This window comes from Zonotrichia leucophrys, chromosome 23, assembly GCF_028769735.1.
Source record: "Zonotrichia leucophrys gambelii isolate GWCS_2022_RI chromosome 23, RI_Zleu_2.0, whole genome shotgun sequence".
Taxonomy (NCBI): Eukaryota; Metazoa; Chordata; class Aves; order Passeriformes; family Passerellidae; genus Zonotrichia; species Zonotrichia leucophrys.
In genome coordinates this window covers 4,625,298-4,744,809 of record NC_088192.1, presented here as the reverse complement: position 1 = coordinate 4,744,809, position 119,512 = coordinate 4,625,298, and the positions used below count along the sequence as shown (strand labels likewise).

The following is a 119,512-nucleotide window of genomic DNA, read 5'->3' as shown; positions in this document are numbered from 1 at the left end:
GACCCCAAATACAACACAAATACATCCCAGCCTTAGTCCAAGGGATCTCAAAGAGTGCTCCAAGAACAGTCCTAAGAGCTCCAGGAAAGCTGACTTAGTGCCAATAGCTCAGTTTGGGTGGAAAATGCTCAGTGAGGCTGGTTCTGAGTGCTGCTTTAGCTGAAAAGAGCACTTGTGTTTTGTATTCTGTGTCATTTCCCATTTTCTCCTTGCAAGGTTTCAGTGTTCCTGTTTCACTGATGCAAATACCCACTCAAAGCACTCATTGAGCTGGCTTTAATGAGCACTTTAATGAGCTGCTGGAAATTCAGGATTGCATTTGAAATGCTAACAAAAATGTGTGGCACTTTATTCTACAAACCCTAAAGGACTGTTTAATAGATAACAGAATGAAAGGACCTGGAAGGAACCAGTTGTAACAACTTGCTTGGGACTTTTTCCAGTTGGGACCTCTTGACAGGCTAATTCATCCATGTGGCCTCTCACTCAAATGACAATTTAAGTCTTTTACATATCCAAGCCAAAATCAGTGAGTTTTGACTTTACAGTCTTCAGACTAAATTTAAAATATATACTTAACTGCAAGTGCTATTATCAAAATGCTCTGGATGATAAATCTTTCCCTAGGAAATTCATGATCCCACCTCTGTAGCCCGTTTGAGAATTTCTTTGAGCATGGTTGTTGAAAGAAAATAACAGAACCACCAAGGGCACCATTAGTACTCCAACCATCCTATTTTCTGAGCATCAAGTGCAGAAAATTGACTGAGTATGTGAATAGGAAGGTTTGTGTGCAGAGAGGAGTAGGAGGTGTCTGTACCAGGAAGGAATGTGGCTGTGGAGGTGGTGAGTGCTCAAACAGAGCAGCAGTTAAACAGTGCTTTGCAGGGAAAGGGAGCAGCAATCCCCACCTCTGTGACAGCTTGGATGTCAATCTGAGTAACCACCAAAAAGTTTCACCCAGGTTCAGGTTGTCGCTGAAATTGTAAGAAAAACAAAAGCTCTCCCAACAAAATTCTCAGTGTTAGAGAATGGAGGCATTACTTTATTCTGGCCAGGATGTTGTTCTGGCCAGGATGTGCAACAGAAATAATTTCATTCACACACAGCCCAGGCTGTGCAGAGAAAATCATTCCATGACTTTGACTGGATTTTTCACATGTCTTGTGTGTGGAAGCATCAGGAGAAAACCAGGGCAAGGACCATGCCATAAAATTGGTTAACACTGGGGAAAATGTCATTTACATCAAGACAGGATGCAGGTGAGTTCAGCAGTGCACCCCTACAGCAGCCTGACAACAAGGGACCACACATCAAACACACATTTTATCCTCCTGTTGTGCTGACTGGGAGACAGATTGCTGCTCAGAAGATCCTGTTAGGAGAATTAATCCACAAAAGGAGACAGAGGGGTCCTGGAACTTTATTTGAATAAGGGGAGAGGCCATGGGGCATTTCCAATATGGGGTCTCAGGTTGTTAGAGGATGCAGCCTCATTTTTTTCCCAATTTCCTGGCCACATTTCCCTGTCTCTTTGCCACTGTCTGAGGTACTTGAGAGGTACAAACTTCCCAAATGCCTAATACAGATCCCCTTCTAATGTATACCCCCCTTTTTCTTTTCCTTGTGTCTCCTTTTTCTCTAAGTCCAGGGATTTACCACAGTCTTGAGTAACGGTCTGTGCCAATTTATGGAATTCCTGTGGCATTTCTGGTTCCTCCCCATTGCTTCTTTCACCTATCAGCATTTGACTTTATCTACCAGCAGCCCCACAGTTTGTTTGTAAAAACACCTCCTTCTCATTCCTTTCCATCTAAAATGAAGAAGCACAGAGAAAAGAGATTGTGTGAATGGCTGAAAGGGAAAAGCTACTTAAACAGTTGTTTCTACACTGGAGTGCTTGTGAAATTAGGCTTCAAGAAATATTGTTTATTAAATATGCTTCTTGTTTAAATTATCATTAGGGTGATTAAATTTGATACTTTACACAATACCTCATTAATTGCATTTAATATGAAGGGTAAATCCTAAGACCAGAAGAAGTAAAACTGGTAAGGTTTTTGGTGCAAAAATTTTCTAAGGGAAACAATAAGTAATACTAAGAAGTACTCAATATTTGCTTAGAAAAATGAGCTTCATGTAAGTGAAAGAGCTAAATAACTCCAGAATATAAAGCTGAACTTTTATTAAGGCTTGAAAAAAATACTCCAGGTTTACTCAAAAGTTTAAAATCTCCTTTAAAGTTCTGCTGCGCTTTCATTGCAGTGAATTTCCAGTCTGATGCTTGGATTGACCCCACAGTCAAAAATGTTGTTTTGTGTGACGAGATCTGGGTGATGGTGACTCACAGAGGGTGATGTGGGGTTAGTTGTAGACACAGTCTGGGGAATGGCTCTGTTGGTTCTCCTCTCTTGTGTAATCCTCTGTGGGATCCAGACATCAGCAGGAGCAGGGATGGCTCTGTGGAGCAGCCTAAATTAGTGCCAGAGGGGTGTGAGCACACACAGAAAAAGCACACACGACACATTGAGGTTTCCTTGCAGGGAGTGGGTGAACTTTCCTGTCTCTGCACAAATATAGACTCGATTCTGCATCACAGGACTCGCCTCTGCTAGGAGCCTTCTCTGCAAGGCTCAGCTGACACTGACTTCAGCAGTGCAAGATTTTCACTGGCTAAAGTCTTGCTTGGAGAATTTTGGATATTTTGGGACTTATCCTGGCAGAGTGAACGGGGCTGTGGGGATTCAGCTTCCCCCACCCAGCCCAGCTCTTCTCTTGGGGGGCAATGGGGGCACTGGGGTGTCACAGACACATTCTATGGAAAATCCTTCCCTTAGGATTTTTCCTCCTGAGAAGCTGAGAGGGGTCAGGAACAAAATGTAAACATTGATTATCTGCTGCTGTGGAATGCAACAGGTGGATCTGTGATTGGTCTCATGTGATTGTTTCTAATTAATGGCCAATCACCATCAGCTGGTTTGGACTCTCTGTCCCAGCCACAAACCTTTGTTATTCCTTCCTTCCTATTCTATTCTTAGCCAGCCTTCTGATGAAATCCTTTCTTCTATTCTTTTAGTACAGTTTTAATGTAATATATATCATAAAATAATAAATCAAGCCTTCTGAAACGTGGAGTCAACATTCTCATCTCTTCCCTCATCCTCAGACCCCTGAGAACACGGTCACACAGGAGGGCAGGGCCAGGTGGAATCGAGACATACAAATACAACCAGTTGTATGTCGTGCCCTCTTTAATCTGTGGATAAAGAATAATTCACCTCAGAGCTGTAGGAAGAGGACCAGTCTGGAGAAACAGAAGTTCTGGGGCAGCAAAACGCTGCTGGGAATTCTAAATGCAGCTGTGTGGATCTCATGGGGAGAAGCTGCAAATTGCTCTTTAGAGAGTCTCTCCCTTTTAAAATCCAGCCCAGAAGCAGAAGGTTTGGTCTGGTAGGGCTGGGACAGCCCTGCTATAAAGAGATTCCTGCACTTTTCTCTGGAACATCTGCTTGTGCACAGGAGGGAATGCAGACATTGTGGTTTCAGCATTCGTTGCATTTAATACTGGATTTAATTTAATTTGGAAAACATAAATGTTTTCTTTTGGGACTGACAGAAAATACTCTGATTTGTTTGAAATAGAGTGTTTGTCTCTTGTAGGAGTGGTGGGGTGGGAGGGATCTACAAGGAAGCATATTTGTTTTTGTTGACTCAGTTTGCCTTCACCTCACACTGCTTTTTAATTTAAATTTTATTTTAAAATTAATTTTTATTTTTTTCATTTTAACTTTTAATTTTTTTAATTTTAATTTTTAAAATTTTAATTCATTGTTAAATTTAATTGTATTGTATTTAAAATTTATTTATTTTTATTTAATTTTATTTTTTATTTCTATTTTAAATTTATTTATTTTATTTAATTTTAAATTTAATTTAAATTTGAAATTTAAATGCAGCTGGAACAACATGGATGGACATGGCTCTCTCAAATAAGGAAATATTATCCCAGGAGCTGAACTGGCAGCCCCAGCTCCAGGAAAAGCTGGTGCAGAGCCTGATTCCACTGCTAGCTCACTGTTTTGCTCCCATGAAACCACATCATGTGGGAGCCACAGACTTTCCCTCCTTGCACACGACAGACCTACACATGCCAGAGCCTGCCAACGTTATTGCAGCGTGCCTGAGCTCCTGCACTGCCAGGCAGATGCAAAGCACTGAGCCACTGAGGGGAGCCCAGGAAATCTCGCTCTGTTTGGTCATGGGGTGCTCTCTGCCATGGTGGAGCTGCACCTCATCTCCAAGATGCCTTGAGTACAAACACATCCCAGGCAGAGAGGATCAATGAAAGGAGAGGAGCAGCTTGCAGATCAGCTGGCTCTGAGCTGCCCAGGCTGATCCAGCAGTGAGTCAGAGCTCCTGGGCTCAGACCGATCCCAGGGAACGCAGCGAGCGCAGCCCAGCGCGCTCTGCCCAGGAATCTGCTCGTGGGGATGCTGCCACCTGCTCGGCGCTGAAACCGCTCCAAAACATGAGAAAAACAGCCTGCTCGCTTGGGATTTTCAGGAGCAGGAGGCTTTGATCTCGTTAACTATTTCATGAGCCTTGCTGACTTCCCAGTTCTGTGAAACAGTCCGGAACTTGCCTGTTGGAAGAATGTGAGTTACTGCCTCCAGATTTCTAAATGCCAAATGGTTCCAAATGAAGAGGGGAATGAAACACTGGAAGAGGAAGCCAGTGAGAGCGTGGAGGCTCCATTCTTGAAGATATTAAATATGAAAACCCCTCAACAACCTGAATTAATTTGAAAACTAATTCACCTTTAAAGCTGGCCATGCTTGTTTGGACCAAGTGGTCCCTAGAAGTCTCCATAATTCTGCAATTTTTAAATAAAGAATAACTCTAATGAATTGGTTATTCAGGTTCAAAATGAAGTCTCAAGGGGTTGCATTTGGACAAAGCTGTGGTGGATGTTGCTTTGTAAATTTTGTAACTTTTTTCTCCAGCAGTTCTTGCCCAAAGCCATCACCCACTGCTCTCTGCCAGAGCCTTCTCCACACAGGTCCCTCCTCACACAGCATCCTCACTCAAAGATATATGTGGCCCCACCCTCATGTAATTTAGCATATTTGACAAAATGTTGGCTTGCACCTCTCCCACTGACATGAAAATGCAGCTAGAGCTGCCTTTTAAAAGTGATTTTTTCTGGCATACTGAAGAGTGATTAAAATACGACATTTCTGTAAATTGGTCATTGTATAATTGGAAGTTTAAAGTCAAAGTATTTTTAATGTAACAGATGCTGTTATCTCCACCTTTGTATTTAACAGTAGGAAAAAGGCCACACAACTACAAGAAGCAAATAAATGGGTTTTCAAAAATGGATGTTTCAGAATTCCCCTGCATTACAGCAGCTCAAAGTCCCTGCCAAGTCATGACAACTCTCAGGATAGAGCAAGGACCATTCCACATCCACAAGCTGCACTTTTCTGTGTTTTGTGGTTCACAAAGAGGACAAAATGCACAGGAAATGTTCCCCATTGGCAGCAGAGTGAGTCACAAAGATTTTATTAGTGAGGCTCTGGTGCACCCTAAGTCTTGAGAGTGTGTGCAGGAGATATTTTGAATGCTTCTATCCACAAACAACTGAGATGTAGAGATTGTTTTTCCTACTTTTAATCACCCTAATTATCATTATGGTGATGAAATTTTATGTTTTACACAATATCTCATCAATTACATTTAATATGCGGGCTAACTTCTAAGACCAGAAGAAGACAAACTGGTAGAGGTTTGCTTAGAAAAATGAGCTTCATGTAAGTGAAACAGGTAAAACCCCACTAAATGCTCAATCCTTTGTGGTTTGGTGCTCCAAAGCCAGGCAGAGCAGAGGTCTTGATGTAAGGCATTACTTTGATAGAGGTTTATCACAAACTCTTGATACAAGGCATCACTTTGATAGAAATTTATCACAGTTACATGATTCTTTACTGGATCCATCTCTCACACCTTGTAAAGCAGGTGGGGTTAATCTCATAGTAACCAGGTTACTTTAACCCTGTCCTCCTGAGGGCTGCTCCCCTGATTTCTTTTAATGTCCAGGTGACACCTTCAGATCCATTTTTTCAGGTTAAAAAAAATAAACAATAAACAAGACAATAAGATAAAATAAATAACAAACAAGACCAGATCAATCTCAGACAGAGACAACCATGGACGGTGTGGTCAGACCTTCTCAGGGTCACCAGCAGGAGCAGGGTGAGCACTCTCTGCCCCAAAAGGAAAATGATGTTTACATTCTTGTGGCCTTCTGATGTTTACATTCTTGTGGCAAACTTTCTCACACACTTTCTGTACATAACTTATTGTTTTGCATTCCTTTATAGAAGAAAAGAAACTGTTGGTTTGTCCAGTGTCATTGGAGAGGTGGCACTTTCACCCTCCAATCCACTGTCACTTTTGGAAATCTAAAAATGTTGGAGTCAGAAAATAAATTTCCCTTTTCTTCACCTTGAGAGCAGCAGTGTGAACTTGTATTATTTCATGTCCTGTAGTGACAGGAAGGTGGCTGTTGGTTTTCCTGTCCTGCAGGGGATGTGCTGGGGTCAGGGGCATTTTGGAGGATGCCCCAGTTGCACTGTGGAAGTGGCGGCTGAAACTGGTGAGTTTTGTCCAGCTCAGTGCTCCTTTAGCAGCAAACCCACTGGAGTGCAGTGAGCCAGACCCCAGGTGCAGCCATGATATTTCCTGAAAAATCCTTTCCTTAGGATTTTTCCTCCTGAGAAGCTGGGAGGCCTCAGGAACAAAATGTAAACAATGATTATCTGCTGCTGTGGAATGCAACAGGTGCATCTGTGATTGGTGTCATGTGGTTGTTTCTAATTAATGGCCAATCACCATCAGCTGGTTTGGACTCTCTGTCCCAGCCACAAACCTTTGTTATCATTCTTTCTTTTTCTATTCTTAGCCAGCCTTCTGAGGAAATCCTTTCTTCTATTATTTTAGCATAGTTTTAATATAATATATATCATAAAATAATAAATCAGCCTTCTGAAACATGGAGTCAGATCCTCGTCTCTTCCCTCATTCTCAGACCCCTGTGAACACCGTCACCCCCAGGAGAATCAGATCAGTCCCTTCCTGGGAGACTTTGCTTTTTTCTGGCTTTTTTCTGCCTTTCCAGGGTGACTCATTCAGGCAGCTGCAATGTGGAGGCTTAAAGCAAGTGATGCAAATTCTGCTTCATGAGGAAAGCTAAAAAAAAGTTGAAAAAAAAAAAAGAAAAGATAGCAGAACAAGACAAAAAAAGGAAGCAAGGAGGGTGTGACTTCACCCACAGCATGGACCATGAATTACAATCCCAGCAGGAAAGGTGCTCTGTGCAGAGCAGTAATTCCCAACATGCCAGCGCTCATTTTAAAGGAAAGATTATTGGTAAGCCCTGTTCCTAGCTAGAAGCAGAAACCAAAAGAGAGAAATGAAGCATCACTCCAATTTTCCCCACTTTGTGCAGCTTGTAAGGAAACTTGCTGTGGGAGAAAGAACTTCTTAGAGGATCCTTCCATTGTGAGTGAGAGCAGGAGCTGGGTGTTCCCTGAGGAGATTTCCTGCAGCACAGAAGATCCAAAAAGTTTTCAAAGTGAACATTTTCTAGTAATGTAGCTCCACTGACACTGAATTTCTATGACTGCAGGCCCAGAATTCCCACAGGGAGGGAGGGAAGGCACCCAAACCCCCAGGGAGCTGCAGTGCCATTGCAGAGCACCCATTTCTGCCATTGCAACTCACCCATTTCTGCCATTTCAGATCACCCATTTCTGCCATTTTAACTCGCCCATTTCTGCCATTGCAGAGCACCCATTTCTGCCATTGCAACTCACCCATTTCTGCCATTTCAACTCACCCATTTCTGCCATTTTAACTCACCCATTTCTGCCATTGCAGATCACCCATTTCTGCCATTTTAACTCACCCATTTCTGCCATTTCAGATCACCCATTTCTCAGATTTTGCTGTCAAGGTGACTGCTGTGCATGCAAGGGTTGGGGCAGGCACAGCAGATACAAGAAGGAAGCAAAATAATACGAAAATATCCTTTAGACATTTACCTGGTGATGGGCCACCAGCTCTGCTCTGCTTTGTGCATTTCACCCTTTGTGCAATGTCCAGATGAAATCAGCTCTTCTGTGAGAGATCACAGAACTGCTGGGCCAGGTTCAGCTCAGAAATTGCAATTCTCTGAGAGCTGTGGGCCAAGCTGCTCTATTCCAAAGCCAAACTACACAGTATCTGCTTCTTTATTTGGCATTTAAATGTTATTATAATGCTCAGCTCTTTCTTTTCTGCCAGGCTCAGAGGTTTCTGAGGTATTTTTATCCAGTGCTATGAAAATGAACAATGTCTTTATGTGTTGAGCTGCACAAGCAATGCATTTATCTACTCTAGCTGTCTGCTAAAATTTTAAAAAGTAAATTACCAAATTCCTTAGGCACTAAAGCTCCATTGTGAGCTGCCTCAGTAAGGATGGGGGTGCTTGCTACAATTCTCAGGAAAAAATTGGATCAGACCCAGGGGAAGCATCCAAAATACCTTCCTCTAATGACAATGACAGATACTGAAGCAATTATTTTGAAAGCACGGAATCTAAATATGAGATTAAAGTGAAAGTAGCTCCATTGTTATAAAAAGGGAGATAATAATAGTAAAAGCCTCTCACAAACATGAACAAGCAGCTCAGACTGATGCTGAGATTTGATACAAATATAACACAAAGGTCAATAAGCAGTGTGCTGTCCTTATTTCATCTGATCAGATGGGTTTTATCCTCTCCTTTCTTTCATTTTCTTTTTCCAGTGTGGTTTTGGATGAGCACAAATAGTTTATTTTATTCAATGTTCAGTTTGTTCACAAAAAACCCCCCAGTGAGACAATGTCAAATGCAAGGAAAAGAAGATGGAGCAAAAGTAACAAAAAAATCCATTCAAAAGTTTGGACCAAGACAGAAACCAAAAAATAATAGCCAATAATAAGTTAGGGAACACAAATTTTGAAAAATCAAATGAGATTTTTGACAAAATGTCAAAAATTTATTTTTCCGAAATGTATAAATTGGAAATTATTTTAAGATTTTTTTTCCCTCAGTGTTGTTTTCCCCATATGGCTTCTGATGTGTAATTACCTATAAATTCACAAAATCTCAGGAATTATTTATTATGTCTGTACATTCTGTTTTTCTCCTGGCTAGATACAAGGCTAATTCCTGTAGGTGAATCATGAGCAGATCTTCCATTCCCAGGCTGATCCTTCCCTTTTTCTACTCCAATATTTTTTTTTGCCACTGAGAAAAATCGAATGCATAATTTTGAAATATGCATTAAAGACATGAACATTCCATTTGCTCTGGTTTTGTATGTTTTATCTCCTTCCTCTGCTGTGTGCTATAATCCCATTTTCTATTACACCTTGCTGGCTGCTTTCCAGTTGTGTTTTTTGGGGATGTGTCAATGGGACCACTGGTGGTTTTGCCTTCACAGGAGCTGCTTCCACAGGGAGGTAATTTCATTTTCACCCCTGGTACCCCATGATTTAATTCTTTATGAACCTCCACCCTCATCAATTTTCAGCTCTCAGCTGGTTGGGGCTTTACTGGGCTGTAGCTTCCAGACTTTCCATCTTTCAGCAGGAGATTGGACTGGAGACCTCCAGGGATCCCTTCCAGTTCTCCTGAGATTTTCCTGTGTTTCCATACTGGGAATATTTCAGTTTGATATTTGTGAGAGGACACCTGGCTGCCCATGTGCCTTGTGGCATTGCTGGCACCATCCTGCACAATGCAGCTCCTCACTGCAGAGCACCATGGGCTGCTTCTTCTCACTGCTTTGGGTATTTGAACTCCTCCCAGCAAAATATGTTGTTAGGAAAAGAATGGGAGTTGACAGGGAAAAGTGTTTTTTTTTTTAAATAAAATCAAAGTGTGTTGTGCTTCAGTGCTTTCCCTTATTTTTCTCTTCACATACATTAAATTCATAATAGCCTGTAAGGCAAGGGAAGGATGGCAAAGAACAGGTACAGATCTATGATTTCTAATATAGAAATTATGTATATATATATATATATAAAATACACACAAATTATATATATGAATTATATATAATTATATATAATTATAAATTATATATAAAATTTATTTATATGTTATTATATATGTAATATATTATTTTAATATATTTAGTTTTATATAATTATACATATAATTATATATTCATATATATAAATAAATACTTATATATAAATATATAAAATATATATAATTTCTATATATAAAAATTATTTATATATATAAAATATATATATATATATATATATATATATATATAATATTTATTCAGTAGCCTTCCCATTAATGACCACCTGGAGAATACAGACATTTCCTCCACAGAGGATTTGCCACAGCATCAGAGCTGAATGTCAGCCTAAAATCCAGGGTTCTCAGTGGTTGCATGCAGGGATCACAGTCAAAAGAAATAAATGCTGACTCAGCCTGTTTACAGCCCTTTCCTTACCTCACTGATGATTTCTTTATGAGACCCAGCCAGTGCTGGAGATGACAAAACACCCAGGGTGTGCATGGAGATGTCACACAGGGCCTGGCATCTTCCATAACCCCATCAGTTAACTGAAGATGGCACTTGGATCCCCCTGGACTTTTCCAAAATGAACATGCCAGGTCCTTCAGCCTTCCCTCACACAAAGTCTGGTGGGTTTCTCTGTGGGAACCCAGGAAATTCCTCTGAATGCCCTGGAGGGTTGGAAACCCAGCCCAGGGGGCTCAGAGACCCTGGCACAGAGCCCCAGACCCCTGTGCCTTTCCTTTAGCCCTTGGAAAAAACAATTACCAACTTTATATGAAGGATTACAAACCACAAAAGTTTAAGTAGAATGATAGTGAATTTATCGCAGGGTGAAAAATAGATTTTTTGGGGTTTTAGAATGGGGGTTCACGAGACAAGGTGGAGGGAACTGGACCTGTCCAGCCTTTCTCCTTCTTCTTCTTGGCCTCCATCTTCTGCTGTGATGGTGGCACTTTGGGATTGGTTTAGAGTAGAAGCTCACTGTCTAACATAGGTGATAGGTATTGGGAAGTAATTGTAAATATTGTACAGGTAGTTTTTAGTATAAAAAGATAACACTGCCCCAGGGGCAGGCAGAGTGCATCTGTCTGTCCTGCTGAACAGACCTCGGCTGGACAGGAGAAATAATTTTATAAATAAGGAGCAATGAACAGCCTTGAGAATGAGAAATTAAGAGCTCTGACTCCTTCTTCAAGCACCAGGCTGGGAAAAGAGAGTTTCTAACACATCTTGGGGTCACTGTGAGCAGCTGAGACCCTGAGATTTCTCCAGACCTGATGTCACTGTGTGCAGAAAAATGCTTCACTGAGTCACTGGGGGAGCAGTGCTGACAGAGAATTCCTCTCTTCTGGAGAAGAAAATTCATGTTTGTGTATAACAATATTGTTTTGTTTAATGTGTGAATAAGACCTCATGGAGTTCAGTGAGCACACACAACTTCTTGGGGGCTGAGTGCCTTTCTCAGCCTTGTTCTGCATAAATCAGATGGTTAAAACAGGCTTGAGGAACTCTGGGGAAAAAAAATGCCAAGCACTGCTAAAAGTTACCTCAGCAATCATAACAGAGGTTCTGTGTTTTGATTATCTACCAATTTCTGAGCATTTTTCTATTTGATAGAGAGAAAGGAAAGAGAGGAGCCTCAGATTAAGGAAGCATTGGCTGGGCTCTTGGTTCTGCTCCTTTGTAAGACTGAGAATAAAGCTCTAAAGCCAAAATACACCTTCTGCAGAGAAGCAGTGCCTGAAGAATTCTCCATATGTCAGCATCGAAGTGTGAGGTTTGGAATGTGACAAAAACGTGGAATTCAGAGGAAAATGACTCATCTAGGAAAAAAGTACTGTGAGTTTCCTCCTTTTTTTGGAATGTCTGGGTCTTTAATTAAGTTTTCAATGATAAATTAAGGTAACAACAAATATCATAAAGAAAAAAGAATTCCTGAAGCAAAAGGAGGGACCTCACGTGATGCATCTGTCTTCCTCAGCCAAGGTAAATTTCTGTGACAAGGAGCCATTACATTTTGTTGCTTCAAAAAAGAGTTGGTGGGTAAATCATGAGGGCAAACCTCAAGGAAGGTCCTGCTGGATGCAAGAGAAATAGATGTAAATTAGCAACGGGCAAAATTAGACTGAAAACCAGGAGGGTGTTTTGTATTAGTGTTCTCACCACAGTTTAATGGTGAGCAAAAGCAGTTTTGAAGTATTTGCTGTAGTACTCAGGATGATATCAGCCTTCTCCCCTTCTCTAGCCTGGGCTTGGCAAGGCCTACAAAGAGAAAAAGCAAATGTCTGCTCACATGAGCCATGGATCCGGCTGTGCTGCACCCACAGGAGCCAGGCTGGTGAGGAAGGAGGGATTTTTACATGAACACCATCGAGGTGCAGCCATTTTATTGTCATTTTCTGTGTCTCAGGAGGGAGGATGTGTCCAGGTATGGTTTTCATGAGAATTCACTGCCCTCCCTTGTGCTGCACAAGGAGACTGGGATGCTGGCGCAGACATCTTTTTATGAAAATCCTTTCCTTAGGATTTTTCCTCCTGAGAAGCTGAGAGGCCTCAGGAACAAAATGTAAACATTGATTATCTGCTGCTGTGGAATGCAACAGGTGCATCTGTGATTGGTCTCATGTGGTTGTTTCTAATTAATGGCCAATCACAGTCAGCTGGCTCAGACTCTCTGTCCAAGCCACAAACCTTTGTTATCATTCTTTTCTATTCTTAGCTTAGCCAGCCTTCTGAGATGAAACCTTTTCTTCTATTCTTTTAGTATAGTTTTAATGTAATATATATCATAAAATAATAAATCAGCCTTCTGAAACATGGAGTCAGATCCTCATCTCTTCCTTCAACACAAGACCCCTGTGAACACCATCACAGGATGCTTTCCAGCTCTTGAAAAAGCAACAACCAGGGCAGCAAAATAATTCTGATCTCAGAGGTTCTGTCTCTACTTGTGCTGGTCCTCAGTGGAGCACAGCAGTGTTTTACCAGCACCAGATGAATTTGTGCCTGTGCTCAGTCCTGCAGAGGCTTCCACTACTGATTGTCACCCCTCCTGCCAGCTCAAACAAGTGAAAACACTCCTCCAGCATTTCAGGGAGGAGTGAAATAAGTGAAATTATTAAGTGAAATAATTAATCACCATCTTAATTCCCTGGGGAGTCACAGCAACATCACCCCAATGTGTTTGGGGTTTGAATTAGATCAGATCAGATTGTGGGCTCACTCTGGGACAGCCTGGACACCAAAACCCTTGAGAGGAAAAGCATCAGTTCTGCCTTTGGTGGCCTTCCAGCTACACCAGGGAAGGAAACTGTTCCCCAGGTGGTGAAAACAGCAACTTTTCAGCCTTTCTTCTGCAGCAAGGGAATAAAAACCTGAGCCCTGTGAAATCAGACACCCAGGAAATGCTCCTCACCACCTGAGGGCAACCAGGTCTGGTCGATGTGGTGAAGCTTTCACTCAGGATTCTGAGACAGGAGCTTTGGATGAGCTTTAATTCCCCTTGGATGTGCCTGTAACCCTCAGTGCACCACTCCCCAGCCAAGGCTCAGCTGCATCTTAACTTTGGCTCAGGTTGCTGGGGAAATGTTTAAGCTGGGAGCAGCAGCAGTGAGAAATTCTGGGAGTCAGAGATGATAGGGAACAAAATTAGAGGTAGGACTGCTTAGATGGGCTCAGTTTAACCAGGAAAAATGAAATCAGCCTTGTGAAAGTTTAATAAGTGGATTAAAGGAAGAAATTTACTAAAAGCTGTGTGTGAAATGCTGATTTTCACCCAAGGCCCTGCCTCAGGCAGCACCAGGTGGGTGCAGATGTGCCTGAGCTCCAGTGATGGAGAGCACGGACATCTCCAATCCCTCACAGGGATTTACAGACTGAGCAGCACCAACAGATTGCTGTGACTCTGCCAACCTTGCCAGTCCAGCTGTAGGTTTGGTTTTCCCCCCCCTAGTGTTAGTCTTGTTTCAAGGATTCCTTTATCTGTAGATCTGTCTGTCTCACTGGTGCACATTTGTACCAGCTCTGGGCCTGTGCACAAATTCTCCCTGTGCACCTGCTCCATCAAAAGTGAAGATAATATATCTCAAAAAAAGAGTAGTTGCATTATTTTTTTCTAAGCAGGACTTTCAACACAGGATATTAAACACAATACTGATCTTGACCTTGTGAAGCATGAGAGAAAGGTGCTCTAGCTCTTATTAGAGAGTGTCTGGAGGATCAAAGTCAGAGGGAGAAGAATTATTTTTTTAATATCTGAAGACCAGTCTGGACCCTGAAATTTTCTCTGATTTTCCCAGTCAGCCTAAGGAAGGCCACCAGACAGCTCCTTTTTCTGCACGGAATTATTGTTTGTGAAAATAATTGGTATCTGTGAAGTCCTGGCATGGGAGAACAACAACCTTACAGCAACTTTACTCCTTTTTTTCCCATTCTAGGAGGAATCTGTGGCACACCAGCTCTCTTCTCCTGATAAAGCACTGCAGGGGTCTTGGGGTGGGCACAGACCCCAGAGCAGCCTGCGCTCTGCTGCAAAGCTTCCAGGGAGTATCTCTAGCCCAAGGGCAGGATTTATTCCTCAGTTGGAGATATAAAAGAGCCAACCTCTTTCCTTTCACATTGTATCACATCAAACACATTCCCACCCACAGAACAACACCCACATTGTTTGGGAGGAAAATAAATGGAGAGGCATCTTCAGGCTTTCAGAGGAAACCTATTGTAGCTGCTCTCGTCTCAGTGGGAAATTCTGGAGGCTCAAAAGATTCACCATGTGTCCTCTCCCAGCCTGGGAGGGAAGTGATGCTGCAAGGAATTATTATTTTTTGTGTAAGATTCACACCATGTGGCTGCAGTTTAAAAAGCTCATATTTTCCTCTCAGTCCCAAGTGAGGCTTTGTGATTTATGCCATACTCAGCCATTCCAGGTTCAAAACCCTTCTCCATTGCAGTGGAATAGGTAAAATGCTGCTGTTCTGGGAGCAGCCAGCTATTTGGGGTGTTGAAGTTGGGGCAAAACCCTCCAAAATATTTGGAGGGAATGTGAATTTTTTGAGACCAAGTTGAGGGGAGATACAGCAGGCTTGGGTTCAGGATTAAAAATCATTTACTGAGGCACTGTGGTGGAGAGGGCAGAGCCTGGCTATCCACCATATTAAGTGTGCAAAAATCATGAGATTATCTGTATTTTGAAAGTAATCCAATATGTAAATTAGCTGCCAGAGGAAAATGGAGACAGCTGGCAATGGCTAATTTAGAATCTATTTAAGGCCAAATGATGCTGCAAAGGGGCTGTGGCTTAAACATTTCTGTTCCAAGACCTTGGAATCCGAATTACTTTTATGTAAAAGTTTTGTCTAGTGTGAACATAGTTACTGCTTCTTCTGAAAAAAAAGAAAAAAATAACATTAATTTCTAGTTGGCAACTGAAACTGGTAAAATCCACTAAGTGCATAGCTGAAAAATGCTGGAATTAGCGCTGAAAGCAGGAGGGCTGTGCTGAGAGGGAGTGCAAGCCCAGGTGGGAGCCAAGCTGAAGCAGCAGTTGGGTCAAGCCCATCCGGAGGAGCTCGGAGCCGCTCTCTGTCCTCGGCATCCCCGCTGCCCTGAGCGATCGATCCTCGCATCCACCGCAACGGCACCAGGCTGCCCGACCCCGGAACGCGGAACCGGGGCACGGCACAGGGACACGGAACGGGGCAGGGCTCGGGGAAACGGAACCGGGATACGGAACGGGCACGGCACCGGGGCTGGCACAGGGACACGGCACTGGAGCACCGGGGCACGGAACGGGGCAGGGCTCCGGGAAACGGAACTGGGATACGGCACCAGGGCACGGCATAGGGACACGGCCCCGGGGCTGGCACCGGGGCACGGCACTGGAGCACCGGGACACGGAACGGGGCAGGACTCCGGGAAACGGAACAGGGATACGGAACGGGCACTGCACCGGGGCTGGCACAGTGACACGGCACCGGGACACGGAACAGGGCACGGCACCGGGGCACGGCCCGGGCTGACCAGCGGGGTCCGGCGCACGGAACCCCCCGGAAGGAGCCGCAGCCCCGGGCAGTGCTGGCCCCGCTGGGCCGGTGGGATCCTCGGGAACACCGAGCTCTGAGCGAGCCCCCGGTTCCGAGCGAGCCGCAGCCGAGGGGAGGGGAACGGAGCAGCGGAGCGCACCGGGACGCGCAGCGCGGGCGCGACGAGCCCGGCCGGGGCCGCCGGTGTTCCGGGGGAACGCTGCAGGAACCGGGCGAGAACGGGACAGCGGGGACAGCGGTGAGTGCTGGCGGCCGCGGCGATGCCGACGGGGCGATGCCGACGGGGCAGGCGCTCGGCCCCGGCTGAAGTTGGTGGCCGGGGACAGAACACGGGGGCTCCGCCACGGCGGCCCCGGGAAAAGCCCAGGAGGAGGAGGGAGAACGGGAGGAGGGGGTCGGGAGGCCGGGGGCTGCGGCGGCATCGCTCCGGGATCAGCCCCGGGATTAGCCGGCATCATCCCAAGATCAGCCGGTATCGCCCCGGGATCAGTGGCATCGCTCCGGGATCAGCCGGTATCACCCCGGTATCGCCCCGGCTCTGCAGGTGCCGGTGGATGGGGCGGGCAGAGCTCGGTGGCGGCATCGCCCTGCGGAGAGCGGGGACCCCGCGGGCATCGCGGAATTACGGGAGGGTTTGGGCGGACAGGGACCTTTAGAGGTCACCGAGTCCGTCCTCCCAGCCGCCAGATGCATCTTCAATCAAGTCAGGCTGCTCAGAGCCACGTCCAGCCTGACCTTGAATGTTCGGAGGCGCAGCCTGTCTGGGCAGCCTGCACTGACCCTGCGTGCGTGTCTGGGAGGGAGCTCACAGGCGATTTAGAGCTTTAAATGCTTCTTGCAGGGCTCTTCCACCAGGTAGTACTGCATAAATGAAGTGACCACTGCAGAAGTGTAATTTTATGTGGATTGCCCACATAAAATGGGAAAGCTTTGGGTTGCTTTAAGGTTGTTCCATTATTATCCCACACCATCCTGGTTTGTATTCCACGAGTGACAGAGCTGTCTGGTTTCTCCTTCCCTCCTGTTTTGGGTAGGATGGTGGCCAAAGATCACCTCTGATTAGGGGCTAGAGCAAAGCCAGGAGCTGCCAGCGTGACACTGAACCCTTGGAATCCTCACCTATCCGTGCTTGGATGCAAACCAGGCTTTCAGGACAAAATGCTCTGTTTCTCACATGGAGCCAGAGGGACACCTGTCACCTGTTGATTCAGTGATGAACATGAGCCACTTTTGGGGTGGCTCTGGTCCTGCAGCAAAGGGCAGGAGCCAGCCAAGCACAAGGACTGCCAGCGTTGCAGTCTGGAGTTTCCAATGGGTAGCAGTGCATGAAACTGGAACATGGACTGCAAGGAGAATAATTCTTCCCCAGAGAAACAGACCCTTCCCCAGTTGTGAGCCTGATGTAAACCCCAGGAAAAAACAAAACAAAACAAAACAACTTCCTTTGCAAAATTAACAGTACAAAAATAAACTGACTTTAGAGAGGTGGGATTCCTTTGCCAGTAATTGTAACTTCCTCCTTCTAGGAACTGCTGCCAAATAGATTATTCCAGAAAGCAATGGCTGGGATCTGTGAGGTTTCTCAAGGCAAATTTGCTTTTCCTTTTCATATTGTCTTAAAAGTTAAAGCAGCATCATAACAAAGGGTTTATGATCTATATCTTACATGCTTCTCAAATATTAAAATTAGCAAATAGCAAACAAATAGTCAAATTGTTGCTTTCCACGTTGTTGGTAACATTTTCTGGTTTTCACATTTACCCCCAGATCTGGTTGATCTCAGAGAAGCATTCTCACCAGCCATCAGTCACTCATTTTCTTCTGATGTATCACACTTCTGATGGGCTGGGAATCAAGCATGTGCAGAGAATAATGAAATTTTTTTTAAAAATCAAACCCATGGTGTGAACTCTGCTGGTTTTCAGCTTACTTAGAAATCTGGGAAATGTATTTCTTGAGTTGAGAGGTGTCAAAATGCAGGAAAATGTGAGGGACCTGGCTACTTTCAGTGTTTAACACAGAGTAGGAATGATGGCAGTGTACTGTGCTCACCTAAATGCAGAACTGAACTTAGTGACAAGTGTCAGTCACTTCTGGCATGTCCACAGCAGGACAATACTTGTTTGCCTGGATAGAACTGTCCTACACAGAGCTCTGAAGGAAACCATCCAGATATCAAAAGTCAGCATAAAAATTGACTGGATTTTCCTCTGTCTTTTGAGTAAAGATTCCTTTCTGTCCCTTGGTGATGCACACATGTAAAGGAAGGCATCCCTCAGTGTGCACACAAGCCATAATCCACCCTTGTGATCCCCACAGGTGCAGTGCAGAGCTCAGCCAAGCTGTTCCCTCCTGCCTGCTCCCAGCCTGCCCATTCCTGACCCTGGGTGGGCACAGAGAATCGTGCAGAAGGAATTTGGATGTTCTCCCATCTCTGAGCTCTGTGAAATTGGGATGGGTAGAGGAGCTGATTCTAAGCCAGAGGGGGAAAAAAAAACCCAAAAAAACCAAACCAGCATCATGGCCATAAAAACTGGGGTCAGAGCAGCAACTGCTCAGCTTCTTTGCCAGGGCTGCCAGAGCTGAAGGGGAGTGCTGCTCCAAATGCTCAGGGAGCAAAGGAACAAGGATTGTATGTCAGGGAACCCTGTGTGTGCGTGCTAGAAAGTGAAGCTGAAGGAGAAGAGAGCACCAAAGATCAGAGTGGAGCAAGGCAGAGAACTATTGGGGAGCAATGCTTAGAAATCCACAGGCATGTGGGAAATGCTCATGGGCTGATGCCTCAGTCGTGGGGAGTTTGTTCCTTGTGTTCCTGCTCTGAAATGAGTCTGGGGGCTCTGCTGCCCCAAGCACATCCACTGACAGCTGTCACAGGCAGCTGTGCCATTCCTCACCAGTCCCTTCCAAAAAGCAATAAAAACTCTGTGCTCCTCTGCCCATGTGGAAATCCACAGCACCACAATGCTGAGTCTTGAGCTAGTTCCAGACCTGAACTGTGATGTTCTGCAAAAATCTTTCCCTTTCTTGGTTTTTTGTTCATTTTGGAGTTCAAAATTGGAGTTCATTAAGTTTATGCTGTCAAAAAAAATCTGGTTTTCACCATTTTACATGGGGTAAACTAATCCACTTTACTTTCCTGCTGCTTCATTGGTTATAGGAAATCACACTCCAAAAAGGTTATTTGACCTGTCCTTGTGACTCTCTGAGATGGAGATGCCAGTGTCCCTGAGCAATACTTTTGTTTCACTACTCTTACTCTCTCCAAAGATTTCCTGAGGGCTCAGTCTTCCTTGCTGCAGTTAAGTCTCTCTCCTTTCAGTGATATTAGTCACAGCCACAGGGAACAGACTATTCCTTCCTGTTCTGCAGGCTTTCATGCACAGAAAGGCTGTTGAACATCTCTCTCAGCTGTGCTCTTTAAACCCCAGCATTCCTGTTCCCATGCAGTTTATTCCCATTTTCTGTTCTGATGGTTCCTGCTGCTTCCTTCTCATTTCTTGCTGTGTGATCTGCATCTTCTTGGGAGCAGTGCCCAGAGCTGGATGCCAGGCTGTCATTTGGCCTTGTCCAAAGTGAGCAGAACAAGATCTGTTCAAGGCCTCGTTCCCAGGTACACACTTGCCAAGGTGTTGCTGTTTTGCCCTGGTACAATGTCAGAGTTTCTGCTGACAGTGCACATTGATCTCACACTGAGCAGTTTTTGCTGAGCTGGTCACTCTCCATCACACACCAGGGGAACTGCACATTTCTACCTGAAATACCTACCTTGCACTTGTCCTTAAATTCAACTTTATGGTTGAGAACTTCCCAGCCCCTGCTTCCTCCAAAGAACTTTGTAACACATTGTAAAGGCTGGTTTTGCAATGTGGCATTTACCAGAATCACTGCCCACTAAAGCCCAGATTTTCTCTTTGATAAGTAATATTTATTTACAATGTGTGTCAGCAATTGTAACTTGGTAATTATAGTTGGATAGCTAATACATATTGGTGGTGTGTAAATAAAGGCAAGGGAGGGAAAATAACAATAATTTCTTACAAGCTGAGTAAAAATAGAAGGTGGAGAGGAGAGAGTGAAGGTGTTAAACATTGCTAACATTTGCTTGCCAATTACTGTAGTTGCTCATTTAAAATAAGAAATGTTTTGCATATAGTTTCTCATATAGAATGCTGTTTTCTGTATCAAATGAACAAAATAAGGACCTGATTTACTTGGAAACAGTCACAATGATCCTGGCAGATCAGACACCCAGCCATGCTCTGTGAACACTCACAGAGCCAGGCACACTTCTCCAGAAACAGAACTCTTCTCTACCAGCTCCCCTCACTGGCAGTGAGGAGAGATGCTCAGCCCTAAAGAGCTCAGCTGCTGCTGGGCTTGACCAGAAATTCAGATGCAAACAGAATTTACACAGGGTGTACCTTTGATTTTTCAGTCCAAACACTGCAGCATTGCCTGGTTTTCTTCCAGGAGCTGCATCCAGGTTTGTTTGTGATTTCTGGATGGGCACATTCCTAAGCTAATTCTAAATGGATTTCATTTTGTTTGACAGTGCTTTTGTCTTCAGGTTGGGCTCCATACCTACTCTATGGTGCATGCTTGAGGCAATTGTCCCAAATATGCCAAATTTTACTCAAAACTTGCTCCCTCTTTTAAGAAAAGGGCTTTCAGATGGTTCCTCTTGGCCAGGTGCCACCTCCTGTCCTGCCTTGTGCCCACCTGCTGCTGGCTCTCACTGGAAGCAGCTTCACTGCGGATCACACTTTCAGCATGACAGAATAGACCTGCTCTATTTCATGGATTCTACATTTAAATGAACAGCAAAAATAAGCTACAAAATGAACTTTCAGTAGTTTGCTGAACTTTAGTTCTCTTCTCAGCCATCCCTTTGCAATTCTCCAGCTTCAAGAGAAGAAAATTAATTCCCTAATTCCTCTAACTTTAGTGTGAACTTAAAGGAAATGTGCAGCTTACTAAAGGACATTTTATCTCATTTTCCTTTTTTTTTTTTCTGTTCTATTTAGAGGAAGAGTAAATTCTGTATTTTTATTTACACATACCTATTTTGTACACATTGTTTATCCCAGCCCAGTATTGCAGAGGTGCATTGAAACCTTCTCCTTGCAGCCCAGCATCCTCAGAAAGCATTGTCACCTGCACCATGATATCAGTCTGCAGGAATTGCCCCACACTCCAGTAACGGCTGTGCTCCAGAAGGAACAGAAATGTGTTGGGACTTTGTTTATTTGCCCTTGGGACTGAGCACCTCTGGCTATCTGGGCAATCTCTGCAGCTCCATACCCGGAGCCCACATGATGACACTTGGTCCTGAGGAGCTCCTGGTGCCACCCAGCCTTGTACCTGTCCTGGCACACCTGGTGCTCTGTTTTTCCTCAAATAGACCCTTCCCTGCCACCTTGCCCTTGCTCTCTAACTGCAGAGAGTTAAACTGGCTTGCTGCAGCCTGGCACTGTATGTCATCATGCTGTGCTGTGCCAATCTCACTCTGGTGGCTGTGTGTCCTGGTTTGAGAGAAAGTGAGTTTTTTGGGATGCTGTGGTCAGTTTTCTTCCTTTTATTCCTAAATTGGAGCCTGCTTTGCTCTATTCCTGGTCACATCTCACAGTAGACACCAGGGAAAATGTATTTTCATGGAGGCACTGGCATTGTGCCAGCATCAAACCCTGACACTGTGACATCATCTTCAACTTATTTCAGGTGCTTTGAAGTGAAAAAAAACTGCCCACAGTCCATGGCCAAGAGCATGAGGTGAAGCCCAAGGAAAGATGGACCAAGAACAGTGGGGATGCAGCACATGATGACACTTGGTCCTGAGGAGCTCCTGGTGCCACCCAGCCTTGTACCTGTCCTGGCACACCTGGTGCTTGGTTTTTCCTCAAATAGACCCTTCCCTGCCACCTTGCCCTTGCTCTCTAACTGCAGAGAGTTAAACTGGCTTGCTGCAGCCTGGCACTGTATGTCATCATGCTGTGCTGTGCCAATCTCACTCTGGCTGGCTGTGGCATCACCTTCAATTTATTTCAGGTGCTTTGAAGTGAGAAAAATGCCCACAGTCCATGGCCAAGAGCATGAGGTGAAGCCCAAGGAAAGATGGACCAAGCACAGAGGTGATGCAGCACATGATGACACTTGGTCCTGAGGAGCTCCTGGTGCCACCCAGCTTTCTCCTGCCTGTCCCTGTACCTGCCCTGGCACACCTGGTGCTCTGTTTTTCCCCAGAGACCCTTCCTTGCCCTTGCTTTCTTACTGCAGAGAGTTAAACTGGCTTGCTGCAGCCTGGCACTGTATGTCAGCATGCTGTGCTGTGCCAATCTCACTCTGGTGGCTGTGGCATCACTTTAAATTTATTTCAGGTGCTTTGAAGTGAAAACAATACCCAGAGCCCATGGCCAAGAGCAGCAGGGGAAGCCCAAGGAAAGATGACCAAGCACAGGGGTGATGCAGCCAGGGCAGCTGAGAGGATTCCCGTGCTGTGGAGTGTGACAAGGCTGGTGACACGCCAGGGTGACAGCCCTGCCATGCCCCGCGGCTGGGGCTGTCGGGCGGTGCTCTCAGCTGCCTGCAGGCTGCACTGCCACCCCACACACCGAGCCGGCCCAGAGAGGCACACACGGTGCTCTCTTATCTGGAGGTGATGTTATCTCATCTAGAGGTGATAACAGCGCCAGCAGCAGGGAAACGTCCCCGTGTGACCGTCCCGGAGCCACTCTGGCAGCCACACCGGCACCACCGAAGCCCCCTGGCAGCCACTGTCACACTCTCACGGCACCCCTGGGTTCCTCGCCAGGTTTCCAATGGCAGTGCTTGTGTTTCCAACACAAAGTTTCCTGTGGCAGTCTCAGATGTCTTTTAGGAGCTGCCATCTACAGGAGCCCAACCTGCAGCTGGCACTAAATGTGCTCCTCAACATCCACGTTCTGCCCAGTGCTCCTCATGCTCCATCCAGAGGTGTGTGCATCCTGCCCAGGCAGCACATCCCTCTGCTCTCAGAAAACATGCTGGGTGGCCACTTCCCACCCCTGGGCTCTGCTCTTTCAGGATTTGTAATATCTATATATTTGTTTTCTGCTTTGCTTAACAGGCAGTTATGTGTATGACCTTGTACTTGAGATAATTTAATGACTGTTCGCCATTTATTTTCCTTCAGTATCTGTAGTTTACACAAACTTAATTTCTTTTTCTTTCTAACAGGAAAATAATTTACCTGTATTCATCATTCTTTTGTTGAGTAAAAGGTAACATCATTGAAATACTAAATTATTGGGAATATGTTCATTTTGTCTAGATGGTAACTCTTCCTGAGTACATGATAAATCATCATGCACTGGCTTTGCTCAGTATCACAAAATGGTCATGAGGAAGGGATTTTCTCTTCCTTGAGAGAAAAAATAACCAAGAAAGCAATAATCTAGTGTGAAATACAAAACTTTTCTGTCTCTTTATTGGAAAGGTACACCTCAAAAGAAAAAGCAGGTCTGAAAAATGTTTGACACACAGAAGGTGGTTGTATATAAAAAAATCAAATACACCAAACTGAAAAGTTCTGCTTCTTATATTAGGATTTAGGAGCTTAAGAGAAGCTGTTTGAGTTCCAAGTGCTGATGTTTCATGCTCCTCTTTTCCACAGATTCCCAGCTGAGTGCCTGGATGGATGGCATGAGTTGGTACCAGCGATGACTGAGAGAGGCTCCTCTCCTCCAGGGCTGGCAGAAGGCTGGCCTGGGGATTGTCTGCTTGCAGAAGTTGGCTGTTCCTCCTTGTAGCCCTCACAGCACTCTCCAAAGCCATTCCCAACCCACATTCAGGATCTATTTCAAGAAATGTTGGGCTGGCATAATAGAACTTACATTCTGGTACTCATGGAAGTGAGTGAAATCTGTCTCAGGATGTTTCCTTCAGGTTTGTGAAGACTTCAGGAAATCCACTCCTGGTGAATACAAGGAAAAGTATGGAAAGCCTTTAGATTGCATATTGTGCTTATATAATGTGCACCAGTGCATTGGGGTCTGGCACCCAGCACCTGACTTCTGCATTTGAAGACTAATTGTTGAAAGGAAAACCTGAATAGTCTGGAGAAATAAATGAAAATGGAGATCTGTGCTTGAAGAAGTCTTGATTTGCAAATCTGGGAGAAATTATGTTTACAGAAGGAATTCAGAAGTATTGTTTTATATGTTAGGTACTCTACTAACAAAGTGTCCCTTGTAAATACCAAAACCACAAAACTCAGCTATTAGAGAGAAAAGGAAAATAATCTTGAGGGTAGCTTTGTCTCAAACAAAGGGACATCAACTGCATGCCCAGGTGTTTCTTTTCCATCTCTTACCCTTCAGTATTGATTTATGCAACTTTGCAGAAGATTAGATCAGAAAGGAGGTGTGAAAAAAAGATAATAAAGAATTATTTAGCTTTCTTCAAGATGAAAGCCACCTGAATTCCCACCACTTATAGTACTGATTTCATTGTTGTACACCAGACTTGTGTCTGGATGACATTTTGCTTTAGGAATTATGTAGTTGATGTGATGTGATGTGATGTGATGTGATGTGATGTGATGTGATGGAAAATATTCCATAGGAGAGTACCTCATCTACTGCATCAGCTGAAGTTTTCAACAAGTTAATAATTCTTCAGTGTTTGACCAAAGTATGAAAAATTCTATTTTATCAACAGAAGTGAGCATCTTTCTTCATTATCCCAGAAATATTCCGCTGGAAGGTGAAATCAGAGCAGAGGATGACTCAGTACAACCATTCAGCACAGTTCTCTCTCCAGAGCTCAGCTAATAAATCATTAAACGTCACTGAGACACCTCTGCCTTGGGATGAAAGGACACTCTTGGGGCTGAAGATTTCACTGTCAATCCTTCTGGCCGTCATAACTTTGGCAACGATCCTCGCCAATGTTTTTGTTGTTATTACAATTCTCCTGACTAGAAAGCTCCACACACCTGCAAATTACCTCATCGGCTCCCTGGCAGTGACTGATCTCCTGGTGTCAGTGCTGGTGATGCCTGTCAGCATTGCCTACACTGTCACCCACACGTGGGCCTTTGGCCAGCTGCTGTGTGACATCTGGCTGTCCTCGGACATCACGTGCTGCACAGCCTCCATCCTGCACCTGTGTGTCATTGCCCTGGACAGGTACTGGGCTATCACAGACGCTCTGGAATATTCCAAGCGCCGCACTGCTGGCCGAGCAGCCCTCATGATTGCCGTGGTCTGGATGATATCCATCAGCATCTCCGTGCCGCCGTTTTTCTGGAGGCAAGTGCAAGCTCATGAAGAGATTGCAAAGTGCGCTGTCAACACTGAGCAAATTTCCTACACCATTTATTCCACTTGTGGAGCTTTCTACATCCCGACCGTGCTCCTGCTGATATTGTATGGGAGAATTTATGTAGCAGCTCGAGATAGGATTCTGAAGCCACCCTCGTTGTATGGGAAACGTTTTACTACTGCACACCTGATCACTGGCTCTGCAGGCTCCTCCCTCTGCTCCATCAATGCCAGCCTCCATGAAGGGCATTCCCATTCAGGTGCATCCCCAATATTTCTGGGTCCTGTTAAAATAAAACTTGCAGATAGTGTGCTGGAAAGGAAAAGAATTTCTGCTGCGAGAGAAAGGAAAGCTACCAAAACTTTAGGCATTATTCTGGGAGCTTTCATTTTCTGCTGGCTGCCTTTTTTTGTCATATCCCTAGTCCTACCAATCTGCCAAGATGCCTGTTGGTTTCATCCCATCCTCCTGGACTTTTTCACCTGGTTGGGTTACCTAAACTCATTAATCAATCCAGTCATTTATACAGCTTTTAATGAAGAATTTAAACAGGCTTTCCAAAAACTAATACTTTTCAAAAAGTGTTCATCCTGAGACTCTCCTCCTGTGTACCTGACCCTTGTGCAATCTCACAGCCTACCTGAGAATTTCCATGCTTTTATTCCCAAGGAACTGAGTGGTAATTTCCATCTCTGCTACTACCCTGTTCTGTGCATGCCAATTTCTGGGAATTTCTTGCCAATTTGATACTTTCTGTTTGGGATTGTACATGCCATAACAGAATTTGTCCATGGTCTCTGCAGTGATCATGTGTGTATATAAGATCAATGACACATGAAATAAGCTTTGCAATGAGGCAAGGTGTGTGAACCAGGGAGTTTTTGTGGGATGAGGTGACACATTACCCTGACGGGAGGAAATTGTGTGTGTATTTACAAGACCTTATATTTCTGCTGTATATTATTAACCATTTATGTCAGCTGAGAGAGTTTCTGGAGAGCAGGATCTGATATTTATATTTTCTATGGCATGTATCTTACCCATGTGAAGCTGATAAAACCTGTAATTCTTTCAGAAGATGTGTGACACAGCCTGACTGTAATCAGCAGCAGGGCAGAGCAGCATAGCACAGATGTAAGTTATGTGCATATTTCACAAATGTTGCATTTGAAGCTATGCTTTTGGTGAAGTGCAGAAAGGAGACAATTTAGTTGAATTAATTATTACACATTTTATCATGAATAGAATAACCAGTGAAGAAATGCTACAAAATAAATAGCATGAAAATGATTGATCTTATATTTCTGTCATTTAAGTTTTTTGCATGCATAAACTGAAGCAGGAGAATATGGTTAGTGCCAGTGTGGAATAAATAAAATAGGCAGAAGGTTCATTCCTTGGTGACAAGATATGGGAAGTTAGAGAGGGGAGAATGAAGTGACACACCAAGGAAAATTTTTTTAGTAATTAAGGTTGTTGGGGTGGATGTGGCATCCCTGTCTCTGGAATTCTTTAAACACTGGTCAAACAAACTGTGCTCAGGAATCACTGTCAGGATGCTCCAGTGGGGTCTCAGAGCAGGTCCCTTCTAACCTGCCCTTCTCTGCCTCTGGGATGATTCCCTGATTGCCAGGTGGAAGCTGGCACAAGGAGGTCTTGGATGAAGTCAGCACACAGAGTGGTGCAGCCCAAATGTCATGCAGTGTTTTAGTCTCTGGGAATTTACATCAGAAGTGTCATGTCTACACTGAATATGAGAGCCTCACATTTCTTTGAAAATCACCCCATCACCCCTCTGACCACTCTTCCATCCCTCAGCCTGCAATTCATCTCCACCCCCGCTGCTGTGGCCATCCCAACACACCAGCACAGTGCATGTCCACCCAGCTTTCAGCCTCTCCTCTGCATTTGTGGCACAGCTTCTCCCACTCATGGTGCCTGTGCTGAGGATGGACCATGAAGGGATGGCCCAGGACTCAGAGAGAGAGCTGTGTGCCCACAGAAGGGCAGTCCTCTCTCTCACTGGAGCATTTAAAGCTGCTCTGTTTGGGACTTGGCTCCTCCACCCTCCCTAAAGGGCACTCACTGATCTGGCTCTGCCAAGAGATTGGGATGGTGCCACTACATGGCCATGCCCACCCAGTGTGTCCAGAGTGGCACTGCCACATCCTGAGCTGTGCTGCTGCATTGCCTGGGCACATCTGAGCTGGCACAGCCCCCAGGGGAAGGCTGGAACCATAAACCAGGGTGGAAAACTGAACTCTCACACGAGGCAGTCCCTGGTACTGTTCCATGTGCTGTTATAGCAGCAATCAACTTCTCATCTGATGATGACAGTCTGAAATGTTCACCTTTGGGCCAGTTTGTGATGACTTCCAAGATCCCTGGGTGATTCACCTGCTCAGTGTGAAACATAAAATTACAGATCATGGTCCTGGAAGGGCTTTTGAGAGGCTGGCTAGTGAATTCCCTGCCTGTATCAACTGTGCTTTTGTTCTCTTCCTGCATTTCCTACCCTTGAAGATTTCCAATTATGAACAGAATGGCAAGATACAGCAAAGGAACATGATCCACCACTCTTCTTTGACACTTTAATTCAAGAGCAAACAAAGTAGGGCCTTTCTTTGGTTAGATTATAGGTTAATTTTAAAAGGCACATGGTCTAATATTACACCATTCTTATTGTTAGTAAATATTTCATAGCATGCCTCAGTAAATTATATTGGAAAAAACAGTGATATGGAACTGGCAGATGAAAACTCTTGCTGGAGATGATCATAAATTAAATAGCACCCACAGCCTCTGAGTTGAAAGGAGGAGGCTCTTGTGTCACAGAGATCAATGTCCATATTTACCTTGTTTTACAATGCTCTGTGAATTGCAGTCCAGAGCACACAAATTTATTTCACAGGAGGTATATGAGGGCTGAGTGATATCTCAATGCCTCTCCAGTGAAGCTCTTGCAATATTAAGCACAAAGATAAGTTAAAACATGTTATGATTGTATAGAAATACATATTGATATGTCCAAGAAGATAGTTATTTCAATGATATTATAATATCAATATTATCAATTATTCAATAATTTCAATATAGTATTTCAATGATATATATAATTATATCTTTGAAAGAAGAATACTAAATAATGTCAAGCATGTGTGTTCATGCAGATCTGATTAATCAGTGCAGTTGCTCAGCAGAGATATGTCACAAGAGTACATGAAAAATGGAGGACAATGAATGTGGAATATGATCCAGGACAAACCTGAACCTTGCTGTGTGACAGAACTATGGCCATTGAATGGGTTGAAGCAATCCCACCATGCTCACCAATCTAAAAACAGGAGAGTACAAAGGAACAAATGCACAAAGGAACAAAATGCACAAAGGAACAAAATAACAATATGTAAGACTACTTAAGTATATGAAGCCCTATTGAGGAACAGATCACATCTTCACAAACAAACATGCCCAAAAGTCCTCTTCCTGTTTGGTATATGTAATCAGTTTATGAAATGATGGAAATGTTTTTGCAGAACACACTTTATAACATAATATCAGAATTCTTATATTGACAATTATGATTTTTTACCACTCTGATATTCTAATGCAAAAGGTACTTTGGTACTGTGAAGATATGATGCTTTGTATTTTCCTGTTAATTCCATAGCAGTTAATGATGGATAGACAATTTCAAATTTTAAACTACCATGGAAACTACTCTGTACCCTGCTTTTCTTTTTTGAGTTCACAACTCCCTCTGCAGTAAACCTTGCCAGTCCTTGAACAAATGTTAGAAGAGACAGCTGTAGCTATGGTGCCAATCTTGAAATTATATTGGCAAGCACCCTTGGCATCCTTAAATGCACTCCTTCTGGCTCCATGTGTAGACCTAATTTAGCTGACATTTTTAAGATGTCTGCTCCAGGAAGAGGTGAAACATCCTCTCAAACCAACTGACTTTAATGACACTATTTAATTACCTAGGTTGCAAGAATCAGTAGTGGAGATGTCTGATGTATTCAGACCAACCCTACTCACAGTGTGTGTAAATCCTGTTTATTATTTCCAGCAATTGCCACTCCCCATCCTGGTGTTCTGCAGGTGTCTCAGGTTCTGGCTTCTTTTGCAGCTGGTGAAGGTTGATATGAAAACTCTTGGTTTGAGGAGATGGTGTTCTCACTGGACTGAATATTTTAGCTTTCTGACTGGGAGGAAGATGGCAGCAGTACAAAATAACAAGACACCAACCCGTTTCTTATGTGCTGCAGGCTTCTCAGTGCCTTTGTTACCACGCCTTGACACGGCTGCAGGCTTCTGTGGGGGCTCATGGTGGCACCCAGCTGATTCTGGGAACAAGAAACAGCCTGACACACAAAACCCCAAACCCAACAAAACTTACATTGTCATATAGACTGCTGATAATAATATGAGACTAGCAAGCCATGCAGCCCTTCTGTCCACACAAGCATGATTCTGTTTCTTTTTCCCTGCTTGCTGTGAATTTAATACTGTTCCTAAACTCTGTGTGGCTTCTAGCACAACCAAGGCTCCAGCTCTGTCAGGAGCTGTTAGAAATTAATTAAACAAATATTAGGATCTTATAATGACCCTGATCTTCTAAATGCTTAAAATCTGAACACCTGGAATCAGGTAGTAACAGGAGAATCTTCATTTCTAGTTTGCAGAGAGAAGCAAGAACCACTGGCTTAGAAAACAGTGGGCTAATTCAACTCACTAGAGGCAGAGAAGTATTGACTCTGAGTTAGTTGTCAGCCAGTTTGATAAACTGAACAAATGCCAGAACTGGTGCAGAAGAAGCAGCATACCCAGAAATGATTTTAGTAGGGACATGCATGTATCAGCAGCAGCAAGATCAACTCAGACACCTCACTTAAATTCACCATACAAGCAGAGGGAGTACAGAATAGCAGGAATACCTGAAGAGTCAGTTCAGGGACCATGAACTGGAAGATGGCTCAGATAGGCATTTTTAATAACCACTGAGAAATCTGCTCTCTGTAAGTTTGGCTAATCCTTTTTGAATCTCATGCCTCTGGTGTTCATGGCATCCTAGAGCCATCCACTTCTCACGTTATCAAGCTGTGCATAAGATGCACGAGATACTTTTATTTGTTTAAAGCTACTACACCCATATGGATCCTCTGTTGTCAGACACACTGAGAGCTTCTGCTGCTTCCCCATATCATTTGTGATTTTATTGTGTTTGTCATCTCTCCTTGCTCATCATCTCTGGTCACACCTGCCCACATTACTTACACCACACTCCCCTGGAACTATGCAGCCTTTCTATCAGTCATTGTGGGGACATCTGGGGGAAAAGCTTTCTACCAGTGGTGCTGGCATCCTGTTTTGGGTTTTGGAAAGCCAGCACCCACGCTTCCAATCCAAGAGATAAGCATTGCAACCATGCCTCAGGCTTTGGTGAGTCCTCATTGTGCAGAAGTGTAAACAAGAGGAAATGCTCACTAAGGAGTGGGAGACACTCCTCAGCCTCCTGTGCCACCAGCTGCCAGCAGCACTGGCACAGTGAGCTGAACTGCTGCTGGAGGGAAAGCACAAGGTGTGAGGTGAAGTCCTGACCCACCAGCATGAGTGATGGAGGGAGGTGACAGAAAACAAACTGAGCTGAGCTGATAAAGGAGGAGAAAGAAGCCCCTCACCAAGGTGGCAACTGAACCAGCTGCTGGGTAGGGAAGAGAGTGAATGGAAACCCAGGAAAATACAAATGTCAAATCTCTGGATCCAAGTGAGAGACAAGCTGCCTGCTCCGTGTCACGCTGCAGCTGGTGGCACAGTGCCCGTGGCAACAAGGGTTGTATTTCAAACCAGGCTGGTATTTCAGAGAAAAAAGCTTAGTGGTGTGAGGTTAGACACTTGGAAATTTCTGTCCAGGGAAAGGAAATGATGTAGAGGAAAACTAAGGAAGCTCTGGCTGCTCTAAGATAAAGCATATTTTTATTTAATATTTTTAATGATGGGGACTTAGTGCAGTCAGTGGGAGGTGCAGACAAAGTGGAATGAGGGATGTTACAAGGTGAGGAGGCAGCTCCCCTTTTCCCCACATGTCCCCTCAATGCCCAGTGGGTTCCCAGCCTGTCACGTCTCGCTGCCCGCCCGGGAGGCTGGAATTGCTCACCGGCCTCTGACCGCGTCTGCCGGGGACTCAGCCGGGCAAGGGCAGCGCGATGCTCACAGAGCACCGGGCAGCCCCCGGTGTCCTTCACCGTGTCCCCGCAGTGCCGGGGCTCTGCTCACCGCTCAGCCACACCGCGAGCAACTTTTCAACTTTTCCCAGTTGGTGTTGAGGGACGTCTCCTGTCTCAGATCCCATCTCGGCATCCCTGGGCTGCAATACCAGAGGTGGAACCAGACACAGCTGGATGGACCACCAAGTCCCAAACTCTCCAAGAGATGGCACTAAAGGGGGGATGCGGCGGGAGAGGAGGACAAAACCTCGCTGTGTCACCTGGCACGGGCTTTTAACGAGCCGGGACCGGCACCGCCTGTCCCGACACCAAACCCCCGATGCAGCGGCAGCCCCGGGCCGGGTCCGGAGAAGGGGTTGTCCGGCAGGCTCCGGAGCACGAACCCACCGTGAGATCAGCCACGGTAACTTCTCCGCTGCGCCCATCCCCGACACCAACCGCGCCCAGCTCCGCGCCGGGGCCTTGCGGAAACTTTCCTTTCCCCTCCCTGCCCCGAGCGCCCTCAGCCCCCCCAAAATGGCGGCCGGGGCCTGCCCGCCCTCTCAGGGCCGGGGGCGGGCGCCGCGGAGCCGCACGGCGGCCGGGCCGGGCCGCCAGCCCCCGCCCGCTCACCGTGACGTCAAGCACCGCCCGGTACCGCGTCCCTCCCCTCATTGTCAGCGCCCGCACCCGCCGCCCGAGCCCCGGAGCCCCTCGCGGGCTGCGGCTGCCCAAGCCCGGGCTGGGAGGGAGCGAAGCCTGGCCGCTCCTGCTGCCCAGGTAGGCAGAGGTGCGCGATGAAGGGGCGGAGGGCGGGGGGTGCCGCAGACCGGCGGGGCGGGGAGGAATTTGAGGCATCCGCTTTGTCTTTGACCGCCGCCGCCGCCTTTCCCGTCCCTTCCCGTGCGGGCGAGCGGCTGCCTCAAGGCCGGGTTGCCCGCGGTGTTGGCGGCGGCGGGGACCCCCCGCGGGAGACCCGGCCCTGAGGCGCCCGCCGGGGCCTCGGCTCCCGCTCGGAAATGGAGCCGCCGTCGGGCTCCTTCCGACGGGACCGGAACAGCCGCTTTCCTGAGCGGAGATCGGCCCCGTCCCCGCCCGGGAAGGGCACGGTCCCGCCGGTCCTCGCTCTAGCGAGCTGCCCGCAAGGAAGTTCCTAGCTCCCCTGGCTGCGGCTTGGTTGAGGTTTTAGAGGTTTCCAGGCGCGTAACGCGTTTTCTGTGCATAACCATTTTTTTTCCTTGCTGCGGCCACATACTCCCTTTCCTGTTGCTTATTTTTCCTGAGTTCCCCCTTCCTTCCCAGCCCGCCCACGTTTATAATATAATTAACAACGTTCTTTTATATATATGCTTTTCTGATGCTCCGACTTTGTTAATTACTTCGTTCTTCTTTGCTCCCCCGTCGTGAGGGAGTTAATTAAGGGAGCATTGTAAAACTTTTTTTTTTTTGCCTCTTTTGGAAATTTCTGAAACTTCCCTCGTTTGGCTTTGTCAGGTGTCCCATGTGCTGGCATGTGAAGGCAGTGGCACAGCAAACCTTTGCTTGTTGTCCTTGGTGATTGCGCTTTCATTGCCTATCTGCATTTTTTTCCCCCTTTGTCATGCCACATCTGAAGCCTTTAAACCAATTAAACGCAAGTTAAAGTTACCATCCCAGTTTGAGTTAGGTGCGGTGGGGTTAGGTGCGTAAATTCTGTTAAGATATTCCACAAAAACCGGGGGAAGGAAAGGATGTCGCGTGTGTCGGGGCTGATGCTTTATCGAGCCTCTCGCCGGGGTGGGTGATGACAGTGGGAAGGGGGGAATTTTACAACCTGGAATGGTCTGTGGCATTCCGCGTTTAGAGGGGGAAAAAATGCAGTAACTTCCCACATGCCTACAGCCTCATGGCAGAGGTATGCATCTGCTGACCTGCGGGACATTGGGGGGAGGCGTCGTTCCCCAGCGTTACAGTCTGTGCGAGGACGGGACCGGCAGCTCCGTGCTCGGCTCGCTTTGTGCAGCCCGTACCAGCTGGAACGCTTCGGCAGGGACAGCGTGCTCTGTGGCTGGTTTGCGGCACTTGCAGGAGTGTAATTCCTCCATTGTATCGGCTCTGCAGCAGTAAGGACCGCACAAAGCCCCTGACACGCCAAGGGACCCCTCCTAGACATGGGACCCTCTCACCAGCGTTGTGCCTGCACCCTTGGAGCTACTCAGTGCTCAGCCCTCTGTAGCCCTGCAAGGAGGAGGAGGACATGGAGAGCTGATTGCTGTGTTTCTTTTGGATATGTCTGAAAGTTCCTGGTAGAGGAATGAGTTGGGATAAAGGGAGTGTGGGAGAGCAGCACAATTCAAGAGTAGTCAGGTTCCCATTAACCAACCCCTGCATCTCCCGATCTGAGGAGTTCTTCACCCTCAGCTTCCTCATAATAATATGAAATAATAAAGTTTCTGCACTCCAGTACAGGCCAATCTGACCGATGTTGACTTCCTAAGAAGCAGAAATAAGTTACAGGAGTGTAGACTTTTTGCCAGCCTTCTGGCTGTCTCTGTGTTCTGAAAATTGCCTGAGAGGAAGTTACAGATTTTCTTTATTTAATATGAGGCTAGGAATCGTAGGCAAAAATAACTCGTGTTAAAAAAAGAGAACTCTCAAATGTGGCTGTTACAAGAAATGATGATATTTAAAAGCCCAGTATGCCTTGCAATCTAGGCCACATTATTTTGTATTGGTGATTACATCTTTGAGCATGACCTTACCAGAATATTGTACCCAGGGACTCTGAGGCTGTGCATGTTCTCCATTGCCTTCCTTCCCACCCTGGGCTGCAGTTGGTGTGGAACCAGAGGCCTCTTTCCTCATGGGAATTTTTCATAAATGAGTGAAATGACAAAGAAGGACAATTTTGATACAATTGTTACACTAAAATGAAGCATATAATATCTTTAGGAGGTCGTTTTTATTGGAAGATTCCCATGAGGGTGATGATTTGTAGCAGTAATATGTTTTATACTAAATAGTAGACTGCAGATCATGGGAGCCTTTAAAATGTGTTGGAATGGAGAACCTTTGTTGTGATGGTTGTGGCATGGTTACATACATCTTCACACCTCTAAGGCCTGCTGTACAGATTTTTGCCTTGGGTAATGCTTGTATTTGCACACTTGAAGTAGAAAGCATGAATGTTTTCAAATACTTGGTGGCAGCTGATGAGCAGGTGTTGCTTGCCAGCACTTCTTGCACTCCCAAAGCTGGACAAACCAAAGCTTTGTCCTTCCATAGTGTTGTTTTCTCTGCTTTCAATGTGCTGAATTTTTGGAGTGCTTTAGTCTTGCTTTAGTCTTTTAACTTGATCTCCTCCTCCCTGGTAGGCACCAAAGGTGTGATTAATCTCCCTGCCCAAGCTCATCTGTTTGCCAGGGTAACAGGGCTGGCAGCCTTCTCCTGGTGGTGACTGCAGCCACTCCCTGCACACTCTGTGAGCAGTCACATCTCTCTGGATTTGAGGGTTTACAGCTGGTGACTGAATCAGTTTGGTGGAAAAGCCACAAACCATTTGCCCTTAACTGTCCAGATTTAGGAGCCTTCATAACCACCCTGACTGAGCAGGCATGCCAGGCATGCCATTCCTGTGAAGTCGGTGAGGTTTGGCTGGATTCAGCAGCCTGAAAACCAGTGTTTTTGAAATGATCCAATATAAAGTGTGGCATTGGATGTCAGCCATCAGAATGTGGCAATTTGGGCCTTAATGCTTTTGTGTCTTAGGTTTTGGCAGCGACGTTCCCCTGCTGAGGCCCTAATCTGGGCAGATAAGGGTTTGTAAGATGCCTCAGCCCTGTGTGCTTTAACCCTCACCAGGGTGGAGTAGGATATGCAGGTGCAGCACTCAGCTTTACCTGAGCGTGACAGCAGCATGCATGCAAGTGTGAATGCTGTGCACAGGCAGGTTCTGTTTCCTTTTCTGGAAAAGAAAGCGGAGAATATTTTTGTTGTGCAGAGAATGTAACGTTTTGTGTTCCTGAACATTTGAATTTCACATAGAAACACAGTTAAAGGTGAATGCGCTCTGTGAGTGATGGGCTGAAAGGAGAAGGGGATGTTTAGAAAAAGGAGAGTTTTAATGTTGTATTTAGCAGTCAGCCCACTCTGCAGCCTTGTCAGCCCTTAGGATCCACCCCAATAACCCCAGGAATGAAATATATCACTTCCTTGCTTAGGAACAGAGTTGCCAATGCACAGGTATAAAGTATAAGAACACTTGAGCTGGTAAATTTATTTCTGTGTGCCTGTGGGCGGATGAGAGTGGCTGCTTGCTCTTGTCAAGCTGGAGGAGAGATGGGTTCTCACATCCTCTCCAGCCTTGGATCTGGGAAGAGCTGCATCAGTGCAGGTGGGCACTGTGCCTGGAGGAGGTGGGTTTGCCTTCCCCCTTGTCCTCTTTTCTCCTCCAAGTGCCTTTTCTAGCCCCACCCCAGCTGACAAAAACTCCATGTAGCTGTGTTCAGAGAGTTGATCTGGGTGAAAATTAACCATCAGCCTCCCCCAATCCCTTTAGCCCTGCCAGATTCCCAGCCTGGCTGCAGGGCTGCTTTACTCTGGCCAGGGGAGGGGAGCACCAGGCTAGAAGAAGGCAGGCAAAGTGCAGGGCCACCTGAAAATAACTATAAAACTTAAGTTTGAGGATCTGGTCCAAAGTTTGTGAGGTCACTTGTGCAGTAATAGCATCCCTTGAACATTTAAGCATTGCTGTGTTGACAAGAGCAAGCAGCCACTCTCATCTGCCCACAGACACACAGAAATAAATTTACAGCTTCTGTGTTCTTACACTTTATACCTGTGCATTGGCAACTTTGTTCCTAAGCAAGGAAGTGATATATTTCATTCCTGGGGTTATTGGGGTGGATCCTAAGGGCTGACAAGGCTGCAGAGTGGGCTGACTGCTAAATACAACATTAAAACTCTCCTTTTTCTAAACACCTCACCATCATGCTTTCACAGTGAGTTTGGATGTGCTACCTTTGCAGAATTCCTGCTCACACAAAGTGCTGCCCAGGTTTGGGCAGAGGAGTAGAGACATCATATTAAGAGGACTTCAGTGGAAAATTTTCTACATTAAGTCCCAATCTTTTTGGCCCTGTTTGTCAGAGCTTCATTGAATTGAGCAAACCTAAATGTCCTCCTCACAAAATAACTTCAGAGTCCTGTCATCTGGGCTCTGAGCAGCTTTACTGAACATGGGCCAGCAAAGTGCACCGGTCCCACGTGTGTAAATACTTTGTGTGAGCTGGAAACTTCTGTGTGGCTGCTCGTTGGCCTGCTGCAGTGTGATAGCTGTCCTGCTGCCCTGCCCTGTGTGCCAGGGCTGCCCACTGCCCTCCCCTGGCTGCAGGCCTGGTTCCACGCTTCCTTCTCTGCTTCTGAGTGCCCCAGGATGAAGAAATGGGGGACATGCACTGTCAGGTGTGGATAATTCCTCATCACTCCTTGCTGTCTGCCCTGCTTTGTGGGGAATGTGGTGGTTGAGCTGCTTCAAGTCACAAAGGGGAAAGTGTAAGCTTTAAGGATTTTTAATCAGTACTGGGTGGACAAGCCCCTGCATGTAAACATTTATAGTTCTGAATTTACTTAGCTAATTGGTTTTTAAGTCATAGTTTGACCTGCTGTACTGCCCAGGCCATAGTATCAAACCTTACTTAGTATTGAATTAACTCATTAACTCAGCCAGTTTTGAGGTTTGTGATTTCAACTTGCAAACTTGATGCCTGGAGGAGGGGGAGGGGGTGTTGATCTAAATAAGATTTTTTTGCCACAAAAACCCCTGTGTGTGTTTGTGATTGTTTGGCTCAGAAGCAGCAGGACTGATTTCATTCAGACCCTTTGCAAACAGTGTTGTGGCCATCCTTGATTGTGCTCTGCATGCCTCTGAGAAAGCAGAGCAGCAGGAGATGAGAACCAAGGCTTCTTTACCCTGGTAGGATTCAGCTTTGGTGGTTAATATTACAAAACCACTGGAGCTTGGGGCTCATGTGTCAGGCTGTGCAGTAGGAAAGCATCTGTGGCTGTGGGCAGGTGATGTGAGAGGGCTGCCTGACCTGTGCCGTGTGGGGCAGCTGAGGAAGGTGCAGTCTGGTGACACACATCACCTGTGCTCCAGACAGCAGCTCTCCCACTCTGGGACCAGTGGGCAGTGTCTGTCAGGTCATCCCAGTGAGTGCTCCGTGTCCCCTGAGGGAGCAGGGGACAGCAGATCCTCCCAGTGAGTGCTCCGTGTCCCCTGAGGGAGCAGGGGACAGCAGATCCTCCCAGTGAGTGCTCCGTGTCCCCTGAGGGAGCAGGGGACAGCAGATCCCCCCAGTGAGTGCTCCGTGTCCCCTGAGGGAGCAGGGGACAGCAGATCCTCCCAGTGAGTGCTCCGTGTCCCCTGAGGGAGCAGGGGACAGCAGATCCTCCAGTGAGTGCTCCGTGTCCCTGAGGGAGCAGGGGACAGCAGATCCTCCCAGTGAGTGCTCCGTGTCCCCTGAGGGAGCAGGGGACAGCAGATCCCCCCAGTGAGTGCTCCGTGTCCCCTGAGGGAGCAGGGGACAGCAGGGACTCTGCACTGGAGGTGCCAGGGTAGGTAAAGGGGGTGTGGGAGCAAAGGAGGGAGCAGGTTGCTGTGTGACATGGCAGGGCCTGTGCTCCTGCTCCTCGTGTGAGTGTTGCAGTGTTCTAATTGACCTCTAAAAATGGAAGCTTCATCCTAAGCTGAAAATGTCTTTCTGCATGACTGCTCACGATGAAGGTAAGCTCAAGCGACTCTTTAATTAGCTCAGGAATGTTTCTCTTTACCTCGAATGTACCTCTCTTTGCCTTCCTTTTCACATTTTCCCCTGCTGCTGCATGCAATGCAGGGCTTGCAGCAGGGCAGCTCTGGGCTGTGCAGCAAGGGTGGTTGTGCCAGGGGGGTTCTGAGGGTTGGTGTCGTCAGCCCTGCCACCCTGCTGCATGCAGCACAGCTCTGCACGATGGGAGTGACAGCTTTTGCTGCAGTGCTGCACCCTCCCTACGTGTTGCAGCAAAATCTGTCAGCCACGTTCATTCTCAGGATTGCATTCATTAAAATTGCTTCCAAAAGCATTAGCTGGCTCGTAAGGTTCAGCACTGCTTTGTGTCTTCCCCACTGGATTGATTTGAAAATCACAGGATGTGTTTCTGAGGCTGCAGAGGCTCCAAGGTTGTGCTGATCATCTGATTCCACTGCAGCACTTTCTGCTCTTGTGCCTTTGAGGTGCCTGTGCCTCACGTGGGAGTGCAGTGGGTTACCTTAAAGGGAAAATCTGATGAAACTTCTTCAAGAACTTGTTGTTACATGTGATATCTTAGTGGAATTTACTGGAATAGAATGGAGATTCCTGACCTAGGATCTGGAACAGAGCTGCAAACACATTAATTTCTCAGGTAGTGTGAATCATTTGGAAATATGTCTGTTTTTACTGGAAAACAATAATTCCTGGATGATAATAAATAACTAGTAGTTATGCTTTGTGGTGAGAATTTGAACTTGGAGCAATTGAGAATTCCTAATGAAGTCTCTCACTCTTCTGTCTGCATCCTATTCTGTATAGCTGCTCTTCAGGATTGTTTTTAATGTTGCTGAGTATGACTAATGTCCTTGCATAAAGGCATCCTGTGTAATGTGGGTGTTGTTTCTGTGTGAGTTTTGGCTGTTAATATATTGTAAACTGCCTGCATGTGCTCTAAAATTCTCTGAATGTTACCTTTTATGCACTGGGCAGAGCATGGGAGCAAGAAGCCCAGTTTGGAATAGATATTTTCCTTTTGTTTTTAGCCAGTGTCAGAGGGGCTGTGAAGGGAGCAGTATTGGCAGTGCTTTGGGGAAGCTGTGAGATTGTGTGTGAAGGTGACTGCAGGAACAATGCTGCAATGGAGGTGGGCAACTCCTTTCCAGCCCTGGTGGGAAGCTGGGGAGGCTCTGTGGGGTGAACTCTGCAGAGCACAGAGCACAAACAGAGCTGGGCTGAGGCTGCCTGGAGGTGCAGGCAGAGAGCAGCAGCAGCTGCTGAGTGCAGGGAAGCAGCCGTGCCCTGCTCAGTGCCAGCTGGCACTCCCTGGGTCGGGGTCACCTGCCCCTCATTTCCCTCCTCCCCTATGGCCAGCCCCATTCTCTGCTGCCTTTCTCTGGCTGCCTTACACCAGGAGCACTCTCCCAAGTCCTCACACACACATCTCCATTCACTTTTCCTCAGCTGCCTACGCCTTGAGCTGATTTGCAAAGCTGGGTGGGTTCTCTCTTTTTTTTTTTCCTTTTTTCTTATTTTAGTAATCTCTGCCCTGTGTGCCTCTAGTGACTGCTGCAGCTGCTGGGTTTGTGGCTGAGAGTTCAGCACAGTCCTTGCTGTGGAGCCCAGCTGTGTGGGAGCTGGTGGGGCACACAGAGCATCTCTCTCTGCAAAAGCAGGAGTGGCAGCAGCAAGCTGGACAGGCTCAGCACAGCAGTGGCAGCATGGCACTGAGTGCCTGTGAGGCAGATCAAGAGAAGATTTTTCTTTCCTGCTCAGTACTGGTGAGATGCTGTCTGTAGTGTCATGAGGTTCAGATGGATATTTCACTATAACAGGTTATCTAAATCCCCATCCAGTTTGACCTTGGACACTTGCAGGGATGGGGCATCCACAGCTCTTTTGGGCAACTTGTGCCAGTGACTCACCACCTTCACAGGGCAGAATTTCTTCCTAATATCCAATCTTAACCTCCTCTCTTAGTTTGAAACCAGTGCCCACACCCCATCACCACAATGCATGGTAAAAAGTCTGTGTCTTTCTTATAAACCCTCTTTAGATATTGAAAGGCTCCCCAGAGTCTCCTCTTTTCCAGACTGAGCAACCCCAACTCTCTCAGTCCTTCTTCACAAAATTATTACAGTCCTTGACTCTTTTTTGTGGCCTCTTGTGAACCCACTGCAGTCTTTCTGAGGACACCAGAACTCCAGGTGTAGTGCTGCAGGTGGGGTCTCATGAGAGCAGAGTGGGGAAATCACTTCCCTTGACTTGCTGGCCATAATTTTTTTGATGCAGCCAAGGACCATTGTTGGCTTTCTAGGCTACAAGTACACATTTCTGGGTCATATCCAATTTTTTGCCCAACACCCCCAAGTCTGTCTCTGCAGGGCTGCTCTCAATCCATTCATACACCAGTCTGAGCTGATGCTGGGTGTTGCCCCATCCCAGGTGCAGAAAGTGGCAGCATGGTAAATTCTGACTGAACATAAAGGAAAATAATTTTCTCCCTGAGATTGTTCTGACAGGAAACAGGGCCTGAAAGATTGGGGCATTTCTGACCCTGGAGATTTTCACAACTTAATGCAGTCCTGAGCAACCTGCTCAGCTTTCAAACCCTGTTTGAAATCAGAGCTGGACTGAGGTTAGCTTCCTCCCCTTACTCTAAGATGAGAGAGAAAATGTGAATTTCCTGCTCTTTCCCTCCTCTGTAGAAAGGAGCAGCATGGGGTGGGGGAAGCAGTGAGGTCCTGTCTCAGTACAGCCACACCAGTGCTTCCTTCCTATGAAACATCCTTCCTTCCTTCAGCCCAGGGAGTACAAGGGGAAAAAAAACATGTAAATAACAATGCAAGTGAGCACGGTGTCCTGGAGGGGATCCTCTGCTGCCATTTTTGCTTCATGCTCTATTTCTCACTCTCCACTTCTTAAACGTGCTGCAAGAAAAGCATATGCCCTCTTGGCTCTGATCTTCATTTAGGATAGGATTTACATAAATTAATGCTTGGCATTAAGCCTGCAGATTTTGTCATTAGCATCTTGTGTAATGCTTGCAGGAGTACCTGTGCTCCAGGAGCAGTAGAATTTGTCTGTTTGTCCAGTAGTCAACAACCTTGGATAACCAGTGGGCTTAAAAGCAAATGCAGGCCGCCCTGTAGAACTGCCTTAATACAAGGTAATTCAAGATTGTTGATTTTCTAGCAGCATGAAATGGAGAATTTGGAACAAAGTTTTCCCATAATACTCATGAGTGGAGTGACATCTTTAACCCTTTCATGTCCTATTGACAAGGAAGAGCTTTGAAGCTGGTGATGTTATTCACCCTTTTCTGTGGAAGAAGTGTGGCTCAGGACCTTCCTGATGGAAATCCTGTGCCACACTTCTGACCCCAAACAGCTCCTTAGCTGCCTGCTGAAGGAGGCACCTGGGTGCTGGGATGGTCTCTGGGGTGTTACAGCTGTTGTGCTGTTTCAGTGCCCTCCCTAGTCAAAGGAGACACTTTATCCCCAAGCAAATGGGGAATTACTCTGGCCCATTCTTGGAAAGAAGAAGCAAAGGCCAGCTGTCCCTCTGCTATCTCTTTCTGCATTAAGGAGCATCCCAACAATGACTGCTGAATGCCCCAGCCAGTTCCCAGACCTTGGACTCTGGCTTATGGAGAACATCAGGTGCCCTTGCAGCTCTTCCCAGAGCAGTGAGTGGTGCAGGGTGTGTGGCTGCTCTCTGCCTGCCAGGGCAATGAGGTGCCCTCACTTTTATGTCCTGTTTGCCCTGGCACAATGCTGTGTGTCTGTGTGTGAAATGCCTGTTGTCATTTTGAGAGGCTCAGCCTGCAAGTGAATGTATTCCATCCATAAATCCATCAAGGCTTTCAGCTGGGCAGTTTTCAGTGGCAGAGCTGCCCAGTGTCATAACACCATCTTGGCAGCTTGTCTTGGAGTCTCCCCATTGTCCATGGAGGGTTAATTTTGAGGTTAAAGTCCCCACAGCTACAAGCATGCTCTCACAAAGGCAGCATGTTCCTGTTTGTAAATGTTATTTTATTTACTTTTTTGCCACCTGAGGGTATTTTCAGCAATAAATTGAACACAAAGACAACTGTTAGGATCTTCTGTCCTCATTGAGCAAATCCTATTTAAGAGTGATTTATAAGACATTTTTAAGTTCCTGAATACTTCCTTTCATTTGACTTCACACTCGCCAGTGAACAAAAAAGCTGCAGGTTGGGAGCTGAGAGAGGAAAGAAAAGCTGCTTGTTATATTAGTATTTGTGGTACAGCAAACACTAACAGGGACAGAGTTACCAACTGTTTGTATTGGGCGGCCTTGGAGGATGTGGAGATTACTCAGGGTGTGTGATTGCCCCGCCAGCCCTCACTTTCCTGTGCAGGTGCTTGTGAGACGCTGTGCCCGTGGTCCACCCAGTTCATGTGACTGGGGAGGAACCAGCCAGGCCTTGGCTGCCCTGCCTGTGAGTCAGAGCCTGCTCTGCTCTGGGGATGGAAGGTGCCCTGGCTTGCCTGCCTGCTGCTCCTGCAGGGTGGCCAAGCACCCTGAGCTGGTGATGGTGACAGCACCCGGTGTCTTGCTCCAGAGCATGTGGATTTCATGAATTGCAGCCAAAAGGTTTGCCTCAGGCTGGAAGTGATGCTGCTGCTGTAACCCGAGCTGGGCAGCCTTGATGCCAGAGGCATTTCTAATGGCTGCCAGCTTCCTCCTGGGCTTTTCATGACAGCACCGTTAGCCCTGCTGTTCTCCAGGCTGCTGAATGGAGAACAGCCTCTCCTACATCTCTACATCCTACATCCTGATGCCTAAATGTGAGAAGAAGAGGAGAATTCCCAGAACACGGCTCAAGAGGCACCACATTGAAAGACTGACCTTCCCCATTGCCCTCAACGCAGTGATCCAGCTGCTGGGGTTTTACTGCCATAAACAAAGCCAATCTTAAAACATCATTATTGGTGGACAATGTTTGTCCAAAAGCTGCAGAGTGGCACAGCTGCAGTGAGCTCCAGCATGTGCCACTCTGACACACAGCCTCTCACTGGGAGTTCACAGCTCAAGTGTAACCCCTGGTTTGCTCCAGGAGCAGCAGCAGTGCACCTGTAACCTGGATCAGATTCCTTGGCCTCCTCAGGGGCCCTTCCACGAGCCTGAATTGCTGCTAATTGCAGACTTTGTTCAGCCCTTTGCATTTTGGCTGCAAACACAGGGCAGGCCGGGCTGTGAGCTGCCTGCAGAAGTGCTGCTGTCCATCTATCCCAGGGCAGGGTCCTGAAAACCTGCCAGCAGTTTAATCTGCATCTGCACTGAGCAGGGCAAGATGTGGATTTGGATGTGTTTGCCAGGCCAGGGCAAGCTTCTCACAGCCAAATCAAGGGAACAGCAGCCTGCCCTGAAGAGGGATCCCCTCAGCAAGAGCAGCTCTGCAGAGATTTGGGGTAAAATTCTGCTGATTTGGGAGATTTCTGGTGATCATGTTTCTTTCTAGCTGTAGGGCTGTTCTGTTCAATGGGTGGATAGCAATGCTAATGATTTATAAAGTTGACCTACAAGACAGAAGTTAAAATTGGGTTTATTCTTGAATATTGAATTTTATCAGAGTAATTAGTCTTAGATGTCTGCTTAGAATTTTTGAGTTATAGGCCTGTTAGTAAAGATTAATGGAAAATTAAATTTTTGACACTTGCTGAAATATGAATGATCATTTTTATTTCAGGTCCCATTTTATTTCCTTGTGCTGCCATGCCAGCAGTCTGAGGGTCTGTGGACAAAATCCTGGGTGCCCAGAGCAGGAGGAAGTGCAGGGCAAGGTGTGCAGAGAGGACAGGGCACCCTTGTGAAATGGAGTTAAAGGTGACAGTCTGAGCTGTTCCCAAAAGATCTTCCCTGCTAAGGAGTGGGGACAGTCCTGACCACATCAGTGCTGCCTTGTGTTTGCCCAGTTCTTGGCATGGCTTGGCCTGGATCTTCCCAGACAAGGTCAGTCATGTTTGGAGGCAGAGCAGGTTTAAAAGGGCAGGGTTGGCACCAAGGACAGACCTAAGCCAGGTTTATGTTCTGGTCCAGGTGAACCTTAATGCTCTTCTTGTTTTCTGATGACAGTGCAGTCTCCAGGAGCCCATTCATCCACCTGGCCTGACACACTGGGATCAGCTGGGTGATTATCTGACAGTGCTGCAGGCTTTATCTGTGGGGAATGCATGAATGTTTTTGTATTGAATGCACAGCTCTAGCAGATTACATTTTGGCTACACAGGTACCACACACAGGCTGGGTGCCTGCCTGGCCTTTCATTTTTGTCCAAGGCAGAAAATTGATGGATTGGGAGCTGCAGCAGTCCAGTAGCTATGGCAGCTCCTCAGGCTGTTCCTGTGGCAGCTGTAAGAGAGCTGAAAAACTTTCCTTTTAGCACTTACAAACTTAATTGAATGAATTCTTCCAGGGAGAAAGTCACAGGAGTAGCCAGTTGTCTGTGTTATAGAGTTCATGAGCTTGTTTTTTTGGGAGGACCTTTGGTTGATCCCAGTTTTCTGCAGGGTTTGTAGGGATCTACATGGAAACCTCTGAGTGCCTGAGCTGATCTTTTAGCCAGAAAAACTCACAGCAATCAAAGGAGTGTTCCTGCAAAGCTGACTCAGATGTCCTTCTACTCTGTTAGGGGAATGGAATGTGCCCTGTATCAGACAGGATGCAGAGAAACAAACAACACTCCATAAATTTAATGCCAGCAGGGCTATGTTTGTAGCCATGTGCCTCTTGGGTATAGTGTTAGGAAGAATGTGAAGGTTAGAGCTGCCTATGCCTAATCAGCAGAATGATTCAAAGATGGCTATGAATACTTGAAGTTAATCTTATTAAGTGTATTGTACTAGCAGGCCTTTCCCAGCTCTGTAGGTGCTGCTGGATGAAGGACTGTGTGTGATTTTGGGTGTGTAGCCACTTTGCAGTGTGGCACTTGTCAGATGTGCAGTGTCAGCCCTGTTTCACCTGGCCAAGTGTTTGTGACAGGACAATAAAGGAGCTCAAGAAGATAATAAGAGCTCTGGTGGATGAGAACAATGCTGCAAATGGACACCTGGGAAGGAGGGAGAGCAGAGGGGAAATGTTCAACCATGCAGATCAAAGGATTCTTCCAATCTGCAAGTTTTCTCTCAAGTTGTCTTGCTGAACTAGGAGTGGGTCTCTGTAGGAATGACCTTGAGGGGTTTTTCTCCCATGAATGTTTCTAATTGCTGCTTTATGAACCCATGAGGACTTCCAGCTTCCATAACATTGTGCAGCAAGAAATTCCCTCATGAAGCACTACATGCAAGCAGAAGTAGGGCACTGAACAGGGTGAGCCCAACCAGAGACAAGCAGAAGGCACCAGGATGGGACAAGGGAGTGAAAACAGCAGCAGGAGCTGGGGTTGATGGTACTGACCCAATTTTCAGCACAAGCATTCCACAGGAGGGTGGAGGGTGTAGCATTGTGCTTGAAAGGTGAATTTTATAAAGGCCAGATGAAGAGGGTAAAAGAGCAAGTTCAAGAGTCAAGTGACAATGTGGAAGAGACGTCTGAGAAGAGCTTTTACTCTTTGCTAAATATCTGGGAATAATGGAAGTTTGAGAAGCACAAAAGATGCAGTGATGCAGGAGAGAAGAAAAGGAACAGAGGAGAAGGCTCTGGAGGTGCAGCTGAGGTTTCTGTCTCTTCAGCATCCTGACTGTACCCATAGCCCAAACCAGCTGCTGGGGAGGAACATAGAAATAATGAATGTGTGTTTCCCTATTGTCTGAGTCACAGAACTTTGGGTTCTTCACATTCAATAATCTTTGGCATATAATTTTATTCATTTTTCTAGCAATTTTCTGGATCTTGCTTGCTCTGAATCTTTTCAGTGAATCTGGGCCATTCAGCCAGCCCATGGGTGGCTCAGTTACCTCCATGCTAGCACATATTTTGGGGCTGAAGTGATGGTGAGAGCCATCCCTGAAGTCCCTTCAGAGCTGAGCTGATGGAGATGGGAGGGAGGGATGGAGGGTGAAGGAGGTGGGAGGTTTCTGTGTCCAGCAATGATTACAAAAGCACCACTGAGCTGGGGCTGCCTTTCCCATGCCATCTGCAGGATGCTGCCAAGTTTGTGACTCGCTCAAGAGATGCCTGCATAGTGTTTGTGAAATCAAATGTGACAGTCAAATCTGCTTCTGAGGACAGCACAAGTGGCAGCATGGGGAGAAATAAAACATCTTTCTCAGCTTTGATTCCAGTGCAGGATGGCACATAGGAGCAGCACTCTGTGGGAGTATCAATCCATTGCTGAGCAAGAGCTCCAGAGCATGGGAAACATCTTCCTTGCCTTGGAGCTCCCAGGGCAAGGGTGCCACTAGCAGCCCTCTTGTGAAATTCTGTATTGCTGAAAGGAAGGTGCTGCAGCTGCTCAGCAAATGCTCAGACCTGCTTTGAGTGAGCATCAAGCAGTGATTTCAAGGGGGAGCTGGAGGAGAGTGGTTTTGGAGAGGAAAGCAAAATCTCTGCTGTGCCTGGTAAAACACAACTGCTCAAACCCCAGTGCTGCTCAAAGCATCTGCTGTGAGCAGCCCTGGGTGGTTTTATGCTCTGCTGTTTTTTTTTTTTGGTCCTGCCAGCTCCATATAGGGAAATTTATTTTATTTTGCAAGAGGAAGAGCAATGCTGAGGAGTTCACTTGACGTAGGGTCAGTGTGACTCAGTGATGTGCCAGATCCTCTCTGGCATCTGCAGAGCCTGCTGCAGTGCCTCACATTGCTGTGGATGCTATTTGGTGTCAGAATTTGAGTTTCCATGAAGATTGTGGTCACTGTGGTTATTTTTGACTGCTGTCTCATCATTTCACATCTCTAGTCTCACATTGTATTGGTCAATAGTCAATCCACTTCCAGATTGCTGAGCTTTTTTCTGACTTTTAGAATTTCCTCTCCCACTAGATGCAGCTATTTCTGGGACAATTCATCCCTCAAAATATGTGCATCCCCAAAAATCACTTTGCTTTTGTGTTCAGTGGGGCCAGGGAGCCCCTGTCCCTTCCCATGTAAGCAAATCCACAATCTGCCCCCTCAGCTGTCCCAGGTTGTTGGATGCCTGCAGGTGGCATGCAGGGTTGATGTCACATAGGGCACTTTGGCTCTTGTTTTATATCCTTTTTCTTTTCTTGAGTGTTTTTCTCTTGTTCTCATGACTATGTGTCATTGTGTCAAGACAAAACCCAGGTGCTGGGAAGAACTTGCAAAAGGCAAAATCCTATTAAGAAAAACTTTCCTTCCTTGTTTTTTAACTGATTGAAGGTTCTGGCTGCAGTATTGCCATTTGCTGCATTTTGTGACACCTGTGTCCCTTTTCTGGATAGATGGTAGAGAAATTTTACTTTACAAATGAAGGATGACATGCTGGACTCCTCCCAGCCCATTCACCCTGGGGCAGGGAAGAGAAGTCCCAGTGATGCTCTCACCACGTTGAGCTGTGGTACAAGCATGATTCATCAGCAGCATTTCTGTTTGTGAGCATGACATGTTCACACTCCCTCCCACACGTGTGCAACACCAGAAATGTTTTAATTAAACCTGCAGGTCTATGTGCACATGGGGCAGAATCCAGCCAGCACATCTAAACTATACCTGAGGAGGAAAAGTTTGAATTAGAACAGTTTCATCAGCTTCTCCCTGACCTGCTTGGCCACTGGGGACTGCCCAGAGGAATTCCCTTGCTACCCCAGGTTTTGCTGATGTGCACCCACAGAGCTGCCCTCGTGCCTGAAGTGACTCTCAGCCACCTGATGTAGTTTGAATTCATAGTCTGGAGATATTGCCTGAGGTTCCCTTTCCCCAGATGTGTCCAAACACTCCTAGCATTGTGCTCAGTGCAAAAATACAGTTTGCAGGGGTATTCTGAATAATAGTTTAGCAGAAAATAGAACGGGGGGATTAAAGTTCACCTCAGCATTTAGGGGAGTGGAGGGAGTAGTAGCAGGTATGTGCTACACCCATAAGGACATGGACAGGACAATAGCCCTGCTCTGCTCCTCACCTTACTCTGGGCCACCTGGCAGCCAAGGAATGCAAACCTCAGCCTGTGGCTTTCACAGCACACAGCATCCCAAGGACTCAAACTTCAATGAGGCAAATTGCTTTTCTACTCTCTGATTATAGCTGTGCTTGCATCTATTGATTTTCTATTGCCTTTGATGAGTGCTGCTCTCAGAGGCTATGGGAAACCCTGGCAACTGCAAGAACAGACAAATAAATTAGTAAAAAGAGATTGGAGACTAAGGCATTAATAATTCTCATTCACCTGTAGGATTGGGCAAAGCCACATGTGTCATATATGGGGGCTGTGCCACCCCAGCAGTGCCATCCCTGGCACCTCAGGCTCACCCAAACACACTGATCTTGCATTATCAGTATAAAAGTGCAAGCAAAAAGATTAAAAACCCCCAAAGATTAAATGCAAAATGTGCTTGTGAGAGATGTCAGTGTCTCTCAGTGCTTGACAGGCATGTGTGGCAGCTGCTGGTTTCTATCTTGGCATAACAGGAGTCTGCTCCAGCAGTTATTTTCCCAGATGAGTGTTTTGGGGACATCCTGAAATCAGGAGTATTACAGCGACTTTAGACGGTCACTGTGGTGAGAGAAGGACGAGAATATTGTTTCTTGATCAGAAGGCTTGATTTATTTATATATGATATATATTACATTATAACTATACTAAAAAGAATAAGAAGAGAAGTTGCAGAGAGCTGCTCAGCTAAGAATAGAATAGAAAGAATGAATAACAAAGTTCTGTGTCCAGGGAATCTGTCCCTGAGCTGCTCCTGTGATTGGCCTTTAATGGTACACATGGAAGATGAGCCAATCACAGGGACACCTGCTACATTTCACAGCAGCTGATAACAATTGTTTACATTCTTCTTCTGGGGCTCTGCTTCCCAGAAGATGGACAAATGTGAAAGAAAGGATTTCTATGAAAAAATGTCTGCGACACAGGAGCAGTGAGTGCCTGTGGGATTCATCCCAACAAACCAGAGCAAGGATGTGTAGGGTGAGATGATTCTTCCATCTGGAGAGGAGCAGCACTGTGGGCATAGAGAGCTCTGGCAGAGATGATGTGAGCAGGTCTCAGGTAGCAGCCATTTAATTGTTGTTCCTGAAATAGATGATTCTTATCTCCTAATTCACGCAGTGTTTAGCTAACACAAATGTTTCTAGCTGGAGGTTTTTCCCTCTGTTCACAGCTGTGAACTGACTGTATGTGTTTTGTGCAGGCAACATAAAGTTATTCCAAGGGAAGTTAAGTCCAACAATTCTGCTATAGAAACATTTTCATAAATAGTAGGTAATGAGCAAAAGTGAGTGTGCAGAAAAAAAAATAAATTTAAGAATATTAAGGGTAATTGAGAATTTTAACTCTAGTAAATGTCTTGAACACTGAATTCTCACAGCTGTATAGCCAAAACCATGCAGAGTCAGAAGAGCCCTCAAAGGGCTGAAAAGGCTGCCTTAGTCTGTGGGAGCAGGCCATTGATAATGCTAAATATGAGTGTAGTTAGAGATGAGCACACTTGTTGAGGAAGATCAGAAAACCCAATGATAAACCTGTGGGGAAAGCAGGATCAGAATGAGTCATTTAAACAGTGAATCCTGGTAAATCACTGCAGTGTTTGGTGTTACAGTGCTGCTTTCAATTGGTTAAAATGTGTGAAGCTGGGGTTTGACTCCTTGTGCTCTAATAAAGAACATTTTAGATCAGACAAAATTGTTTTTTCTTCTTTTTTCTGTAGGTAGTTACTGGCCACATATTTTGCCTTGGTGTTTTATTTGAGTACCAGGTATTTGGAGGCTCCCCAGGCTTCCTGTGTGTCTCATTTGAAAAATGTTCTTTCAGAACTCAAATCCATTGTGCCTCTTGGCTTAAGGCAGGGCTGCCTTTATTGTTGAGGCAAAAAATCAGATCAGTTTTAAAGAATCAAGGAGCACACCTGATTGCTTTTCTGAGCTTTTCCAAAGCTTTCCTCAACTTTCAGTTCATGTTCTTGATGCCTGGCCCTGCAGAGAGAGTGGCATCATTGCTGGGGCACAGCTGCCATCCAGATCCCTGAGCCCCCTTTGCTGTCAGTGGGGGAAGAGTTCTCCTCCTGTGCAAGTCCTGTTCCCTGGCAAGGTCAGGTGAAGGCAGCTGAGCATCTTTTCCTCTTTCAATCTAGAAGACTTTAGAGCTGAGCAAAAGGAGATGCATCAGTCTTGGTGTGTCAATATACAGGCCAGTACCACATAGAAAATAATGGCATCCCTATTGCTGCAGGAGTATTTCTGTTCAGTATTTCCTCTGGTACAGCCAGGAGGAGCTGTCCTGAGCTGCAGGAGCACATCAGCTGTGCTGTGACCATTCAGCTTTTGTGTGTCCAGGAATGCAACCTGCCAGTCTTTAATCTGATTTTATTGCTGACTCAGATGGTTCTGTTAAACTCAACTCCCCCTACTACATTTGCCACTGCCGCAGTTTACTTGCTGTTATGAAAGTTATCATCCTCTTTTCTTCCTGTGGTTTTTTTTTTGTTTTGGTTGGGGTTTTTGTTTGTTTACTTTTGGGTGGGGTTTTTTGTTGTTATTGCGGTTTTTTGTTTGTGTGTGGATTTTCAATTGTTTGAGGTGGGGTTTTTTTTGTTTGGTTGGTTTTTGGGGCTTTGTTGGTTTGAGTATTTGATGGGATTTAGTTCCAAAAATTGTAAGATAGAGGTAGGCTGAAAACTGCTCAGTTTTCCAAAAGAGAAAAATATGAAGTCCATACATCCATATCAGATTGTTCAGTGCATTTACAACCCTTATCAGATTTATTTAACATCTCCTGTTTAAATATCCACCAACAATATTAATTAGCATTAGTAATAGTCCCAGTGTTTGAATCCTGTACCATTTGCTCTAATTCTTTAATATCATTGACAGACTGGAGAAGAACAGTCACAAACAGCCAGAGTAGTTTAGGTAAGTCCTCTTGAGTTCTGTGGTCCAAGCCCTAACTCAAATAATGACTTCAAAACATTCAGAGATACAAATACCTATATATCTGTGTATCTATGTGTACCTAAGATAATATTTTATATTGGCCAATTCCCCTCAATCTTATACATGTGCACTCTGTTTGTAATAATAATTTGGTCTGGTTCTGTCTCCCAGCACTGAGGTTGCTTCTGGCTATGCCAGAATGTTAAAGGGCCTCCAGGTAGGAGATTTGTTGTAGATCCTTTTGTTTGTAGCTCTTATTGTTTGTAGGTGTTGCTTTACATCTCCTTCTCCTTATTAAACTAATCAGATTGAGCCTCTTTGCTCTCTGGCAGTAAATCATGTCAGCTGGGGAGGTTCTGGGATGTTCCAGAGCCAGCCCTGAGCCCCTCTGTGATGTCCCCCAGCCTGTGTGGAGCCCGTGGCAGTGTTAGAGCAGTGGCACAGCCACCAGGCCTGTGCATTTCTGCCTCCCTGCTGCTCTCACTGCAGCCCAGCTGCTGCTGGGTTAACCATTAACTCCCAGCTCCTGGCCTGGCAGGGACAACCTTTTGTTTTCAGACTCTCTGTGGCCTTTCCTGTGCTGGTGCAGTGCCATTCCTGGGGTTCTGCTGGGGCTGGACAGCCTTTCCTGCCTGCAGGCAGCTGCAGTGGCCTCAGCAGTGTGGGGACAGCTTGGGGGAAGGAGCAGGACACGGCCATGGTGGTGAGGGAGGGGACAGGCACGTGGCCATGCTGTGCTCAGGACACCAGGGTTCCTCTCCTGGTGCTGTTTGCAGTGCTCCTTCAGGGGCTGAAGAGCTGAACCGTGTGGGAATGACCACAAATCCCCCAGATGGTCCCACAGGTGCCCAGTGGGTCCCCATGGTGGGGCAGCCTGGGCCCCCTGCCTGCCTGGAGATGGATCCCCCCAGCCCAGGCTGTGTGTCAGGGTGCTGCTGCCTCCCTTGCTGGCACTGCTCACATCCTGCTCATCACACTGTGCCCTAGGAAACTCCTGCGTGTTTCCTCTGCACAGAGCTCCACAGAAATTCTGGAGGTCAAGTTCTGGTCCAAGACAGATTTCCTGAGCAAGGCTGAGATCAGAGCTGCAGTCATCCTGCCTCCACTCAGGTTTGCAGCAGCCCTCCCATGCCTCAGGCCCCTCAGGCCAGTGCTAATGCTGAGTGCCACAGGGGACTTCAGATCCTCCCAGGGGCCCTTTCCTGCTCCTCCCTCAAAGCACAGAGGGGTTTTTTACAAACCACCCTGCCAGCTCTGAGCTGAGCTGGAATAGTTCACACTCAGTGTGTCAGTGTGCTGATGAGTTCTAATTGCTGCTCATGTCAGCAGCAGCAAGGAGAGGGATAAGCAACTGCTCATCTCCTGGGTGGGTGAGTGGGTGGCAGCTGAGGGCAACAGCAGCTTTGGAAATGGGAGGGAGAAACTTGAAACTCCTCTGGTAGAGTGTCCTTGGGATGTGAAATCTTCACTACAGCCCAGGTGAAGATTTCTGCTGAGCAGCCTGAGATGCTGGAGAAATACTGGCAGTGTCAAATGGCAGCAGCTCCCAGTGCCCTCCATCTGCCAGCCAGCATGGGGGGCTGCCCCATCCTCAGTTATGGCTGGGGTTTGCCTTTTGCTGATTCTGTTCATGGCTCCTGAACCTTCATCACTAAGGTGTCTTCAGGAGAGAGGTGCAGGGCTGGAAAGAGAGGTGTCTGCTGCATGTACAGGGGCCTGAATCCTGCATGAGTGTGACCCTCTGCACCCGAGTGTGACCCTCTGCACACGAGTGTGACCCTCTGCACCCCAGTGTGACCCTCTGCACACGAGTGTGACCCTCTCCAGCCTGGGATCTCACAGGGAGCAGCTGCCCAGGCTGGGGAGCCCTGGCTGAGGCTCCATGGTGGTGCACAACCCACCTGGGCAGAGCAGCATTGAGGACCCTTCCTGCCCTTAGCCGTGGGCAACAGGCTGGTTTTGGTCACAAAGTAACAAAACCCAACTTCAAACCCCAACTTCACACATTTTAACCAACTCAAAGCAGTAATCTAATATCAAACACTGCAGAGTTTTACTAGGATTCACTATTTAAATGACTCATAGTCACAAAGTAAATGGACTGTGGCTCTTCTCTGCAATTTCATTTCACATAATGTAGCACTCAGAAATGTGTTTAATTAAAAAGTTATTTATATAAACATTGATAGCCTAACTTAAACTGTGAATATATTTATATTCTGAGCTCTTATATTGATTTGGAGCATTTTTTTCTTTCAGGGTGAGATTGCCTCCACTCAAAGGAATAACAACAACATACTGGAGATACACAAGGTGTATACCATTCACCCAGACTAAGAAAAGCTTTGTTCTGAAAGGAACAAAAGAATCATGGCAGAATGTACAGGTTACAAGGAAACCTCAAACCGACACCTCCGTTTCAAACTGCAGAGCCTCAGTCGCCGCCTCGATGAGCTGGAGGAAGCAACAAAAAATCTGCAGAAAGCAGAGGATGAACTGCTGGACCTCCAGGACAAAGTTATCCAGGCAGAAGGCAGCAACTCCAGCATGCTGGCTGACATTGAAGCCCTGAGGAAAAGAGTGCTGAAGATTGAAGGCAAGGATGAAGAAATCAGGAAGGCTGAAGAGCTTTGCAGATTAATGAAAGAAAAGCTTGAAGAGGAGGAGAGCCTCACTCGAGATCTGAAGTCAGAAATTGAACTCCTTCAGAAGAGAATGGCAGAGCTGGAGAAGCTGGAGGAGGCTTTCAGCAGGAGCAAGAACGACTGTACCCAGCTGTGTCTTAGCCTCAATGAAGAGAAGAACTTGACCAAAAAGATATCTACAGAATTAGAAATACTTAGGGTGAAAGTGAAAGAACTGGAATCATCTGAGGACAGGCTGGATAAAACTGAGCAGACCTTAACAGCTGAGCTAGAAAAGCTGAAATCCTTAGCCCTGAGCTTCATCACAGAAAGAAAACATTTTAATGAAAGAGAAAAGCAAAATGAAAAAATAATCCAGGAGCTAACACAGAAATTAGAACAAAACAATAAACTAAATAGGGCAGATCAAACTAGAAATGCATCCAACTTGCTAGAAAGGTCATCCAACAATCTGCTGGACAGGAATGATATCAGAATTGAAGATGACTTGACTTCTGCACTGCCTTCTAAGGAGACCAGGAGGAAGGGAAGTGTGGATTACCTGAAACACGTAGAAAATGAAACCAGGAATAAATCAGAAAACCAAAAGAATAAAAACCAGGAAGACAACAAAGTGAAAGATCTCACCCAAGAAATTGAGAAACTTAAAATTCAGATCAAACATTTTGAATCTTTAGAAGAAGAACTGAAAAAAGTGAGAGCCAAAAATAATGATCTGCAAGACAGTTACCTGAGTGAGCAGAATAAGAACAAACTCTTAACAGGTCAGCTAGAAGAAATAAAAATGCAAATAAAGAAACAGAAAGAGCTGGAGAATGGAGAAGTTGAAAATGAAGATACAAGCTTTTCTAGCAGGGGAAAGCACGACAGACCTAAATACAGAGGTGTCCTGGCTGATTTGGCAGCTGCTAAGCACAGGCCAAGGGAGCTCTCACCACAGCAGCGCCGGGAAAGAGCGCGGAACAGAGACTTTGCCCTCAGCAATGACAGCTACAGCCACACTGCTAAAAGGGTGCCCAGTCCAAGCCTGATGAACAGAAAAGCAGGGAAAGCTTCTGCTGCATCTGCCCTTTCAGACACTGCTGCCACAGATACAAGGAGACTGGAAGAGAAATCTTTAGTTTCCACTCTTTCTTCCGGTCAGAAGGAAAGCTGCGTGGTGCAGAACGAGGGGAAGAGATCCAAAGAGCAGCCATCTGTCCTCAGCCGGTATCCTCCTGCTGCACAGGAGCAGAAGGCTTGGAAAGCACCTTCCAAAGCTGTTGGTGACACAGGCCTGAGATCCAAGGTGGAAAAGCCGTCTCAGGTGTTCCGTGGGAGCTGCCAGAACGGCGCTGACGCACGGGATGAAAAGCCGAGCAAAGGAGAATCAGTGGGTTCTTTGTCTGAGAGGCTGAAGACAAGTCAGGCTGAGGTCAGTGAGGGCTTGGGGGACCCACAGCTCACCAGGGGTACCCACAGCTCTGCCAATGGCACAGCCTCTGCTTACAGGTACCACGTGTCCTCCAGCGGGTCAGCCTCAGAGCCTGCTGCCTCCAAAGTGGAAGCAGCGAGCACTTTTGCCTCATCACACAGACAGCCCTCAGAGGGGAGGGCCAAAAGGGCAGGGATCTCCCAGGAAAGAGAAGCTGCAGACACATCACCTGAAAGGGGGAAGCTTTCGACACTGACAAAGCGCTCCCATCGCTCCAGGAGTCAGGAGGACATTCTGCAGCTTCTCACAGGTCTTGATAAAGAAGGCACTGAGCAGTCTTCAAGTTCAGCAGCAGATCATGTAAATATGGGTTTAAAAACTGATTCTAAAACCATACAGAGTAACCAGGAAAAAGTTAATTCAGATGAAGAATCAGGGAGAGGCAAAAAACCAACCGCTCTGTCAGATTTTGAGACGAGAAAGAAAGTCAGTTCCAAGCAGTTCTCCAATTCTAGGGGAGTTTTTAGAGCATCGCTTTTTGAAAATGACAAAAAAACTGTGAATGATGAAGACTCTAGCAAGAGCATAAAACCATTAGATGCCAGCACTGGAGAATTGAAATCCAGAAGATCCTTCAGCCCTAGAGAAGCTCTGAGATCAAAAGCCATCATTAAACCTGCAATTGTTGAGAAGGATATGAAGGCAATCATGGGAGGAACTGTTTCAGAGGCAGAGTCAGAAAAACAGAAGTCTACTTTTAAAATGGTAACAAATAAAATGACAAGCAGCATCACAATCTTTCCTTCTGAGCCAACAGCTTCAAGGACCACTGCAGATACAGCAGCCAAGGAAAGGCATGTTTCCACCAGCAACATCAGAGTGGCTTCAAATGAGCCTTCACCACCAGTAACAAACAATGTCCCTTCACCCTTTGAGGCATCAATAAATAGAAGTGCTCTGAAGTCATCTGAGGCAGACAGAAGTGGGGAGGCAGTGCTGAGGAGTAAAGCTGAAACAGTGGTCTCGAGAAGCAGCATTATGCTAAAGACCTCTGAACTGACAGAGAGGAGCAGTGCAGAGAATCAGCTCTCTTCCAGAGAGCCTGTGGAGACAATCAGCTGGAAGAGCCACGGCTCATCAGATGCAGGTTCATCCGAAACAAAGCACGTCACTGTCAGAAGTTCCTGGAGAACAAGGCAAGGCCTGCATTCCCTGGAGGACTCTCAAACCAAAGTGGAGAAAAGTGCAACTTCCAGTGCCACAAACTTGTGTAGATCCTCAGTGGACCTTTTAGAAGGGGAAGGGAGTAGTTCAAAAGCAGACTTCATGGAGCAGCCTTCCTCAAGGACAAGTGCCACAGCTAATTCTTGGAGTGCCCCTGAGCTGGGCTCCCGAAGGACCAAAAGCAACTTGAGTGCCCCTGAGCTGGTGCCCCGCAGGAGCTGTGCCAGTGACCCTGCAGCAGCTGCTGCCTGGCAGCGCTCCACGCCCCCTGTGAGTACCCTGTCCTGGCACTCCTGCACTTGGTGAGCTTCTCCAGGGTGCCTGTTCCCTGTAGGCTGCATGATTTGAAATTTTACAGCTTATTTCCTATCTTCAGCACTGTTCCACTTGATGAGGTTCTCCAGGTTGGCTGTTCCCTGTAGGCTGCATGACATGAAATTTTACAGCTTATTTCCTATCTTCAGCACTGTTCCACTTGGTGAGGTTCTCCAGGTTGCCTGTTCCTTGTAGGCTGCATGACATGAAATTTTACAGCTTATTTCCTATCTTCAGCACTGTTCCACTTGGTGAGGTTCTCCAGGTTGGCTGTTCCTTGTAGGCTGCATGATTTCAAATTTTATTATTTGCTAAGTGCTGCCTCTCCCCGCTCCTGCTGCCTTCCTTCAGCAAATTCACAATTCACAGCGCCCACAACTTTCTCATGTGTGAATTACCAGATTTAGCCTTCTTGAAATGAGATCCATCTGCTTGGGGCTTGTAATGCCATCTGAATAACCACATAGTAGCATCAGAGAAATATAGTCACAGCTTAAGTAGGACGTGGCATGCTTTTCAGAGTGACTTTATGGAGCATTTTAAATTTGGAGTAGCAATGAAAAAATGATGGGAATGAGCAGATTTGAGTGGGGTTGTGGTGAGGCAGAGTTGTAGCTCTAATGGCAGCTGTGGAGATGGATAGAGCTCCATGGTTTCCTCACATGAAACCTGGTCTGGAAATGCTTCCTGGGCATCCCCATAGCAGGTGGATGGTGGTTGGTAACACAAAGCTGCTCCCTCCTTGCTCTGTGTCAATGTTGCACCTGGAAAGGAGCAAGAGCCACAAGGAGAGCTGAGCTTTCCCTGTTCTCAGTGAGGGGAGTCCCTCAAAGCAGTGCCACGAGCTGCTCTGGTGGGATGTGCTTGCCACTGGGGCTGAGGCTCTGGAGATGTCACCTGAACTCACTGGCAGCACTCACTGGTGCCCTTCTGGCCATTAAACCAGCCTGGTTCTGCTGCAGCTCCTGCCTTGCTGTTCATTCAGCACCTCCTGAGCAGCTCCTGCTGTTGGCAGTGGGCAGGAGGGAACGAGCTGGGTAATCTGACAGGGCTGGTGGCAGAGGGGATGGGGTCATAACTGAATGACTTTGGCATTGACAAAGATGAACTGGTGGAGGTAGGCAAAGAATTTTACATTTTCAAATCTCTTCCACTTCTCTGGCTATGAGAAGCACAGAATTTGCACTTGGCTTTGCAGAAAGTTTGTTAGCTGGTGTTAGAAAGTACAGGGTGGCCTTCCAGCTACATTTGGAAACTGAGAATACATTGTCTCCCTGGCCGGGGTGGGTCATACTCAATCTGTTCTGTTTATTCATGAATCCAAGCAGAGCTGATATAATTGAAGTTGTTCTTCTGCAAAACAGCAGTTTGTGTGCTTGGGAAATGAGAGATCCATCCCTTGGGTGTCCTTTATCCCAGGAGTTTCAATTCACTGTGTTCATTTACAACTGATTCCGTGTGTGCTTGGTTGCAGACCCCCAAGCAGTGGCACTCAAGGATTTCTTTTCAGTTTTCCTCCTGGCAGCCCACCCAGGGCTGAGTGCAGCTCTGCAGGTGCTCTCCTTGCTGTCAGATAAATTTGCCAGCTGTGCAGTTTAACTTCCCTGCAGCTGAGGTTTACCTGACACAGCAACCTGGTCAAGCCAAGTGTATCCAGGATTAGCTGGATTCCAGCCTTTCTGTGTCAGGAGAGCAACCATGGTTGGTTCACACAGAACTGAGCTCAGGATCTCTCTCTGTGTCAGACTTTGCAATAAAATCACCCTTGGCACCACATAGTCCCAAATCTCTTGGTCATAGATTGTGTACTGTTAGTTTGTGAATTATGAGTATGAAGTTAACCTGAAAGACTGCAGATACTCAGTTGGACTAGATATAGCAAATTGTATGCAACTTAAAATGTTACATGTGCCCTTGGAAAAAAGCCCTTTGAGAGATATCTTCAGGCTTATAATATACCTCTTATCACAGCAGCTTGGATTTGTGTTAAGTTAAAGATGGGGCTTTTTCTCTGGCAGAAGGGAGCACTGGGCTGTCCTATGGAGGTATCACTGTCACCTCTTCCCAGCTCCACTATCCACAGTCTGACATTGCCTTGAGAATCTTATGTGGGAAACATGAGATCTGTGCTGGTTTTGCCAAAATCTTCCTCTCTTCCATTGCAACCTTCCCTTTGTGTACTGCTGATTCAGACAGATGTCTCCAGTGCAGCTCAGGAGTTCCTGACTCTGGAGCGCTGCTTTGGGAGCCCCGGGAGCAGAGCTGCTGATGGTGAGTGGGTGCTGCAGCCTGGGGAGCAGCTCCCTCTGCTGCTGGCAGCCAGCCTGCTCCAGCTCCCTCCACACCTGAGGCACTGCAGGACCTGGAGCAGCCCCCGAGCTGGGCTTCATGTTTCACAGAGTGCAGTCTGTACTCCCCTGCTGTGATGTTTGATGAAAGTTGGTGCAGATGTGCTGGAGGCAGGGAGCAGATGAGCAGCAGCAATGGCAGATGAATGCATGGTTTCTTCTGCCTCTGCCATTAATCACTGGAGCTGGGCTGTCTGCTGCATAAATTGGCAAAATTCTAAAGCAGCCTTGTCTTCAAGGGAAGCCATCATCACTTCTCTGATGGTAGAAGGCTCCCAGGCAGTGTCCAGGGATGTTTTTCACCTTTCTCTCCCCTGCTTTGGATACCAACGAGGGCATCTCTAGTGGGTTGACCCTGGCTGGATGCCAGGCTCTGAGCAAAGCCCCTCTCTATCACTGCCCTCCATAACTGCACAGGAGAGAGAAAATAGAATGAATCTTTCCTTGGACCTCAGTAATTCTGTCAAAGGGATCTGTCCTGTTTTGTCACCATGCACCCATAACTTGGGTTAAAATTACTGGATGGTTCTGAGAAAAGATCTGTATGAAATAGCACATAAATGAGGCCATGGCAGAGCTGGCCTGGTGGTTTAAGTCTCTCCTTCCTAAAAGGACTCAAAGCACAACTTACACTGCAAACCTGGCACTTGAACCCCAGTGCTGTTCCAGATCCTTCACAGACCCTGGATCCCAACCCTTTTTATTTTCCTTTGCACAGGATGAGAGCAAGGATTTTGTGTCCAGTTCCAGAAGGAAGCAGTATGGCTCCTCTGAGTACCTCCTCCAGGCTGACACTCTGGGCAAAAGGACAGCCAGGGTGGAGCTGCAGGACCCTGAATCCAACTCCCCTGCACCACCAGGGCTCCAAGGAGAGGAGCAGGTATGTGAGGGAAGGCAGTTACAGGGCAAGAAACCAATATCTGAACTGATCTCCAGAAAGTCTCCACTCTTGTAGGAGAAACCAAGTCTGAAGTTAGCACTTGCTAGGGGTGGAGTGGCTGCTGTATTTTGTGTTATAAACTTGTTTCAGCAAATTTTATGGCTAAGAATATTCTCAGATAACTAAGTGGCACTGCATCAAGTCATCCTCTGGTACATGAATCAATCAGGGATGGAAAAAAACATTTGGAGAGACAAAGGCAGAGTCCCTGCTTCAGCTGGCAGCTTTACTACTGGAGTGTTTGCTGCTGTGCCACCTAAAGGACTGTGCTCCTGTGGGATTTGGGATGGTTGCCAAGGGCATTGGCAATCTTGTGTGCAGAGCAGGGATGCCCAGGGCAGCTGGGGGCAGTCTGTGAGCTGTGGGTCTGTGTGTGAGCTGTGGGTCTGTGTGTGAGCTGTGGGTTTGTGTGTGAGCTCTGGGTTTGTGTGTGAGCTGTGGGTTTGTGTGTGAGCTGTGGGTTTGTGTGTGAGCTGTGGGTCTGTGTGTGAGCTCTGGGTTTCTCTGTGAGCTCTGGGTTTGTGTGTGAGCTCTGGGTTTGTGTGTGAGCTGTGGGTTTGTGTGTGAGCTCTGGGTTTGTCTGTGAGCTCTGGGTTTCTCTGTAGCTCTGGGTTTCTCTCTGAGCTCTGGGTTTCTCTGTGAGCTCTGGGTTTCTCTGTAGCTCTGGGTTTCTCTGTAGCTCTGGGTTTGTGTGTGAGCTCTGGGTTTCTCTCTGAGCTCTGGGTTTCTCTGTAGCTCTGGGTTTCTCTGTGAGCTGTGGGTTTGTCTCTGAGCTCTGGGTTTCTCTGTGAGCTCTGGGTTTCTCTGTAGCTCTGGGTTTCTGTGTGAGCTCTGGGTTTCTCTGTGAGTTCAGGGTTTCTCTGTAGCTCTGGGTTTCTCTCTGAGCTCTGGGTTTCTCTGTGAGCTCTGGGTTTCTCTGTAGCTCTGGGTTTGTCTGTGAGCTCTGGGTTTGTGTGTGAGCTCTGGGTTTCTCTGTGAGCTCTGGGTTTCTCTGTGAGCTCTGGGTTTGTGAGCTCTGGGTTTCTCTGTGAGCTCTGGGTTTGTGTGTGAGCTCAGGGTTTCTCTGTGAGCTCTGGGTTTCTCTGTAGCTCTGGGTTTCTCTGTAGCTCTGGGTTTCTCTGTAGCTCTGGGTCTCTCTGTAGCTCTGGGTTTGTGAGCTCTGGGTTTGTGAGCTCTGGGTTTCTCTGTGAGCTCTGGGTTTCTCTGTGAGCTGTGGTTTGTGAGCTCTGGGTTTCTCTGTGAGCTCTGGGTTTCTCTGTAGCTCTGGGTTTCTCTGTGAGCTGTGGGTTTGTGTGTGAGCTCTGGGTTTCTCTGTGAGCTCTGGGTTTGTGAGCTCTGGGTTTCTCTGTGAGCTCTGGGTTTCTCTGTAGCTCTGGGTTTGTGTGTGAGCTCTGGGTTTCTCTGTGAGTTCAGGGTTTCTCTGTAGCTCTGGGTTTCTCTGTGAGCTCTGGGTTTCTCTGTAGCTCTGGGTTTGTGTGTGAGCTCTGGGTTTGTGTGTGAGCTCAGGGTTTCTCTGTGAGCTCTGGGTTTCTCTCTGAGCTCTGGGTTTCTCTGTAGCTCTGGGTTTCTCTGTAGCTCTGGGTTTCTCTGTGAGCTCTGGGTTTGTCTCTGAGCTCTGGGTTTCTCTGTGAGCTCTGGGTTTCTCTGTAGCTCTGGGTTTCTCTCTGAGCTCTGGGTTTCTCTGTTGCAGGGCCCTGCCCGCGCCGGCCGGACATTGCGGAGATGAGCTGTGCTCCCCTCTCAGTGCCCATGGTGAAGCAAGAGGCAGGACAGTACCAAGCTCAGAGGCATCACCACCTGTTTGTAACCTCTCCAGAGGCTTCAAGCAGCCTGGAACCAGTTTTGTAATGAGATTTGAAGGTACAAGAGCTTTACCAGTGAATTCTTTTTCTTCATTGCTGAAGAGGCAGCTGCAGAGACTTTGCTCAGGGGACTCCCACTTCTCATCTCTGTACCTGCAATCCTTATCTTCCCTGTAGGATGATAGCTCTGTCTCCATATGGAAAGTCTGACTACCTAGCCTCTCTGAACAATGGTACTCCTTGCACAAGAGAGAACTTTTTGTTCACTTGCGTTCACACAAGATCCCAGCAGTGTCCCTGTGATTGCATCCACCAGCCCATGAAGCTGTCCACCACAACTGAAGGCTTTCAGCTCATATGGAGTTTGCATTTTCCTTGCTGGCTGGGGCAGTGGTCACCTCAGCACCTGTGTTTCCAGCACCCTTGGGCAAGAGGAGACTGTTCCCCACTGGTTACTTTACAAATTGAGAGGGAAGGAGAGCAGAAAATGTTTAGAAGGAGTTGGTTCCCTATCACTGTCAGTCTCTGCAACAAGCTTTGCATGATCTACTCATCACCAGGTGAGATCTGCACCAAGAAATCCTCCAGTGAGCCAGAGCAACACAGCAGTGACACCTCCTCCTCCTGGGACCAGGTGCCATTTATCTGGAGCTTTGTGTTACACTCTGCAGGCAACAGCTCTGTGCTGGTGCAAGGCAGTTGAGCCCTATGAGAAAAAGAAACAAGTGCTTTTCCTCACAGACAAGCACAATGTCCTTGTTCCTTCCCACAGCAGGATGGAGACAGCTGGATTGGACCCTGAGCTGATCTGTGGTGGCTTTGGTCTGTGCCTCACCCCTGTCTGCCATGCCAGGTATGCTCAGAGAGTGCTCACACACAGAGCTGTGTCCCCACCAGTGCAGCCTCTGTCACTGTGGGGCAGACACGTCCCCACAGCTGCAGGGCTGCTCAGGGCACCAGCAGCTTGTCCTGAGCAGGGTGATTGTCCCTGGCTCTCACAGCAGGGCCCTGACTGTCCTTCCTTTCCTTCCCATCCCATCCCATCCCATCCCACCCCAGCTGCTGGGCTGGCCCCCACACAAACACCCCAGTGCTGCCTGTCCTGTCCCTCCCTGCAGCAGGACAGGGAGAATCTCAGCCAGAAAAGGTCCTTGATCTGTCCCAGAGCTGCTGTGGGCAGAGCTGCACCCCAACAGCTTCCCTGAGCTGCACCCCACATTGTGCAGGAGCAGGGACCAGACTGCCTGCACTGCACCTCCCTGTGCTGCAGCTCCTGGCCTGGGAAATGCACATCTTAATTCTGAGAAGAAAATTAATCAGAAAAAAAAAAAAAGAAAAAAACCAATAGAGCTGGTTGCAAAATATCTATGAAAACATTTCTGTAAAAGGGATGTGTTTTAGTGACATGATTATTTTTTTATAAAGATTGTTTGGAGGAAGGGAAAAATTATTTTTGAAAAAAAAATTAGTTTCTTTTTGGAATTTTAAAGATGTTTTCCCAAGTGTATATTTTTAACCCCCCATTTTATTCTTTTACATATCATGGCATATGTGTCAACTTGCATAACAAGACAAAAAAGATGCTTTTAAATTAGTACTGAGTGGCAGCTCTAATAATCTTTAAATTATATTAAAATAAATTGTATCAACTGCTCTCTCTTACCATTGACATGGTAGTGCTAGTAGAATGAAATAATGGGAAAAAAATTTAAAGTGAAACTTAAAATGAAAGAAAGTGAAATTCTGAAGCTAAATTCAGATTTCTTACTGCCTCCCCCTGCCCTGTTTATCAGGAAGGATTGGAAATCCTTATGGATTGTGCAATCTGAAAGCAGTGGATGTATCAGTGCTGTGCATCCTTCCTGAGCACCCTGCCCTGCCCAGCACTCACTGTGTGCCAGGCTCACCACCCACAGCCAGCTGCATTGTCTGAGCAGCAGCAGCAGCAGCAGCTTCCCTCACCCTGTGTGCCCAGCAGTGCCCAGCTCTGCTCTGCTGCTGCCCCTGACTCTGCCCCTTCTGTGCCCTCCAAACCAAACCTGCTGCCTCAGCTGCCTCCCTCTGTACCTGCCTGGGAGGCAGCTTGGCCTGTCCCTGCCTCTCCAGGGGTCCCAGGGATCCCTCTCTGCTGGGAGCAGCTCTCCTGCTGCCACCTGGACCGGCCACGGTGGCTCTGGGAGAGCCTGCAGGGTGTGGAGCTCCCCTGCCCTGGGGCACTGCTGGGCACAGCTGCAGCCTGGACAGACTGCTGGACAGCACGGACAGACTGAGGACAAGGATCACTCTGGGCAGTGACTGAAGCCTCCCCTCACAGTCCCAGCCCCATCCTGCTGCAGGACATGGCCTCACACACCACAGGACGTCCCTGCACATCCAGCAGCTTCCTCCTCCTCCTCTTCCTCACCTTGTTGGCGTGGATGTGGCTCAGCACAAAGAGCCTCCCAAGGGAAGTGGTTTCAGCTGTGGTGAGGAAATCTCTGCATCCCTGTGAGTCAACACAGGGGTGAAATCAGCTTCCCTGAGCCTGCCCACAGAGCTGCCTTACCCATCAGCTTTTCTGCTCACCCCAGAACACAACCCCGAGTCTGAAGTGCAAGGGAAGAACCACCAGCAGCAATGGCTGTTGGGTTTTCTCCTTCTGCCAGCCAGGACAATGGGAGGGCTTTAGCCCCAGCTATTGCCCCAGCAACACAGAGCTGCTGCCACTGTCTTCAGGTGCTCCTCACAGATGATGTCTCTCCTTTCTCCAGCTGCCTCAGATATTTGTTCAATATTTTACAGCAGATACCTTGAACTCCTGCTCTAGACTCAGTTTCACTGCTTGTAAATACTGGACACAGATGTCACTTGGTAACTGCACACTGGTTGTTTTTACCACAGCTGAGATGAAATCTGAGAAAGAAAACCCTACCTAGTATGGAAAGGGGCCATGCCCTCTAGTCAATGAGTGCAATAGGAGCTGATTGTATTATTAATCTTATAGCAATGACTTCAGGAAACACAATGTGTTGACTCGAATTGCACACTTTTTTTTGAACAGCTGTAAAATAGAGTATATGTGTAAATATTGCCATCACTGAAGAAGTATTTGTAATTTTAGCATATAAATATAACCTGCTTTCCAGTAGGCTCGATGATGCACAAGGCCAGGCATCGAGCCCTCGGGTAATTCCAAAGTTGTAAATGTATTTGCTGTACAGAGGAAGTGTGTCAGTGCTTGCTGCTCCCAAGGAACCTCAGCTGCTGCTCCCTCTGGAGAGCCAGGGCTGTCCCCACAAGGGCTGGCTCCAGTCTGAGGGCCCAGCAGCTCATGGGCTGCTTCCTGGAATGCTTCCCTCACGTCTCAACGCCTCTGCAGCTCCTGGAGGCTCTGGGTTCAGCCCGGCCCTGCTGCTGTGCAGGGCAGCCCCTGCCAGGCCCCAGCAAGGGAGAGGGGCAGGAAGCACAGGGCAGAGCCAGGTGCCTTGCTGCTCCAAGAGACACTCACACAACAACACCCAGCTGCAGGTTGAAGCAATAGTCACACTGGTGTCACTCTAACCTAGCAGACCTCATCCCTGCCACCCTTGCACACGGCTGAAGCAATCAGGGCACTGCTCCAGGCCAGCCCCAGGCTGAGCTGTGCACACAACACGAAGCCATTGTCAGCAGCTGCCCCCATGATCAGGATCCCCCTGGGCTGCAGTGCCGGCTCCTGCTTTGGGGAAGCAGCACTCCAGGCTGCATGGAATGTATTTTTAAGAGAATAAATCTATTTTTTTGTATTTGTGAACATATATTTGGGTGGGGCAGCTTAGTTAGAAGACAAATAATGCAAGCAATCTTTTCATAATCACAGGTTCATCCGAGTTAAGCAGATTTTCCAGGGTTGCAGTATTGCCTTCTCCCCTAAAACAAACTTTGTGTCCAATAGAGCTATGAGCAGTGTTCCACCCTTAGAACTTGCCCTGTCTCAGCATGCTGAGAAGAGGAAAGCCAGCACTTTCCTCCCCAGGCTGCCCATGCAGTGGATACAGATGGTGCTCTTAGTCTGCATGCCAAATGTAAACACACTCTTATCTGCATGTCTCTCCTGACTCAGTCACTGTCAGTGCTACAGTATATAACCAATAAACACTCTTCTCTTTTTACACCGTGTGATGTGGTGTTTGCAGCAGTGCCCATTGCTGCTGCCCCTGGGAGAGGCACTGAGGCAGCAGAGTGTGTGTTGTGTGTCTGTCTGTCTGTCTGTGTGTGCTGCAGGGTGGTTCAGTGCTGGAGCTGAGCACCTTGCATTTCTTTTTGTGCCTTGGTAGAAGCAGATCTCAGATCTCAGATGCCCATTCCAGGATGCATCTGAGGCAGGGCTGGTGCACACACAGTTGCACACAGCCATTCTCCACTGAGGCTCCCTGAGCTGGACATGGCACTGCTGGGAATGGCCTGTGCTGTGTGAGGGGCTCCAGGAGCAGTGGGTGTTTGCCACGAGCCTGCTGTCACAGAGAGCAGCCCCAGAGCTGCTGCAGGTGAGGCAGGGGCTCACAGCCAGACTGTTTCTGTACCAGGCACAAAGATACAACCAAGGCATTACACCAATGTCCCTACATCAGAGAGCAGCCCCAAAGCAGGGATTTCCAGGCTGGGGATGTCCCATTGTTCCTCTCACCCCAGCTAGCATTGCCTGTTCTCCTGGTCCCTGGTAACGTTACCTGCCCTGGGATGATCGTTTCCACCTCCTTTGGGATGTTTAACACACCAGGAGCCATTCAGTGGTTCCATGTACTGCAGCAGGCTGTGCTACACACAGAGTTCACCTCAGGACACTGGAACACAGTTCAGCACCTTTTCTTTTGTTGGAAGTATTTAATAAATCAGTATGCTTAGCATACTCAGTGATACCAGGTTACTCTACAGCAGAATGCAGGTGGTGTAGCAGCCAATGGACCATTTTGGAGAAGTGTGATTTGCTACCAGTAGGCAAAGAGTTGCCCCAAATTCTTGAATGCCAGACAGGAATTGAATTGGTCAAAAATATTACTCTTCAAAACAAAGCCATAAAAAAACCACAAAGAAATTTACATACATTCTACACTAAGCTAGTATTCGTAGCAACCAGCTTCTAGAGGCCCTTGTGCAAGTACCAAACTGTAAATACACACATAGGTAGAAAAAACCCCCAAACACCTTAAAAATTTCTCCAGCTATTTTTGTCTTCCAAGAAGTATCTGCAGAGTGAAGCTTTGCAGTAAAGGATTCAGTTTCAAGCAGCTCTAAAAGGCTGCCAAGCCAAAGCTTCTGTAAGGCCATCCTCAGACACGGCTCGTGCAGCGGCTCGGGCTCCTCTCAGCAGACACCGCCACAAACCACGCCAGGGTCCACTGCAGGTGCTCTTGTCCTCCTGCAGAGCTCCCTCACATGCTGGCAGCCTGCTGGGGGGGCACCCCGGGCGTGGGCTGCCGGGGCAGGGTGTACATGGCCCCCAGGAACTGGTCGGCGATGCGGCCGGCCTCGCGCAGCCCGCTCAGCAGCGCGCCGTGCACCGTGGCCGGGTAGTTGCGGATGGTGTGCTCGCCCGCGAAGAACAGCCGAGGGATGGGCTGGGGGAAAACAGCAGGGCTCGGTCAGCAAATGCACTGAAAGGTGGTAAAGGCTCTATAATCACAGCAAATCTCTGTTAGGGTGAAGGTGGTGCATACAGGATAGGCAATATTGAACCTATTACAAATTACCAAGAAAATAAAGGGCTACTCGATAAACAGTGTTTGTAACTGGAACTCTACAACCCAAGGTGTTTACAAAGAATACTTCCTAATCTTGGACATGGACTCTAGTTCTTCTCTTTATCCCTAAGCTGGAGCCTGCTTTGCTCTATTTCTGGTCACTTCACAGCACAATCTCTGTTAGGGTGAAGGTGGTGCATACAGGATAGGCCATATTGAACCTATTACAAATTACCAAGAAAATAAAGGGCTACTCAATAAACCGTGTTTGTAAATGTAACTCTACAGCCAAAGGTGTTTAGGAAGAATTCTTTCTAATCCTGGAATATGAACTCTAGCTCTTTCTTTTATCCCTAAGCTGGAGCCTGCTTTGCTCTATTTCTGGTCACATCTCAGCACAATCTCTGTTAGGGTGAAGGTGGTGCATACAGGATGGGCAATATTGAACCTATTACAAATTACCAAGAAAATAAAGGGCTACTCAATAAACCGTGTTTGTAAATGTAACTCTACAGCCAAAGCTGTTTAGGAAGAATTCTTTCTAATCTTGGACATGGACTCTAGTTCTCTTTATTCTTAAACTGGAGCCTGCTACTTCTGGTCACATCACAGCACAATCTCTGTTAGGGTGAAGGTGGTGCATACAGGATAGGCCATATTGAACCTATTACAAATTACCAAGAAAATAAAGCTCTATTCGATAAACAGTGTTTGTAACTGTAACTCTACAGCCAAAGGTGTTTAGGAAGAATTCTTTCTAATCCTGGAATATGAACTCTAGCTCTTTCCTTTATTCCTCAGCTGGAGCCTGCTATTTCTGGTCACTTCTAGCCTAGAAAGGTTAGAAGTGCTTCCCTGGCACAGCAATTTTTTCCAGTTAACAGAGAAACCTGTCCTGCTTATGACAGAATGGAAGAAAACCCACTGGTCACCTGCTAAACAAATAACTCATTTAATAATGCTACTTATCATCTCACAGTAGACACTAGGGAGAATGTATTTTCACGGAGCACTGGCATTGTGCCAACGTCAAACCATGACAGTAAGCCAATACAAACTCCAAAACTTCATTTAAACCAGCAGTTTCTTTTTAAACTGAGACCTTCAACAACTGCTCACAGAATCATAAGAAGTGGGAGAAAAATCAATGTTCATATAATACATTGAGCAATCTAATCCTGGAATATTAACTCTAGTTCTTATATTAACTCTTTATTCCTAAACTGGAGCCTGCTTTGCTCTATTCCTGGTCACATCTCCCAGCAGACACAAGGGAGAATGAATGTTCATGGGGGCACTGTGCCAGCATCAAACCATGACACACAGTAAGCAAACAAAAACTTCAACAACTCATTTAAATCAGCAGTTTCTCTTTCAACTGAGACCTTAAACAACTACCCACAGAATTGTAAGAAGTGTGAGAAAAATAAATGTTCATTATTACATTCTGCAGAGAATAATTTTAATCATAGCTGTGCATATTAATGACTTGTATCATTAAAACAAGAACTCAAATAAAGCCAAAGCCACACAGCCTTTCCTGGCAGTGCTTTCAAACTTAATTCTCTCAACATGATCTGGAGATGACCCTGCCTTCCCTGTGTTGGCCCCCTCATTTGGAAGAGACCTTTTGATACCTGTTCTTCTCACTCTGGCCTTTACCCTCTTTCAAATCACTACAACTCACCTAAATATGGTAATGGACAATAAAAATATGGAGTACAAAACACAGGTGTAATATTAAATACTCTGTTCAGACATAACCAAACTGGCTTTCTGAATAAAATACTCTTTTTTTTTAGCAAACAAATGACACCAAACCTGTGATGACAGAATGAATGAAAAAATTAATTCATTTTGTTCTGAGCTTTTTCTAAAAAGAATGTCTCACCTGTGGAGCACCTGGAATGGCTGGTCCTGGGGTGATTGGCTGAGCCATCAAATCATAGTCATTTCCAGAGGATCCTGCAGCCACGTACGAGTAGGAGCCCCGGGCCCAGGGGTCAGCGCGCCAGCGGGACACCACGGTCTCCTTGGGCTGAGACAAGACAGGAGCTTCAGCTGTTGGCAACGTGCAAATTCTGCACTTTGTGACAAATACAAACAATGCAAATTGCAACAACATAAGGGACAAAGTCCTTGGGCTGACGTTGGTGGTGAACTCCATGGTTATATTCTATGATAACACACATTAAGGTGAATTTTTGATGGCAATTCCTTAAGTCTTTCCAAAACATTACCAGACCCTGTGGGATCTCAGCACCTCAGTCCTGAGGTGCCGAGCCACCGAGAGCACCCTTGGGGGGCTCGGGAGTCCTGGAATGTTCCAGAAGTGTCTGGTGGCTGGACTTTGATCCTACACGGGAGACGACACCTGTATGAGGACAGGAGGACTTCACCGGGGTGAATGGTGAAGGGATTGGTTAATTAGAGGGTGAGACACAGGGTTTAGGATTTATGTACAGGGGGGTTTAGAGAAGTAAGATGGAGGAATTGGGGCGTGTCCTGTCCTTCTTCTTCTTCTCCTCCATCTTCTGTGGTGATGGTGGCACTTTGGGATTGGTCATTACTGAAAGTGCACCAGACAATAAGAATAAAAAGGATTGGGGAAAAATGATAAATATTGTACACGTAACAATGGGTATAAAGATAGGTGACTGTCCGGAGGGCAGCACAGTGTGCTCATGGCTGGCTGCTGAGCAGAGCTCTGTCGGGCCGAAAGAAAATCTTTTAGATAAACAATTAATAAACACAGAGACCGAAAGAAGAACTGAAGCCTCTTCTCGTCCTTTGATACGCGGCTGCCCCAAGGCCACCCCGGGCCTTTCCAGGCCATCCAAACAGCCGAAAACTGGACAAGACCCTGCTGCATGTAGATCCTCAGCTGGAACTCAGACATTTATAGTGCTGTTTCCTCTGCTCCTTCTCCCACTTCCCACAGGCTGGCAATGCACTCTTCCCCCTACTGACCTGGGGCACAGCACTGCTGCCAAAGATGCCTTTGAGGATGGCCAGGCACCGACCCACAATGACATCGTCACTGATGTTCTCCATGATCCCTGCTGCTTCTCCTGCCACCAAGGCCAACAAAATGGGTGCTGGAGGGAGGTGGGAGAGAAAAAAGAACAACTGAATTAATGAAATTGAATACTTTGATCAGACAGGTTGGACTTGGATAGAAATGGATCTGCAGTTAAGGCAGAAAGTTGGAGACTAAACAAGTCCAATGAAATAGTCCTAAATTTTCCACCATATATGATCCTATTAGAAAATTAGGACTACTGCTAGTAGTATTACTATTAGTACTATTAGAATTAGTACAAATAGTATTACTACTATTAGTACTATTAGAAAATTAAGACTACTAATAGTAGTATTACTACTAGAAGAAGTCCTAAATTTTACACCATTTTTCAATACAACAAAAAGAAAATGAATTTTTATATGCCATGGTACTATTTAGAATTATCAACAGAATTTATGTATTAAAAACCTAAATAAAACCATCAGGAATGATGTTTCAATGTTTCACAATCTAATCACATTAACTGTAATTGTTGTTTTGATTTCAGCCATCTGACTTGTGCTTCAACACGAGGTTTTACTGCATTTCTGTTTCATTTCTACCTGCTCTGCCTTCTTCATGAGAAGGAAGGATGAGAATGCAGCATGTGAAGTTAATTTGTACATGACATGATCTTTCCATCTAAACCAAAACCACGACCCCACTTGCTAACTACAAAATAGAGACACAAAGCCCCAAAAGCCACATGAACAGCCTTGCTATCCAAAGCTCATTACTTGTATTTCTCCAGTAAAATCTTACCAAATATTTTAATAATTCAATAGTCTAGAAAGATGCTTCCCTTGCACAGCCAATTTTTTCCAGTTAACAGAGAAACCTGTCCTGCTTATGACAGAATGGAAGAAAACCCACTGGTCACCTGCTAAACAAATAACTGATTTAATAATCCTCTTATACACACCTTTGCTTTTAGTCTGGTCAATGGCTGTAACAAGACCAGTACAATGACTGCAGAGATCTCCTGACAATCTGTTGTGGCAGCACCAGCTACAGATAACCAAAATTACTAATGCAAACTACTAATTAACTAATGCAAACTACTAAACTACTGATCCTGCTGGGATAGTAATGCAATTTAAAGGTACAGCCTGGAACTGTCTGCAGTCAGTGCTGCTCTCTGCTTCCATTTATCTTCCTAAAAATACAATCTCCTTATCATAGCCACATGTGAACACTAACAGCATTTTAAAGTGGTTTTTTCTAGATCTGAAACTATACAATAAGGCACTGGCAAAAGCAGACATGCACCACAGCTACCTTTGTACAGGTTCCAAAAGAGGAAAAGTTCTCCTCTGCTGGCAGTAGTGCTCCCAACATGGCCAAACAAATTGACACTGGGATCCCAGAAAACACGGTCAAAACACAGCACAACCTGGAAAGAAAGAGTAAAAACAGTTAGGGGGAGTGAAGGGAAGGAATAAAAATAAAGATAATTCCACTAATTGATGTTTATCACTGGACAGGTCATGAAAGGGAATTGTGGTGAATATACACAACACATAGAGGTGTTTGCCTGTAACTGCCTCCCCACAGGGTAGTGTGCTCTCATTTTCTGGTTAACAACTCCCATCACTCTGCAAGTGCCCCAGACAGTTTTCACCACCAGACCCTATCAGAACAGCTGTGGAAAGGCATTTTGCTCTCCCCCAGCAGGCACATTTCAGGCTCTCTGCTGCAGCCCCCAGGGACCCTGTACCTTGTTGAGGTTGCCAAAGCCCATCCTCTGCACTGCTGAGGTTTTCCACTCTGGAAGAGGCGGCACAAACTGAACTGCTGGGGGCTGCTGCTTCAGCACTCCCAGGGGCAGAGTGCACAGCACAGCATCACACTTATAAATGAAGGTCTGGCTGGTGGATCTGGTGTTTACAGCTATCACTTCACAGCCTGGAAAGGGGAGAAAAAACACTTTAATAGGCTATGAGGCAAGAGCATTGGATTAAAAATGAAATAAATTACCATAACCACATCAGAAAGTATTTTGTTTATGGAGACAGCTTTACAATAACAGCACTAAACTTGCAGGCAAGTTGTTACTGGCCATTTAACTCTATTGCAGCAAACACAATTAGGGCAGCATCTGAAAATGGCCTTACTGGGACAAGCCTAAAGGCTCATCCAGGTCAGTAAATATTATTTATATATATCAACAAGAAGGGAGTGTTCCTCTCATTACATTGCTCTCCCAGCTGACAGTTTCCCAAGCCCAATGTTTTGAAGAACAACAAACAGATACATTCCTTCCATTACATTCGTTTATACTTCTAATACCAGGTCCTTAAACAGGCCCAGACCTCTTACTCCAAATGCTTCAGTCAATGAAATAAATAAGAGAATAAATGTGAACAATCAGTAAATACAACTGGAAAAGACTTTGTCAAATGAGTCACAGAAATAATAAAAAAATAATTCAAGATTAATAAACCTCTAGCAACTATTTACAGAATTTTAATTAGAAATGTGGCTGTTTATCTAACCCCAAACATGCCATGGGAAGGCTTTTACAATATCAATCCTCACAGGTGCTTCCAGAAGCACAGAAATCTGCTTTCCATGCCCCCAGGTCAGGTACCTGAGGCCGTGTAGCGAACCTGCCGGACTGCTGTGTTCAGTTTGATGTCCAACCCTTCAGCCAAGGCCACGGGCACACAGGAATATCCATTCCTCACAGTCAGGTGGCTGCCTGTGAATTCAAAGTCATCATCCTAAAAGGAAGAGGCATAAAAAAAGCATGCAGTCACATAATGAAGTCCTCCAAGTCAATAGAAAATAATCAACTCGACAAAATGGCAAAAAATATTTCAAAATCTTTTTTAAGGATTCAAACAAATGTGAAATTATTTCTGATTATTTATCAAGTAATAAGAATGGAAACTTTAGGCAGAGAGTACTGTTAGAGATTGTTTTGGCACTAACAAAAAGCTGTTTGGAATTTCATCATCAAACAATAACCACATAAGAATTCAGTACCTGCACAAAAGCAGATACTTAGCAGTTAGAAACTCTTAATATTGACAAACTTTCATGAGAATTAAATAAACATAGCTCAAGTTTTTATGAATTGCTGAGTACTGTTACCCACCTGGTCCCAGTGCTTCAGTGACAGTGTAGACAGGGGTGTAGCATTAGCAAATTCTAGGTTTGCAAAATGCCAGTCAAGTATTTGCCTGTCTCTGGATGACAAATAAACATCACTAGAAAAAACAAATATAGCACAAAGGCATTTAGCTTGTTAGAACAGGATATTGTAAATGCATTGCTTCTGAAAATTTCTTCACAAGTCATTTCTGACTCCCTCCTTAGCCCAGAAATAAAAGCATTAATCAGACTCTCTTCTGAACATCCAGAGCTCTCTCATGAAAGCTGAGTATCAAAACCCAGCAAATTCAGGTTTTTAAAGCAGAATTCATGTAAAATACTCAAAGGGAAGCTAAAAACTTCAGAAATAAAAAAGGTTACATAAATAATTGCTTGAGTTGCATGCATAAGGACAACAATAAAAGCATAGTAAAATTGCACAGAATAATAATATTCCAGCAATATAAGTACAATTCCATGCTATCATTACTGACAGGTACTTAAAACCTCAAATGCCTCTGGGATCAGGCACTGATTACTGCCAGGATTTCTACAGAATCACCCTCTCAAAATCAACTTTTCTGTTTGAGTCATCTCTAAAAATGAGGAAATTGAGTTCTAAAGCTGAGGGAACTCAGACTCCATGTTTGTGCCTCTGTAACCTCTTCAGTTCCCATAACACCACAGCATTTCTGAAATTCAGGGAAAAGGCAGTAAAGAACTGCTTTCCTAAGGATTTAACCTTTTAGTTTGTCTCTTTACCTTGGTGGATTGGCTTCAAGTTCTTGTAATTTCTCTTCCAGCTTTCCTTGTGTTTCTGCCAATTCATCATACTCCTATTAAGATTAAAAGCTAACATTAAAACCAGTTTATATGTAAAAGGGCCTGAAGACATCATGCAGCATCAGACTGGACCTGGTCTCAATAGAAATCACTAGAAAATTCACTTCATGGGTTTAGTGGAAGCTAAATCAAGTTTGTTACTTTTTTCAACATTTAATCCAGCATATTTTGCTTTTCTGCTCTTTGGATACACAAAGCTCTGTGTCACATTGCAGAAAAGATTAGTTTTATCTCTCTTCAAATGCAGTTTTTATTTGTGGATTATTTTTTTATTATTATATAATAACATTTACATTACATTATATAGTATTATACTATATACTTTATATATATATATATTATATAAAATATATAATGTATTATATATAATATATATTGCATAATGTAATGTATATTGTATATATATAATGTATTATATATAATATATATTATATGTAATACATAATATACTATATTGTATGTTATATATTATATATAATATTATATATTTTATTATATTGTGTTTTATTATATTACATAATATATAATAATATATATAATATTATGTTATATTGTACATAATATATAATATTATGTTATATATTATTTTATTATACTATATAATATTTTATCATCTCCTATTTTATTATATTATACCATATTGTACCGTAACATATCATATCATGGTATATATTATAATATATTTATTATTGTGAAATCCAGCTGTATTAAAGACCAAATCTAAGAAAAATTCATCTTCAAACCATTACATGCTGATATGAGCCAGCAGATTCACCTAAAACTGAGCTTTATTATTCCCCAGCTAAAGGAACTCAAAGCAGATCAGTGTTAGAACCCAGAATTCTTGTAAATCACATTCTCTTGAAAGCACTGGATCATAGTGAGAGATGTGGAAACATTTACATTGGCTACTCTTATTAAAAAAATGTGGCTAATTGGCTAATTTTTGGCTGCTGAAGTCCTGAGAAAACACTGACACACTGCATGTGTGTGATCCTTCACCTTGCAAAGTGCAGTCAGATCCCTGTGCTTGCTCTTCACAAGGAACTCTGCTGTGATATCCCGAGGTGGCTTCACTTCTGATGCCTCCTTGTACTGCTGGTGAAGCTCTTTGATCTTCTCTTTTAAATTCACCATCTTTTAAGATAGAGCAGGAAAAAAAAAGAAAGAAAATAGAAGGGAAAAATGACAAAAGGCAGATATCAACAAGTTACTGTGTAAACTGGATATTCACCTCAAACTGTGCCATTATAGCAAAGAGATTTCCTGGTTTTGCCAGGTATCACTTGTAAATGCAATTCTACTTCCAAGAAGCCACAGTAAATACCACCAACCCTAAACAACATGGCTGAAACCCAACATCATTCATTTCTTACTATGGTGCAAGTAATTTGAGAGCAGTCCAAAAGCATTTTTAATTTGAGAAACATAGAAAAGTAAAAACATCATTTACCATGAGCAGAAATAATGGAAGTTGTCCTAAACCACTGTTTCTGTACTACAAACCAGATGTGTAGTGAAGAGAGAGAACATTTTTAAACAGCCCCCAAAAGCCTCAGCCAGTACCAGCATCTCCAAAGGAAGCCATAAAACATCACTGTTTATTTGTCTGTCCTCTTCCTTTCTTTCCCATATTGTTTTATGGTTTTCTGCCTAACCAAGCACCTAAAGTGACACCTTTGTCCTAACAGGGCTTCTCTGTAGGTCTTAAGCAAAGATATATTTTAAGAACAGCATTAACAGCAATTTTCTGATATTTTTCTTTGAACATTTTTGTATATTTTGCCATTTTCTGAGGAACACAATGCTTATCATCTTGTTCTAAATGTCATCATCTGACCTTATTAAGAAGATCTTTCAATTCCTCCTGTGTTTTCACAATTTTTTTCCAGTGCTCAATCTGTTCATCCTTCACATGCTTCTCCTGCAGTCTGGAAAAGGTGAGAAGCAATTGTCAGCTCAACATAAAATCTTTGTGTTAATGAGAAAAATTTATTATCACAATCTAATTAGTGGAATGCAATAAAGTCATGTAATGGGGTATTTTAGTAAATACTTGTGTGGCAATTGGAAAATTAATGGAAGTTTCTGTAAATAAGAGCTACACCTGCTATTAAAGGCCATTATAATTGTCATTAGCTTTCAAGCAGTGTGAGTGCACTGTATGGACACCAAGCACACTGAGCCACTCCAGCAATGATTTTCAGGAGTTTTAAGAAGAGAGGTTTGCTCCTTTATCTGTGACATCAAGTATTAAGAGGAAATGCTTACATCTAGGAGCACCACAATTGTTTGAGGTATCTTGGAAATTCATCCACAAAACAGGAAAGTCTAGTAAAAATAAAAGTCACTTACTGTATGACAACCTCCAGAGCCTGACCTAGGGAGACAGGTTTATTATTGAGAACATTAAAGTCCAGCTGGTGGCTGAGATAGGATGTGGCTTCCAGCAGACGATTAAATTCCTGCTCCACCATTTCATCTTTCTCTTTGGGAACCTAGGAGACAAAAGAACAAGAATTGTTCTTAACTCATTCATAAATAATGCAGCTGCTGAGAACAGCCCTTGGAAAAAAATAATTTAATACCCTCAACTGTCTGAAATGGTCAGACCCCAAGGTCTGTACAACACAATGCCACACTTTGGCAGGATGGGCACAAGAAGAGCTGTCAAACCACAATGACAACAAACTTCTCTGGCAGGAGAAAACCAAACTGCCTTAAGGGCTCAGAAGATTTCCAAACTGGAAAGGAAGGTGTGTTCATCACAGCTACAGAAGCCTGCCAAAAGACTCTGATGGCTCCACACAATCACAGGGCTTTCGGAGGCTTGGCACAGCTCAGTGAGCTACAGACAGTAATTTATCTTTGGAATGGTTCTTGTGAGTAACAACTACCAATCCAGCTTGTCTAGGATGATGGTGGAAACACTGCAGGACACACATGGAATGGTGGATTTAACTGTACTGAGGACACTCAGTTAAAGAGTGAGTGCTGCCAGTGTGAAAATACATGGGGAAATTACATGGTGAGAGAGAGCTCAAGGGCTGGAAAGAGCAAATCTCACATCTGTAAAACCCCTCACAGGTTAAACAAAGGTGAGAGAACTTGGCTTCCACAAAACCTCTGAAATGCAAAGGTAAAAACTCATGTGGAAAGAGCAGGTTTTAGAAGAATAGGTGCAGGTATGTTACAATATAACTAAAATGCCTAAAAAGAGGGACACAATATTTCCTTTTTCCCTCTCTCTGGAAGCCATCTCAAGCTCGACCAACAGCCTGGTAACAAACAGAATTGAGATATTACTTCTGTTTAAAAGGTTCATGGAAACACTATCAGACTTACAGCTTGCCCATTTGCTTCATAAAGTGGACATTTTTGTTTGATCTTTGCCAATTCCATATTTACTTGTTTGCTGACCACAGCCATGGGATTTCCTCCTGGAAAAGATTTTACACAGTTAACAGAGACTCCTGTAAAATCTGTCTGCAATTAAACAAAAACTCCACAGTTAAAGCAATTTCAGAGACTAAAACACCAATTCCAGTGTATGAATTCCAGCAACCTGGTGTAACCCTGCCAAAGGTCTGCACTTCACAGGGATTCCTGCAATGAGGACATGGAAAAAAACCACATTTCTACTTCCAGGACCTGCAGGGATCCTGCAGGGCAGCCAGGGAGGGACTCCTTGACAAAAGCAGTATTGATATGACAAGGGGTAATGGGTACAAACTGAAAGAGGGAAAACTTCAGCTGGATTATTAGGAAGAAATGCTTTCCTGTGAGGGTGCTGAGATACTGGAAGAGGCTGCTCAAGGAGGTTGTGGATGCCCCAACCTGGCAGTGTTCAAGGCCCTGAGCAACCTGGTGTAGTGAAAGGTGTCCCTGAAAAGCAAGGGTGACTGGGTCTAGATGATCTTAAAGGTCCCTCCCAACCCTTAAGATTCCATCACTCTATGAATTAAACATTAAATATTGCAGCCTTTCAATAGGCAAACTGAAATCTGGTTTTCCATGACTGTGCAAGTTCATTTCTTTGGAACCAGTTTCTGTATGTAATTTAATAAGACTGATCATGAGACAGACACCAAATTTAGGCCGTCAGTAAGAACAGGGGTTTATTATAGGTTTTACAGTATTTTATCATTTCACTACATTGCTGAAGGATATCCCACATTAAACAGTTGCCCATCTCCTTAGCAGAGTAACCATGCCAATAACTGATGCCATCCCATAAAACAGTAACAAATAAGTAGAAATGTGGTTTGTTTGCCATTATTTTTACAACTATTTTTGAAATCACATGGAGAAAGTACTTCTGGGGTTTCAACCCTGAAGAAAGGCTTTCTCTTTAGAATGTCTCTCCATTTCCCCTCCTCCCTTGTTTTCCCATGTAAATGGAAAGAAAACATTCTGTCTCTTTAGGGTCTCTCCCATCATACAGCTTTGCTATTTATGAAAATACTAACTGCTAAAAGGCTGAATGAGAACACACACTTTAAAGAGTTAAAAATACCAAATTATTTTGGCCATGAAAGAAAATAGCATTAAGATTTCACATTTACAGCATCTTGGCCCCCTGTTTTCCTCCCCTGTCTTTTTGATTTTGAAAAACTCACCAAGTCCTGTCACCACCATTGCTCCCAGATCAGCCACGTAATTCCCTTTGCGAAAGGTGGCAACTCTTCCTCCTACTCTGTCCTTTGGAAAGCACAAGATTTAAACCTCCAGTTAGTTACACTCAGTAAGAAATCCATTGAAATATAATCACTGAAACATCTACAAAACATGGCACAAATATTCTCTTAACTGAGGGTTCAATAAACAGAATGTACACTTTTCCATAAAAATCTGCACATGAACTCTAGCACAATTAATTTGCCTAAGTTAAGAAGTAGCATTTAAAAAAGGAGAAGGAAAGAAAAAAGGAAAGAAATAGATAAAAATATGCCTAATCTGATTTGGACATATTTCACTGTTTCTACAGTAGGATCCACTGTGATTCCAAAGCCAATCTCTTCACTGTCCATGCACAAATTTAGTTATGTACTAGATTTCCTCCTCTCCTTTTTGGCTTAAGATTTTTAGCTTTTTATATATTTTTCATATATTTGTAACTTTGTAGACTGTCAGTACACAGAGTACTTTTCCTGCCCTCTCCCACAGTTTAACAAACCCTTAATAATAAACTCCTGAAATTCTGTTTAGTCTTCCCTTTAGTCTGGCATTCTGCTTTCTGATGAAAAATCAATTTCTAATCATGAAAGAAGGTTGTTTTAAGCTATTTCTGGTGTGAGCACACAACACCAGCACCCGACCATCCAGCCCAGCTGTGAGAAAGCATCAGAAGCTCCCAGCAAGGCCAGATCCACTCAGCTCCTTGTGCAAAGGTTCAGCAGCACAACCCATCCTGCCTGCCTGGAACAGCCCACAGTGACCCCAGCACGCTGCAGGGACACAGCCCTGCTCCAGTCATCAACAGGTTCAGTTGTAATAAAGTAAAATAGCACAGAAATTCATACTCTGGCTTCCAGAACTGTGACATCCATGCCAAAACTCTGCAACTGGCGAGCTGCTGCCAACCCAGAGACTCCAGAGCCAATAATGATCACCTTCCCTGTCTTCTTGGCTAAAGAAACAGAGAAATCAGCTACAGTAGTGCAGCATTAAATTGAAAACAGTCTTATAAGAGATACCAAGAACAAAAAGCAGCTTTTTTCTAATGGGTGAGAGAATAAATTCTTTAACAAAAACAAAACTGAATTCTGAATATCATGCTGAGACAGGGACAAGGAAAATACACTAGCAGTACATCTGGAACAAGGAAAACAACAGGAGAAAAAATGCTTCCAGACAACTGTCTGAAGAAGAAAGCAATTCATATTAATTATGGGGGACAAAGTATCATAGTTTGATTTCTTTCTGCCCCAGAAGAATAAACCTTAAAAAGGGCAGAGAAGTTCACTTGCAAAATTCTAGAATCACATAAGCATGTAACAGATCTAAGCACAATATTGTGTTTCTGACTTTAGTTATTCAAATGAAGAACCAAGATAACTCATTAAAAAGTGACAGTCACTGAATTATCTACAGAAGATTTGCCAACAATTTTTCCTCTCAAAGTGATTTACATAAATACATGGCTTCTCTGTGCCAAAATAAAACACTTTAACATCAATAGCCAGATGGCCTTCCAGCCTTTTTTTATTTTCTTAGCACTGCAATTCTAAAAAAGAACACTCAAAAAGCTGTCCTAAGAAATCATGGAACAATAAAACAAAATTTGAACTAGAAACAATGTTCAAGGCTCTTACTTGGAAGGGGTTTGACTCTTTTGTAGATGCCAAAGTTGATCAGGCCATGGCGCTCCAGGTAGCTGTGAACCCTGTGAACGAGCACTGTGTCACCTGAGAAATGGAGAAATGTTCAAAATGATTCTTATGTTCAGCAGCACATCCATACTGAGCAATATTCACAGCAAACTGGGCAAATCCCACCAAACACATCCTGTCCTACAGCTCTGCTGCCCCACTGACCCACTCACCGTCCTGAGGAGGCCTGAACAACACCCATGCTGTACTTCAGTTCTGAATCCTGCCTGAAAAGCTGTGCAGGATATCAGGTGTTTCTTCTAATCTAGTGCAGAATAACACCTTTTCTGAAACTGCAAAATCCCAGCATCATGACACTGTGATGTGATTTGCCAGTATTATGGCAATACTTACTGCAGCACTGAATTCTCATTTTTATTTTTAAAAGCACAATAAATCCCTATTTTGCAATCCTTGACAGGATATTTGCATTCATTTCAGCACTATTTTCCTCTTCAATTATTTTTTTATAGCTACCATCCACTTTTTTCCAGTTTATTGGGATTTTGTCTGAGCAGTGTGGAATGGTCTCCATTTGCAAGCAGTAACTCCTCACTCTTTTACTGCCTTCTTGCATCACATCCAGTCTGCTTAAGTCTTGAAAAATCCTCCCAAAAACCATGATTAATAATGTTTTACAGCTGAACAAACCATTAATAATGTTTTACATCTGAAAAACCACCAAGAAGCTGTAGCAAACCCTAAAAGCTGCACACGAATTAACCCTACTGTAATAATCCATTTTTCAGCAGCTTTTATGAATCCTGCTAGTGGTATTTCTTTACCAGACAATGAACTCTACTAAATCTGAACCAATATCCCAGTCTGTACATGACCACTCATGGAGCTCCACTAACAAAGGACTCAAACATCTGAAGCAGCTTTTCCTCAAACAAAAGTGAAAGAAAACAGCAATGATTCATCCAGTATGATTTCATTTTGGCAATGAAAAAATGACTTACTATTATAAGGTGCTTCTAATTGTTGGATAGTTGCTTCAAATGTCAGCTGAATCTTTGGGTTATCCAACCAGAGCTGCAGCTGGATTTAAACAAACACAACAAATCACATTAAACAATACAAGAGGTGTTTTCCAGCCCCATGTTTGCTACCAAATACTGTCAGGACATGAAACCCCCTAATGAATTAAATTTTGGCAGGAATATCCAAGCCACACTGAACTTCACCCTCCAGTGTTCCTTAAGGAACTCTGTTTGAAATTCTCACACCATTTCAAATAAGTGGAAATACACCAAAGTAGCACAAAGATCTGTGATTGTCTTTTTGGTATCAGATTTCATGTTTTCCTCAAAGCTACAGCAGTACTTATGATGTTATAAAGTTTATTTATCTCAATATTTAATGATCCAATCCATCTTCACCAATGTAAGACACAACCATAGACTACACTGGCCACATATACACAAAAAAGCACATTTACAGGACATTTACAGGTCAAAAACTGAGCAGGAAGAATTGTCTGTGATATGTTAGTAGGTCAATTCATGCTAGAAAAGACCTGTTTTCCCAACAGAACTCTTACTTTGTAGCACAGGAGTAAATAAATAATTTTACTAGGTGATACACAGCATTTCCACTCCATTTTGCCTTCCATAATTAGTCATTTATTTGGATATTTCCCTAGAGTTGCATTACTGAGCTTCACAGTTCCTCACAGATACCAAATTAAAGTGGAAATCTTACAACTATAATGAATAGGAATGGTTAAGAAATATTTTCTTTATAATTTGGGAGGCTATTTGAGGCAAATGACTGATAAGGAGGCTGCACACTGCAGTTTGCTGAGCTCTGGGTTTGTATCAGCTGTTCCATGGTCTCTGCCATTCTTGCTGGAAAAGTTCCCCTCACAAGCCTTCCTCAAACAGGATTCCTGCTCAGGAATGTTCCTCTGCAGTGAATAAGGCCCAGCAGTGCTGCTTTTCCCTGCAAATATCTCTCTCCAGTAATTTCCTAGTTTCAGTGGAAGGCTTTTCTGCTTCCAACACATTTGTAAAAGGATTACTCACTGTTTATTTTGTGCAAATTGTTTTCCAAACTTTCTGGCATGCTCTGGCCTGTTTTTACACATCTCATGACTTCCCAGAAGTTACAACTTGAGTTAGAGGAAAACATGACAGGAATAGCAGGAGTTATGCTATTCCACACATAAATTTGAAATAACTTAAACTTATTAAGCACTGGGTGTTACCATGGTCAATGCCCCATGATGTTTCCTGATCATCTTTAGTCTGTGAAAAACTGAGTGGTGAATAAGGTGTTTTGTCTGTTAACTATGGTAACACAGCAATTCTCAAAATATTTATTGCTTTCCCACTATAATTTTTCTAACATTATTTAAGTTTTCAAAAACACAGGAGAAAGCCTTGATCCCTGTTTTGGCTGTTGTAAAAACACTACAGATTCTTTATGCTGCTCACAGCACAGAGCAAGAACTGGATAGTACATTTTTCTTAACTTAAGAGGATGCCAGAAATGAAACCCCACTGCCTCAAAACCAAAAATTCAACTAGATATGGTAACTACCAAAAACTCTTAGCAAAGCACACAAATTTCCTGCCCTTTTTTCACCAATATTTTTACCACAAACTTACAGTGCGGTTCCTGATGTACAGAAACACCTTCTGAGTCTGCTGGGGCCCGCTGATGATGTCAGGGAAGCAGGCAGCCTCTTGGGATGTCATTCTGTCATGGGGAAGTCTGCTCTGGAAAGCTGCACCCTCCACACCTACAATAAAAACACAAGTAGTGTACAGGCACTGCCAAGGAGATGATACAGGGCCAATCTCATGGGATGCTTTCATTTATAGCTTTAATTAACTTCTGCAAGAAGTACAGGTTTCCAAGTCAACAGTTCTTTGAATGATAGGTATCTAAGATAATGAAAAAGCTATGCTAGGAGGATAAAACAAACAAGCAAACAAAACCCTCCAAAAGAACAAAGTCTAAAAAATAAGTGTGGCAGGGGTACATATCAATACATTATATATAACACACACACAAATTGTATGTGTGAACAATAAAATATAACTATTTTAGATGCTGTCCTTAATCTGTGTGGTTTCCAGTTTCTAACAGAACCAGAAAACTCTTTTAAGACCTGTTCAAAGCCAAAATATCTGTAATATATAAGCACAGCATGCATCATCCCCTCTCACCTGCTTCTCAATTTGCCCAGCCCTTCTCCAGCTAGAGGAACCCACCCTAAACTCTCATTTACATCTGATATATTTACAGCAGGCAGTGCAATGAAACACAATCACACTTATGCATTTCCTGTGCTCCCTCCCCAAGTGCTGCCCACAAATAACAGATTTCCTACTGCTCTTTTTAAATGCTCCACATGTAAAAGATCTGAGGCTGAACCCATCCAGGAGAGCTTTTCTCTATGGAAAGCCTTAATTCATACAGGAACCTGCACTTCTACCAATTCACACACTGCAGAGCTGTAACTGCATTTCTGCACCCTGCTTCCCTCAGTCTCTGCTAGGCTGCACCACAGAAAAAGTGACAAACTAAGACCCAGCTGCATCCAGTGCCACAGCACAAGTGCAGAAAGCAAATCCTGCAGGCACAGCGAGCAAAATAAAGCACTGAGATGTGAAATACAGCAAGAAAATATAAATCTTCATGTCCTAGAAGTGACTTTGATCAGGACAGAGGACAGGGCCTTCAATCTAGAAAGAGAGACCCCAATACAACCCAGGGGCAAAAACCCCACAAGTAAGACAGGATGATTAAGATCACTTGCTGAAACTGGAATTGCTCAAAGATCACAATAAATAGCAAAGTAAATCCAAGTTTGCAGTGTGTTACACTAACCAAGACAAGCATTTAAGAGTTTGAAGTTCATGTACAGCAGTACATGGCACTGCACCAGGGAGAGGAGTTCCCTGCTTTTAATTCTGGTGCCACCACACCCCCCTTTAACTTCCAAGCATTTTTACTTCCCAAAGGTGCTGAAAAAAACCAAGGAAGGAGATGGTTGTGAAACTAACAACCAAACCAAAAACCCTCAAAATAAACCAATCAAAAACAAACACACAAAAAACCCAATCAAACAAATACAACCCACAACCCAACCCCCCCCAAACCTAAAACCAAAACCAAAAAAACCCCCAACCAACCAAACAACAAAAAAAACCAACCAACGTAAAAAAACCCCTGACAACTGAGACAGAATATCTATTTTGAATTAGGTAAAGTGTCTAGGAGAGGTAAAAGGTCTGTGGAGCTAAAGCTGAAGGAGAGGCCGCGTTCCAGAGACAGCGAGGAGACAGAGAAAGAAAAACAGAAAAACCACGAGGTCAATCTGCCCCCGACCTAGGAATTCCTCCGATAAGGAAGAATTAGTGCTAAGTGTCATGCAAGATGAATATGTATGAACTTATTGTGAAACTGTATGCATATGCATTTGGAAGGGGGATAAAAGGAGGTCTGAAATCTTCAGGGGTACGCATGCCCTTTTGGGGAGTCTTGCGTCCGGCGCGCGTCGTAATAAAGCATACCGGGCTTTACAACTTTTACAAGTTGTGAGGTTTCTTCTTTTCTCCGCAAAACATTTTGGCGAGCCAAGGCAGGAGTTCTCTGTCCCCGCGGGGGCAGGGGGGATAGACGGACCTCCAAGGCGCGCCCCAGGATTTTTTCCTGGTGGGGCTCCGCTTGTCTCAACTTGCCACCTGCGAGGACAGACAACGACCCGCTGGCCTGCAGAGGAGAATACGGTATGTATGGGGCCCCAGGGGGGAAGAACAAGGAAAGAACAAGGGAATTAACGACCCAGAGACGTCTGGGATCAGCCGATAGAGCGGCTGTATTAGAGACGGGGTTCGTTCCATCGTCCTGATAGAGCAGGACTGCCAGCGGCTCCGGGGTAAGCTAGCTGCAGCTGATAGAGCGGCTGTATTAGAGACGGGGTTCGTCGCCTCGTCGTCCTGATAGAGCAGGACTGCCAGCGGCTCCGGGGGTAAGCCGGGTGAACCCGTGTATGCGTGTATTAGAATTCAGATTCTGATAGGGCAGAGCTGAATTCGCGTATGTTTCTTCTGTTTGTGCGTGTGTGAGTGGTGTCCGGACACTGTGTTGCTGTATGGTTAATGTGTGTGGCCAGTGCACTGTGTTTGTGATCGTGCAGGTGATATGTGTATGGTGTATAAAAGAGAGTAAATCTACAGTGCCCTACAGTGCGGGGATGGGTCAGTACTCCCCGTGTTTGAAGCAGCCGAGTGAGGCCAGAGGCGCCGGCTGCAGCAGGCTGCGGGGGCAAGGAGAGAAGTGCCTGCGGAGAAGTGAGTGGAGGAATGTCAGTGATGGTATTTATCGTGTTTGAATGTAGTGATTTGTGTAGATTTGGTACATTTTAACCGTGAGTATGAGCTCAGAGAGTTCCTTTGCCTTGGATGTTTGGACTTGATCTCTAGACTGTGTGCTGTTATTTTGATTGTGTCCAGGAAAATTGATTTGAGTAAATGCCGAATTATGGTGTGCTGTGTTGTGTTGAGAAAAGTGAGCACTTTGAGAAATAAGCCCTTTCCCAGTGATTTTGTGTGGTGATTTTTTTTCCGCTGCATTGTGGTAATTTGATTCTCAGATTGTATAGTGGTGTTTGTGGAGATTTTAAGATTTTGTTGCAACAAGAGTAGCATTTTACATAGGAGAACTATAGTACGGTGATTTATGTTTAACTTCGATAAAGTGAGTTAAAGGAATTCCAAGAATTCTCCCCCTCACAGCAATTCAAGCCTTGGCTCTAGTGAATTTGAGATAAGGGGGGGGGGAGTGCGTGTGTCTGTGTCTGCAGGTATATCAGAGTTTTGGCTGTGACTAGCACAGCCCTTTTGCAAAGCAGCAAAACAAGTGTAAGTAGACACAGTGCTTAATTAGATTGTGCAAGAAGAGAACTAGAAAAGACTGATATTTTGTAAAACAGAGTTTATATAGAAGGGATGAATGAGATGAATTAGTTAATGAGACTTATGAGATTTATGAGACTTCGGTTAGTACTGCAGTAAGTCTTTACTGGAAACAATCTGCTGAAAGGATTTAAAGTTCTCTGTAATAAACAGAATAGCCAGCCTTTGTGGGCAATTTTGGGGAGCCTTTGGTACATCAAGAGGCTAGCAGGCTGTGTGAGGTGACAGTGGCTGCGCCCTGGGCACAGGGACAGCTCTGGCTGCCCTGTCTCCCCAGGGAACACGGGAATGGCCTGTGAGCAAAAGCTGGATGTGCAGGTATTATTGCAGTGCGGTGTTTATGAGAAACACTGGTATTGCTGTTTTGCTGTTCCAATAAGTGTCAGGGTACACGCCCCGAGTGTAAATTAAAGGTTTCTGGTCAAGCGGATTCAGAACCTAAGGTCTTAGAGCTTGTGTGTGGGAATCACATCTGATACCTGCCACCTGGAGCTGTGTGTATAGGAAGAAAACTGAGAAACTACTGTGAAAGTCTGTAAAAAAGTTTGAATAGAAGCAGGATAAGGCAAGGAGAAATAAATAATAAGAACTGACCAGAGCAAACAGGTTCCTAAATTAGCCCCTTTTGGGAGGGGCTCATTGGGAGGAGGTTGCCAGTAAGAGCAGCTCAGAAAATAAAAAGATTTATAGTGCTTCATTGCTGTTAGTACTGTTTTATAACAGGAAGATAAATGGGATAGTTTTTGTATGCTGAAATGTCTTTTGTTTTAAGAAATCACCCAGAATGACAAAGAGACTGTGAGATCAGACTGCTCTCTGGTCTTGGCCCCTGAAAAGGAAAACAAGGCAAAGAGAAAGCAAATCAAACATGTTGTTCAGCATGCAGCATAAGATAGCAACGTATGAAATCAGGCAAGGGTTATCACGCTGAAATGCGAAGCAATCACAGTTCGCAAAATGAGTACATATGATTTGTAAAGGCTTCCTCCCAAGGTAAGGGAGGAGGGGTAAAGGTAACCTTCCCAAAAGGGAAGAATTTTTGTCAGCACAAGGGTCATGTGTTCAGTTTTAAATAAAGCTTTAGTACCTGTAGAGAATGTTTATGTTGTAGTGTGGGGAATGAACAACTGGCCAGTCTGAAAAGGCATACTTTTGCAAACCTTTAAAGTAACATGTGTACTATGTGTACCTAAAAGCTTTTGTACAATTCGCTCAATTTGCTAAACATTCTCAAATGAGAAAAGTTACTCTAGAAGCAAATAATATAAAGATGTTAAGCTTAATATTAACAGACACTGAAATTAAGAAAGACATTAGTAAGGAGATATTAAAATAAGTAAATAAGTGTTTTCAAGGGTATGGGCCTCTGCTGCACCAGGGAGAGTGAAAGATGCTCCCCCATGGGATGCTCCCCCATCAAGCTTAATGAAAGAACACAACCAGTGAGAACTGAGTAGTACCCTCAAAAGGAAGGTAAAGAAAGAATCAGTCCAATAACTGGTAGTACTAGATTAAGAGCTGTCAATAAGATAACACAGAATTTGTACCCTGTGGTAGCAAATCCATAGACCTTACTAACTTGTTTAACACCTGAGCTAACCTAGTTCACTGTTTTAGGCCTAAGAGATGCCTTCTTTTGCCTCCCTATCCATGAAGCCAGCCAGAACATTTTTGCATTCAAACACAAGCTCACACAGTCCATGTGCCTGAAAGCTTCAAAATTCTCCACTCCGATTGGAGAACAGCTTGCAAGGACCCAGAGTCCCAGGAAGCTCCACAAGAGGAAAGGAGGCTGTTGCAGTACGTGGATGATCTTCTAGTAGCCACTCGGACGAGAGAAACAAGAGAAGCCTGGACAGTAAGCCTTTTGAATTTCCTAAGACTCCAAGGATGCAGAGTCTCAAAGAAAAAGGCACAGGTAGTGAAACAGAAGGTAATCTACCTGGAGTAAGAAGTGAGTGCTGAGCAGCAGACTTTAAGGCAGGGAAGCCCTATGCCAAACCCTGAACCCCAGACAACGAAAGAACTCCAAACCTTCTTAGGCATGGCAGGGTAGTGCCAGCTGTGGGTTCATAATTGTGGACTGTTCTCCAGACCCCTCTATGCTCTTATTGCCAATGGGAACTGAGATCTCCAGTGGACAAGAGACACCACACGGGCCTTTCGCCAGCTAGAGAGTCCCCTCATGTCGGCTCCAGCTTTGAAACTTCCAGATGTAAGTAAAGCATTCTTTCTATTTTTCCATGCAAGGAATTGCTCTGGGAATATTGGCTCAGGACTTGGGTCCATACCGGAGGGCAGTTGCTTACCTCTCTAAGCAACTAGATGCAACAGCCAAAGGATAGCCAGGTTGCCTCAGAGCTGTAGCAGCAGTTGTGCTGAACATTCAAGAGGCACACAAGTTTACCCTGGGACAAAAATGACTGTGCTAGTGTCCCACACAGTGTCTGCAGTACTAGAAGTAAAGGGTGGCCACTAGCTTTTCACCAGAGAAGTTTCTGAAATACCAGGCCATCATGGTAGAGCAAGATGATAGAGAGATAGTGGTGACTAATATTGTCAACCCAGCTTCTTTTCTCAGTAGAATCAAGGAGAAGCAGTACACCATGATTGCCTAGAGACCACTGAAGCTACCTACTCCAGCCGCCCAGACTTAAAGGACACTCCTCCGGACGATGCAGAGACCTGGTTCACTGACAAGAAAGCGACATTGCAAAGTTCACAGTGACTACCTGCAGAGAGAGAGCCATCTAGAAGGAGAGGGGACTGCTGACCTCACAAGAAAAGAAGAGACAATCCAGCTGCTAGAAGCAGTTCGGCTACCTGAAAAAGCATATTAAGGCACACCAGACAGTGAGCTTAAAATTAGAAGAAAGAAATGAGCTAGCAGATGGAGAGGCAAAGAAAGCAGCAAAGGGTGAGGTACAGATTTTCCTCGAAGGTAAGCCATAATACAATAATACTAATCAAAAGAGACGTACAACTGCAAGGGGTGGGCTACCATTGAAAGAGAGCTAGTAATCCCCTCCCATTTTCGTGGTTACTAGTGAAAGAAGAGCACTAGAAAACACACTAGGGCCTAATTACTTAAAGCCTTTTATAGAGTGTGGCTCCTTTCTCAAAATGACCAAGGCTGCGAGTGATACAGAGTGCACTGGAATGAAGTGTTGACTTTGAAGTAGTAATTCCCACAGGCTTTCTAGAACACACATCTGATTGAAAGGACTGTTGTATCATTGTCAGGAATCTATATGCCACTATCACTCAGGTGAGCTGATAATGTGATCCTTGCCTCCAGACTAACCTCAAAATACCCCCGGGCCAAAACTTAGTCAGACTGGGAGAGGCCATGGGCCTGTATAGCAGTGGCAAATCAACTTTTCAGAACTCCCAAGGAAAGGGGAGTATCAGTATTTACTAGTATTAATAGATACATTTTCAGGGTGGCCAGAAACATTCCCCACCAGAACTGTCAAAGCTCAAGAGGTGACCAGATCATTTTTACAAGAGATAATACCACGCTTCAGAGTTCCAGCCACAATATCCTCAGATAAAGAATCACCTTTCATTTCCAAAATAGTGCAACAGATTAGTAGCCATCTGGGCATAGATTAAGAACTTCACACCCCATACTGCCCCCAATCAAGCGGCCAGGGGGAGAGAATGAATCATTTGATTAAGCAGCAAATCGTAAGACTGGGGCAAGAAGCTCTTCCACTAGCACTATTGCAAATTCAAACTAAACCTTTTGAGCTAAAAGAATGCTGAATCCTTTTGGAATGCCTTATAGAAGACAATAGAATACAAGAGGAATGTCCAGAATGTCCACTTACATGGTGGCATTAAGCAAACAGCTCAGAGTAATTGAGAAACTTGTGGCTGGAACTCGGAGCAGAGAGTTGGATAGCCTGGGGTTGATGTATATGTTAAGTCTCTTACAGAGAAGACTTCGGAACCACAGTGAGAGAGACCACTGCAAGTACCTCTCACCACCTTCACTGCAATCAAAATCAAGGAGCAGAATGCTGGATCCATCACTCTCGGGTGAAGAAGGCCCAGAAGCCCCTTCAAGAGTGACACCAAGAGACAATGAACTGAGACTAAAACTTATTCGGGCAAAATGAGTATATTGCGGTCGAGAGTAGCTCATACTTTAGTGTACAGAATTGTTTTGTATGGAATTATAACTGAAGTTTTAGAACTAGAGAGTACCTCTACCCAAAGCAATGCTGAATGGCCTTGGTCCCTGGCATTTAATCAGTATACTGGATCCATAGGAAAACCTTTTGAGATAAAGAAAGTTTATATTAAACATATCTACTGTAGTAATCCACGAGAATCAAGTATGTGAAGAGTAAGAATAGCAAGAACAGGAGCTGTGAACACTTCAAGGAATCTGAAGCGAAGAAATCAAAGTAAAGTGCTTAGTCATCAAAAAGATGGCTTATGAGAGACCAGATGTAATTAGTGTCTGAACCTCCCCTGGTGTATATGAACACCAGGAAGTCTGTGATGACCTAAGTGAATCAGACAGTTGGTGTAATTTCACCCTGATACAGCCTGTAGGCAATGAATTTAGGCTCTTCTCTCAAGATTTCCCCTCCATTATCTTCTGCCCTGAACACAGTCCACAGCTTGATCTTAGCTAAGGGCAAGGTGAGTGACCAGGAGAGACATTCCTGCTTGCCACACATCTGAGAAATCAGGTGCTTTGGAGAGAGAGAGAGAAGTTAAAATTCCCTGAAGTCTCTACATTTCAGAACAAACATCTGTCTCAAGTATGACCTAAACCTCTGTCAGATACACTTGTGAAGTGTGTCTGAATTTGTAGTATGAGCCCAGCACATCCCTCTGGCAGGGAGGGATGATCATGGACAGAAAGCAGTTCCTGTTCCCCATAACAAACATCTAACTGGCGTATTAGGGACAAGATTAAGAGTTTTAAATAGAATTGATTCAGAAATACTGATGAATAAACTGGCTGCTGCAGCAGGTAGCCTAACAAAATTGAAGCAGCCTTTATAGTAATCTCTACTGGCATTAGGAACTAGCCAGTGACAGATTTCAAAAGTACTGCCAAAGTAAAGAAGAATGAACAGGCCGGAGACCAAGACCACAAATTGATAGTAGAAGCACTTAGTATAGTTCAAGATAATGTGTCTTTAGCTTTCAGTTGTATACAAGCACAGTTATAGATACAAGCAACAGCAGCTCTGATCATATAGGAAAAGGGTGAAGGTAATTTTCCAGCTGAAATTCAGAAAATTGAATGAGATAAATGCAATTGATTTTGAAAGGAAGTTTTAATCCTGGTGGATTATGGTGAATTTCACCTATGATCCTATTTCTAATGTGGCCACTGCCTTTGTGCTTACCATATGTAATGCCACTGTTTATGTTATCCATCCCATCATTGCCCTAAGATTAAACCATGAAGAAACAACACTCTATCCTTCAGAACATAGAGTGTGGGCACAAAAAGATGAATGAAAAGTGGCAGGTAGTAAACTTAGAATCCTGCATTACTAGAGAACAAATGAGATTCATTTGTGAAAGCAATACTGCTAATGCCCAGGATGTGTTTGGACACTGAACAGAGTATTTGTCACTTTGAAATTCATCCAGTCACTGACCAGAAAACTGTGCTCGTATATACTGGAAAAAGGTGCATGTTTGAGAACTGTTTGTGCTGCTGTACAAATTAATAGCAATGATGTTATTCTGTTTAGTAGAAACCATTCTAATCTCTGTATTTGTATTTGTAATTTTGTTAAGATTATTGAGTGTGATTTTTTGTATTTGGTACCAGTAACATCCCACCAGCTGATTACAGCCAATTACACAATGTATCACAGACTACCACCTACCCCTATCGGGGTGAACCTTACATTGGTAAAACAATTAATTAAGCACCAAGACCTATTAGAAGTCTTGAAAGAAATCCGAGAAAGTGGAAAGAAAACCTTAATTACTGTCCAACATGGTACAAAAGAAATAACCAGAGTTCTACAAAGAATAAAATACGGATAATCACTGGTGAGATGTGATCTTTGGGTGATCACCAACTGCAAATGGAATCTTTGATAAGTTGTGCCACCCTATTCTAGTTTTACTAATATTAGTTGAGATAAGCTTAAGATTATCTATTACATTGTTAATTTGGAACTGGAGAATGCTACAACGAATAGCTGTACTAACCTCTTTGTCAAATGTACATGGTAAAGCGCTAAAAGACACTTATTGTCGTAGAAATTTTCCTTAAGTAAAAGAATTTACTTATTTCCTAGGAAAGGGGGGAATGAGACAGAATATCCATCCTGAACTAGGTAAAGTGTCTAGGAGAGGTAAAAGGTCTGTGGAGCTAAAGCTGAAGGAGAGGCCGCGTTCCAGAGACAGCGAAGAGACAGAGAAAGAAAAACAGAAAAACCACGAGGTCAATCTGCCCCCGACCTAGGAATTCCTCCGATAAGGAAGAATTAGTGCTAAGTGTCATGCAAGATGAATATGTATGAACTTATTGTGAAACTGTATGCATATGCATTTAGAAGGGAGATAAAAAGAGGTCTGAAATCTTCAGGGGTACGCATGCCCTTTTGGAGAGTCTTGCGTCCGGCGCGCGTCGTAATAAAGCATACCGGGCTTTACAACTTTTACAAGTTGTGAGGTTTCTTCTTTTCTCCGCAAAACACAACCAAAAATTCATTCACAAGTAAAGATCAAAAGATCTGTGTGATGACTCAAGGTAGAGAAAACTGCCATCATTGACACAAATTTTGCAACAAGAAGAAATTAGTAAGAGAAGCTACAGAGCACTGTAAGTAAAATAAAATTAACCACAGGACAATGTTTCCTACACTAATATTCAGCTGTGGAATAGAAACCCACAGCTCTACTATGACTTCAGTTTCTCCAGCAACAAGCACAGCCCAGCCCTTCTGCTGTCCCTCCAACATCAGTGCAGGAATGCACATGCTCAGCTATCAATTCTGTAGAACTGGAAATCAATCCAGTTACCAATTCTCTGAGGCTTCATTAATGCTAACAATCTTAATTAAGGCTCTAGATGCTCCAGTGCTAGCAAAAAGCTCAATTTTCACAGAGCTAAAATGCTGAACCTGGCTCCCTGACTCTTGGGGTTTGTGCTAACAGAAGTGTGCTTCTCCAGGCAGCTGCTAAAAATCCCTGCAGTCATCAAACACCAGCAAAGTCTCAGATGTGTGGATTTAAGGCAAATTGGCAGTGTCTTGAAAAGCTGTGGGATTTATTTCTTCAAATTGAGCAGCCAGAGATCATGGTGCTATTAAGAGTTTGGAAAAGAACTTCCAAGGTGGGTTGAGCTGGGGGGCTTTTAAGGTGAAATACCTTTGATGGCAATACCCAAACTTTAAAACTAGAGAAACAGAGTAGCTACAGATGTGCACAGGTATTCAGGGGGAAAAACCTAATAAAATGACCCACAAGAGCGTTCCATACAAGAATTTAGGAAAAGCATAGCTATTAATAGCAAAGATAAGCATTTTTATTTGGCCAATCACTGCAAGATCTAAGAAATAAATGTCCTTGAATTTACTTCTGCAACTACACAGCTCAAATCTAAATGGATTTGGATTACAGGCTGACTAAAACCCATTTCCCACCCTTACTGCTTGTATTTCAGGAAAGCTGCACATTACAGTTCAAAATTACATGTTTCTTCTTGGAAAGGTTCTGCCTAGACTGGATTATCAGCTCCTCTTCACACACATTTGCACACACACACTTGGCAATTCCTGACATTCAGCACTAGCAACTAACTGACTGAAGTTTTGAGTACAGCCTTGCCCAGAGAAGAAATCCTGAGGGATGCTGCTCATTTAAAGACTTACTAAAACATCTGCAGATGAACACACTCAATGAAAGGATTTTGGCTGTCGAATTGGACAGTTAGAGCATACTCTCAGCATAAAATATGCAGAATTTCCAATCAGCCAATGCCTACCTAAAAATGAAATAGGCAAGGCATCCTTAAGCCCATGAGCCACAATAGCCAGCAGCTCCATGCAAGAAATAACATCCATAACAGTATTTGGCTCCCTTACTTACAACAGCAAAGGATGCACTCTTAGATGAGTTTCTTGAGTATCAAAAAGAGCAACTTGGAGGTACAGAATAGGTTCTGTAGCCTTTGACTCTTGTCTAAAGCCCTAATCCTGAAGTGAGAGCAAAAGCAGCAGAGTTGGAGGAAGATTTTAAGTAGCACTCTGAGTACTCAGGAGTAAAGACAGCAATCCTGTGAATGAAGCAGTGAGTGAGTACTGCCAGCAGCAGCACCAAGGCCAAATGGAGAATGCAATCCACAGTCCAGTCCAGTGACAGCACACTGTGAGTGTGCCCAGCTGGCAATGTCCTGGGCTAAGTGCTGGCACACAGGTCAAACACAAACCCTTTCAAAAGACAAAAAGAAAGGAGCAAAAAGGAGGTATTCTGTGCTGTTTCTTCAGCAGATTAGAAAAAAGGGCACACTGTTCTAAAGCTCTCTGTGGCAATCCAGGTGGCACAGCCTGGCTAGGTAAGAACCAGTTTATTTTATGTTTAGACTCCTCTGAACATGGAGAGGAGTGGAGGGATGAGAGATCGGCCTGAGGCATTTCAGCACAGCTTAGCTAGCACCCTTTTCCATAATTGTTACAGCCCTCAACTGCAATCTGAACAGCCCACACTCTGAAACAGGTGGGAACACAAGTCCTGCACCTCCTGCTCGGTCGGGGACCACCACACCCATGCGCGCTTGCAAGCATCGATCCCTAACCTGGCTACTCAGTGGCAAGCATCAAACGCCACCCTCACCTGATGCTTGGCCGTCTCCATACCCTCCAGAACTGTCGTCTTGAAGTCCTCCTGCTTGCCCTGTGGAAGGAAAGAGGAGAACTCAGGGACCTTACTCCATAAATTAAACCATACTGGACATAAAGGCCCGGCAGTTGGCGTTTTAGGTATTAAATTTCACCAACTAACTAAACCCGTTTTCTGAGAATCCCATTTTCTGGAATCTAGGTTCAGGGCATAAAAAAATTATGTTCTAAAGTGTTATCCAGGTTACTGGAACGCTTTACATCAGATTTTATGGGAAATAAAGAAGTACACCATATGCAGCATTCCTGGTGGCTAAATACTTATGATCTGGCAGATGGACACCATCAGATTCTATGGATCTCAAACCCTAAGAATTTGATAATCTTGCCTTTGGTGCTCCCAAGTCTCCCCATATCCCAAGGAGATAGTTTGAAGCATTTTTGAAAAGCCTCTTATGTTCAAAAATAGGAGACCCTATTTTTCCCCCATAAATCCTTCCTTTAAGCTTGATGCTGGAACAATTCTTGAAAGGCTCAGATCACTCATTTGGCTTCACCCTGGATACACCATCAGTGTTCTAACACACCAAGATTGTCTCTGAAGCCAAATACACATCATACCATTGATCAGTGATGTGATCAATACCCAGCACTGAAAGACATCAGTCTTTCAACATTCCCAGTGGTGGAAACATGAGGAAAGGCTAAGCACACACATCTGAAGAAGTCTCAGAATTGCCTCAGCCTGCATCCAAGTCCTAACAGGACTGCAACACAAGCAGGAACAGAGCACGCTGAGAAGAGAGATGGGAACACTGCAGTGCCTGCAGGAACAAAGCTTGCACGCCTCACACACCGCTCCCCTCACAGGAGGCACTGGCTCTGGGTGAGCTCATGAGCAATCCCCTTCCAGCACCAGAATTCTGCCTCAACTCCCATCACCTGCAGAGCCCAGGAAGCCGAGGCACAGCCCAGAGATGGCTCCTGCTGTACCAAGGTCCTTCACACCACACACTTCAACAGGCAGCAAGTCCAAACCAACATGCACTGACACAGCCTGCAGCGGGCACTGCAATGAGCAGCTGCTTCCTAGAGCACAACTGCTCAGGTGTGATCTCCAAACAGGCAAGAGCAAGGTCTAACCTGAGGCTAAACACACAATTGTTAATACTCTAATTCAGACTCTGGATGGCCAATTTTTCCAAACTGTAACTTAAGGCTCTTAGGGGATACACTAACTGAGAAGAATTTAATCTGAACTACAGATTTAACCCCTAAAGTGAGACATAGAAAGTTAAACAAATGTTTCCATACTGTGCTAAACTGGATTAAACTAGAATGTCACAGCATCAAACATCTGCAAATAAAACAAAATAGGAACTGAAACAAGACAGACATTCTCCCTCAGTACAGCAGAGGAGCCATAGTTAGTACTTGCATAAAATCAGTCTGCCAGCAGGGAAATAAAAACTCACAGAGAGACTGTGACAAATAATTGTATTTTGAAAGGCCTCACAAGACCCGAGTTATGATTCTGTGAATAAACATATCTGCAACAGCAGGATGTAACTCTTTACTTGATCTGCATTGCAAGTATTTTATTTTGCAGGGAACACCTCAAGACTTGCTTCCATTCTGAGAGACACTAACACAATTGAAACATGAATATTTACAGTCAAGAACAGGCCATTAAGAGTTTGCAATAAGAGTTTCACCTGTGCCTTCCACAAGCTAAGAAATTAAACAGACTCTGACTTCAGTCTATGGCATTCACAAGCCCTGAATTAACACTGACAATGAGCAGAGGGGAAAAATTGCTCTCAGCTTATTACAGAAAGAAATCAGAATCTTCCTCTTCTCATCACTATTACTGATTGCTTGGACACAATTCTAAAAATGCTGCTCAGTCTGAGCAGAGAAGTGTGGAAACAAGGCCTGCTAGTGAAGATTGCCTCTCCTTCCCTGGAATAAAGACTGAAAAGGAACCAACAGCAAGCAAAGCACTGATCCCTGCTACCACCAAACTCCTGCAGCTCAACAGAACATGTGTGAGAGCAGAATCTGCTCCAGGCCTCAAGGCAACAGAAAAACAAACTATGAGCTGAAAAGCAATGAGGAAGAAGGTCCAGAAGGGAATTTACTTCAAATAATTTTCTACTGTCTCAAAATTAACAATAGCTGGATATGAGTATCACAGAGTACTGAATGTATTTAGGAAAACAGACAAGTCAGATAACATAAAGAGACAAAGCACCACTAAGTTTGACCATTCCCTTGATCTTAATCTTGATTATTCAGTTCCTTGGAAAACAGCACCTAAAAATACCACAAAGTAAGAATACTGACAACACTAAAAGGCCAGGAGCTAGTAAAGAAAATCTTCTGTAGTTCTAAAAATGAAAATCCAATTTGGTGAGGAAAAACAAAAACAAAAATCCAAAAGAAGTGAGCTCCTTGATTCTAAAAGGAGGCAAACAAGAACACAAATGTCATCAGTCAGCACTGAAAGGGAGTTTGGAAGCTTTTTGCTATTAGACAATATTCCTGAAGAGAAAAAAGGAGAGATACTCTAAGAAAATTCTCTTTACCATGAAATAGTGTCACACCTTTTAAAACTGCTCTGCAATAACTTGCAGCATATCTTGCAAATCCACCCTGTAACAGCCAGAACACCTGGAATTCCCCACAGCTGAACACACGAATGGAACCTTCTCAAGGAAGACCAGCACTGTGCTGTCACCTTAGTGTGACATTTAATATTCCCTTCCCTGTAAGCTGTCTGTGGGGACAGGCTAATGAAATACCAGACACCAGCACCAGGACATTTTTAAGCTGCACAATCAGGCTTTCCAGCTCAAAAGCTGTAATGTGACAACTTCATGCTTCTACTGCATTATCTGCATTTTACAGGCTTTAAACACAGAAATGAATGTTTTAAGGTCTGCAATGAGAATAAATTAAAATACCCATGCTAACTAAAATTTCCCTAGATTTTCAGTATGCAATCCTCCACTAGTATTACTGTCCAATTCAGTATTTCTTATTGAACACTTCCATTTTTCCTTCAAAGTTACAGAGAGAGAAAACCTCAATTATGAACACTGCTTTTATACACAGCAGACTCCATGCTGCCTCCTCCTTCTAAAGTGTGGCTGAATTAGAAATTTCAATGCACTTTTAACAGCCAGCATGAGATGGCCTGATGTTCTTGACACCTACATTAATAAAGACAAAAATAGAGAGATCCAGAAACATAGATAGCCTCAGAAACCTCTAAAATTACAGCAAGACTAGCTCTGGAATGACAGCTTGAAATCTGTCTTCTTTCTACTTTATTGCTTCATGCATATTCACAGAATTTCTAAGAATAGAAAAATGATATGATGACCTGAAATCTACTCATTTCTAGGCAGCTAGATACAGCCTGTTTGAAAATTGATTGTACTTGGATGGCTAAACACAGTGTTTGTAAAATAACTGTCCAACAGGCTGCTGTGTGTATAGAACAGCATCATCATCACTGCTCATCTTCCATGTTCCTTCCTTCATGGGACAAAACCTGTTCCACTGTACCTCACTGATTATGCCTCAAACTGATTTCAATAATCATTCTTAAAGGCACAAAATGGAATCTGAGAGAAATAAAAAGTATATTAATATTAGGCCTCAAGGATTAAATAGAATATCTAGGCTAAATTAAACAGAAAGCTTAAAATATTTGCTTAATTATACCTATTAAAATTCCACTTTTGCTACATTGGGGTGGCAGGATTTTTATCACTGCAAGTATTTCAGTCAAGCATATGAGCTACAGTACTCCTGTATCAAGGCAGGAGCCAAGAGCTGCAACAAGGAGAGGTTACAATGGCAAATTATAAGAGATAAAACACACCCACAGCTTTTCATATTTTTCCTGACTGAAGGTAGGTATCCCCAAGCCAATATCAGTCTATGTTCTCAAACCTGCCAGCCAGAAAGAAAATTAAGGTAACTGAAAACTAAAAGTGACTCACATCAGTGATGAACCTGCAAAGATTCAGCTGTTAGATTTCAGCTCCTGTCTAACACCAACTATACACATTATCTCATGAAATCTCTTGACTCTGAACTTTGCAAAAGCATCACCTTCCAGCAGCTGGGTAATACCAACAGACCCCACTCATTGTGTAAAAAATAGGGTACAGCTACTGCCACAAATTTCAAAAGCTGCCTCCTGAACAAGACTGACCAAAAAACATCTCAATGTAAAGGGAAGCTCTCTCTAAGCTAATAAGGAAAGCACTGAATACTGACATTTAAGCAAACAGTATCCAACTAGAATTTAAGATTAGAGTCATAGTTTAAAGCCACAGGAATCACAGTAGTTTAAATCTGTTCTTCTGCATAACAAACCCCCCTAAACCCAGGGTCTTTTCTCTCTGAGGAATAAACGAATGTCCATACCCAAGCAGGTGTGGCAGCAGAGCCAGAGAGGCTGTTCTGGTCAATAAACTTCCAAAGACAAGTCTAAAGGATCATGAGAATCTAGCACAAGAGGTTTGGCTTCATTTGGACTTACATGAATGCATATTCCTATCTTTACCAGCCTGTTCTGCATTTCTCCCCTCCTTCCACATATGGGGCCAGCAAATAAAACACTGTAGAACAATTATTCAAAACCAGATTGAAACCAGACATGGGATTCATGATGCCACACCCAGCCCTACCTAATTTCTGTTAACAAATCAGCTAAATGGTTTCAGAGAAGGTCTCTCTGTACTCACCAGATGGCTCCTCTGGCTCACTTTCATTCTCTTCTTCTGCAGGAGCTGGTGGAGGTGGTGGGGGTAGTTTCTTCTCTTTCTCAGCTTTAGCATTTCTCTCTTCTTCAGAGTAATACTCATCTTCTGACAGGTTTGCAAGGCTCTCATCCATCTCTCTGTACTCGACCTGTGAAAAGCACAACAGAACATGAACACACTGAAGATGCCTGTAACATTAATGCTGCAACTACCAAAATTGCTTCCAGTTTAAAGAAAAGCCTTGAGTTACCTTATGCAGACTCTTATTGCAGATAACATGTTGTAAAATGCAACAAAGCTTAAAAAAGTTCCAAATGTTTTTGCCTCCTTCAGCACCCTGTAGTAGGAGCTTTCATCAAGCCCAGTTTATGTGTGTTATATTATCATTTAACCTCCCTGGATTTCTTCCCTTGCTTCACACCCCTGCCAAGGGATGAAAAGCAGCCTCTGTGTCCACTCCATGTGTTCAAACCTGAATTTCATCTGCTAAGCACAGATGACCAGAAGCACACACAAGATTTCCTGCAGAAATCCCACTGTGCCCTGTATGGTCTCCTGCTTCCTGGGAATCTTGTCCTGGTACAGAGGCTCACAGCTGCTTCCTCTCCAGAATGGTCACACTTGTGGCTCAACACAAGAAACTCCCCTTCCCCTCATCCTCCCCAATCTTTATTGCCATATGTATTGTTCTGTTACTGCTCCCCAGTAAAATTAGATAAAATTACCAGCCAAAAAGACTCACTTGAACTTGAAGGAACTCCAAGAACTAGTTTGGGAGGGCTGCATCTCATACTGCTTAGTCAACCAAGCTTTAATCCAAAATAAGAAAGTTCTGTATATTGCTAGTGAATTTCCCTACTGATTGTAAAGGAAAAAAGCACTTCTCAATATGCAGCCATGGGAAAAATAAAAAGAAAGCAGCTAGTGGTCCCCCAACATCCAACATGTCAGGAAATGACAAAAACAACTCTGGATTCCTCACCAAAAGAAAAAAATCTTTCATAGTCCAAGTTCAGCCACTAAAAAAGAGCAATAATGGGCACAATTCAAAGTAGCTTTGGGAGGCCTATGTACAGGAAACCCTGGATTCTTCAAGATACTAATATAATCCATTATATGCTGTCTTTTAAATATTTACATTCCACAATGCCCAGCATATTTCAGGTGTTTTGCACCTCCAGGACCTCCTGAGAACTCCCACTCTGAAGCAATAACAGTGACCACTCAGCCCATCCATACATCACCAGGGGTAATGAAGGCACAGCTCCTTCTGTCCACAGGCCCTGTGAAATCTCCCATTCCCTTTCAGCTTCTACAACTTCTGAAGAACAATCAAGTTCCATAAAAAACCTTAAGCTTTTCCCTAGATTTGTTTTTAACCTAGATACCCTCCCCAACTACAAACACTCACGGGAAGGTGACCTCATGCTGGAGTGCTCAAAGGGACAGATGGTGCCACAAGAGACAAACAACCCTTGCAGATGGGCACTGTCAGTGCAAATAAACACCACAAACACACAACCCACAGTGAGCACTAATTCCTACTAGTTATCACAGCACGATAAACAAGGAATGCTGCCTCTGAAGATCACAGAATGGTGTGGACTGGAAGGGACATTCAAATCCATCTCATCCCACCCACTCTGCCATGGGCAGGGACACCTTTCACAAGCCCTGTCCAACACTTCCATGAACACTTCCAGGAATGAGGCAGCCACAGCTCCTCTGAGCAACCTGAGGGTCTCAACACCCTCACTGCAAAAAATGCCTTCCTTATATCCAGTCTACATCCACCTTATTTTGATTTAAAAGATGCACCAGACTGACCAACCCAGCAGCTGCTATGTGTGAAGGAGCAGTTCAGTCATTACATCACACAATGGCTCTGAAGAGCCACATTCAATGCCACAGGACAAAACAGTTCCAAAAAGTAATTTCAGCTTCCATGTCAAACACCCTGACCCAGGGCACATTCAAGATCAATCTTCTGAAAAAAAGTTTCACAAAAAAAAAGGTAATGTACTAATTTAGTCAGAACAACAGATGAGAATTACATACTACAGACCCAAACTATTGAAGATATTTCACAGCTGTTAGATTTCATTGTTAAATTTCACCCTTACACAGCCTTGACTCAGCTCTCCAACACCAGCGGAGGGAAGGTGAGGAACAATGGACTGAGCACGGCCATCCCTGCAAAACCAGCATCTGCCCCTGCACACCAGCCTGGAGCTGCTGCATCCATACACACAGCAACAGAAGAATTTGCTGATAAAATACAAACTCCCGAGCGCCCCAATACCCTGCCGTGGATTTGGGGTGTTTTTACTGCTCGGTATCCGCTCAGAAACCGCAGAAAGTTCCTAAACAGCTGCAGGAAGCTCTCCTTTATGACAGGGCACGAGCCCACGAAAATGAGCTACAACAGGGGATCCTGATCTTAATCTTAAGCCAGTGTGGCTCCCTGCACGCCCGCGTGTCTTTTACACTCACAACACCGGAGCCCTCGGTCCCGGGCATGCCACCCGCCCCTTCGGCAGGGCCCGGGCCCGTGCTGAGCCCCGGGCAGGGCCGGGCCGCCCCGAGGAAGGGCCAGGGGAGCGGGACCGGACCGGGACGCCCCGGGAAGGACCGGCCGGGCAGGGCCGGGCCCAGGACGCCCCTGCCGGCCCGAGCACGTCGCGCACGAGGCGCCGGCGGGGCCCACAACCGGGCCGCCCCACACCTACTTTGGCTCGCTTGCGGCGGCTGGTCCTGCGGCCCTCGGGGGTCTCGGCGATGCCGGTGGTTTCGGCGCCGGGCGCAGGGGCGGCCCCGACGGCCGAGGGCTCGGACACACCGCCCGGCGGCGAGGCCCGCGGCGGCTCCTTCTTGCGGGGCGTGCGCTCCGATGCCCCGCCGCTATCCGAAGAGGAGCCCAGCGCCCCGGCGGCGGCGGGCGGGGGCACCGGCGCCTCCGGCCCGGCCTCGCCGCCCGCCGCCGCCTCCGCGCCCTTCTTGCCGCCCGCCAGCATCGCCCCCGCCGCACAAAGGAGCCGCGCGGGGCTGCGGCCCCGGCCCAACGTCACATCCGGGCCCGCCGGCAGCAGGGGGCGCTGCAGCTCCGCGGGCGGGCCCTGCGCCACAGCGCCCCCTGCAGCTCAGGGGTCGGCCTGGCAGCCGCGCCCCGCCCGCGGAGCCGCCTCCGCTCCGGGGCCTGAGGTGGGCCCGGGGAGCATAAACGGGCATGGGGCTGGCACTGAGCGGGCTCGGGGCTGGCACTGAGCGGGCTCGGGGCTGGCACATCGCTCCCGCGGAGCCTGAACGGGCACTGGGCTGGCACTGAACGGGCATAGGGCTCGCACATCGCTCCCGGGGAGCCTGAGCGGACCCAGGGCTGGCACATCGCTCCCGCGGAGCCTGAACAGGTACAGGGCTTGCACATCGGCCCTGAGGAGCCTGAACGGGCACAGGGCTGGCACTGAACAGGTACAGGGCTGGCACACCTCTCCAGAAGAACCTGAACGGGCACAGGGCTGGCACATCCCTCCCACGGAGCCTGAAGTGGCACAGGGCTCGCACATCGCTCCCGCGGAGCCTGAAGGGGCACAGGGCTCTCACATCCCTCCCGCGGAGCCTGAAGGGGCACAGGCCTGGCACTGAGAGGGCACAGGGCTCGCACATCCCTCCCGCGGAGCCTGAAGGGGCACAGGGCTGGCACATCGCTCCCGCGGAGCCTGAAGGGGCACAGGGCTGGCACTGAGCGGGCACAGGGCTGGCACATCGGCCCCGGCCATCACAAACCCAGCAGCACACACGGCCTTGCCGCCGCTCCCCAGCCTGCGCGCCCGCCCCGCGTACACAGCAGCGGGACCCAGAGCAGGCAGGAGCCCTATGGCCATAACAGCCCTGTGTGTACAAATGGAGATCCTTGAAACGCTTTGAAAGACAGACGTTTATCACAGAATGGTTTGGATTGGAAGGGACCTTAAAAGTCATCTTAGAGCATGAGCAAGGACACCTTCCACCAGACCAAGCCCTGGCCAGTTGTCCCTCAGTAAAGAATTTCTTCCTAATATCGGATCTAAATCTACCTTCCTTCAGCTTAAAGCCATCCCTCCCTGTCTGTCACTCCAAGCTCTTGTCCAAAGTCCCTCTCAGCTCTCTTGCAGCCCTTTTATGTCCTGGAAAGGGCTCCAAGGTCTCCCTGGAGCCTCCTCCAGTGAACACCCCCAGCTCTCCCAGCCAGAGCACAGGGGCTCCAACATCTCTGTGGGGAGACATCTCTGCTTTTGCATAGAATTTTTACACAAATTATTTCCTCAGAGTACACTTGTTTCCCATAGCTTTGCACCAGCCATCAGCTCATTCAAAACTTGACACACTTTTTTATCCTTCTGAATTGACAGATTCAAGTTAATGCTTTTATTTTTGAGGGCCTTTTATTAAATACAGTTCACATGACAAATATAGGCTCTCCAGATTTGTAAAACTGTCTCCTAAATCTGTATCTATAGCTAAGCTCCATATTTGCTGGGGTATAAACACAATTAGAATAAGGCATACAAAGGGCTTTCAGCAACATCTTGTTTCACCCAAGACATCATTGTGCCCATCATCTTATAAGGCATTTTTCCCTATGATCAGAAAAACAAATGTAAGCTAACAATAAAATAGATGAGGATATTGTGACATGTTAAACAATGACAATTTGCTTTGATGACTCCTCTCTTTGTACAGAGCTGAGCAGAACTTTTTAATTTACTACAGATAGAAAATCTGATTTTTATATGGAGTTTGTATATTCACACTGGTTAAAACGTTTGTATGCACATGCAAACTTATATCTTACTTTTATTTTTACTTCAACAAAAGTAAATATAATCCTATTTTTCATCAGAAAAGTCTGAGATAATCAATGCTGAAGCCATTTCCATGTTTACCCACTTTTTTCTTCAGTAACTGATGTGGGCAAACTGTTTCCTGGGCTTTTTATATGTAGGAATTTTTATATAGAAGAACAATGATGAAGAATAAGTTCAGCTACTATTTCAGCTGGATTGATATTAATGAGAAACCCTCAATGAAACGGAGAATAAGCCCCCTCAGAATCCAAGTGTGGCTTTAATACACTGGCTGAGCAACTGGACACTTCCATATGCACAGGAAATCTAGGCAAAGTACAACAGAAATGGAGGATCTGAGATGTGGAAAAAGGGAGAACATGAGAGAATTGGCAATTTTCTCAAATGTGTGGGTCCCATTCTGATTCTCTGTAATATTCTCTTCTCCCTTCCATACCCCCAGCAGCCCTGGGGCAATAGGAGCAGCCTAATCCTACTGTAATGCTACTAAATAATAATTCTCATTTTCAAGGAAGACATGGTATGCATCCTCAGCTATAATTCATCCTTCTTCCCACACTTCAGAGAAAGAAGGTTTTATTAAGTAGCATTGATCATTCTGACAGACAGGAATGCAGGAGAAAAGCCTGCAGCTGAATTCAGCTTTTTCAAACACACTGGCAAGCACAAGTATCATTATACAGGAAATCAAATCACCCCAAGCCTCTTCACTGTGAAGAGGGTGAGACTGGGAAGGTTCACAGAATGCTGAGAATAGAAAAAGGATCAAAAGCAATGTTCAAGGCATACACAAACTGAAAAAAAAAAAGGTGCTTTGAAGTCTACATTTGTTTTCCTCCCTTTAAAAGTCTATACTATGATATGGAAATAAAAGTCAGTGTGGTGGGTGGGGGGGGAAAGGTCTTCACCCAGCACTTTTTCTAAATTAAGTTCCACAGTTTTGTTTTTGTTAAAAATAAGTCATTTATAATTTAATACCTGTTTCAGGATACTCAGATGTGTGGTGCTGTTAACAGCGTGCTTAATTTGCATTATCCATTTAAAAAAAAAAATTAAAAAGCAGCTCTGAACTTTGCTTCTGAGATGGAAGCAGTGTCTCTGAAGCAGCAACCACTGCTGTCACTCTTGCTTTGCATCTTTCAAGGCCTGAAGTCTCTCTAAAAGGGGAGGGTGGGAGTAATGCCACATGGAAAAGATCCAGTCAGAAACAGGGAATCCTAAATTATCTTTGTTTAGCTTGATCAAAGCAGAATATAAGTCCTTGGCCTTCCCAAGTTCCTTGGCAAATGCATCTGCTTGAAACTCAAATCGGCGGCTTAATACTGTCAAACAAAATGAGAGAACCTGTGGAGAGAAATGCATGGAAATGATTTTAAAATTCGGCTATCTGCAGATTCCTCCAGTGACAGTGAATTATTAAAAATTGTTTTAAGATTATTAAAAATTGTTTTTAAATTATTAAAATTATTTAAAATTATTTAAATTATTTAAAATTATTTTAAAATTATTTTTAAATTATTTAAAAATTATTTTAAAATTCAGCTATCTGCAAATTCCTTCAGTGCCAGTAAATTTTTAAAAATTATTTTAAAATTATTTAAAAATTATTTTAAATTATTTAAAAATTATTTAAAAATTATTTAAAATTATTTTAAATTATTTAAAATTATTTACAATTCTTTAAAAATTATGCTATCTGCAAATTTCTTCAGTGCCAGTAAATTATTAAAAATTATTTTAAAAATTATTTTAAATTATTTTTAAATTACTTAAAAAAATTTAAAATATTTAAAAATTAATTAAAATGATTTTAAATAATTTTAAATAATTTTAAATAATTTTAAAATTCAGCTATCTGCAAATTCCTTCAGTGCCACTAAATTATTTTAAAAGTATTTAAAAAGTATTTTAAAATTATTTAAAAAGTATTTAAAAATTATTTAAAAAGTATTTAAAAATTATTTTAAAATTATTTTAAAATTATTTAAAAATTTTTAAAAATTTTTTAAAATTATTTAAAAATTATTTAAAAATTATTTAAAAATTATTTAAAAATTATTTAAAAATTATTTAAAAATTATTTAAAAATTATTTAAAAATTATTTAAAAATTATTCTAAAATTCAGCTATCTGCACACTCCTTCATTGCCAGTAAATACCCCCAAATCCACCTTCCCACATCTCACACATTGCTGTGGCTGCAGGCTGATCTCACTAAACTCTATCCAAGCCATCCCTGGGAGCCTGATTATCAAAATGAGACACCCAACACAGCCCCTAGAAATTCAAACTTCCCCTGACAAAACAGAATCATTATTTAAATAGGATGATACTTCAGAGTCCATGTCTTGAAAACAATTTACCTCATTGTAAGGTGAAAAAATGAACTGGAAAATAATCATCAAGCCTATCAGGGTAGGCTGGGTGTCATAGAAACCAAATGCAGCAAAGAGTTCTTTCTGACCAATCAGCACAGCAAACAGGAAGAAGCAAAGGAAGGAATTCATCTGGAGAAAAGAAAAAACATTCTTAATTAAGGTAAGTCATTACATAGCATCACATTATAGATTTGCACATGGATGCCACTGTAAAAAAAAACCCCAAGTAGATTATTTTGAATTTATTAATGCACAGAGAGGAATAAACAGCTGGTTTTTACCTGCTTTCTGAAAATGCAACAGTACAAGAAGCACTATTTTCTGCCAGAGATTAAAAACAAATAATGAAGGGAGATGAAAAAGCAAGAAGAGAAGAGAGAAGGGAGTACAGGATAGAACTCATCTCCCTGGAATCAAGTACAGGTTCTGAAAAGTTTAAAGCCAAACAAATGTGTCTGTGTTTTGTTGCACTTCTGTTCCTGGAAACAATCTGTGCCTCCATCCAATCTGTGCAGGGTCCTGCACAAACACTGGGCTTGCCTGGCTTTTCAGAGCCAGAGGCAGGACCAGGCCTTACCAAGTTTTCTAGAGGGAGTGATGAGCTACCCAAGTGATTTTTGGTCTTTTTAGAGTAAAATAGAAGGTGCCAGAATATTGTTTGTTATTGAAACACACAGAAGAGAAAAGAAGGATGGCTGTGATCCAGAGCAATTTCCTGTCACACAGTGTGTGTACCAGGTGAATGTACACTAACAAATCTGGAAAAGGGCATTTGGAAACAGCTATAATTACAGATGCTCCAGGAAAAAAAAAAATCCAGTTTAAAATAACTTACCTGGCTGATAATTATATTTTTGACAGTATGACCTAGTTTCCAGTGACCCAATTCATGACCAAGTACAGCCAGAACTTCTTCATTTTTACATCCTTGTTTCTTATTCTGAGGGAACAACAAAGCAGAAGTATTATCAGGTATGTCTGAACACAACCAAATTAATTTCTTACTGATTTGTTTTTTTCTTGATCACTTAAGTGTCCCTAGATCAGGCCATTCCCTTCTAATACCAGAAACACACACAAAATTTTGTGTTGAGCTTTTTTCATGAAGATACTTTCAGAAATAAAACCTTTTAAGGTTAAGATTTCTGCTATGAAATGGTGTTCTCTTATTTCTATGCTGATGCAAACCTGAAAGAACACTGGAAGATTTGCCTTTCAAACACTCTCCTATCCCTTTTCATCCTGTTTCTTTACTCAAGCAAAGCATGACAATGGAAACAGGAATTCAAACTTTCAGAGGGGAATTGAGAGCAAAGCCCTGTTCCTACTTTCCTTCAACACCCAACATGTATTCTTCCTCCCAAGGCAGTGCTGCTCCTTTTAAAAGGAGCTGTCCTCTTCAAAAAGCCCTATGGCATCCTTAAAGCTGTAATTAGGAAGGACATCTGCACCTTCAAAGCTCCATTAGCAAGTCAGAAGCAAAGGCTGAAGAACCTGTTGAAATGGAACACTCTCATTATGACTGGATCAGGTGAGCTCAACATGCCCTCCTCTCACCACCTGCTTCTGCAGTGTTTGCCAAACAGAACCCTGGATGTGGCATTCACATTCCCTGAAAAAATTCCTTCGACCAGGATTTTTCTCCTGGGAAGCTGAGAAGCCTCAGAAAAAGGGAAACAATTCTTATCTCATTTGCTTCTCCTGTGTTGTGCTCATGTGGAATGTGTTTGGAGATTGTTTACCCACAGGTGATTGTTCCATTGGATTCTGCTGTGAGTTGTTTTCACTCTTTGGCCAAGCAGGGCCAAGCTGTGTTGGGACTCTGGAAAGAGTCACGAGTTTTCACTATTATCTTTTTAACATTCAGTAAGTATCCTTTCTGTATTCTTTAGTGTAGTTTAGTATAGTATTCTTGAATATAATATAGTATTATAAAATAATAAATCAGCCTTCTGAGAACATGGGGTCAGATGCACCATTCCTGCCTTTGTCAGGGCATTCCCTGCAAACACAATACCTGGACAAGGTGTCAAGGAACAGAAGCTGGACTGAACAACATTCCAAACATTGGCCTAACCTTAGGATGCACAAGGCCATTTGTTTTTCTCAGAATAACTCCTTCAGGTTATTCAGAAAGTATTCTATTAGCTTTAGTCATTTCCATACTCTTCTGACGCCACAACAGCTGTTCCAGCATATTCAGGATGTGCAGCTGCACATCAAAGGAGAGGCCAGTGCCAGGCCACCATCCTCTGTCTGTCCTCCTGCACCAAAACCTCTGCACCCAGTAAAAGTGACAAATTACACACTAAGAATTAAAAGTATTTCCTCAAAGCGAACCTGTGGAATGGCAGTCCCAAGAGAAGATGAGCTAAAACCCTGAGCAGGTCCCTTGTTCAGACCTAGTTTTTACATGCAGGGAATGAATGTTTTGCTAAAGCCCATGTGGATTTTTAGAGTCTCTGGTGCTATCTGCACAACTCACACAGCCCCAGAAATTCCAATCAGCAAACCAGGCATACTTTGGTGTTGAAACATTAGGGTATGTGTTTTAGCAACTTACTTAAGGCCTTTAAAATACACTAGGAATATCTCACCAAGAAGTTAATATAAACAACACAAGACAACTCACTTTGGTTTTAGACTTTGTTTCTTCACTCTCACCATCTTCTCCTTCTGCTGGTTCTTTGTTCAAAGCAGAATAGTCTTCCAGGAGTGTGTCAAACAGTACTATCCTCTTGTTCTTGAAGAATCCATAGAAATAAGCATTGCTGTGGGAAGAACGCTTAGAACCTGATGGGGAAAATAAAACACCAGGATCTGAATAATCCCATGCACTGAAGCCTGCACAGTATGACAGATCAGATTTTTCCAGAGGAATTCTCAAAGTCCCCAAATGAACTGTAGAGAAACTCAAGCAGATCTGTTTGGAAGCTGAAGCATATTCTAAAATCTAAGTAATGATGACTCCAATAGAGAAATGTAGCATGCAATCACTAAAAGCACTAAAGCCATAAGAGCAGTTAGGAACATCTAATGTCCAAGAAGAAAAGCTAATCCTATTACAATTTCAGATTTAGAGTGGAAAGAGCATTCTGAATTGACACTGCTCCAGGCAAAGAACCTGTGCCAAATTATGAAGAATTCTTTCAAAGTGCCAGCAAAGGTGAATGGAAACAGATATTCCTTTTGTTTTACAGTTCTAAAATGATAATCTTGACTATTTTTGTGCTTCCACTCCTGACTGAGCTGTGCATTTCCATTCCACAGACTTAGGAAAATGCTCCCAACCAGAAGGTGAGCTCAGGTTGTGCACTGAGCTTCAGGAAAATGCTACAGACATTGGCAAGTACTGCAGTATCTGAGCAATGCAATCAACTGCCCTACCACAGCATCCACAATCAATGCTAAACCCCCACAAATTTAAAACTACAAAGCCTTTTTATTTAAAAAAAACAACAAAACCTCACCTTCAACAACATACACCTTAGTCAGTGGGAAGTCAATGCTCTTTGCCATTGTTTCAATTTGCTGCTTGAGCTCTCCCTCCGGCAGCGGAATGAATTTATCAAACAAAGGCGCAATGTAATCTGCATAGATTGTAACCAGCACCTGCAACAGGGCATGCAAACCTGTTTAGTACTAAAGGTGGAGCAAACAGTTCAAAAAGAGGGCACAACTTCAGAAAAAACACTTGATAAAGCAGAGTCCTGTATGAAGTGGGATCTATGGGCAGGCTCTTATGGGCTGCTTTGGTGGCCAGTCCACAGCTCAGCAAACTGTGCACAAACCACATTTCAGCAAACTGTGCACAAACCACATTTCAGCAAACTGCACAAACCACCCACACACCTGAGCAGTGCAGAAACCAAAGCCTCTGGGAGCAGGGGCTCATCAGTGAAAGGCTGTCACTTCCACACACCTCACCAATCCTGGAAAGCTCTGAAGTGTTTCATACTCAGCTGAAGAGATGAAGGAACCAAGAGATAGAAAAAGTGGGACTAATTCCTGCTAACTTGCAAAACAACTGTCTAAAAAGAGGAAAGAAATTTTCTGTCCTCTGTTTTCTTAGTCTCCCAGCTGTCTGCAGGGCTCAGGGAATTGCCTGCCTGGTGCCTCTGGCTCCACAATGACTAATAGCCTTGACCTAAAAACATCACTACAGTGCACCTGCATCTCCTCAAACTGGCATCAGCTGCAGAAAGCCAGAACTAGAATAATGTGATGGAAAGGAAAGCTGAACTCCCTTTCCTCACACTCTGTGTGGATCACCACAATATTATTTTTATTTATTCGTTTTATAAGTTTAGTGAAAAAGGAACAGGACATGAGAGGCAAATGGAAATCAGCATTAAATTCAAAATTATCTTGATACATTTTACTTCACTGAAAACAAGTACCTAGACTTTTGACAGTGTGTGCACTGCTGAAAAACTCCAATGAAATCGAAAATCAGAAAAACTGACTTTTGCAAAGTCACAGCAAATAAGGGCATCAATATGAAACACCACTAAAATAAGTTTTGTTACTGTAATTTTTAAGGGCTTAAACCCCTGCAGATATTTTGCAGAAGGTGTAGGAGGGTATTTCATGGAGTAGAAATCAGCTTTTCAGCCCAGACTACTGTTTCAGACCATAGAGTATGTGGGGTCTAATTTTCAAGTTTTATCTCAGATCTTTGTGTCATGCCTTGGTATCAGCAGGCATGACAGACTAGCAGGAGGGTGCAACTCTAACTCTGATTACAGAGTTATGGAACTGGAATTCTTCCCAAAACCAGACTCTAAAGGGTGAATCTAACACATCTTAGGATGACTTTGCATGTCAAAGGCTGCTCAAACACATCAAGGCCTGAAACCCTATAAAGTTGCACTGAGGAGGTAACACCAATTGTCTGAGCATGCACTTAACCTCAGGGGTGGAGGGGGCTCAGAGAAGAGTGAGCCAGGAAAATGTTCTTTCAATACAGCAGCTTGCAGCTCTGCCAGAATGTTTTATTTTCCAGCTTTTGTAGTATAAAAGATAGACCAATCCCTGTTATATCAGGTTCTGAAGTATCTGTAGAACCTCAGAATAAAATCTACATGGACAGCTAAACGGGGAGGCACAGGCAGAGCAAAAATAAAATATTAGTTTGTGATAGGAAAGAGAGAGAGAGGAGTGTGGCTTTGGCTGCATATGTTCTGGTTCTCACCTCTATCAGGAGAAAGGAAAACAGATCCCCACATAGTGCTGTATTTCCAGTACCTATTCTAAAGCTTTATAAGTGCTTCTCTTTCAATTAATGAAGACACTCCAGTATTAAATAGAATATATATATATATATATATATGACATTAATGTGGACAAGTAATATGAGCTATTATTCCTGAACAAGTACATTGAGAGCAAGACACTCTGTTGAAGTTTGTAGACATTAAAATTCACAGGAGATTTAGATTTTCCTCTTCATTTCCTTTCAGCTGCAATCAGCATGCTGAGCCATGCCAGTGAGCTGGAGTCTGGAAGAAACCCAAACATCTTCTCATACTCACCAAGGAAACAACTAATGTGAAGAGCCAGGCATAGATAAAAAAGTAGTCTCCCCCTATTTTAATAATGTAAAGCAGAAGGGATGTCACTGGCAACAGAATGCACTGAGTCACAACAAACTTCTTGATAGCATCCTTAAAAAAGAATCCCAGTGTCTGCAAAGAAAGGATAAATTGGATCAGTGACATCAATGTAAATATCAATATGTCATTCTGGTTAGTGAATTGATCCCTTCAGTTAAGAAAAACAGTAAACAGCAATGCCAGTGTCATAAGAAAATCAGAGTCAGTGAAAAAGGAGCTCTCCCAGTAGCTCCTTACATTTACACAGCCTCAAGCCCAAGCAGATGCACTCCCTCAGCAAGGCCTGACCCAAACCATGATTTTGTGTTGCACATTCATTAAGGACCAGTCTGTGTAACCAGTCTGAACCAGGGTCAGTACAAGAGCTCTCTGCAATACCTGTTGATTGAAGCCATGTTTCTCTTCTATGACAAATGTATTATACAAACTCCATGGGAGACCAGTCAGTGCACTGAAGAGTGTTGCAAGCAGCAGAAATACCAAAGACTGAACAATCTAAAAAACAAAACAAAACCACCTGATAGTTACTGACCCATTCTAACAAATATTCCAGGTGTTAAAAATGGCTTTTAGGTCAGTGGTTTAACTGAAACAGGTTAGAAGATGATGCTGGATAAATTCACAGAATTAACTTGTTCATGATGACTAATTATTGTTCACTGTAATAGCTTACTAAGGATTTGGAGCACAAATTTGGATACATGCCTCATCCACAGCACAAAGGTAACATAAGAAGTAGACTTAAATTTCTTACCCTTTTAGTGTGCAGGCAGATCAATTCTAGGATTAGTAAAAAGAAAACACCCAAATAAAGAGCTCCCAAAAACCCAGCCCACCACCTCATTTGACTCAAGCAGCAGACTTTGCTTTTAACACATAAGGCTGTTTTAATTAGTAAGCTAATTTAAAAGCAAGCTAATTTACTGTTATCAGTTCTCAGAATCACAGAGACATTGTGTGCATCAGAAAGTATCTGTTATTTTTACTCTATTACAGGTTTACCTAGATCTCACTTTTAACTAAATATAAATTTCAAAATAATTATTGCAGTAGGGACCAAATACTTGCACAGGAATTTAAAGCCTACTTACCTCATATTCTGGTCCAAACCCAGCACGACCAGAGATCTGACCAGACAGTTTCCATAGAAAAGGAATTCCTCCACAGAGGAGAATCATCTTAAAAACAAAACCACATACCACAGAGGCAGTGTGAAACACACTGTCATCTTAGCCTACTAACATTTCAGCACAAGAACCTTTTAAGGGTGAATAAGACAAGTTTTATAATTAGCTTTTTGCCACCCCTGTGATCTTAACAGTGATAAAACAAGCCTGGAATATCTGGCATTGATTAACACCTTACAGAAGTAGAGAGCAGGTAATTAATTATTTTTCCTGTGAAATACAAGCATATTTCCAAGCCTATTTTCTGTATACTTTGCCACTGTACTGGCTTAGACATAAGGTGTATATTTGTGGCTGTATAAAGAGGAGCTGCCCTCCTCTCCTAGAGGTTCACCTGAGTTTCCTGCCCAGAGAAAAGCCCCAGTTTCACTTTCAGTACTGGAGTTGCTACAGCCATGTTGAAGAAAGATTTGTGGTCTCCTCCTTGTGCCTGCTCCCAGCATCTCCTGATGAACCAGCTGCCAAGGGAGGGAGCACATCTGGGGTACAGCCAGGCCTGGCAGCATTTCTCAAACAGCTCAACTTGTAAATATTTCATGTTTGCTTTCTTAGCAAACATGAAATACATCTGTATATAGAAAATCAGTTTTCAAGCAAGCAGCCTTTCAATATTGATGACACCAGGGGTTTATCTATTTATTTTAAAAAGGCTTACTCTTACAACCTAACACTTAGGGTGCATTTTCAGTGTCAGGAGGAGATGGAAAGGACCAAAGCAAGTGTGGTGGTTTTAAAAGCTTAATGGAGAAATGAAAGCCACTTCAACTACACCTTTTCTTTTTTTTTTCTCTTTTTACCTTCTACTTAAATTTTATCTAAAAATGAAAGTAGTTGCATTCCTCCAAACACAGGGAAAGGTCTGCATTTTAACAATTTAAAATAATTCATACTGCTTAATTATTTTGCAATGGAAACTACTATGAAACATAATTAAAATGTAAGCTAACACTGTAGTTGTGCAGTATGACTCAGCACTGCAGAAGGAAATTACATGCTTTCTGAACAATTACTTCTTTTTGTGTAGCAAATACAGCCACAAACAAAACCAGAATATAAATGTCAGTGTTCACCATACGACACCAGAATGCCAATGGTGCTGCTGCATGGGTTCACTAAGAACCAAAGTACTTCATAGTTTAAGTACATTAAAAATATCACTTGAAAGGTACTTACAGTGCCCTCAACCTCTGAATAGAGGCCTGACCAAAAGCTGAAAGTACTTTTGTCCAACTGATAGAGGCGAGATTTTTCAAATGTTTCTGAGTCCATGATCTGTCCCAGCTCCTGGGGTACATGTGTTGTTGTTCTATACACCCGCCTCTGAAAAAGTGAAGACAAAAAGTTTACACCTAATATTTTAAAGGAGATAAATAAGATTTAAAAATAACACATAAAATGATCCCATGGGCCACCACAGAAAGTTAAAAAGAAAAAAACAACACACAAAGGAACAATTATTCCTAAATTCTGGTTTTCTATGAAGTTCTAAATATAAAACTGAAGCATAATTATTATGCTGTAACCAGGAACTGAACTGCTGGCTCAATAACTTATCTATGTGTGATCAAATACAGATCACACAAACCGATTTTTCCACAGGATGTTACTTACCACACTACAGTTAACAACTCAGCTCATTTTGAAACCAAACCCCCGATTCTCCTGTGCAAACCCTGTGACTTCACCAGAACACAGAGCTACAGAGCGGCTGCACAAACGAGGTGCTATTTCCTTTTCAGTAAAGAACTTTTCGCTTGAAATTTTTAAGACTAAAAGTCTTTTCCCTCAGCTGTCTTGTTTCAGTATACTTACCCGTTCTCTAAGGAAAAGCTCCTACCCTTTGTCACTTCAAAACACATTCTGTCCTGTCTGGGGCATCAGGCTGCATGTCCGACCCCAGGGCTCACACCCCTCGCTGTGCGGCTGCTGCCAAACCTGCCAGGTTGGCAGGCTGGGGAGGGACATGTGGCTGTCAGGAAACAGCCGGGACCTGACAAAGGGACACTCCGTCCTCTATGTCATATTCTGCAATAAAGAAGCGGGGCTGGGATGAGCCTTCCAGCGCGGCCATCGCTCGGAGGCTGCCAGGCATCACCTGCTCGGGGCCGTGCTGAACGGCGGCCTGTGCAGCGCTTCCTTCCTCTTTCCTTCACCGGTTCAACTGTCGCTATTTCAACTCACGCGTTTCCTCATTTTTCCTCATACCGCTGTCCCAGGGAGGAGAACCGAGCTGCTGGAGGTGCCGAGCCGCCGTGACCCGACCGCACTCACCCCACTCGCTGCTGGGAGCGTTCCCACCATCCGCTACAGCGCTGAGGCCGCACCGGGACAGGGCCGAGCCCTCCACAGGCAGGTGACAGACCCCGCGTCCCCCGGCTCCAGCCCCGGCCCCGGCCCCAGCCCCAGCCCCGGCCCCGGACATCCTCCACGTGAGGCCGGGCCGGGCCCGGCACAGCCCCGGCCCGCCAGCGACCGTCCCCGCCAGAGCCCCACCGACCTGCCGGTGCGCCAGGAAAGCCTCCCAGAGGTAGACGGCCCACGAGAAGAGCAGGACGGAGCAGAAGATGCGGCGCTCAGCCGGCAGCTCTGCCCACAGGTCGCCGGACAGCGCCATGGCCGCTCCACCCGCCGCACGCTGCGGCGCCGCCTGGCGGCCGGAGGAACCGAGGGTGGGGCAGGGCGGGGCGGCCGCGGCGGGCTGGGCTACGTGAGGGGCTTCACGGTGGACTCCGTGAGGGGTGGCCGCGGCAGGCTCTGGGGTGGGCTCCGTGAGGGGCGGCTGCGGCGGCCGAGGCGGGCTCCATGGTGGGCTCCAGGCTGGGCTCTGTGAGGGGCGGCCGTGGGGGCTCCGGGCTCTCCGTGGGGCCTGAGCGCTCGACTGGTCGGAGGGGGCTCCATGGCGGGCTCCGGGCTGGGCTAGGTGAGAGCCTCCACGGTGGGCTCCGTGAGGGGCGGCTGCGGCGGCTTCGGACTGGGCTTCGTGAGGGGCTCCATGGTGGGCTCTGGGCTGGGTTCCGTGGGCTGTGTGGTGGCTTCTGCCCACTCGGGCTCAGCTCTGCCCGTCACGGCCACCCCAGTGAAGCGCATGTGGAGGGGCAGTACGGCGAGAATCTGGGCAGGTATTTAAATTATATTTCTCCAGTATAAGTTACTTGGACCGCGCACGATAACGCATATAAAGCCTCATTAGTACTTGTCTAAAACCGTTTAGAGAAGCACTTATAGAAGTACAGAAATTATCACTGACTGCTGCAGGACTTGCTGGTTTATTTAAAGCCGAAACGTGCACTTGAGATTTGGCCTGTGTAATGCTCGGTGCAGACAGCACGGTGCTGCCTGGGGACAGGGTGCCATGCAGGGACTGTGTAACCTGACAAAAATACAGTAAGAAGGGTGTTAACATTGAGCCAATTCTAGATATGGCATTTTAGTACCAGTCATTAACCTAATTCCTACCAGTCTAAAGTATAACAGAACATGCCTGTGGATTTTTAGTCATTAACTTTTAATAAAATAATGCCAAGTTAATGTTCTCATTATCTCTTAGTTATCTTTTTTTAACTAGATAGAAGAATGACCTGTCAAATATATTGAAGCCCAGCGTTTTCTGTAACCTAATATATCCCTGCAGAAAAGGGTACAGGAGGAAGTGCTGCTGGCTCTGCTGAGAGCTCTGCTGGAAAGAGAGAGGTCAGACTGGAATGTCTCTCATTGTAAAGGTATTTACAACTTTTTACTATCCATGGGAACATGGCAGGGCAGCCCACAATATGTTTTTGTCCTATAAAATTCACACACTTCAAGACAACAATTTAAAAAATGGAAGCATCATTCCCTATGAACTGTGTTTTCTGAGGTGTCTGCTCTTCACATTAAGAATTCTTTTTTTGGAAAGTCAATGCAAGGGTGTTCCTTTAGTGCAGAACAAAATGTTTCTCCCATATGCTTGGAAATGTTACCTCATTTGTAAGACAAATTCTGGTAGCACTTGGGAGGGAAAATGATGGCCTACCTCATGGCATGAAAACAGAAATAGACAGTAAAAACTCTTCAAACCTTTACCCTTTTGTAGCTTTCTTCTCAGATACTCATGTGTGCCAGGCAATTAGATCAGATAAAAAAGCCCAAGAGAAAATTTGCATAAGGATGTAGGTTCAAGCTGTACAGTTTTGATGGTGTGACACTTATTACCTCATGGAGACATCAGAGCATTTTGTAGATGATGGAGTTCAAGGACTGAAACACACTGACAGTCTCTGAAATGGGAAATATATAATTTTTGCAACAAGAAAGAAGCTGATCAATGCTGTACTGGCATCTTTCAGCTGAAGTATGAACACACTATCAGCCCACATTACTAAGAGTCCTGGCAGTGCATGGAGTGCCACATCACCACAGGAAAATGCCTCCAAGCTGCTTTTGAGTGCAGCCCAAAGCAACTCAACCATTTTCTAAATGTAACTCTGGGACTGAGGAATGTTGCAGGACTTGTCTCCATGCCTGGCAGACAGAAATGATGTCTCTGTCTTGTCCTGTGGTATTCCCAGCCTATGGAAAGAACAGGCTCTGTGACACCAGAGGTGCAGTGAGTACAGTGTGCACTCTGCAGCCTGCACTGGGTGCTTTGCAGGCACACAGGAAAAAGCAGAATTACATCTGAGTGAGTGAGTTTCACATGCAAATTGTTTTGTGGGAAATACAGCTGCTTGACTTGAAACTGGTCTCCAAACC

The 119,512-nt window shown here is 44.7% G+C and overlaps 4 protein-coding genes across 7 annotated transcripts; 2 read left to right on the top strand and 2 right to left on the bottom strand.

Annotated features, from left to right (window-relative positions):
* The first annotated feature begins 15,421 nt into the window (after window positions 1-15,421).
* On the top strand, window positions 15,422-26,758 carry HTR1D (5-hydroxytryptamine receptor 1D). Its single transcript, XM_064731687.1, has 2 exons — window positions 15,422-16,406; window positions 23,817-26,758. Exon 2 carries the CDS (start codon window positions 24,926-24,928, stop codon window positions 26,060-26,062), a length of 1,137 nt encoding a protein of 378 aa, XP_064587757.1. The 5' UTR covers window positions 15,422-16,406; window positions 23,817-24,925; the 3' UTR covers window positions 26,063-26,758.
* Window positions 26,759-32,325: 5,567 nt separating this feature from the next.
* Window positions 32,326-66,272, top strand: LUZP1 (leucine zipper protein 1). Of its 3 annotated transcripts, none has more exons than XM_064731841.1 (4): window positions 32,326-32,457; window positions 53,714-57,007; window positions 60,119-60,280; window positions 62,031-66,272. In XM_064731841.1, the coding sequence occupies exons 2-4, from the start codon at window positions 53,825-53,827 to the stop codon at window positions 62,064-62,066; spliced, it is 3,381 nt and encodes a 1,126-aa protein (XP_064587911.1). In that variant the 5' UTR covers window positions 32,326-32,457; window positions 53,714-53,824; the 3' UTR covers window positions 62,067-66,272. The 3 variants fall into 3 exon arrangements, with proteins under 3 accessions (XP_064587911.1, XP_064587913.1, XP_064587912.1); XM_064731843.1 differs by having other exon boundaries at window positions 32,328-32,467; XM_064731842.1 differs by lacking the exon at window positions 32,326-32,457 and adding an exon at window positions 38,686-39,096.
* A 678-nt stretch (window positions 66,273-66,950) lies between these two features.
* KDM1A (lysine demethylase 1A) lies at window positions 66,951-103,801 on the bottom strand. Of its 2 annotated transcripts, XM_064731845.1 has the most exons (20): window positions 103,487-103,799; window positions 100,740-100,905; window positions 95,972-96,031; window positions 83,828-83,961; window positions 82,178-82,256; window positions 81,159-81,251; window positions 80,367-80,473; window positions 79,464-79,545; window positions 78,190-78,284; window positions 77,200-77,342; window positions 76,685-76,775; window positions 75,847-75,981; window positions 74,764-74,837; window positions 74,006-74,117; window positions 73,496-73,628; window positions 72,623-72,810; window positions 72,184-72,298; window positions 70,812-70,939; window positions 69,733-69,879; window positions 66,951-67,718 (listed from the first exon to the last, which is right to left on the bottom strand). In XM_064731845.1, exons 1-20 carry the CDS (start codon window positions 103,769-103,771, stop codon window positions 67,533-67,535), a joined length of 2,553 nt encoding a protein of 850 aa, XP_064587915.1. In that variant the 5' UTR covers window positions 103,772-103,799; the 3' UTR covers window positions 66,951-67,532. The 2 variants fall into 2 exon arrangements, with proteins under 2 accessions (XP_064587915.1, XP_064587914.1); XM_064731844.1 differs by lacking the exon at window positions 95,972-96,031 and having other exon boundaries at window positions 103,487-103,801.
* Window positions 103,802-106,136: 2,335 nt separating this feature from the next.
* ZMPSTE24 (zinc metallopeptidase STE24) lies at window positions 106,137-117,440 on the bottom strand. Its single transcript, XM_064731720.1, has 10 exons — window positions 117,279-117,440; window positions 115,955-116,101; window positions 114,686-114,772; window positions 113,973-114,089; window positions 113,514-113,666; window positions 111,450-111,591; window positions 110,612-110,772; window positions 108,815-108,919; window positions 107,965-108,108; window positions 106,137-106,945 (listed from the first exon to the last, which is right to left on the bottom strand). The coding sequence occupies exons 1-10, from the start codon at window positions 117,393-117,395 to the stop codon at window positions 106,721-106,723; spliced, it is 1,398 nt and encodes a 465-aa protein (XP_064587790.1). The 5' UTR covers window positions 117,396-117,440; the 3' UTR covers window positions 106,137-106,720.
* Between the last annotated feature and the right edge of the window lie 2,072 nt (window positions 117,441-119,512).

Excerpts from the sequence above, each read along its gene's own strand:
- HTR1D (XM_064731687.1), top strand. The coding sequence starts at position 24,926 with ATGACTCAGTACAACCATTCAGCACAGTTCTCTCTCCAGAGCTCAGCT.
- LUZP1 (XM_064731841.1), top strand. The coding sequence starts at position 53,825 with ATGGCAGAATGTACAGGTTACAAGGAAACCTCAAACCGACACCTCCGT. Across the intron at positions 57,008-60,118 it reads GGCAGCGCTCCACGCCCCCT|GATGAGAGCAAGGATTTTGT; the intron begins GTGAGTACCCTG and ends TCCTTTGCACAG. Across the intron at positions 60,281-62,030 it reads GGCTCCAAGGAGAGGAGCAG|GGCCCTGCCCGCGCCGGCCG; the intron begins GTATGTGAGGGA and ends TCTCTGTTGCAG.
- KDM1A (XM_064731845.1), bottom strand. The coding sequence starts at position 103,771 with ATGCTGGCGGGCGGCAAGAAGGGCGCGGAGGCGGCGGCGGGCGGCGAG. Across the intron at positions 81,252-82,177 it reads ATTAGAAGCACCTTATAATA|GTGACACAGTGCTCGTTCAC; the intron begins GTAAGTCATTTT and ends TCCATTTCTCAG. Across the intron at positions 70,940-72,183 it reads CTTTTGGAACCTGTACAAAG|CACCCATTTTGTTGGCCTTG; the intron begins GTAGCTGTGGTG and ends ACCTCCCTCCAG.
- ZMPSTE24 (XM_064731720.1), bottom strand. The coding sequence starts at position 117,395 with ATGGCGCTGTCCGGCGACCTGTGGGCAGAGCTGCCGGCTGAGCGCCGC. Across the intron at positions 110,773-111,449 it reads TAAGGTGTATGTTGTTGAAG|GTTCTAAGCGTTCTTCCCAC; the intron begins GTGAGGTTTTGT and ends TTTCCCCATCAG. Across the intron at positions 106,946-107,964 it reads TTTTTTCACCTTACAATGAG|GTTCTCTCATTTTGTTTGAC; the intron begins GTAAATTGTTTT and ends TTCTCTCCACAG.